Here is a 144,179-nt window from a genome sequence, read left to right on the forward strand (position 1 = left end):
GGATAACGAGTGCAATGACATAGAATTAAGAACGACATTAATCAAAGTCACCCTACCTCCAATCGATAAATACCTATGCTTTCATGACGCTAACCGCTTTTTAAGAGCCTCTAACACACCCTTCCATGCACTAGGTTTTCTCGGGTTAACACCTAACTGTAACCCGAGATACTTTAATGGGAAACTACCAATCTTACAAAGTAGGAACTCTGCAGCCAAGTTTTCAAAGTCATCACCAGTGTTAATTCCCAATACAAAAGATTTATGGAAGTTAATTTTCATACCTGACATTAATTCAAAGCTACGCAATACTGCTTTCAAAGTCCACAAATTCTACATCAAAGCCTCTCCGATAATCAATGTGTCATCCGCAAACTGCAGCAAAGAAATATCTGGTCACCCTACCCCAATCTTCACACAGAGAACAACCCATAAGTCACTGTCTTCCGCATAAGAACTCCTAACCCTTCCGCGACCACAAGAAAAAGAAAAGGGGCAAGAGGATTTCCTTGTTTTAGGCCCTGCTCAATATGAACCACCAATGTAGGACAACTATTAATCAAAGCTGATAGGCTTCCCCCACACATACAAGCTTCCATCCAACTGACCCATTTGTCTGAAAATCTAAAGCTACGTAACATAAACAAAAGATATCCCCACTCTACCGAATCATACGCCTTTTCATAATCAAGCTTTAACACAAAACACCTCTTGTTATACCTCCGCACATAATCAACTGCTTCATTAGCCACAAGCACACTATCTAATATGTTCTTTCCCGGGATAAAGGCTGATTGTTCTTATGAAATTATTGAATCCAAAACCCCTTTCAACCTATTTGCCAAAAGCTTGGAAACAATCTTATAAAGACAACCTAATAATGAGATAGGTCGAAAATCAGATATTTGTTGTGGGCAAGAAACTTTTGGCACAAGTGCTACAAAATAAGATAACAAAGACCTAGGTAGCTTCCCATTTCTATAAAATTTAGTAAGCATACCCATCACTTCTTCCTTGATCACTCTCCAAAACCTCTTAAGAAACACAAAATTGAAACCATCAGGCCCCGGACTTTTATCACCCTCACACTCCAAAATCATCCTTCCCACTTCCTCCTCCGAAAAAGCTTTAACAAGCTCCTCATTCTGTAGAACAAAGACTCTTGGTAAAATTATTAATATCAATAGTAGGTTGAAGCCAACTTCTACTACTAAAATGAGTCGCAAAATAGGACACCACAACTACTTTAATGTCATTAACCTCTTTGGTACATTTCTCCCCAATTTAGAGCGCATGTATATTATTTCATCGCCGCCTCCCATTAACACATAAATGAAAGAACTTTGTATTTAAATCACCCTCCTTCCCCCATCTCACCCGAGCTTTTTGGGCTATGAGACTCTCTCTATTCTTCCTAGCCTTCCAAATATCACACACCAACATCTGTTGACGCTTCTTCTCCACATCGGAAACTTCCATCACAGAATTTTTATCATCAATCAAGCTCAACTTAGTTGTCAAATCAGAGATCACCTTATCAATATTTCCAAATACCTCAATATTCCATTTTTTCAATGCAATCTTAACATTTCTTAACCTCTAGCTAGCTCTCTGGTAGGGATGGCAATGGGTAGGGTATGGGTAGGGTACTACACTACCCATCCCCATACCCGCGTTTTAAAAAAATACCCGTACCCAGCCCCATACCCGCGTGGGTATGAACATTAATCCCCATACCCGTACCCTCTGGGTACCCGCATACCCGTCTTGTACCCATTACCCGCGTTTGTTTGAGAAAAAAATATTTATAAAAAAAAATATGTTTATATAATTTCACATAAGTAGCATAATAATACAAAAATTCAATATGTAGTTGTCGAACAAGGTACAAATATAGATAAAAAAACAAATATTCAAATATCATAAATGTTAAATGTATCTTAATATAATAATTTTCTAAATTAAAATTCTTAGAAATAATAAGCAAAACTAAACACACAAGTTATTTGTCAGTGATAATCCTATCTTGTGTGAGATTTGATTGCTTAGTAATGTTAGAACGATAACAAAATAGATCTGTACAATGGTTGTCCTTCGTGTGGGATCGCTTAGTAACCTCTTGTGACGGCATTAACAACTAACTCTAATGAATAACATTTCATAGTTATTAAGTTTTAGTGAGACAGACATTGAGAATGAGAATAGAGTTAGAGTAGAGAAGTTCAATACTAACAATAGAAAGTTGATACATAAAATATTTTTTTTAACTTTTGAATTTTAAATTGTAAGAAAAATAATAGATTTAATTAAAATAATATAATATAATTAATATATATATATATATATATATATATATATATATATTAATACTAGTATTTTTTAACTCATATACTATACGAAAGTATTTTATCAAAAATATAAATTTTTGAAAAATTATTTTAGTGAATTAAATATTTCTAATGTATATAAATTTTAAAAAAAAGAATTTGAATAAAAGATAAATAGTTACAATAAAATTTTATAATAAAGAAATATACGTGTATATTAAAAAAATTATACTTTTTTATCTTAAAAAAATTAACAAATAAAAATTAACAATAATTTTTTATATTTATATCTTTTCAAAAACTTCTTTGAATGTGAATAAATAGTAAGAATAATATTATTTAGATTCAATAAATTATAGTTGTGCTTGTAATACATATGTTGCATAGAAAAATATTATTTTAAATTAAAATATAAAAATAAAATTTAAATATTATTAATAAATAATAAGTTTACGGTAATAGTAGGTGATTGTAAAATTTATAAAATATTTATAATATATTTATTATTTATCATTCACTTTATGATTAAAACATCAATATAATTTTATTAACAAAAATATTTTATGTGTGTCATATATAAATAATATTTTAAAAAAAGTCAATCTCATATTAACTATGTAATAATTAAATTGTGTTAGCCGAATTAAATGATATAAAATAGTAAATAAATTTTTCTATTAAAAATATAAACCAAAATAAATTTTTTGATTTACTTTATTATTAAATATATTTTTATATTAATCTTATATAACTTCACATAAGTAATATAATAATACAAAAATTCAATTCATAATTGTAGAATAAAGTTCAAGCATATATATATATATATATATATATATATATATATATATATATATATATATATATATATATATATATGCAGGTATGGGGCGGGGTGGGTACTTAGATACCCATACCCGCACCCATCCCCATTAAAATTTGCGGGTTTTTACCCACACCCATACCCGTACCCGTATAGCGGGTAAATACCCTACCCATTGTGGGTAAATTTTGCGGGTGCCCATCGGGTACTTTACCCATTGTCATCCCTACTCTCTGGGCAGCCCATAGGAGGGTAATATCTCTTTTTCATACTTCCTCCACCACCTCCACAACTCCTTTATAAGTCAACCAACAATTATTAAATCGAAACGACTTTGGACCCTAGTTAACCACTTTGTGTTTAAGAATAATGGGACAATGATCAGACACATCTCTGCTCAGAACCTGAATGAAACCATCTCCCCAGTAATCAAGCCAAGAACTAGAAACAAGGACTCTATCCAGCCTGCTCATCATAGAAGCATCTCCTTTTATCCATATAAATTTTTTACCCACAAGTGGAAGATCCACAAGTTCCATTTCCTGAATGAAAGAATTGAAGCCCTTCATTTCAGAGATACCATGGTCTGCCTAACAACCCTTCCTCTCTTTCACTTGTCTCACAGCATTGAAGTCACTCAATATACACCACATAAATTTGCCAAAACTCCTTCTTTTCATGAGCAAATCATCCCATAACTTTCTCTTCTCACTTAGTCTACACGATGCATAGACATTCACCACAACACATAGGTTTCCAGTAGCCAATACCTACAAGCAAACACCCAGGAATCCAGTACCAGAAAAAGAGAAAAGTATTTTACCTTTGGAAGTATCTCAAAGTGAAAGCATACCTCCACTTCTGCCAAAGAAAGGCAAGGCACAACAATCAAAATTCACAGAACCCCACAGACGCGCACATAAATTACTGTTACATATTTCAAGTTTTATTCCTTGAATCGCCAAGAACTCCAGACTTTCAGAGCGAACAATCTCACACACATTTCAAGACTTGATTTTTTTAATTATGTAATAATCATATTATAAAGTGACTAATCTGCACACATAAGAACACAAATTTCCTGCACGGAAGAATTTTACACTAATTTCTTTCACAAAGAGGAATTTTGAAGAGAGAATTTTTTAGAGGCAATTTCTTAAAGAGAGTTTTTTTGCATAGAATTCTTCACACAAAAAATACAAAAAAAGACGAAGATATTGCAAGAAAAAAGTATGACTTTTGATTCCTTTCTTACGTTATCTGTCTTTCATAAAATATGCGCTAATGTCGTATCACACTATTTCTTTTTTTTTCTTTGGTTATTCTATTCCTTTTTTTTTCTCTTTGTTTTAACTCTTTTTTCTGTTTACTTAGTTATTCTTCCTTTTCTTCCTTTCAAATAAAGAAATAAAAAAAAAAATTTACAAAATTATTTTTTTCTAAATAAAATATGATTTGAGATTAAGAATTCTTTTGAGATCTCAAATTTGATTTTTTTCCTATGACGATAACAACTTATGGCCTGAGGCATGTTTCAAAAATTAAAAATAAAAAAATTAAAAATAGGAAAATAAAAAATTAAATATCTAGGTCAATATTTAAAATTAGTTGCACTATTTAATCTTGAGATACCGTTCATTTGGACGGCTGAATAAGAGTGCTAATATCTTCTCTATTCGTAACCAACTCCTGAACTCGGGACTCTTAAGAATTTTTTTCAATATTTTGCCCTTATAAAAATAAATAAAATTTTAGTGGCAACTCCACATTTTTCAAATTAAAATCCTATTTTTCAAAGCCGTTATTTCTTGCCCACCAAGCGACAGATGGTGACTTCACTGGGGATTATTTGAGAGTTAAGTCTCTTTATGATAGATAGTGCAATTTATTATGACCCGCTTGTTTGTTTGTTTGTTTTTCCTTTTTTTTTTCTCAATTTTGTGCGTGTTGATTTAATCGTTTGTAAATATTTTGATAACCCTAGGATAGATGCTTATTTTGAATGTTTGTAATCATAGGATAGTGAACTTTTAAATTTCAAAATAATTTTTCACCCTAGGATAGAGGACCTATGTAGAACTTGAAGATTTGGTTCACCAAGCTATTAAAGTAGATGCACAAATAAAGAGAAAAGAGACTTTGAGGAAGCACTACCGCAGAACAGAGATCTAAGAGCGGCTCCGTTTTGAATTAGCGAGCGTTTAGAACTGCTCTAAAATCTTGCGCTATCTGATGTGTTATATTTAAGAGAGCGATTAAACAATCGCTCTTAAATGTTAAGATTGGAGAGTGGTTCTGCGTAGAACATCTCTCCAAAGTATAAATGTAAGATTAGAGAGCGGTTCCACATGGAATCGCTTTCCAAAGTATAAATATAGGCTGCGAATTTAAATTTTGAAATTAATTTCTTTCTGAGTTTTCAATTACAAAGTAAAATTAATTTATTATTACGTTTAAATCAAAATTTGGAATCAATTTCTTTGTGAGTTTTCTTCATTTTTATCACAAATTAAAATTGAATCTTGAGTTTATACATTTTTTGTTAACCAAACAATCCACATCTGCATGAATCAAACACAAGTAAGCAGAAAAGAAGAAAAAAAATTAGTAGGATGATTTTTAACATTAATATAGAGAAAAAGAAAGAAAGAATAAATAAGTACCTACAGATGTGAAAAAAAAATTAATTTGTTAGGCCATAAAAGATGAAGAGAGCAGGCTAACAGAGAATGCCTTACAAATGTGGAAAAAAAATCAATTGTTAATGCAGAGAAGATGAAAAGAGCAGGCTAACAGAGAATGAAGAGGTACCTACAGATGTGAAAAAAAATCAATTTGTTAGCGAGAGAAGATGAAGAGAGCAGACTAACAGAAAAGATGAAAAGAACATAAGAGAACAGAGAAGATGAACAGAACTTATAATAAAAGAGACATATTTTGTTAGCTAAGAAGAAAAAATGTGTTAAGCATGTTTCATTTATAAACGACTTTAAAGACTTTAGGGAGCGAATCTTCATTAAGTGCTCTCCAACAATGACTTTAGAGAGTGGTTCTTTATTAACCGCTCTCCAATGTGTGACTTTAGAGAACAGTTAATAGATAATCGCTTTCAGAAGTATAGTTTTGAGAGCAGTTAACGAAGAACCGCTCTTAGAAGTATAGATCACAAGTTTATATCAATATCTGCTACAAGACCAATTCAATTACATCGTAATTTCAAAATGAAATCTAAGCCCTATAGTAGTTTCATCCATCCCTTCACTGAGCCTGGTACTGATCGTCTTGACCACCTGAAAAATAAATGTAAGGGTGAGTACTCTACACTATCTAATACACACAAGCAAGCATAGAGTCTCACCTTGCACATTTCACACGTGTTCTAACAAAATTTAAATCAAGCATTCACAACTATAATTAACATTTCATTTCTATTTACACACCAATGCACTCACTGCACCTTCACACAATTAATAAACAACAACCACGTGCGCTCACTGCATGCTAGCCACGCTCACGTTGGCATTGTGATCACAGATTCACACCATGGATGGTCGCTAGTTACTCACGCATCACGGATACCACATGTGCAGTCACGAGTCGCTTGACAAAGGTGTTAGTCAGAGGTCTAGTCAGGAAAAGAGTGTGTGGCCTGTAGTACACCCCACTCACTATTTGTGTCACCACCACTCTCTCTTCTTCAAGGTATTTCTATCGTCTCCATCTTCCACACCTCCAGCGTATCGCTGAACCATTCCTGGCATATTCATAACCACATTTAACATGTCTCATTCACACACATTTTAATTGCATACGATATCTATATTTGCACACAACACGTAAGCCCACATTCATTCACAGCATACGACACACAGGCCCACATTCATTCACATTATATGGCACATATGCCATATTCACTCACATCAAACTTAAACATTAAATCCTCATTAGTCTTCACCACAATCAAGTCACATTATTAAATCATTCATCAATGACATGTCACAATACACAATCACCCACAATGGGTTCAACCATCTCATCACACATCACACTGCATTCAAACACATAATAATTTTCATCAACACACATTTTCTACCCTCTATCTCAGCCACATTGCAATATTTAGTAAAATAAACGGCAAGCAAAACATAATAAGATAGGATAGAGTTTTTCCTTACCTCAAATCGAAGACCTAACATAATACGATGGTAGAAAACGGTCCCCACTCAGATTTTGCCTTTAAAACAAATGAAAAACTCTATGAGAACTCAAAGAGAACAAAAATAATAAAGAAAAGGGACAAAAACTGAAACCCTAACCATGGAAACTTACCTCCAAGCGTTCCCAACACAAATCCAACCTTCAATCTAGCTCTCAAACGGCTTTAGAAGCAATTTAATCGATGAAATAGGGTTTTGGATTGAGAGAATCGAAGAGATTTTGAAGAGGAGAATGGGAAATGGATTTCCCAAACCCTCCCTTCAAATACTCCTCTGGTCGTGACACTCTCGCTACAGCAAGACATCTCTCACTGCAACGACACCCCTTGTCGCTACAACGAAAATTTCAGAGGAAACTGTATCCTAGTTTCTACAGAATCTCGCTACAGCGAGATTGCACTCAGAATTGTACCCCAAACTGTCGCTCCCTCGCTGCAGCGAGAAGGCGACAATTTGACGCCTTCCTCCCAGGGCCCTCTCGCTACAGCGAGAACACTTTACACTCTATACTCAGCCTATTTCAAATAGTTCAGTATAGTCAATCTCAATGCACAATCAAAATCCACATTTATCATATACGCGCACACACACACACACACATATATATATATAACCAGTCAATACTCATCACGCATCACACACTCAAGTACAATTCTAACATCCATTCACATTTAAATATATAATAATAATAATAATAATAATAATAATTAATATTACAAAATTCGGGGTATTACAGTTTCTACTAACTGCTGTCTAAGTTAGTGTTCCTAAAAAGCATTTCTAGTGTAGTGAAGTGTGTCTCTTCTTATAACTCAAAATGATGAAAGGAAGGAGTGAAGAAAGAGGGAACATTAACTAAGGATACGACTGTCCAAAATGGTAAACCTTCACCTAAAATTTCTTTTAATTCTACTAATGCTTTTATTTTTTCGACTTCTCGACCTGCTCCTCAAATTCAAGATATTACTCAAGATAACTCTGAGAAAGTTGAAATCACTTTCAATAGAAGAAGCTTTTTCTCCTCTAGAATAGAAGCCTTAAACAATCTGACTATGTTTCTGCGAGGAGATTATTCTCATCCAAATTTCTAACCTTTAGATCAGAGATACCAAGATCAGTATCTTATGCTCTTTCCCATATAAACCTATAAGGTTTAGACATTTCCTTTAGCATTCTTAGAACAACTTACCAAACTGATAAGGAAGAAGAAAACCAGAGTATCCAAACTCCAATCTTTTCCTCCCTAAATGAGAGAATAGAGAAAGAGATGATAATGGTTTCTTGCTTTGAGATATGTGTTTTTAGAAGGTCAGAATCACTCGAATACCCCTTTTTCTCATGATTTCTCGCTTGAGCAAGAAAATTGGACAAAAATTACTACTTTTCTGTTGATATTTTCGCTTGAATGAGGGTATTTTCGTTTGAGCAAAAACATGCTCGAGAACTACCATTTTCTGTCGTGAATTTTTGCTAGAGCAATAGATTTCTCGTTTGAGTGAGAGTACAGATGAAAAAATATGATCCATTTTTTCTTGAGGAAGAATTTTTGCTTGAGCTAAAAGGATTTTTTTTAATTTTTAATTAATTAATTAATTATTATTCTTTTTTAATTTTTTTAAACTCTTCTATTTTAGAATCAAGAAAATGCAAGGAAAAAAATTTAGGATGTTACATAAGTTTGGTTTGTTCTCTATTTTATAACTTATTTCTATAATATATTTGATTTAAAACTTGATTTTCCCATTTTTATTTTGCTATTTGTTTTTCATATTATTTTCTTTATACAATGCATTTCATTAATGTTTACATTTTAATTATTGTTATGAGTTTTTATTTAGTAGTTATATATAAATTCAAATAATTTTCCTTTTTAAAATAAATTACACGTCTTCTTGTTATGTTTAAAAATTCATATTTTAGTCAAAGATTATTATTTATGATCCAAGATCATACATATTAATTGATATGAAATTTATTAGTTTAATGAATATATAGATTAATAAAAATACTTTAAACTATAGTTAATAAAATATTGATAATAATTTACAAGGGAGAAAAAAAAAACTAGATATGTTATGTAAAAAATGCCTAATTGACAGAGAAAATACTATAAACAACAATTAACGATATTTTGAGTGGATGCAGTAAAATCAAAAGTAGAATTAAATTTTAAAAATTATTTTGAAGAAAAATTGAATTTATGTGATAATATTTGGAGAATTAGTTAATGCACGGGTTGACAGGGTGCAGAGGAAGCTTCAAAATTGGATGCAAAGATGATTAATTAGCACTTATTTGGAAGGACGAGAAAACAGTTGAATCTAATTGTTTAGTTGTAAAAGATTCGCGTCTTCTCTGGACTCTTTGCTTGGTGGTTACAACAATTATGTAATCAAACCTTTCCCCTTCTCGTCCGTATCATTATCGATGATCCTGCCAGTTAATATTTATATATAAGAAACTATATCTCACACCACATGGTTTATAAACTACCTACACACATCAATAATAATTTTAATTACAGGTATAAACAACAGTAGTAATTTTAATTATATATGTTTAAACTACATCAATAATAATTTTGATTATATAAGTTAATATATATTTTGGTATTGGAATCATCGGTGTGAACAAGATTTATTATTCTTGATACAATCGTGGGCATATACCCCATGATTTTGAAGACTTTTTATTTTGTCTTTTGCCCCCTTGAACGAAATCTTTCCAGGTAGGTATAATTAATTTTTCTTTCGTCAACGAAAAGAAATTAAACGTTAGTTAACTAATAAGGAGTAAAAGAGGGACTTAGATTAGTTGATCATGCTAAGGATTTTGACCCTTATTAATTGGTGATCTTATTTCGTACGGCACTTAAACAATTGAAAAACGCGATGAGCATGTCTTGCCATATTGCCAAATCATGATTAACTAGATCAATTATTGGAGGCTTCATATGGAGGGCAATCAACTTATAAATTGAGATCAATTGAAGGATGAGACAGATTCGAAGATGGAATTGAATTGGGTTTGGACGAGTGCTGCCACTTTGTTTGCATGCTACTTTTTTGTATGTAAATTTTTGAGGGGGTTGAATGGGTGGTATTATGATCTAAAATTAAGAAACAAACAGTACCCACTTCCTCCTGGTGATATGGGATGGCCTCTTTTTGGCAATATGTTGACATTCCTCAAGGACTTCTCATCTGGTCATGCAGATTCATTCATCAACAACCTTGTTTCCAGGTTATTATATGGTTCATATTTATCATATATTCTCATTATTAATGTGGATGTATGTATAGAATTTAGTCTCACTCACCCTTGTTTATGTTTCAGATACGGACGCACTGGGATCTACAAGACTCACTTGTTTCTGAATCCAAGCATCATTGTGTGTGCTCCTGAGACGTGCAAGCGAGTGTTGCAAGACGAAGAAAACTATAAGCATGGTTATCCAACGTCCACCCAAGAACTAACACGAAGTAGACCCTTCGAAGGTGTGGCTGGTGCAGAACACAAGCGTATAAGACGCCTAGTCACTGCTCCCATTGTGGGACAACACATGTTAGTGAAGTACCTAGAACGCATCGAGAACATTGTCATTAATTCGTTAGAAGAATTATCTACCATTAAGCACCCAGTTGAGCTTCTAACAGAGACCAAAAAGATTTCCTTTAAAGTCATCATTCACATTTTCTTGGGCTCTTACAATGAGGGCATCGTCACAAAAGTAGGAGATTTGTTCACTGTTTTGTTCGATGGCCTATTCTCTGTGCCCATAAACGCACCCGGTTTCACATTCAACAAAGCACTCAAGGTTCTTTTCTGTCCCTTATCTTCTATATTATGGGTATATATTAAATGAAGGTTCTGTCTCATTTTATAAAAGTAAAATGAATTTGATTTCCATTTGAATTTTGATAACTATTTTATCTGTTTTTTTTTCAATTATTTTCTTTAGTTATAATATATATTATTCATTTATCATACATATAAATATAACTACTACTATAATATTACACTAATTATAATATCAAAAATAAAATAAAAAACATTTATTTATGATATAATAAATAGTTTTTACGATAATACAAAAATATTTAATTGAATCAATAATCAAAATAGTATTTTATTATATATTAATTTATTATAATTACAATATTATATAACATAAAAATATAGTTTATATTTCTATAAATTTTAAACAACCTATCAATATTTTAAATAGTATGTTCTGGATGCTGAGTTCACGTTTGTATGATTTTGTGCATGGTATATTATTAGGCACGTAAGAAGCTGGTCAAAATCATTCAATCTGTCCTGGACGAAAGGAAGTTGATGATGAAAAAAGGTGAAATTGTAGATAAGAGAGATCTTGTGGATATTCTTTTGGATGTCGATGGAGAGAATGGTAAAAAATTGGAGGATGAGGATATTATTGACTTGTTATTAGCACTTGTATTTGCTGGTCATGAAACCACAGCAACTGGTATGATGTGGTCACTCATACATCTTACGCAGCATCCAGATATCATGAAAAAAGCCAAGGTAAATAAAGCTAATATAAAGTACAAATGAATTCAAATACTTTTAATTTTTCTAAATAAAAATGGTTTTTTTTTTATTTTATTTTATGCTGCCCCTACCGGACTCACCTTTTCGGCTTTTCCCGTTAATTTGAGTTTTTCTCTTCCATTTTTTGAGCACGATAGATGAGAGTGCAAGTGTAGTGTAAAACACTTATTGTAAAATAATTATCGTTATTCTTTATGAAAATCATTGGATTTTTTTTTCTTTATACTCCTTTGTAATGTTAATAAAATATCATATCATGCAATAAAAAGAGGGGGGGGGGGGGGGAGGGGAGGGAGTTGATTTTTAAACTCTTGTTGAAATTACTTAACTTAATAACTAATTATACAAATTAAATACTGTCAATCTCACTGTTGAATAAGGTTATATATTTACTGATTATACATATTAAGTTTTAAAAATATGTATTAGTCATTAAAATAAAGTTGTTTGATAAACTGTTGATTAATTTTTTATTTATATGATATTTTGTAGACTTAATATATTAAAAAAACATTTAATTCAGCTGTTAGATTGACAAAATTTATGATTTTTATTTTAAAAATCATAAACAATATAAAAGGTGAGTGCAACTCCTGTATTAATCCGTCTTCTACTATACGTTACATGACAAAAATTTATTTACTGACAGCCATTAAAGAATGTAATAATATATCTTTATTTGTATCTTGCAGGAAGAGCAAGAAGAAATTATGAAGATGAGACCGTCCTCACAAAAATATCTAAGTCTTCAAGAAATTAAACAAATGGTTTATCTTTCAAAGGTAAGTATATTAGGAAATAACACATATAATTCGTGTGTATTATATTACGAAGTTGTAGACATTTGATCTTGATATGTTTTGCAGGTTATTAATGAAACATTGCGTCTGGCCAATATTCTCTTTTCAGCTTTTCGAGTGGCAACTGCTGACGTGAACATAAACGGTTGTTTATATTCATTGCCAATATATAAAATCTTTACTTCACACTATCTTCTGTTAGTAAATGGGAGTAAAAGCACTTACATCTCATATTCTAAATACTTGTAGGTTATATCATACCGAAAGGATGGAAAGTGTTGGTTTGGCTAAGAGCTATTCATATGGATCCTGAATATCATTCAAATCCAGAAGAGTTTAATCCATCAAGATGGGATGTAAGTTGCAATATTAATATGTAACCCTATGTCTGGAGCATAATGGACAAGTTATAAGTGATCTTTTTTTCTTATCGTTATGTGTGCAGGGTTACAATGCTAAAGTAGGAGCCTTCCTTCCTTTCGGAACAGGATCTAGACTTTGTCCTGGAAGTGATCTAGCCAAACTTGAAATGTCCATTCTTTTGCATCACTTTCTTCTGAATTATAAGTAAGCATTGGATCTAATTTCTTTTTCATTCCCAAGGAACACTGAAGGAAGAGTTTGAAATTTACTAATTTAATTATTTTATAGGTTGGAGCAAATAAATTCAAAATGTCCTATTACTAACTTGCCAAACACCAAGCCCAAGGACAACTGTCTCGCTAAGGTGATCAAAGTCCCTTGTGCATAGCTTTGTGAGCAAAATCAATATTTTGAAGCACCTTGTTACAAATCAAACTTTGATGTTTTTTATTTACTTTCGTATTTGTGACCACCCACTGCTCCAATAGAAGAAAATTAAGTTTTTGGTAATTGTATGTAGATAGAGCATGAAATTGTAGCATTGCTGCATTGGTTTCAATAAAAGGAACCTTTCTTCTCTTTCGGGTCGGGTCGAACAATGGCTCATGTTTTATATATTCTTTTATTTTGCCTATGTGAGGATTCTTTGGTCAATGGACACTATAAGTATATGTCATTGAGGAATAATTTTGAGGAAAATTGTCAACAATACATATTCCCAGAATTAAACTTTAGGATATTTTAACTAAAGGCTTACCACATTTATTGAATATGATGGAAATACAGTTACTATTATATTACTATTACTGAGTATTAAATTAAATTTAATGTAATATCTATATGTACGATGTAGTTGGCATTCCAAGCTTATTTATGATTACTTGTTTTAAAATACTGTAAATAGGCATCGTATTGTATGAATTTGAACGTAACACTACATTACAAAAAATAGTTATTATTTATTAATTAATAAGACTTTAACAGTCTATGATTACAAATAATGAATTGCGCTAATATGTATTTATTGATAATGTACATACTTAATATTTATACTAATCAAATTTTTTTGTTATTATATATATATATATATATATATATATATATATTTTGTGAATACCCAAATTTTGTTTAAAATTTTTTATGTTTATTTTTTAAAATTATGAATATTTTTATAAAAAGAAAATAAGAACAAAATATTTTAAGAAAATTAAAGTTTGCTTTAACAAAATAAAAAAATTTATATTTGACTACAAAATTGAAATTAAAATTTGCAAATAATTAAACTTATAAAGCATTTTTGTTTTATGTAAAAATCCTACAAGCAAAAACCATACAAACAAAAAGAGGGGGAGAGAACCATAGAGGGGGAGACATTAAAGAGAGGCTAAAATTTTTTGAGGGGGACTTTGAGATAGAGAAAAAAAGCAAGAGGTAGAGACAGAGGAAGTAAGCATAGATTCTATGAATTTTTCATATATATATTCAAGCATATTCACACCATGAATGTAAGTTTCATTCAATAAAGATCTTAAAAGCACTATTTTAATCATCTTTAACCTTTTAAATCCACTGTTAAAGTTTTTTTTTCTCCACTACTTCTTTTCCTCTCTCTCAACCCACTATTCTAATGCATGGAAGTTCATTCTCCAACTAAGAACAACTTTCCTCTCCATATTTCTTCTTCCCTTTCCTCAACCCACATCCTCAACCATGAAAACTTTTCTCTCTCAACCCATTACCTTTAACCATGAATGTTTCTCTTTGTCAATCCATCATTGCAACCATAGTGTTGCAACCGGAGGTTATAACGGCAAAAATGTATTTAAGAAAAATATCTTTTAGAAATAAATAACGTTTTCTGAAAAATCAAAGAAGTCACTACCAAAGTTTATTAAAGAAAACCTTGAAAAAACATTAAAAATAATATTAGAAATAAAAAATGAGTTCAGGAGTCGTTTAAATGTAGGGAAGGTATTAGCACTCTACAAAATCCGTTTAAATAATGGGCACTTTCAATTAATCAAGCAAATTTATTATAATTTTTAAAAATATTTATTTAACCCCTAAATAATAATTATTGTTATTTTTATTTTAAAAGAAGACAAATTATTTATTGAAATGTTAATTGATATCTTTAAAAAAGAAAAATTATTTTGAATTTTGTTTTGAAAATAGTTTTGACACGATGAGTTCAGTTCCTGCTCCTATATATTTTCAGGTATAATAGAGAACTCAAAGTCACTTAGTTCTATCTTAAAAATTTAGGTGGATTAAAATTAAATTTAGTAAAAGAAAGTTTGTTTTGAGGTTAAAATTATTTTAATAAGATTATAACGTTTATGATACAAGATAATGAGTTATGCATGCATCTTACAATAAAAAATATAGAAAGTAAAGAGAGATCACACAACAATATTACAAATTGTTAAAAAATTATTTTATTTATAAATGAAATATTTAGATTTATATTTGAATTATTATTCACGTTGAAAGAGTGTAACACTCTCTTTTCATTAACTAGTAATTTATGTTTCGTTTAATGTTAAGTAGTATTAGAATACATTTAGAAGAGAGTATAGAGGATTTTTAGAAGAATTTTGGTAAGAGAAACCTTGCTCAGGCGAGGTAAATCTCGCCTAAGCGAGACTGAACGTGCAAGAATATAACGTTGCAGGGCTATCTCACTCAAGCAAGATACTTCTCGCTCTAGCGAGATAGGATGAATTCAGCCCAACTGTCACCTCGCCTAGGTGAGAGTGATCTCGCTCAAGCGAGATGAAATCTTACACATGGGAGATAAGTCGCTCAACCAAGGACCCATAGGAAAAACGTCCTGCTCTCTGGATGCCATCTCGCTCAAGCGAGATAGAGCTCGCCCAAGTGAGCATATCAGAAAATAGTGGACGAGATCAATGTCTACATATATCGCTTAAACGAGATGTCTGTCACTCAAGCGAGTTGTTTCTCGCTCAAGAAAGAGTGCACGAGACTAAGTGATATTTAAGAGATTTTCAGCATAGAAACTTCATTTCATTTCATAAATGTAAAAGAGGGTGAAAAAATCCTCTATCAGTTTGTTAAGAAAAATGGTTAAAAAAAATGAAAATTTTGTTTATAAATTTTATTATTTTTGAATATTTAGTTTTGTCTTTTGAAATTTTATATTTTTGTTAAAAGAAAACTTAAATAATTTATTATTAAATTATTTTAATCTCTTAGTTTAGAAAAAAAAATTATATTTTTATTATCTTGGTGTACTTTGTTTTAGTCTTTAACTCTATTTTTGGTTTCTATTTAAAATTCATTTATTATTATTTTAAAATATTTGGTATAATTATATAGATTTTATTTAAAAATATTACTTTTTATTTTAGATTATTTTATTTAATCAATTTTATTTACATGATTCAATTTTCACACACTAAATGTACATAGGTATCCATGTGAATAACGAACATAGGTATTAAATATTTGCTTATGTTTAAATTAACTATATTAATTATATTAAATTTAATTTTAATTAAATAAAAATATAGTCAGACAAAATTGAGTATTTACAAAATACATATATTATTTTTATGATATTAATAATTATAATTAAATACCAATAAATCAAATACTATAAAATTAATGTCTAAAAAACTTAATGTGTTAGAAAAATCGGTCAACTATAAAAGAAAAAATAGATTGTGACTTAGTGCGTTCCTGCTAAGGCTTCTCAATCCTGACCTTTTCCCCCTTAGTGCATTGTGCCACTTTTTCTTTGGAGGACTATGTGAGAAGATAGAGAAGCGACAAGAAGGAGCTTGTCAACAAAAAATCCCTTTAGACTGAGGGTAGGGAAGGAAGATGGATCTACTTGAAGAAGAGATGCAATTCAAGGAAGAAGTAGACTTGATGGCAAGGAGCACGAAGAAGGTTAAAATGAATGCAGAAAATATTATGAATGTGGTTGATCCACTTTGCCAAGGAAAGACCCACGACCAAGAGCTTAGAAACTAGATGTCTTCTTTCCCTAAATCTCCATCTTGCATGTCTTACAAAGAAAATGTTATGACTTGTTATGATCTAGATCTAGGTTTCAATGACGCTGGGATTGTGAAATCGATTTTAGAAGACCTAAATATTCCCCAAGATTTAGATAATCAGGAAATAGGGGCATATAAGGCCTAGAACCTCTGCCCAGAAATTAAAATACATATAGAAGATTATGAACTTTGGTGCAATCCATGAAAATTTACTCTAATTGTGAAACTTTTAGGAAAAAATATTAGTTTTAATTTCCTTAATCAAAAGATGAATAATATTTGAGGTAGGAATGGTAACCTAAAAATCTTAGATCTGAACAATGACTTTCTAGTAAAATTTGAAAATCTTGAAGATTATGAATTTGTCCTTTTTGAGGGCCTCTGGCTAATTCTAGACCACTATATCCTAGTTCAGAGATGGAGGTCTTTATTTAGGCCCCAAGATTATAGCCTCAAGAATATAATAGTTTGGGTGCATGTCCCTAATCTTCCCCTAGAACTCTATAATGAGAAATTCCTCTAGCAGGTTGGGTCTTGCTTAGGTTCTATGTTAAAGATAAATTCCCACACTTCGCTAATATCTAGAGGTAAGTTTGCTAGGTTCTACATGGAATTAGACCTAAATAGGAAATTAATGTCATCTTTTAAAGCCTTTGGCCAAGAATTTAAAGTTGAGTATGAGGGTCTTCACTTGATATGCTTTCACTGTGGAAAATATGGGCACAGGGTTGAAACTTGTAGTGAGAACACTAAGCTAGGTCAACATAATATAGACCCAGATCAGTTAGCTAGCAATTCTAGGATAAGGGACGAGACTAAACCTAATGAATAGGTAAGCCAAACTAGGGTTACTGATTAGACAAAACAGGAGTATAGTCAAATGAAGGATCATAGCAGATTTGACCCATGGATGTTAACTAAAAATCCTATTAGGAAAAAAACTAGCAGTTTAGAAACACTAACAACTCCAACCTCCATGAGAGAGGTAAGGAGTTTTCTACAGGATCTAAGTTTGATGTATTGAATAACACTTTTAATTTCCTATATAAGAAAGACATTTATGACAATCAAGAGTTGAAAAACTCTCAAACTAGCCCCTATGTCGAAGGTCACTCTGAACCTATTCTCCCTAAATCAAAAAATAATAGCCAAGGTTTCCTTAACCATAACTCTCATCATAATTCTAGAAAATCTTCTAAAGTTAAATATAAAAGTAAAAATGAGAATAGTGAGCATGAGACTAATAATGACCCTTTGAATAGACTCCAGTCCCCTATTATTCTTACTCCCAAATCACCTATTAAGGGTAGATAAGATGAGATCCTTCACCTAATGAGAATCATGCAAAAGGACCTTAGTGAGAAGGCCAGTCAAAGTAGATGTTGTAGGTTTCTCAGGGGGAATTTGGTGTTGTTGAAACAAACTAAAGGTTAGGGCATCTATTATATCTAAGTCCAAATTTGTAATTCACCTTAAAATCAGTAACCTGGATCAACCTGATTGGATTTTATCTTCCTTATACGCTAGCCCTTAAGATAAGGCTAGGAATGAGTCTGGAAAGAATTAATGGGATTAAGTAAAACTGTTCAAAGCCCCTGGTGCTTGGATAGGGACTTTAACTTTGTTCTATATGACTAGAAAAAAAAAATCTAAAGGTAGTTCAGTTAGTATTTATCAAAGTAAGAAATTTGCTAAGTGTCTTAATATTTGTGATTTTTCTAATCTGGGTTATAAGGATAACCCTTTCACTTGGCAAAGAGGGAAGCTAAAAGAGAGAATTGATAAAGTTGTTACAAATGACAAGTGGAGAATGTCCTTCTCTAATAGTTCAGTAACCCTCATACTTATCCTTAAATCTAATCATGTTGGGCTTTGGCTCAAAATTAGAACTAACCATAGAAAGACTTCCTATAAGAAACCCTTTAAATTTCTTGCTCCGTGGTTGTCCCATCTTGATTTCCCAAATCAGGTTCAAAGCTCTTGGCTATTTACTTGCTCTTGGGTAGATAATGTCCAGAGATTCACATCCAACATTGCTGAGTGGAATAAGTCAACTTTTGGTAATATTTTTAACAAGAAACTGTTAATAAGCAAAATGAGTGGCATCTCCCATAAGCTAGGCAAAAAGCATAATCCCTTTTTATTTAAACTCATGACAACTCTCTGGACAGAATATCAACATATTTTGAATCTTGAAGAAACTTATTAGTTTCACCATTACAGATCTAAATGGCTTAGTTTAGGCAATAGAAACACCAAATTTTTCCACAAAGTTGGTCTTTTTAAAAGAAATGAGAATTTATAGAAGCTTTAAAAGATAGGAATGATATTTGGGAGCATAATCCCTTGAAATTAAAAGCTCTGGCTCTTTATTAATTTAAGAATATGTTTTCTAATCAACCACTCATCCTTTCTGCCCGCTCTACTATTAACTCCTTCCCCACCCTTAGGGATTATGATATCCTAAGCTTATCCTTTCCCATTTCTCTGGAAAAGGTTAAAGCCTCTTTATTTACCATTGGTAATTATAACTTCCCTGGACCTAATGAAATTCATGCTATCTTTTATAAACACCAATGGAATTTTTTGGCTCCCTTTATCTTAAATTTTGTTTTGGACATATTTCATAACCCTACTAAAATTACTCAAGTAAATGATACAACTATTCCCTTATTCCCAAAATGGACAGTACATAATATATTAGTAACTTTAGACCGAATTCCTTATGTAATAGTTACAAAATTATAACTAAAATTAGCTAATAGATTAAGAGCAACTCTGTCCACATAGTGTCAACCAACCAAACTAGCTTCATGCCTGGTAGGCAAGACATTGATAATGCCCACATTTTACAAGAACTTGCTCAGTCCTTCTCCTTCCTGAAAAATAGAAACAACTACATGATTATGAAACTGGATCTTGAGAAAGCTTATGATAAACTTAGGTGGAACTTTATCCTCCAAACTGTTCAAGAAATAGACCTTCTAACCAATCTTCTCGATCTAATCAAATACTGTATTTCTTCTTCCTCCATGTTTATTAATTAGAATGATGAGCTAACTGAGTCTTTTAGCTAGAGGAATTTGCCAAGAGGATCCAATTTCCCTTTACATTTTTGTTCTATATATGAAGAAACTTGCCCATTTAATTATGATAAAATTAATAGCAATGAATGGAACCCTTTCCCCTTTAGTAGTCAAGGTCCTAAAGTATCCCAATTCTTCTTTGCAAATGATATCATTCTTATATCTAAAGCTGATATTAACCAAGCTAAAATTATTCAGGAAATCCTACATAGCTTCTGTGCTGCCTCTGGTCTGGCTGTTAACAAAAACAAATCCTCTATCTTCTCCAAGATTATTGATCTAGCCAATAGTACTTCCATTTCTAAATGTTTAGGAATTAACCCCTGTAAGCAACTTGGTAGGTACCTAGGGGTCCCTATTGTTTCTAGAAAACCCACTATGAACCAGTTTTCCTTTCTTATTGACAAGATTAGAAAAAATTGTCTCTATGGAAAATGAATTCTTTGTCCTTAGCTAGTAGAGTAACATTGGCCTAATCTTGTCTTATGAGTATCCTAACCTATGTCATTGCAATCTCTCACAATCCCAACATTTGTGTGTAGTGAAATTACTAGCATCTGTAAAAAGTTTATATGAGGATCCTTGAGTGGTAAGAAATGTCACCTCATTAGGTGGGATACAATTTGTGCTCCTGAAAATAAAAAGGGATGAGTTTCAAAGGCCTAATTACTCTGAAAAAATCTTACATGATGAAGCTGTGGTGGAGGTTGGTTAATTCCTCCTTTGAGGACCTATGAGTCCAAGTTCTCATCCAGAAATATAATTTTAAAATGGGTAGCAAAAACTATCTTAAGAATAATAATAAGACATCTCAACTATGGAAGGGCCTGTTGTCAATATCACTGTATTTTTATAAAGGCTAATGAACTATAAGAGATAAGCTATCCATCAAATTCTGGTCTAATAACTGGGTCAAAAATTTCAATAATCTCTCTGATTTTGCTACTTTCCAAGTTCCTACTTTTGAGTTGGACTTACTTGTTGCCATGTTCACTAAAAATGGTGATTGGGATTGGTGTAAAATTGGCTCTACAGTCCTTGTTCAAACTTGCCAAGTTATTAGCTTAATTCGACCTCCCTCCATTATTAATTGCCATGATTCTGTGTTCTAGTCCTTGACCAACAATGAAATTTTCCCCATTAGATCTGCTTACCAAATTTTAAGTTAGGATACACAACTTAACAGGTGGACTAGGCCCTATTCAAAGCTGTTTGGAGATGGGAAGGCCCTCCAAAAATTTCTTTATTTCTATGGAAAGTAGTCCATGAAAAATTACTCACAAATGAGGAAAGAGTCAAGAAGAGAATGACAGATTCTCCTATTTGTCCTAGATGTGGAGAATTTCTAGAATCTGTAATCCATGTTGTTAGGACTGCTTCAATGCTAAAACTGTTTGGAACCATTTTATTTTCCCTGATAAATGGGTAAACATTTTTAGCTTGGGACTGTCATCATGACTATTAAATAACATTTTCTTTGCTGTTCCTAACAGGTTCAAGAATTAGAGTATGATTTTTGGGTTTGTTATTTGACATTTATGGAAGGACAAGAATAATTTCATCTTTCAAAATCAAATAGCCAAGCCTAATCAACTAGCTCTTAAAGCAATGTTTGATGCTGACTCATTTTCTTTGTATTGCAAGAATGTTTCATCTTCCAGAGCTTCAAATCATGGTGAGATTAGATGGCTACCTCCCCCTTCTGATCACCTGAAACTCAACATTGATAGGGCTGTGTCTAAAGCTATAGGTGTTGCAGCCAATGGAGGTCTCATTAGGGATGCTAAAGGAAATTACATTGTTGGATTTTATGGCAAAATTGAGTTTTGTTCCCCCATAGCCGCTAAGCTCTAGAGTATTTTCTTTGACATTCAGTTAGTAACCTAACTTAATATACCAATTATCTGGATTGAATCTGATTCTAAGGAGGCAGTTGCTCTCATCTTGAAGATTCAACCTACTAATAATCTTTTATATCCTTTAATTTGTAAGATTAGAGGAGTTTTGAAAGTCATTAAATTTGTTAGGCTTTTACATATTTGTAGGGAGGCCAATATGTGTGCTGACTTCTTTGCCAAATTAGGCTTAGATTTGCTTGTCTCCATCTCCCATTTCTATGATCTTCTTCCTTCTCTTCTCCCTTTCTTGAGTTTAGATTCTTGTAGTATAATATTTCCTAAACTGTTTGTGTAGTTTTGGTTGTTGGGCTTTTAACCCCCTTTAATAGCCCAAAAAAAAAAAGTGTTAGGCTATTTAGCTACCCCATCAAAGTGTGCATTGAATTCCTTACAAACTAATGGATGTAAACAAATAGTATGCCCTTTTACTAAAATGGGTTGGAATGACTATATACCTAATCTATGCAGATTAAGGGCTCTATTCAGCAATACGGGATGCTCCCGCATAACTTCTTAAAGTATTTCCCATACAATCGGTTCTTTTTCCCGAATTTTACTCTTAGTAGTTCATATTTTACTGTTGTTTTATAGTTGTATTGGTGTTGTCAAAAATTAGAAAATTAATGTAAAACATAAATGGAGGGAGAAATAAAAACATAAAGATAAATAAAAATATGATATGTAATATAATAAAAAAAATTAAAAATAAAAGAGATACAAGAAATTTAGAAGAGTAATACTATTTCTAACTATGTTTCTTATAATATTTTCATTAAGAAAAAAGGATGGGAGAGAAGTGTGATATTATTAATATAATATAAATTTTCATATAAAATTATCACTTATAGTTACGTAAAATCAATTTTATGTTAATATTCTTTGGTAATATTATTCAAGTTACACCCTATTAAAATTGACAAGCATCATCTTGCTCTAGCAATTTTTTAGGTAAAGCTATATTTTGGAGTTGTGTTTAAGAGGGAAGAGAAGGAGAAGGAAGAAGTTAGAAGGGGTTAACCCTTATTTGGAAGTTGTTTAATTAAGAGGAGAATGTTTTGAAAATTTTTCTAAACACTCCACAACCCTAAGAACACTGATTTTTTAAGTTCTCCCACTCATCCTCTCATACTTTTTCACGAATAGAATTCTAACTTTTTTTAAAAAAAATGTTAGTTTTCCAAGTGATGATATTTTTTTAAAAAAATTAAACAAATAAAAACATTAATTTAAAAATATTAATTTTTAATTTATTAATTATTTGAGAAAGAAAAATATTTATTTTTTTAAAATAAAAAATGTAAAATATAATAATATCATTTATATATTTAAACTATCTATCACTCTCCCCTTTCAATATTAAACATTCAAACAAGGGAGGGAGGCTCCCTTCTCTTCTCCTTCCTCCAAACTCTTCCCTTCCCTCTCCTTCTAAACTCTCAAACAGAGCCAAGAAAGAATTGTATAAAACTTATGAAGAGCTTGTGAAAATAACTTAAAATTCTAATAAGTTATATTGGTATATTTTAATATAACCTTTTAATATGATTTATTAAAATAAACTTTTTTAAACTTATTACTAATTAAGTTTAGGTAAATTTTGTGGTTTCTTAAATATTTTTAAGACATTGTACATAAAAAAAATTTAACCAATAATATTTAGACACATGCTTAAATAATAAATTTATTTAATAATAAATTATTATATTTGCTATATTTGAATAAGCTGAAGAGCGGTTAAATATTCAAACAGGATCAAAACGCAATCAAAACTAAAAAAATTAAAATTTAAAAATAAAATAATAATATTATATTAATATATTTTCATATTCTTAATTCTATTATTAATAATATTTAATTATTATATGAATATATTATGTTATAATTTTTTTTATTTATAATACATAAAAATTATATTTTATTTAAAACAAAATTATTATATTTGTTATATTTAATAATATTTTTTTTTAACTTGTCATTTTTTTTATTGTTATAATTTTTTTAAGTACGTACCCATAAAAATATTTTAGGTACCACAACACACACCTTTATTTTATGTTCAGACTTATGTTGCAATCATTATATGATGACAACTTCTTATATAAATATTAATTAAACTATTTATTTTAAAAGTGCGTGCCTCAAAATTTATATGACTAAATCCTTAGAGGAGAGATGCCAAGGAATGCTAATAAGCAAGTTAAATAAAGAATAAACCATTGTAAAGTGTACAAATGCATTAAATCATGCTATAAAAGGATTTGAATGAAATCAAGGTTTGTCCCAACCATTGGATCATCAATCTCACACCATTATCCTTGTGAAGGAAAAAGAGGTAAAGTGGCCAACCCCCCTCTCTAAAGTGTTGAGGCCCTTTTATGAAATTAAGGTTTGTCCCAACAGTTGGATAAGGGTGTTCACAATGCGGAATCAATCATTTCCTCTCTTGTCTATGATGGAAGAACAGAATTAAAACTCTTCCCAGGTAGAGCCAAATTATCATTAGGTTCGGCCAGTTCTTACCCGGCATGTTACGGTAAAATAATTAATGCTGATATATAAAGACTTGATACTGATACTATTCTCTTCCTTCTTATTATTATTATGATTATTATTATTATAAAAAAATTAAATTAATTTTCTAAAACTAAAAATATAATTTATCTTCAAACTATAGAATAACGATTTCATAAATTATTGTTTTAAAAATATAATTTATCTTCAAATTAACTTTTTCTCAAAAATTTATATATAATGCCATCATATTAGTTTATAAAAAAGATTAAAGCGGTATAAAAAGTTTAATTTAGTGATAAATTATTTTCCTTAAAAATAGTCAAGAATTTTAAAATCATTTTTATAAATATTAAAGTGGTGTTAAAAACTTTATTTAATAACAAAAATCTTTATAAAGTAGTATAATAACATTTAAGTATTAAAAGATTATTTAATAATTTAAATTTTTAAAAAACTTATTGGCGTTGATGGTGTGCTTGACTTTTCATGGCAAATTAGGCACGCAAGAAGGTGGCTAAAATAGTCCACTGTGTTCTTGATAAAGAAAAAAAAAATAACGAATTATAATTTATTATTTACTGTTAAACAAATAATTTATATCAAGTATAATAAATTTTAAACTTACACTAATGTAAAAAAATTTATATATATATATATAGCGAAATAACTTTTATAAATGTAACACTAAAAATATAAAAGTTAAATAAAATTTATAAAATATTACTTGATTTCTAAACTTTGTTTTTGATAAAATTATAATTTTGATTCTATCTAGCTCTAACTAAATTTATGTTTTAATTCTCATATAAAAATCTTTTTTATTAAATACAACTCTTGTATATATACATATTCGTGCTCACATATTTTTTATATTTTAAGATTTATTTAATTGAGAGTTTATTTTTGGGAAAGAAGGGAGGAAAAAATTTGTTTAGTAATAAATCTTGTTTAAAAAAATTTAAATGAGATGGAAAGTTTCATAAACCCTATTAAACTTATGTTATTAGGTTTCCTAAATTGGAGAATTTTTTTAAAATATACCAAAAGATGTAGCAAACACCGGATTTTTTGAAAAAATAATATTGATGTTATCATTTTAATTTTCTTAAAGCACAGTAAAAAAGTGTAATTTATTAAAATACTCCTTAAAAATAGACGACATTATATAAATTATTTTGATAGAGTAATACGGATATAAATTTTCGATATTCTATATATATATAAAAACAAAGGTCGTAAGGAAGCATTTAACTAATAAATTAAACATGTAAACACACACAACATGCAGGCTACGCAACACCGACAGTCGAACTAATAACCTCTAAACTAATTACTAGTAGTCTTTTTATTTAATGAATATTATAAATATATTCTCGTATTATTAAAGAATTTTGTTAACTGCAACACTTAAGATTGAATTTAAGCATTTATAAATAAAAAAATTTATAAAAATTATTATATTTTTCTGTTTAATAAAATTTGATTATTATTAAATATTTATCCTCAGTCTTAAGAGCTGAAATTAACAAAACATAATAATAATAATAATCATTGGCGGCATGTACATGTATTGATGGTAAATAAATGATACTTAACGCTTTAGCATTTTATGCGTTTTAGTTTTTTTTTTTTTTAATGCTATCTTTATCAACAAGTAAGTTGAAAACGGTCGATATTTATATTTGTTTATATGTATTATCTTGTAGGACGAGCAGGAAGAAATCATAAAGAGAAGACCTCCAATGCAAAAAAATATAGGTGTTAAGGAAGTCAAGCAAATGCATTATCTTTCAAAGGTAAGTATAAGTTAGCACTCCCTCTAATTCAAGTCATTTTAACACGTAATAGTAATCGTTTTTCAGGAGATGCAAGCTAGCTTTCATTATATTGATGCGAATTTTATAATTTATATTTCGATATCTTTCGGAGGAGGTTTAAGGAATGGTTTGAATTCTGCTTTAATTCATTGTTTTACAAAATTATTTATTTTATAGGTTGGAGCGAACAAATCCAGAATGTCCCATTACTTGTTTGCCACTTAGTAGGCCCACAGACAACTGTTTCGGGAGGGTGATAAAGATCACATGAGCTGAAAAGCTTATAATTTTCTAGTTCGTCTGGCTTTACTTTTGTACGTATGAATTGAATTTTTATGTATATTTTTTTTTTATTTTTGGTATATTAATTTCTTTTTTTCATAAAAGAATTTATTTGAACTATTTTTACTTTTTAAGTTTTAATTAGGCCTTAATTCAATTAATTTATAATAGTACTCCTTCTAACATTATTTAGTATTTAGATTATAAATTGAGTTATAAACCTTGTTTTAATGTGATCCCTTTTTTTTTGTAGGAAAGTTAAGATTTGGACCTACAACTCTTACTGAGAAATAAGAGACTAAATCCTAATGTCTAGAGTTAGAATTGGGGTTAAATGGGAAGAGAAAGGAGACAAATGTGGATCTAACCAGTGTGCAATGTTTTGCGCCATATCTCAATATACAAATATTCAATTGAACTCATTCTAGTGACATTTGAAAACTAACATTCAAGCCTTTAATTCATATTCAGATTATGAAGTCAAAAGAATGCAAAATTTTTAGGCCGAAATAAAGGAACAAGTTACAAATTTGTTCTAGGATTTTTTATTTTTGGATAGATTTAGATTTAATTTGAAGTTTTCTCTTTTTTTCCATCTTCTTCCCTGTACTCAAAACTTTGAATTTTTGTGCTCTTCCACCCATAAAAGAGTAGTTTTTGTAATATAATTTAAGGATTAAGGAAGTGTAACAATTTTGAGAATCAGTTTACAATTTTTGTTCTCAATTCGTGTTCTCTCCTCTTCTCTTTAATCTATTTAATTTAATGAACTAAATATATTTGTTCTAATTGCAATTAAAAAGTAATTGATTCATCATTATTCGTTTAAAATGTGTGAATCAACTTTAGAAAATTAGGATTAATTAAGTGGTGCAGAAAATTAATGCATTTTGATTAAATTCTAAAGGTTTCTAAATTTTAACTGATTTTGTGTGAATCAAATGCATGAAGATTTTCGTGTGATCACTTATTTTGGATTTATGTTTCATTCAAATTCAAGTTTTAACCCCTCATATTAGAATATTAATAATTTTCTTTATTTAATAATTGAGAGTTGTTATTTTCTTTTTAATTCTTGAATTAGATGTTTAATTAACTAATCGTCTTATCTTATTTTTTAAAATTTTATTTTATTGATTTTATTGAATTTTCCTGTTCTAAACTCTAATTTGATAAATTATTTTAATGTTCCTTAAGAGACAACTCTGGTTGCTTGTCTCGTGCTATAGTAATTAGATTTTTATTATTTTGACTCATGTACGATCGTGTATCCAATTTGGCGTAGTTGCCGAAGATCATCAAATTAGGATTAAATTAGATAGAATAGTACAAATTTATAATAAACCTGTTGGACACTTAATGACTATGATATTATTTGTGTTTGTGATTGTGAAAAAGGTTTAATAGTCATGGTACATGTGAGGAGCAAATAATGTTGTTCTGACCATAGAGGATAAGAGAGTGTCCAAGACTTATAGGGAATCAAGCATAGCTAACTTGTGTCGTAGGTAGTGGGACTTTGCTAACCTATCCTGATAGACACTTGAGCATATCAAAATTGGTTTAAGTGTGGGCTGCTGATAGTGATTATAAAATGAGAATTGTGTATTTATGTTCTGTCTCTGATAAAATGAGAAGATATACCTATGACACTAACGAGATTGCAGACATGAAACTCTCAATCTCAACCTGAAAATAAAATATTGGACAACTAACTAATTATTCCATGGAGAATTCACAAATAAAAGACATTGAATGATTGTTGCTTGATGCTTGAATGTTGTTTTGTTCATTTAAGCACAAGTTTGGTTTGATGCTTGAATGTTATTTTGTTCATTTAAACACAGGTATTGTTGATGCTCGATACCGTTGATGCCTGAATAATGTTTAATTCATTTAAGCATATGTTTTGCTTTGAATTATTGTTTATGAATGTTTGTACTCATCCATCTTCTTTGTTTTGTGTCTTTTGACAATGTTATGAATGTAGAATGACTCTCCTTTAAGTGGACCGGAGGAGTAAGGGATGAGCTAACTAGAGAGTAACTTAAGATTGTTGCAACTAGTTATATGTTTTGTGAACTGTTTAAGGGTCACTACGTAGATCTTTGTTTCTTTTATGATGTAATTAATTAAATGGCTAGAAGAAACTAAGGTTTGTAATCTATTGGGCATTATAATATTATGTCGTTGTATGATATTAGTACTTTTATGTAAAAAAGTTAGTTGATACTTTAGACATAATTGACTTTTATATATATTATAAAAAAAACTTTGAATATTTTCTTAAGATATATTAGATAATGGAAATTTAACTATTAAGAATAGTAAGGTTTCAATATTCTTTTACAAGGAATAGTGACAGTAGTATCAGAAATTGGAGGATGAAGACATCATTGATTTATTGTTAGAATTTTTAGTTGCGGGTCATAAAGCCACTGGCATCTGTATTATGTTCTCAATCATATATCTTTCACAGCATCCAGATAAGATATCATGAAAAAAGCCAAGATAAATATATAGAATATATTGGTTTGTCTTCATTTATCAAAAGCAACTCCATGTTTTGATACAAAGTTATCGTTGCTTTTTTTTTTTTTATGTATAATTCTTCTAAATTTAAAAGATTTTTGTAAAAAGTTAAAGATATATTTAATGTTGATTTAAATTAAAATATTTTGTAAGTTTAAAAATTTTTAAAACAAGAATAAATAAATTTTATGTCTTCATCATCTTACATCTCTTCTTTATAAGAGGAGCAAATTGAAAATTATTCTAATATCATTATCTATTTTAACATTATTTTCAAATTATTATCTATCTACACGTCTCTGAAACAATAATGTAGCCAAAAGTCGGTATCATCTGAAACAATAATGTAGTCAAAAGTCACTATCATTATCGATGCTCCTACATGGTTTATAAACTACGTACGTACATCAATATTAATTTTAACTACAGGTATAAAATACATCAATAATAATTCTAATTACAGGTTTTATATAACTAAATTGTCAACCATGTGTTATTGCGTACAAGTCAATATATATTCTGGGATTGGAATATCAGTGTGAATAAGATTAATTATTCTTGGTACGGTCGTGGGCCTATATCCTATGATTAATTAAACATTTACTAAGTTTTTCTTTCGACAACGAAAAGAAATTAAACATTAATTAGATCAATTGGTGATTTTATTTCGTACGCAATTTAAATAATTGAAAAACGAGATGAGCATGTCTTGCATGCCTTATTGCCAAATAGTTATTAATTAGATCAATTATTGGAGGCTTCATATGGAGGGCAATCAACTTATAAATTGAGAGATCAATTGAAGGATGAGACAGATTCGAAGATGGAATTGAATTGGGTTTGGAAGAGTGCTGCCACTTTGTTTGCATGCTACATTTTTGTATGTAAATTTTTGAGGGGGTTGAATTGGTGGTATTATGATCTAAAATTCAGAAACAAACAGTACCCACTGCCTCCTGGTGATATGGGATGGCCTCTTTTTGGCAATATGTTGACATTCCTCAAGGACTTCTCATCTGGTCATCCAGATTCACTCATCAACAACCTTGTTTCCAAGTTCATCTCTTTACTTTTTCTTTCTCTTTAACTTATGGCTAAAACCTCGTTAGTTTAAAATTTTTTAACCATTTAGAATCATAGTCCTTTCACTAAAACCCTCTTTAACTTATTGCTAATTAGCTAAAGTGAAACATTATTATCGAATATATTCTAAATAGATATATTATTACATAATTTCTCACTCTTACCTTGCTTAATTATATATGTTTCAGATATGGAGGAGATGGTATTTACAAGAGTCACCTATTTGAGAAACCATGCATCATTGTTACTACATCCGAGATGTGCAAGCGAGTATTGACAGATGATGAGAATTTTAGGCCTGGGTATCCAACAGCATTGAAAGAGCTACTACCAAGTAGACCCTTGAATGATGTGTCTGGTGTCGAACATAGGCGTTTTAGGCGCCTAGTAACTGCTCCTATTATGGGTCACAGTACGTTAGAAATGTACGTAGAGCGTATCGAGAACATTGTGGTCAATGCATTAGAAGAAATTTCCAGCATGAAAGATCCTGTTGAGCTCTTGCCAGAGTTGAAGAAAATATCATTTCAAGTCATCGTTAACGTTTTCTTGGGCTCTAAAAATCAGGACATCCTTGAGAAAATAGGAAATCTGTTTTCTATTATGTTTGATGCCGTTTTATCTGTCCCCGTTAATGCACCCGGTTTTGCTTTTCACAAAGCACTCAAGGTTTTTCTTTTTCTTTCTCTCCTCCTCTTTCTTGTTTTATTGCTGTTTCGAAAATTAAATATTTAAAATGTTATCATATTAATTTTTAAGAAAAGACAATAAAAAGAAACAGTTGAATTTGTTTGTAAAAGAGTATTTATAATAGAAAATCTAAATTTTTCTTTTTAATATTTATAAAAAAAAAGCTTAAATGTGTTTTTAGTCCTCATATTTTATCATAATTTTAGTTTTAGTCAATTAATTTTTTTTATTTTTTATTTTTAGTCCTTGCTATTGAACTGATCGATTAAGATGTTTTCAATTGTAAATTTTTTATGGAACCACATCAGTTAAAAGGATTTAAAATAATAATATGCTAAAATATAGGGACTAAATTAAATAAAAAAAATTAACTTAGATGAAACAAAGCAAAAAATTTTCAAAAACGTAAGAATTAAAAATATATTTAAGCCAAAAAATAATTAGTAAATATTTAAATAATTTAATTGTTTAAAGGACTTATTGTTGTATTAGGGGAAAAAAAAAGGACTTATTGTTGTTAAGGTGTACTTTTTACATTGAAAATTAGGCACGTAAGAAGCTGGCTAAAGTAGTTCGATGTGTTGTGGACGAAAGGAGGATGATGATAAAAAGTGGTCAAATGGAAAATAAAGATCTTATTGATATTCTCTTACAAGTGAAAGGTGATAAAGGTCAGAAATTGGAGGATGAGGACATCATTGATTTATTGTTAGGGTTTTTATTTGCGGCTCATGAAACCACTGGGCAAGGTATGATGTGGTCAACCATATATCTTTCACAGCATCCAGATATCATGAAAAAAGCCAAGGTAAATATTAATTTATTCATGATATTCGTTAAAATTTAACAAGTGTTCTCTTTTGTATAAAAATGAGTAGAACAAACTCAACTATTGAATCTTACCATAAAATTAACACTAAAGATATAAAAGTTAAATAAAATTTATAAAATATTACTTGATTTCTAAACTTTGTTTCTGATTAAATTATAATCTGATCATTCATATCTAGTTCTAACTAAATTTATGTTTTAATTCTCATACAAAAATAAACTTTTTTATTAGATGTAACTCTTGTATATATACATATGTGCACACATATTTCTTATCTTTTAATATTTGTTTAATTGAGAGTTTATTTTTGGGAAAGAAGGGAGGAAAAAGAAAAATTATTTGGTGATGAATTTTGTTTGAAATTTTTTTAATGAGGTGGAAAGTTTCTATACTCGATTAGAGCACTAGTAGAAAAAACCTTTTTACATCAGTTAAAAAGGGTTTTTTATGTCGGCTCTGCAACTAAGGTAGATACATGTGATGTAAAAAAAGACCTTTTATATTGGTTGTTAATAACCGATGTAGAAAGTGTCACTTTTTAGATTATTCATAATAATCGAAGTGAAAAATGTTCTTACTGTTTATGTTCATATTTGTCAATAGCGTCAGTGTTTTTTTTCTCTAACAGTTTATGTTATCACTATATTTTCTTAAGATTTAAAACACTATTTAAATTAAATTAAAATCTATAAACGTCAATGTTCATTGTGTTCGTCATGTTTGTCATGTTCATCTTTGTTTGAATATGTAGCATAAAGAATATGCAGTGTTTGTCAAATTGTTTAATGAAGAAAAAAATACAGATGATGTCTCAAATCAATGAATGAGCAAGTGTATACATTGTCACAGTAGAATCACTAAAAAGAAGTATCAAATATTGATCCACAGCAACTGTTAATTAAGATTTTCAATCCTTAATTACTCAATTTTCAAAGAACATAAACAAAAGAATTATGATGATACTTTCGCTAAGACAAAAAATAGCAAATAGAAAAAAAAAACAGATTTCAAGAATTAAAATCTCAAAAATTGGGTTAAGTAAATTCAGATGGATAAAGCGAGTACCTAGATTGTAAATCCTCCTAAGCATCCAAATAAATAGATTTCTCCTCCAACTACTCAATTTTAATCTCTTAGAGCTGCAAAAATTCTTAAGATAAGTCAATACCTTTGTCAAGGATAATAGCTCGTAACCCTTAGTTGACTACTTAGAATCTCTTCCTTAATTAACACCCCTAAAGTTGAATTAAATTTGATTTGTGAATTTCACTATTTGGGTTGTCCTTGATTCAGAAGACTTAGGTCATTCTATTTATAGAGTTGCATTCAAGTCTTTTTAAATGAGCAATGATCAATTCATGCTAGATTTCTACTTAAAATCAGAAACATGAAAATAAGATAAGAGATAAACTGAATCATCAACCAACAAATAAAACTACTCAATTAACCTCAAAAAAATAAAACTTGAAATAGTCTGAAGGAGAATTCTACGAAAGGATTACAAAGGGTTTATTACATCTAAGTATTCAAAAAGGAAATTAGAAATTAAACATAGACAAACTACAATCTAAGATTAGAGAACGAGAGGAAAGGCTTGTTGTCATCCTTAGTTGTAGCCGTCATTTTTTTTCTTCTTCCAAAATGTCCCCTTAGCTTTTTACATCATCCTCTTTTTATATTGGCAGCTCCCTTGCCCATTTTCTTGCAGATGCTCAAATCTGGCCCGCATTAATCTATATTCTCAGATACATAACCGTGTACTTGCCCGTGTATATCTCTAATTCCTTAATAATTCATCCCTTTAAACTTTAAGCTTCTGATTGAACTACACTCTTGAAAACATGGACATGTACTTGACTGTATATATCTCTGCTTCAAATATTTTGCTTAATTTACATGATCCAATAAGTACACTAGCATGTATTTAGGCATGTATTTGCTAGTGTAAATCTCTACTTTTAAGCTCAAACCAATTCTTTCAGTCTGAAAAGTACATGTGCAGATACAAGAACGTGTACTTGCCTGGATGAAAAAATTGTGTCCTTTGCAAATTGTGTCCCTTAATGGTTCCCAATACTTGTTGTTTCCATGTGAAAAAAATTTCATTATCCAGTTTGATATTGATAACAGAGCACTTGTATGATGGGCTGAGAGGACCGTACAATGCCTGATGGCATAACAATGGATCAAGCTCTGATACCATAAAGGTATCTAAGCAGTAAGGGTTTAAAGAAGAAAAATAAACACAAGAAAAGAACATTATGAATACAAAAAAGATTATTATTGATGAATCACCATTACAACCCTTAACATGATTTATATATATATATATATATATATATATATATAGAGAGAGAGAGAGAGAGAGAGAGAGGAGAACTAAATTAACAGAAACAACTAACTTTATCAATGATATGATCATCACTCTCGACAAAGCCAGCTAGGGGCATGTGCAACATGCATGTATTGATGGTAAATAATGGTTCTGAACGCTTTAGCATTTTATACGTTTTACTTTTTTTAAATGCTATCAAGTAAGTTGATATGGTTACAGAGAAGGTAATTTATATTTGTTTATATGTATTATCTTGTAGGAAGAGCAGGAAGAAATTATAAAGAGAAGACCACCAATGCAAAAAAATATAAGTATTAAGGAAGTCAAGGAAATGCACTATCTCTCAAAGGTAAGTATGTTTGGATGATAGTAATTTAAATTTTTTAATACATGTATCAACACTCTGATTTTCTTTATGATTAGGTCATTTTTTAAAATACATTAAATAATGTTGTCATGCCTTGCAGGTAATTGACGAAATGCTGCGACTGGCAAATATTTCCTTTACACTTTTTCGAGAGGCAACTGCTGACGTGAACATCAATGGTTTGTCGATATTATAAAAGTGTTTATTTAATTTCTAGTTATGTCTGTTTATGAAAGGAAGAAAAGAAGAAACATGTTTATATCATCACCCAATTATTTTCAGGTTATATGATACCGAAGGGATGGAGAGTACTAGTTTGGATAAGAGCTCTTCATATGGATCCTAAATATTACCCCAATGCAGAAGAATTTAATCCCTCGAGATGGGATGTAAGTTTGAATGTAATATAACTTGTTTTTGGACAACTAATTACTCTATAATTTCTTATTTTTAATTTATTTATCTGTTTTCATGACGGGTGCAGGATTTTGGTTCCAAAGCTGGAACCTTCTACCCTTTTGGAGGGGGGAGTAGGATGTGTCCTGGAATGGACCTAGCCAAGCTTGAGATTTCCATATTTCTACATTATTTTCTCCTTAATTATAAGTTAGAACTCTTTCTTTATCCCTTTTCATTTACTGTTTAATTTCGTTATTCACAAATTCACGTTACTTTCACACTAGTAATCGTTTTTTAGGAGATGCAAGCTAGCTTTCAATATATTGATGGGAATGGTTTGAATTCTGCTTTCATTCATTGTTTTACTAATTTACTTTATAGGTGGGAGCGAACAAATCTAGAATGTCCCGTTACTTGCTTTCCAGTGCCTATGCCCACGGACAACTGTCTCGGGAAGGTTATAAGGGTCACATGAGCTTAGCTTTTATTCGGAAAAATTTCTAAGCTCCTTGGTTTATTACTTGTAATTTTCTAGTTGGTTTATTTGGGTTTGCTTTTGTATGTCAGTAACCCCTTTTGTCTTGAGTTTGAATTCAATAAAGGGAGCTCGTCCTATTTCTCTATCTCGCATGGCTTGGTGAAACTTGGAATAGAGACGGATTAGATTGTGTTGGATTATCACACGTCAATCTATTTTAAATCTAATTATATCAAATAGATTTTAAATTAATTTATTTTAGTTTTCTTTAAAGTCAGTTTTAGTAATATATATATATATAAGGATAGATCCATTAAAACTGAATATAAATCTAAAAGACTTACATCAAATCAATTAGAACAAACCTCGGCAACCTAAATCGTCAAAATAAAGGGATAAGTCTTTATTTATTTTTCTATTAAGTAACGAGGTTCTAAACAGAGTCAATGCTTTTTCAAGCAAAGAGAAGATAAATGAAAAAATCACTCTAGATTCTACCTCTTGTTCAGTATTACAAATTGAACATATAACCTGAAACGAATTTTCAGCCACTACCTCTCTGTTACGTAAGCTCTCGAACCCTAATTGGCCCTCAAACAAATTTTGAAGTTTTATTTCCTTTTTCCCTATTTAGTTAACTAGAAAATTTTAGAGTTCAATTTTTGGGGGAGGGGAACTTTTGCAGGGGATTGGATAATTGGGTTTGTGAGGAAGAGGAAGAGGGTGGGGGAGCGGGAGGGGTGTGCAGCAGTGAAGAAAGGAAGGGAAATTAGAAGAGAAAGGATATATTTAGCGTCAGGATAACATGAGAGTCGTGTTAACATTTTTTTTACTTTCGCTTAAGCAAAATTTTTATTTGCTCAAGCAAAAATTAAAAAACATGCAAACATGATTATCATGTTCGAATCTAAATTCATATATTTAGAGATTTATTTATAATATTAATTTTAAATAAAAATAATAATAAATAATATGACATGCTGTGTGATTTTGTAGAAGTTTTAAATTTTAATAAATTTTTTAAAAAAATTTATTACAAAATGTTTAATATTTATAAAGACAAAAAATATAATTAAATCAAAAATTTATATTCTAATAAAATAAGGTATGTTACATATTATTTATAATGTTTATATGAGTTGTTTATAATTTTTATGAATTTAATACACGTGATTTAATTTTAGTAAGTTCTTTATCTTATTAATAAAAATTAATGAGTTTAATAAGTAAAAATCGAGTTTAATAATGGGTTTTAAATAGAAGGAATGATTATATTTTCCAATATAGTGATGTTAACCCAAATTGATATAGGGTAGAATCAAAATTTATAGGCAAATATTTAATTAAGAATAAAGCTAACACCATCCATGTTAATAAATTGTCATTGCCAAGCGATAAAAGTCATTGCAATGAATAAAACTTTCAATTGTAAAAATAGACATATAAGACTAAGGCATAATGTGGTAAAACAACTACTAAAAAATTGAATAATATTCATTAATTATGTAAAGTTAAAATGAATTTAGCTAATCTTTTAACTGATCTATAAGTAGAAAATTAATATATGAAACATCAATAGGAATAAAACTTTAGCCAATTTGAAATTAAAAATTATAGTAAAACAACTTATGTAATTGGAGATCCTATAAAAAAAAATTATGGATAAAAATAAGTCATTTGCTGATTTTATCAGCACTTATTCATTCCTGTAGTGTAAAAAAGTGTTAGATTGCATTATTGGGCAATGATTTTCGTATTCCTTATAAATGGTGGATGAAGTGGACTTGATGAGATCACCTACTTATATGTGAACGTTGAATGGAGTTGTTTGTATAAGATTTTGACACAATCTATTTAGAAAACTTATAAATTACCAAACATGTGCATGACTTATTAGTGCAAATAAGCATCAACAACCAAAAAATTGTAAGAATATAATGTGATTGATAAGACTTCTATTATATAACAATATGTTTAGGTTCATAAAAATTTACTTTACCATTATTCTTGTATATTATATTCTATCAATTAAAGTTTTATTTAAGTTTACAAACACTAAATTTAATGCATTTACTCTTACGTAAATAACCTATAATTCTTAATATTTACTTAAATATTTTTTAAATAATTTAGATTGTTATAAAAAAGTATTTAAAAATATATTAAATTAATTCTAAATTAATTTTCATCATCAATTGCTTACATTTTGAGTTAGTTAACAATGCAATTAATTTAATTGATTGTCACTGTACATCAATCCCATGTATTGATTTTCAATTGAATTATTGTTGGCTCTTTTTATTGGATATATTTAATTAAATTTTGTATCACATAGTTTTTATATTTATTTTTATTACCTTATAAACTTTTTACGTAGAAATATTTGTTTTTCTTTAACAAAAATTTTGAGTTTCTTGATATTTTTTTTGTTGTTTTTTTTTTTAAAAACACAGTTCTTTTCGATCTTATATTAAGTATTTTCTTCTCATTCTTTTTTTTTATACTTTACTTGTTTTAATGAAAAAGATTATATAAGGATGAAAAAGAAAATTTTTATTTGTTTCGATATTTTAATTTATATAAGTGAAAAAGAATATTTTATGTGGAATCTACTAAAAAGTTTTCTCCCACAAAATAGTAAAATTTTGTCTCAAAAAGGTGAAAAATAATTTTATTTTATTAATAATAATTAAAAGTTATGAATAAAAGTAACATCGACACCCAGAAAAGAAGCAGTAACATAGTGAATAAGTAACGATAGTATATGTTTATAATAAAAAAAATTAAACTATCTTACATAACTTAAATTTCGAAACACACATTTATAGATCATAACTTGAATTTTTGTCCTTTATTGTTGTAGAAAAATAAAGAAAAAATAATTAGCGTGAGACGTTAAGGTTTACAATAGAAATACAAATTTTGTTTTACAAAAATATTTAAATTTTTAATATAATAATTTTTCTTATATATATAATTCATTAAAATTCAGGTTGCACAAATAGCATTCTATGATTTTGCCTTTTCAAACAAGTACTGCATACTTTAGCTTTTCTAAAACCATTTATGTTCATAATATTTTTAATACATAAATAAAATTTAATAAAATAACAAATAATTCCAAAAGTATATTACAATTACAAAGACAAAATTTAATTTTAATTAATAAATAATACAAATAACATTTACAAAAGTACATTTAATTTTTGTCTTTTCTTACAACTTAAAAAAATAAAATAAAATTCTTCAAGCACGAACCACGAAATATCTTTTTTTTCCTGTTGTGAAACGCCGCCGTTTGCAAAGTTCTCTCGTGGGGCGCCAAAACCATTAGCCGAAATCACAGAAACCCCCTTCGCCCCATTGTCTCTCTCTCTCTCTCTCCTCAGCACAAACAAGACCTCACACACCACAAACATTCAACTTTTGAATCTTCGATAACTTCTCCCTTTTTCTGTGACTCCAATTTCGTTTGCGTTCTTTTCCCTTCAAACAATCAAAACCCTTTACCGAGGAAGAAAAAGGGGTGTTAGGGTTTTGATTCTCTGCGACGCTTTCCGCATTGGGGGAACCCTGCACCTTCCTCCGCGAGTCGTGCGCACTCACTCTCCCTTCTATTTTCTGCTCTCTTCCGCTGCAAAATTAGGGTTCGGGCTAATTGTTCTTGCGATTTCGTAACGTTTGAATCGGAGAAGATGTATGCTGATCGGGTGGACAGTGGAGCGAGGAGGTCCGTGAAGGAACGCCTTAATGGGAATGGTATCAGTGACTCTTCTCGGCAACAACGCCAAATCACCGGCAAGAGGTTTGCAATTCTTTCTCTTTCAATGTTATCATTACAATAATTTTGTGATTTTTTGAAAAAGTTGTTTTGGGTGTGGTTATTGTGCATTTAGCTGTTTGCTAATTTAATGTTTGATCTAATTATCAATTCTTTCAATGGTTGCATGGATATAGGTATGGTATCCGTGGGAAGAATTTTGATTCAATGTATGTAATTACATTATCAGTAATGCCATAAATGAACGACGTGATATTCTTAAAATTACTATGACTAGAAATGTTATTTCTAGTTTAATTCGAGGCCATGTTTGGTTAACGTTTAATATAGTCTTAGAGGGAAACATTAAAAAAGGAAGAGCTGGAGGGAGGAAGGGAATCAATCTCTTAAGTTAGGAATTATAGTCTTAGTGCAAGCCAGAAGTAGAACTTTGAAGTGGTTTTCTGTTCTTAGTGTAATCAAAATTCAAAAGGGATTTTCCTGTTGTAAGGAGCCAGTATCCCATGTTCTTTCTCAGTAATACAAGTTTCTATCAAATTGATATCTGAGTTCCTGATCTAGGGCAGTTGGTTCAATTGAGAAAGGATAGGAGGATTGAGGATTTGATGAGGAGGATGGAGTGGTTGAGCAGGAATTGGCTTAATAGACACTATCAGATGGAGTACATTCCGACCAAGTCTCTGTCTAAGCTAAGGTTTTTAGTATATAGACAAACTGGGTATCTGATCAATTTCAATTCATGCTTCAACCCTGAGTTAATGAGGCGGGTGTGTACTAGTTCTTATAGTTAATCAGTTAGTTATTTCTGTTCTATTTGTGTCGATTCTGTTGAAGTCTGTTACAACTAACCCACAATTCATTTTAGACAATTGGACTTCAACTTTTCTTAACTAATTAAATATGAGAACCTTATGTTGAATTCATTTGGTGAATAATAACACAATTAGACAATGTGTACTAGTTCTTTGCATGCTTCTCCCCACACTTTTTTCTGCCATTTTCTTTTACTTTCTTTTTGTTACCCAAACACAAAGTTAATAGAGACCGCAAGGGAGAGTACCAGCCTTATGAATAGCTGACTGCACCCAATACCTCTTCTCTACCTAGTTTCTCTGTTCCCTCTCTTCCACTCTTTGCTTGTAAGCAATTTCTCCAGCTGAACTCCCCTAATTCACTTCTCTCGCCTCTGCTGCCACATGTACTCTAGGAAGTTTTGAGAAATCTCCTATACCTATTCCTGTCCATCTCACCTTGCTCACATGATTCATAAATGTACCGCCATTCTCTCTAATTTTTCTCTCATAGACTTTAATAATATGTATGTGGGTATCTATCATTAATCCGTTGAAAATTATATATTTCTGGTCAAGTGATGCTGCAGTGCAGATGATGGGATGACAGAGTTGCAAAATATTTGGTGAATTGGTTTGTTTTACCATCGCTGCTCTGAAGTATTATTAGATTTCATTCATGCAATGAGTATATTTTGGATTTATGTTGCTTTTTCATGTAGACATGTTTGTAGGCTTTGCTAGAAACACTTTCAACCTTGGTTAATTTGTGCATAAAAAAATTGGGCACAGATAGGTTAGTCATTTGATGCTGCAGTGCAGATGATGGGATGACAGAGTTGCAAAATATTTGGTGAATTGGTTTGTTTTACCATCACTGCTCTGAAGTATTATTAGATTTCATTCATGCAATGAGTATATTTTGGGTTTATGTTGCTTTTTCATGTAGACATGTTTGTAGGCTTTGCTTGAAACACTTTCAACCTTGGTTAATTTGTGCATAAAAAAATTGGGCACAGATAGGTTAGTCATTTGTGGTGGGCTTTCTTTTGTGATTACTTTCTTATGTATATATGCACAGGATGAAGAAATTATTTCGTTGTTTACCTTGATCATTCTGCAAATATCAGTTACTTGAATTAGTTCATTCACCAAGTTTTACTCTTCGAATAGGATAAGGGAATGCTGTTAATATCTTCTGTTGCATAGAGTTCAAACTTTGAATAAACTAAAGATGCTTTTGTGTCTTCATTTAGCAATTTTGGGGTTGGCCACTCTGCGTTGCTATCTGAGATTGAATGATATATTATCATGGTGAATAGTGATTACAATTGCTAGACACATTGTGAGGAACTGCCTTTCCAGTCTGCATGATTGGGAATGCATATAAGCTTCAGTTACTATGCACCTCTAATGTAGCAAATTCATCTAGGATGATTGAATGCTTATTAAAACAAAACTTTACAATATATTTAAAGTCATTTTTTTTCTTATTTTAATTGCAGGTTGAGACAAGATGACAAGTGGGAACATGATCTCTTTGATGATGATGAACCTCGGATCACTAGTATGGATTGATTTTGTTATTGTCATATACAAGTATAAGTTGCCACTATTGTTGGATTTCAATAGTTTTTTCTTATGGGTTTTGACTGTTTCTTAATGACTTGTGATTGTGAAGATCGCAAAGTTACTGCTCAAGATCTTCGCCTCAAGCTTCAAAGGAAAGGTCTTCAACCTGCAACTCAGAGTGGAAAGAGTTCAGCTCCAAACACACGGGATCTCCGTGAAAGGCTATCTGGGACAATGACTCCACAACCTACAAATTCTGATCCACCAAAGTCAAAAGTGGTTGTTAAACCAAGCAGTAAAAATGTCAGTGTTGAGGCCCCTGCAGTACAGATCAAAAGGCCAGCTAATTCTGCTCCTAAAAAGTTGTCACGGAAGGTATGATTGTTGTGATATTTATATTTTTAGTCAATGAGAACTTTTCTGTTTATTTCATCAGTGGCATCAGTCTTAGTTTATGTCTGTATAATGGGGACATCTGTCAAATATATGTTTGCATGTAATGGAGACTTGTATGTGCTGCTTGGTACAGTTATTGCTGGTGGGCTGTAATATTGCTAAGGACGACATTTGTTTTAGTAATGGCCGTATTTGTATTTTTCTAGTGGAGGAAGGTGAAAGGAAATCGAGCATTGATTTAGTATTCAATCCACAAATTCTACATTTTAAGGCATATACAATATAACTGTAGATCTTGTTCTTATAGTAGTGGATATGGATAGTTCTCTTCAAATTTACCATAACATAATAGTAGTTTCTAATGTTCTTATTGGTGGCCATTTTTGCATTCAATCTGCTATATTTTTGAGTTTTTTATTTTTGTAAATTAGTGTTTTATGATAAGTGAATGTAAATTTTCTCATTTATGTTCACAATAGGCAAAAGTAAATCAATTGTTTCCAAATTTCTTTACTAAATAAAGGAAAATTAAAGGGATATAAACTCTGGTTTTTGTTTTGCAGGCTGATATATCAGTGGATGAATTTTTGCAGTCTTTGGGTCTCGAAAAGTATGTCATAACTTTTCAGGCTGAAGAAGTATGTCATACATCTTAACTTCTTCTGCCATTAGCGAAAGTCCTTTGTCTTAACTGGGTTTTAATTTGATTATCAAGAGCTAATATTGTAGGTAAAAGCTGTTTTTTCAGGTTGATATGGCAGCTCTCACTCATATGACTGATGAAGATCTCAAGGTTATGGGCATACCAATGGTACGCTCTGAACTTGTTTTGAACATGTTTTTTCCTGTTTTTCTGTTTTCCTCAGCAATACTTTGCAGTTTCATTGGTAATGTGACTCATTCAATGTGGAAATGCCTTTAACTTGAAATGTGCCTCATACTCCGTGTCTCAAGGACCTTTGGCATCTTAAATCGTCCCCCTTTTTGTGAATGTGCAATAAGATTGAGTGATTTGACTTGCATATGATGTATAGCAGGTGGCTGTTTTAGAGAGTTGCTCAGTTATGTGTTGAGAGATTTGAGTCATTTCAGATTTTATAGATTTGTACAGCAATTATGCAAAATTCTACAATCCTATGATTTTATTTCTTCAAAAAGAAAACTTACTCAATCAAATGGCCTCATGTAAGCTAATACTTGTTTGCATATTCAAATAAGTTCCAGAGGTTGGTCAAAAATAGTTACAAGCTAAAGTGGTGTTAGGGTTCAAGAAGGATGTCTTCACTAGACTTCGCCCAAAACAACATTTCTTTTTCCTATCCATAGAATCTTATTTTAAATTCTAAAAGTGAGGGGGTTAGGAGTTGTAATGAGTAATGTCTAAGAAGGGTTGAATCCCTAGAAACAATTGGCTGCCGATTGATTGCTTTCAAAAATCATTTTTTAAAATCTGAAGTTCCTGCGCACGATGATCCCCTTAATGAGCTGTTTTTGAGGTTTTGTTAACGATTTGAACATCAAGCATATGAAGGAGACCTTGCAGCTAAGAAGCCCTTGATTTTCCGCAATCATTAATCTCTATATTAATCCTGTTCCAAGGACAAGCGTTCAAAACCAGAATTATTATTCAGGGAGTGTATCCTCATGTTCTATATCTCATTCTCCAATTATACTCCTGGTCTATCCCTTTCTCTTGGCAAATGAGTATCTTCTATGAATGAATTTTCAGGTGGTAAAATTAACCAAGGGGTGAGCATTCTTATCTTACCAATGCATAATCTTTTGGCCTGGATATAAAAGGGACAATTGAAGACTCCCCCTCCCCTCCTTAAGCCTAGGATTGAATATCTAGTGCGTGAAGTTTACAAGATTGGACATTTGCGAGTGACTCAACAGTGAGATTTGACAAGTTCTGATATTATATTAAAAAGTGGACTGCTCAAGGTGGTGGTTTTCGCTCAAACCTCCACAACCATGGTGATAAATGGAAGATTCAGGATGGCAGCGCCATAGTGGCTGTTAGGCTCCTAGTGGCCATGGCGGAAAACATGAGTTTTCAAGGAAAAAATGAAATGGGCCTTTGACCCCACCCAGTCCAAAGAGACCCGCAAATACCCAAATCCTAAAAAAATGTCTTCTCCGTTTTCTCCCTCTCGCAAGTTGCGACTTACATCTCTACTGCCCCACCATAGTGCGTTGTTGACCTGGTGTTGCCATGACTACTGTTTGACAACACTGTCTCTTGAGTGGATGGGTTTCTGTTTAATAAAAATTGTGAAGATGCTTTTGCTGATCTTAAAGAGACTATCTAAATCAGTTTCTGACCATTCCCCCATTGTTTTGAAGTCATGTTAGGTTAAGTGGGGTTCCACTTGGGTTTGAAAATAGGTGGATAGACCATCTTTTGTTTTTTCCTTTGGTTAATGAGGTCCAGAATTTTACAGTTTCTGAAGGTTCTTGGGAAGTATTCAAATTTATGAAGAAGCTTTCACTTCTTAACAATGTTATCAATGACAAATGGTGGGTCATGGCGGAAAGCAAAAAATTTGCCATAAAATCATGGCGGATGCCATGGCAGGTTATGGCGGCAGCATGAAGGTTTTGAGAAAAAAAAAATATAAAATGGTTGTAAAATAGTGAAAAATGCTGAAGTTATAACAGAAAGGTAGAGAATTAAAAATAAATAAGGAAACTTGGAAGTGAAAACAGAAAAATAGAATCAAGAAAACAAAATAATAAGGAAAAATGAAAAATATGGGGGAGTAAAACAGAATGGGAGAGGGAAAAACAGGATTGAGAAAAAGTAGATTAGGAGAGGGAAAAGCTAAAAAAGAGGGACAGAGCTCATAGAAGCAAAATGGAAAATAGATGCCGAAAAATGGGGCTTCCACTCACAGTTGCCGGAAAACAGCCGGAAATGATGTCATCTTGAGCAAAAATGGTGAAGGAGAAATTGGCTTTAGAGAAGAAGGGAAAAAAACAGAGTAGAGAGAACGCTAAAAATTTTACCACTCAAGAAGAGAAGTAAAAAATTTTAAGTGGACAAAAGTCCATTTTGCCCTTAAAAAACCCTAAAAAACACTATAGCAAGGGCAAGATTGGACTAATTCCGTAATTACAGTCGCATATGGTATGGCTGGATTCAGCCCATCTCTCCTAATCCAGACAAAAGGATTTGGTCTCTTGACATGTCATGCTTATTATTTTCTTGTAAATTCTATTTTGTCTCACCTCATTTCCCAGTAATGATTCAATCCTTTTAGATTAAGTCATTTAGAAATCAATTACTCCCTCTAAGGTCAAATCCTTTGTGTGGGCTTCAGTTCTGAACAGGATTACTACAAATTATTTACTTCAAATTTGAATACCTATAACTGCTTCGTCTCCTTATTAGTGTGCCATGTGCAGACTGAGTTCTGAAAGTTGTTCTTATTTTTTGCATTGCTTAGCAATTTCCCTGTTATGGAACAACGGTTTGGTGTTTTTCATCAACATTTGGTTTGCCTCAAGGATTCCTGTATGTTTATTTTAGAGGATTTGGCGTCAGTAGAGATTCTAATAAGGCTTTGGTGTCGCTATCAATTCCTAGTTATCTGGTCTGTCTAGTTGGAAAGTAGTGATAGAACTTTTGTTGGTCATCAGTCACCTTGAGTTCATTTAGCATTGAATAATTCTTGTCACATTTTTTTTGTGTTGTACTAATGGCATTTCTAGAGGCGTATCCTTCTTAGCTGCATTGCGTGCTACTTGCTCCTAGTTTTTGTATTTTTTCTGCATTTCTGACAGTTCTTGAAGATGTCTTTGTCTTGTATGTCTTCTACTTTAATTATTTGTATGTAATACTAAATAAAAAAATTACTAAGACAAAGTTTTAACCTTTGTCTAACCCTACGAAGTATTTGTTCAAAGTCCCAGACCTGAAATGCTTGAAGTTCGCATATTTTGGTTGTAATGAGATTGACACCCTATGAAAATCAGAAAATTGGAAATTTTTTTGTCAACAAGTCACAGTTGCACCTTCAAAACTCATGGTTTGTTGCACAAATTAAAGTTGACTGTGATTTCACTTCACTCGTCTTGTCTATGTACAGTGTAGCTATTGTGATTTGTATCTCCTGAGACTTTTAGTGATGTCACGTTTTGTCTATATTACGTTAAAAGGGGTTTTGGGTCCTTCATTTGTAGGAGTTTCAGACAAGGCCATTTTTTTATGTTTCTATGGTAATTATTTGACTAATATCTTGGTGTTATAACTGCATTTGACTCTACTCTACCTCTGTCACTTATGCTCTTACCTTCGATTTGAAAAATCCATTCAGTAATACACTTTTTTAGTTATAACACATTCTGGTTATGCTTTATTCGTTCCAGGGGCCGAGAAAGAAGATACTTTTAGCATTGGAGTCAAAAGTCTGACAGTATGGAATTGATTAATATGCTTAGCTTAGCTGGATGGACTTGTTGTTTATGAACGGTGGTGGGAGATCAGAATCTCAAAACCAAGTGTAATAGCAATAGCTCTTCTGATTAGCTTCTTTTTTCATTTATTTTTCTTTATTTTTCCTTAATTTTTAGACATGATTCAAGTTAGTTTTGGAGTTTATTTGGCTAAACCTGTCAATCTTCTGGAGCTCGTAACTGTACCTAGTAATTAATGGATTTGAGAGTTTATCTTTTGTGTATCAATCCAAGGTTAGGACACGGTGGAAATTACCCCATTTTGCAAATTGTCAAGAGCATCTGGTGTATGCTACAAGCGCAACTGGAGTAATGCTAGCAGAGAAGTCAACACCCTCCCTGAGTTTGGTACGAAAATGCAAATTCAAGCATCGATTAACCAATTTGTTGCAAGTTATAAAAACCATTTGCTAGTTCGTTTCAAGAGATTTTAAGTGAAATGACTACGGTAATAACTCGTATAGGATTCCTGGAACGGTCATTTGTGAGTCTCTTTTGATGGATAATAAGCTAGTCCATTCTTGCATTTCTCCTTGCTAATTGGAAGCGACATTTTGCTTCAAAGTTGGCATTGCGGGAGACCATACCCCCTATGAATCAATTACCCGAAAGCAACTTAAAATTTTGCCGTTCAATCTCAATATTGTCAGCATATTCCTAATATATTTTTAATCCGCTGATGTGATGTATGCTTATAATTTTTTGTTTAGATAAATAATTCAACATGGTACTCCAAAGATTAAGGTGTCAACAGCCTTTTTAACGTTTTTACATCAATTCATTTTGCAGAAGTTGAAGTGTTATGATGTTGACTTTATAATTTTTATACTATATTAGTCTTTTCAAGATATGAAATTTAGTGACAATTTGGTATATTTGAGGGATTAAGTGAAATAAACTATAGATGATGATACAGTGACATTTAATACTTATGAGATAAATTTGGTGATGAAATAATATAAGACGAATTATGTTGTACTTCAATAAATGATAAGTGATATGGTGTCACGCTTTTTAAAAGACTATTTAATGTTTGAACTAATATAAACAGCTAATTTCATCTTTATTTTTATTACAACCAAAGAAATTAGCATATTTTAATGACGAAAGGAGAGTAGTTTTAGTTTAAACTAAATAAATATAAAATATTACAAGATGTAATTGAATAGTTAAAAATAGATGTTACGTGGAGTTTTTCAATGTAAGTCAAGAGCACAGTACAAAATGAACTTATGATTTGTTTTTGAGATTTTCTAGATGAGAGGATGGTCGGTGATTTTAATCTTTTGCAGTTTTTTAAAATCTTAATTCAGTCTTCGATATTTTTAAAGGATGTGAAAAAGAAATAAAGTGAATGACTCTGCAAGATAAAGACTAAAGGAGAATTTGAAAATTTCAAGGAGTAAAAGTCTAGGCCTAAAGAGTGTGGTATGAGAGAGAGATAGAAAGAGAGAAGGGGGTTGGCTAAGGGATAGTTTAACTTATCACTAGGTGAGCTTAGAAAAAGAAAAAGAAAAGTATTTTTTATTTAAATCCGAATAAACTTTTTTAATTTTTAAAAATATAATTTTGGGTATTTTCTTTAATTTTATGAGAAATTTATTTAGATTCACAATAAGGACAAAAAAAGAGAGAGAAAATAAATAACATGCATAGAATTAAATTAAATAATTTTATTTTAATGTAAAAAGTGATTGTACTTGTTAAAGGGCTCTTAAAATTAAAGGGTATTAAATACTTTCTATATTATATTAAGATATTAAAAAATATTTATATATTTTTTAAAATAAATCACTAATTTCATTATTAAAATTAATTGTCATAATTATTAAATGTATAATGTGACACGGACAAGGAGCAGCTACCTGGTAGGCTTCCAGTGGTAAGGGACACATGAATGAATCAAACTTACATCGGAATAAGAGGGGGATCCCGAGACTGTGTATACAATTAATGATAGCTTAAAGGAATTGATTAGGACTACCTATACCAAAAAAATGCATTTACTTTTCGGTGGCCTATCACTTAAAAATTTCAAAGTTAAGCGTGCTTAACTTAGAGTAATTATGGGATTGGTGACCTGTTCGGAGGGCAAGTGTACCCATCAAGAAGTAATAAAGGATTCTTAAGTTAAGTTCCCGAAATATCGTCTCACAAGGATTGTTTTCCAATTACTAAGAATTTCCTAATTTAATTGTTTAAGCTTCAAAGATACGAAATTAATTAAAAACAAGAATTTATAAAATCAATTATAAAACTAAGAGTAAGAAATACAATGCACGTCTTGGTTAAACTTATCGGAGAGGAACCTAGGGCATATGAGTTTTCTCATTCAATCCTTTATGTTATGTTTCTGTTTAACTCTAAATCCTATTTCCTTGTGATTACTAATCATTCATACAAATACTATTAATACCCAATGGTCGTGCAATATTAATATTCTTTTCTCTAAATTAACATCCCCAATGGTCATACAAGACATCAATTTAAGAAAGCTTAAGGAACCTATGAACTTGTTAATTTAATAACGATTAGAAGAGAAAGATTCGTTTGGTCCACCTAATCCTTTGTCTCATTTTACCCTATAAATATATTAATTAACCGAGGTACAGTCGTCTGACGATATAATTAATTAGGATTAAGAAAGAAGCGCAATAGGATAAAATCTAATCACATAACGGAAATCAAATTAAGATTCAAACATCAAAATCTCATAAATTCATAAACAATAGTTCCATAACCCTAGCTATGGACTTAGTTACTCATGTTAAAGAAAATAACTAAAACATTCATGAATAAAGCCATAAAGAAAAGAAATAGAAAAACTAGAGTGTGATGAGTTCCCAGTCTTCAAGTACGGTCGCTTGAAGCTCCAAGTCTCGCTAAGCATGTGCCAAGGATCCCGTGCAAGAGAGACGAGATGAAAGATGTATTCCAGAGCAAAAGCCAAGATGTCAAAAAATGGTATATCCAAGATGCCTCTCACGATGCCTTCGGTCTTCCTTTTAATTTGAAAACCCTAAAAATTCTAATTAATTGGGCTTCCCGCAGATGAGCACGATCTTGCAAGGCTTTAAGCACGACCGTGCATGGGCTCGAAGCACCCCCGTGCTTATTGAATGGTATGGGCGTGCTGACTGCTGCGAAGCTCTAATCTTCCATCAATTTGGGCCCAAAATGCACCTAAAATCTACTTGCGGCCTCTTTATACCAAACTGTACAATTAATATACAAATTAGTGTAAAACCCAAATAAAATAAAAGTCAAATATGAATATATGGGTTGTAAAAGAGGGTCTAATTACAGACTTATCATGACCTTCTGGGAAGTTTTCAGGAAGTGTGCGAGTGAAGACAAAATACAATGAAAAGTCTCGTGTTGGTTTGTAGGGTAAGTTGTTTATCAAAAGTTACATGTATAGGTAACTATTGTTATTAGAACAAACTCATTTGAAGTCATTGATTTTCAAAATTTTTAATAATAACATATCATTTATGTATTGATTATTTACTTAATTAAATATATGTTTGTAAAGATTTGATAAACAATACTAAAAGATAAAAATTTATTAATAAAAAGTATTATAATATTTTTATAAAGATGAAAAATTATATAAAAATTGTATAAAAAATTGGTTAAAGAACTCACTAAAGGATGTTATGAACAAACCTTTAAAAGAATTTTTATTAAAAAAAAAAAAGCTTTTATCATATTTGAACAAAGTTTTAGATATCAAATCCAAATTCATTCAAAATATTAACAAAACCATCCTCAATTAAAAGTATAAGGGCAACCAATCAGCTTATTAAAAGAAAAAGTGTTGTATTATAAAATGAGACATTAGCAATAGAGAGAATAAAAAAAAAAAAAATCCTCTAAAAACATATTTGTCTCATAATTTCATGTCACAACATGTCCAAACATTAACATGGATTAGAACATTATCATGTTGAGTCTCAATGTTCACTTTTTCATAAAGACATATAAATAAAATGGAGCTATAAAGAAAAAAGTACTAAACTTTCTAGAAGATAAATCATTGCTTCTAGCCTCTCTAAACTTTCATATTTACTGGAGGAAGCACTTTGTTTAGATTTAGAGTTTTTGAATAGTTATCTCTAATTCTCTTCATTTAATATTTTCAAGTAGCATTAGTTATCAATTTTTGTTTTCTTGAAAGATAAAGTTTAAAGATATCATTTTTATAATTTTATGACACTAATACATCACACATGTTAATATTTAGTAATCTTATAAAATCTAGTTAAGTCAAAATTATTCATTTTACTATGCATATACATTGGTGCATGCTATTTACATGTTATAAAGTGTTAGTTGAGGATTCAAAAGAAGTTAATGTTAAACTTGAGTTATGAAAGAAAACTTTAGAATTTAAAAGTTTTCGATTGAGTAGAAGTAAGACAAAGTACATACATTGTATGTTTAGCAAAAGACAAGATGAAGATCATGTGTTGAAAGTTAAAATTGAAGATGATATTATACTGAAAGTTTCAAATTTTAGGCACTTAGAATTGATTATACAAAATGATGGAAAAAATTAATAAAGATGTTAGTTCAAAGAATACAAGATAGGTGGTTAAAATGGAGAAAGATATTAAGAGTTATTTGTGATAGTAAATAACTATAAACCTTAAAAGAAAAAGTTATACCATACTGCAATACAACCAACTATCCTATTTGGTAGTGAATGTTGAGCCTTAATGAACAACATGAGAAAAAAAGTGAGTGTAAAAATTGAGAATGTTAAGGTGAATGAGTGGACACATGAAATAAAATAGAATACAAAATAATAGTATACAAGAGAATATCAAATTAACACCAATAGTAAAAAAAATAATTGAAAATCGTTTAAGGTGGTCTGATCATGTGCACAAAAGACCTTTAGAGGCGTTAGTAAGGAGAGTAGATTGCATAACTGAGTTCAACATAAAGGGATCGAGAGAAAGCCAAAAGAATCTTAAACGAAATTATTAAAATAGATTTTTTTTAGTAAAATTTGATTTTTGACTGAACTTAAAACGTCATTTGATTCATGTAACGGACCTCATTTAATAAGATAAAATTTAATTGTTGTTGTATATACTTGTTAAAATTAGAAATAGCTACCAAATAAAAGAATAAATTCCATTTTGAGTAAAGATAAAAAAATAAAGATAAATTGGGAAGTTAAATCAATAATAAAATAAGTTCAATTCATCCCTTACATATAAACACTTAACACTATGCTTGACGAAGAAGTTATACATCAAATTTTTAAGAGGAAATGTTTTTGTCTTGGGCTATCCACTTTCCAAACCAATTTTAGACTAGTGGTCACTGAAACTTAATTAGGAATACTTAAAACGCCAAAGAAAGGATTTGCCATCGCAGAATGTAAGAGAAAACCAGCTGAATTTAGCAGTGACGTGTCAACTTTTTCATGAGGAAGACACAAGAAGTCACCCATTCTCTCAAAACCACAGAGCTCAAGAAACTCTACACCTCCATTTAAACTTCCAACTCTATCCTGTTAAAAAAAAATATAGAAAAAACATATCTATCAGGTTCATGTAACACTCTTGAATTTTGATGCTTCTTGATACTGAATAGAAAAGAGTGTAGCCAACAAAAACTCAATTATATATAAATTTTGATATCCTTAAAAACATATCTGCTCTTTAGATACAAAATGTACATTCAATAAACTTGGAAATCCTAGAATAATTTTAGCATGAAATTTAGAATATATAAATCTGGTTTGTGAAGTATCCTACAATAATAACAAAAAAATTATGATGTACTCACCTTAATGAGATTGGTGCATTTCTCAAAATATCAGTGATTAAAAATAAGGAAAAAAAATTGCAAACACCAATTCAATTAAAATGAGTCCAATGCTGGAGAGTGAATCACCAAGTGAAGGACTTTGCTATGTCCAACAAATTCTGAGAATGAATCTTCAAAAGTGTATCTAATTTATCTAAAAGCTTTGACTGTTCTATCTAAAATTGTTGCTTAATATACATGATTAAACAAAATGAACCTACAACTCCCCAACAAAATTGTTTTGTCTTGAAAAATGTTTTACCTGAAATAATGGGTTGCTCAATCGGATCTTTCGATACTTCTCCTCCTGGGGATTTTTGGCAACATTTCCAACATACACTAGAAGTGTTTCAAAGGCCCTTCTGACTCTGGCATGTTCACTCTATATAGAATTTTAAATTTTTTATATAGTAAATATTTGATGAAATAAAAAAGAAAAGCTAATAATGATAGTAACACATCATCATTGGAAAAGTAACCATTAATTTTGTGGTTTTGATTCATTTTAGCCTTAGGGTTGAGTTTAATTAAGCATCCATAAATAATAAATTTTATAGAATAAAATACATTCATTATATTAAAGTTAAAAAAGTGTAATAAATACTTTTCTTTAATAAAATTTACTTAGTTGTTTAAACACAATCCTAAAAGATGAGGTTAATATTATCCTAATTTTATTAACTTAGGAAGGAAAATAAAATATGGTCTTAGACTTCCTGCCATAATTTCAAGTGATGTTTTCAGAATGTGTTGATTACACATCAATTATCCATTGCTATGATCAAATGTAGTGAACTTATAAAACATACACAAAGACCATAAGGCCATGAGTTAATTTTGAATGTAAAGCATGCACATGAGCCAAGATCCATATCAAACATAAAGACTTTCCAATTCTTGTTTTAGATCAAAGACTAGTAAAATGTGTTGAAGTAAAGAAGATATAAAGTGTTTCACCGGGTGGTTACGCTTGAGATTCCTTAGACATTCTCTCAAGTGCTCAACTTGCGCAGTGGTATAAGCAGGCTTTGGCTTCTGCAAGTTGCATTAAGGTAAATATATATGATCCAAGAGTAGGGTAAGAGGGTGATTGCAAAAATTAAATTAGTTATCAGATTGGGAAATTTCAAGTAACTATAAAATTCGTATATAGTAAAGAAAAATATTATAATTTTATCAAAAATTATAAATTTTTTTGAGCTCTTTTCCTAATTTAACGTGTGTCACTCATAGTTTATAAGAAATTTTAACCAATAAAAGAAAATATGTTAAAAAGAGTGTATAAGAGAAAAATGTGTTGTTAACTTTACTGGTAATAAAATAAATTTTAATGATACCTTTTCTTGTGTTCCAATAGCAGATGATCTCACAGTAGCCAGGCCTTCCAAAGGCAATCCTTGTTTATGCCTTCTATTTAACTGTAAAGTTATAAAAGTATGGAGGCATTTTAATATTCTGGAGTGCCATGAGGATATACTTAGAGGATCATTTACTGCCAAGCATTTAAGGCAAGAGGTTCAGGAAAACAATACTGGAAGTATTGAGTTATTTTCCATCTTGTCATAAAATATAGATATTAAAGTTCTTGTATTACGATGTTGCACGATATTTTTGTTTTATTAATCTTTTATTAAATACTTTTCTATGTTATTTTATCTTTTGTATTATAACCCTTTCAACTTTTTTTTGTATAATTTTATGATAATTTTTAATATTCAAAAAAGAATATAAAAATACAACAATTTTAATAAAGTATAAATTTTTTATTATGTATACATTAGATAGAGAAAAAACATATATTAATATATAAGCCTTAACATCATAAGAAAATTATTTATTTTGATAGTATTTTATTTAAATGAAATTTTAACATTGATTTTAGAAGAAAAAAAAAATAAAAAAATTTACCTTTAAACTTTTTAATTTTATTTATATAAGATTAAAAATTATAAAAAAAAATAGATTTGATATTTTTTACTAGACAACAATACTTAGAGTACATATTGAGTCAATTCTTTTATCAACGCAAGTAAAGATAATTTCTTTTATCAAATCAATTATTATATGCATTATGTTTATGGAAACAATAAGTTTTTAAATATAACTAAAAAAATACGACTGATTCAACAACAGCATACAAAAATAAGTTTATAAATTAAAGACTTTAACTTTTTTTTAAGTCCTTCAAGAATTATACTTAAAATAGAACTAGTCCTTCAAACATAAAAAATATAAAAATAATTTTATACTAATTTATAATTTAGTAGGTAATGATTTGTTTAACGTTATTTGAGAGGCTTTTTAAATATCATAAATTGTTTAATATTTAAATTAACATTGAATAAAATTTTTAACGCTGAACATTTTTTAATTCTTTAAAGTAATTTATAATAATTTATCTACTAAAATAACTTAAGATGATAAAAAATTACTTAATATTATCGTTTATTTCATACTATACACCATTCCCTTTCTTCATATGCTTTGATAAATACTTGTAATTAAGAAAAGATACATCATCGCACACAACATGAAAAGCTTTAACCCAACATGCTTACACCTATGGAAGAGAAATGTGATCAAATCTACGGTAAACAACATCACAATACAGCAATTGAATACAAACCTTAACACTATCCCTGAGTCCCTCTCTCCAATATTATTCATATTAATGTATGCTTCTCCTTCATCACTCGTACCTCAAACAATTTCTTTGATTGCATAATTATAACCCAATTACAAATATAGAACACTACAGTTATATTCATCATCAACCAGATTGTACCATTTTATTTTTTAAGAAAACAGAAAACCAGTTGTTAGTCCTCCAAAATCAATAGACATCAATTTTTAAACTGCATAACATTTATTTCTTTTTTTTTTATTCTGTACTTCAAACAACAAACTATTTTTACAAGACATCTTATTTGCATTGAGTGTATATGGGGAAATAACACAGATTGATATTTATAAAATCTCCCTGAAATCAAAGCAAGTACAAGGCACTACCTTTTTCTAGTGTATTTTAACTATCATTTAGTATGTAATATTAACACTATTTAAACAAATTTTAGCTTCCACATAATGTTACAGTAGAATTCAGGGAATGCAGCAGAGATTCTAAATATTATGAAAAGCAATTTGTCAAACACAACACAGCATCAAAAGTGGTGATCCAAACCACCCTTTTACAGTGATTATTAGAGAAATTAGTTCTCTACCTTATCTTGCTCAAGTTTTTGGAGGACTTTCTCTCTAGCTCTTTTCTCTTCTTCTTTCTCTGCTTTTCTCAAGGCTAAATTCCTGATTACAGGATATGACTTTTGTAAGTCGAAATGACTAATTTCCTCATAGAAATAGAAAGGAAGCAACTATTGAAAATCAAAATACCGATTTCTTTCATTTTCTTCGGCAATTCGCTTTGCCTCAAGGAGTTTCTTACCAGCTTGAATCCTCTCCTGCATTCAAATTAATAGAAAGGTTATAAAAATCAATGCTGGCATATCAAAGTATATAACTGCTAGAGATAAAAAGGAAACAATGAAAATCTAAACTACCTTTATTATTACAGAAAACCAACCAGTTCTAGTGGCTAGAAACTCTTTTTAAGATATACTATTAGCTCACACAAACTGAAGTTAAGTTATTGAAGGATTTATATCAATCAGCAACATAACCTGATATTTATAGGGTTAATCGATATTTATAGGGTTAATCGTCAAGAGGGTGAAGGTTGATTGACTCGTTGTTATTGATAGAATTCATCGTCCTTAGTATGGGACAATTTCATCACATGAATTGCCATTTACCAATTGTGACTCTATGTTTATTGACTGTACGCAAAATATTGTATTGCATATATTTTTGTTTTGTTCTAAGAAATTATGTCTATTGCAATATGGATCATGCTTTTATTGAAAACTATTAGAAAATGCTAGAACAGAGAAGAAAAATGTTTCCAGTAAAAAAAATGATTACAAAATGATTATTTTTGAATTATCAAATGAGGATATGGTATTGCCTAGATCGTTTGTTGAGGATCATTGATTAAAACCGTTCAGAAATCCTCGAAAGACTTCAAGAAGTTATTGTCCATTTCATCATTGAAGACTAAAATATATTGCAGGACAAGCCAAAAAAAGAAAAGGAGCTAGTTGCTACACGTGGAGAAAATGGAATTACAAATTCAACATGCAGTCTCATTGCAAAGGAAACCGAAAGTCCTAAAATCTCCAAGGCCTACAAAGCGCCATTTGCTGAAAAACATACGAACAGAAGGACAGGTATCTATTAAGCTTATGGAAAACTCGAGCCAACCATGCTGCTCAATTCAGATAAAGGAAATGTTACAACTAACCCGTTACTAGCAATGCCAACCTAGTCGAGATAGACTAATTGTGGCAATTGTTTCTAAGACCAATCTTGTGGTGGAGTAGAAATCTTGGATCTTACAATGGTAATTCGAAGTATATTTGTGCCAACAAAAATGTCTTTACTTTCTACAATGTCAAGGGCACAGGGAAGAAAAAGATGTTTATTCTTAAGCAACTCTATAGCAGCCAGTGTTCTGAAATTGAAATAAATGATTCTCTTGGCCCAGAATCGAAAAAATAAATGGGAAAGTCCACTTTTTGATTGACGTTTTCTGTGCCTGACATTTGCTACCATTTGGTATTGTATTTTGGCAAAGCGGATAGAAAGGTGTCATAGTGGCGGTTAGTTTTTGTTGAATGTGTTAAAAACTAAATGGAAACTAGAATGTAAGAGGATGAGTATATAGACTATGAATTCATAGCTCATGAATGGTGTGAATGACTAAAATCACATTTGATAGATTCACTTACGAGTTGAGGTGGGATGCGTCTATGAGAGCCTAAGCAAACTCTCCAAAGCACGCATAAAATCCAGGTAAAGGTGAAAGCCCAAAGTACTCTTAACCTCACTGCATTGGATGCCTTAGTTGCAGCAAAATATTATTAAGCTCAATGCATTGCATGCCTAACATAAGCCTACTTTATTTCTTATTACATCTTTAATTTCTACCCATTGTATATAATTTTTTATCAACCAAATTTCCGAAAATTTAGTTTTTGATAGAGATGAATAGCTATGTAATCTATTTAACCGACTTCACCTAGTGGAATAAGGCTTGGTTGTTGTTTATAATTTTTATAACATGAACCAATTGGGTAGAACTAGTGCTGTAAAGTTGCTTTCATCTTCACTCATATATGGAAACTTTTTAGGAAACAAAAGGTGAATACATAGCTTGTTGCCACATGCATATCACATATAATGATAATTTTATGGTTATATATCTGTTGTACATCTAAGTTTCGACAGATATTGCACTGTTTTGTGAGAATTAAGCATCTTAAGAAGGGGAATTCTATATGCTTCATGGTTTTGTCGGAGAAAAACTGCAAAAGCTATAAAACTGTAGATTCCTTTTCTTTTGGTAAAATAAATGTTTCATGTTCTGTTAAGACGTAGCAAGGAAGGGAAGTAAAAAGAATAGATATTCATGTTATTAAGTTTGGAGCATAAGCGAATGCTAGGCTAGAAAGAAAGAGTGGGAGGTGGGAATGCTGTTTGGGAAGGGAAGAATAAGTTGTGTAAGGTAGGCATGAATTGAATGGAAAGGCAATGAGTTATGACAAGTAGTTCCGCACATCTGCAGAATTTGACTTTATCTTTTAAATTTTGCAATTTTCTACTCTTGTAAGGAGCTAATCTCCATTGTTTTTATTGGTCTATTACATACTTATCCTGCATAAACCAGGACTTTGGAAATTACACTTTTTTATTTACATTTGCTTCTATATTTGAAATATCTCTCCAATTCAATGTATAGGGTAGAAAGCAAAAGCAAGAGATATACAATTATTATTTATGAAGAAGTTATTAAATTAACGCACCTTCTCCCTTTCTCTCTCCTGTCTTTTTTCTTCTTCCTGTCTCCTCTTACGCTCTTGTTCTCTGCAAAAGTGAAATATTAATGAAAAAAGGAAGTGAACAGAAGATATGGGAAAATATTTGCCAGAATCTTCAGATTAAGGCATCATATGAAATATTTATTATCATTAGTTTCAACATTTATTCGACAACTTCAACATGATAATAAGAAACAAATGCTCACATAATACACAGAACAAAGTCTAACAACTTTATGAAAATAGTGAGCAAGGTTACAAACCTTAATTTCTGTGCTTTGATTCTCATTTCATCTGTGATAGGAAATGCTTCGGAGGACGTCTCAATATCAATGTCTACATCTACCTGTTGAAATTAAACAATTGAGACATATTCCTGATTTTAAATTGCAGTTGCAATTACGATTATGGTTTCTCAGTGAATGTCTCCCAAACCACAATATTTTGGTGACAAGACTGGGAAAGCAAATCTAGATGATAGAAACTATGATGTTGTAGAAACATTTTGTTGTAAGTTCACATCGACTATAGGCTAAAGCAATCCTCACCTTTAGAGTAAACTTTTAGAATTGACTCGTACCTTAATCCAAATTTATTTAATAACATTAAAAAAATCTCCAGTATTCCAGCTCATCAACTAAAACGTAACTTTAATTAAAATTTGTGTTTATATACGTGTTTCTCACGAAAATAAAAAGTCTTTTACCACAATGTAATGAGAAACATTGTGTTTACATATGTTAATATACGTACGATAAAATTAAACAGTAAATACCCCTAAAAAATATGTGAAAAGAAAAACTTAGATATGATATCATACCAGTGGCATCTCATCAATATCATTGTCATTCCAATGATCAATCATCCAATTTATAGCATCCTCTAAGCTGGTATTGCCTAATGAGACAAAACATGTGTATATAAGGAAATTTGTCCATGAACAGCAACAGCAAAAAACCAAACACAAATTTGATTCATAATTTTTGGTACAATGAGAAGCTGTGTTGCTTTAAAATAAAGTGACATTCCATGATAGAAATATTTAGTGTTACATAAATGTGAAGATTTGAACTTTGAATCCAATACTAAAGATAACAATCAATGTACCTTTGAACAGGTGAACTTGAATTTAAAACCATAAAAACTAATTCCAACCAGCGGGTATCTAAAGCCAAGAAACTAGGAAACCTTTTGGAATCTGCTTAGTCTTTCTCCTTAACAGTCTCTCTTTGTATATGCACACATTCATCAGACAAATGCATGTATACATGTGAAAACCTCTATATGAGACATGGAGTTCATGTCAAGGTAAGGGCTTAAAAGCACTACAATATCAGGTCAGATTACAAAAACTTAATGTCACTACCGAAATAAACTTCTATATTATTGTAACTCACCTTTAAGAAAACCTACAAAACTAAGTGTACTGGATAAGGGAACTGCTCGGACCTACATATAGAAAAAGGAAACCGAATACTTACTCGGTCAATGTGAACCAATATTTCTTCAGGATTTAAAGGTAAATAACTTAATTAAGGATAATAATTAAAATATTATTTAAATCAAGAAAAGGGCCAAAGTCAAGGCTGACTCAGCAGGCTCATTAGCCCATTACAATGCCTATAAAAGAGAGGTAGGAAGTAGGTAGAGGTGAACTTTTCATTATTGAATATCATTTTATTACTCAGAACTGAATCCTGACTTCAGCATCGGAGTGCCTTTTGCAGGTAACCTCTCTACGTCAGCGAATACCAGGAGACGTCATCACAGCAGATCAGAGACTTGAAGATCAGTGTTACCTTTGCAGGAACACTAGGTGCTAGAGTCCTTTAAGTTGTAATGAGGTAAGCAAAACTACAAGATTTACTGTGTAACACAGAGTGTGCTTATTTTTTATATTCACTAGGACCAAGATAGACATGTATGGCCTAAAGAACAATTCTAACTTCTAAGGGAACCTGATGAGGAAACCTAACATGTCAATAGAGAACAGAAAATTATGTACCATCTTCAATCAAAGCATTAGTGTTTTCTTAGCTAGAAGATGAAACCAAGGCGAGTACACTTGCAATTTTTGCTTCTGTTAAAAACTTAAAATGTCTTTTAAGATTGATGAACTTCAGGTTTCCTTTGTAACATTTACCTCACAATAAATAATAAAATAACCAGTAAAATATTAATTAATTTCACTAAATGATTTAACAAGGCACAATAAACCAACCATAATTTTCTTGTCTACAAATCTTTAGTTATATAATAAATCAAGAATCAACTGACCAGAATAATATAGTGCTCTGATTGCCCGTGCCTGTGGAAATCCCATTTCTTCAAGGTCTTCAAGCAACTTTTCATTTACTTTTGGAACAGCCATTTCAATAATATAAAATGATACACTGCAAAAAATACATAAAAGTAGTCATGTTCGTGAAAAATCCAATAGTGCGTAGGTTGTTTCTCATACTCACTAAGCTGCCAAGATTATGATTGATACAAGTTAACAATGCAATTATATTGAATGAATAAGAACTCATCATGTTAACTACTTAACCAGATTCGGAGATAAAGATAATGAAAATCACACCAAACTATTGTCTATCCACCATGACTTGATGGATAGGTAAGAATTCAGTGGAACCACAATGCAGCAACAACAAATACTCATGAGGCTATGAAATATTGGCTATATGGAACAAACAGGCCATTAAACTATATTGAAATCCATATTTTCAATTTTTTATGGTAAGTGAAAACCATATTTTCAAATCACCCGTTTAGACAATAGTATCTCTTTTCATTGACTACAATGTATTAATGAAAAATGGTAGATAAATGATTGAAATGATTAGGGGGAAAAATCTTGCAAGCTGAAATTTGCTTTATGTATGACATTAATTAAGTATTTAACTGAAAATAAAATGTGGCATTAATGTGGTGAACTTTAAAAATACCGTTTTCAACTAACAAGGTGAAGTAGAAGGTAGCTGAGGAAGCTCTGAAATGAAATAAATCTGCTTACAACTCTTCCAGTGACCCCAAACAAAAACCACCATGCAAGCAACTAGAACGTTGAAATACCATGGAAGAAGATTCTTCCACCGTTGCCAGCACAGGAGAATGTGAGAAACCTACTACAAATTTCTGGGATTTTCTGTACTTTCCTTTTATTTGTTTCTTTTGCGATCAACATTCTCATTCTGATTCTTTTCCTTTTGGTTTGCTTGTTTGCTAAGAAAAGAACACTGTGCCATGCATTCTATTGAAGCACCCCTTTCTCAAGGTAACAATAATAAACATTCCAAGTTCTTGAAGCAGAACACTACGTGCAAGTAGCTCCAATCAAAGCAATTAATCAATTCAGGTAAAGTTAGGATAATTTATTTGGTTTTATTGAATTATATTCCTTTTGGTTAGTAATAATTTGCATTTGATCCTTTCGGCCAAAGTGCCCATCAATAAATTGGTTGATTTTCTTTTCTTTTTTCTTTTCAATCTAACAAAACACATAATAAAAAAAATTATCGAATTAACTTGTCAGTACATTTCAAATTGGATTTTACGTTATCTGTTTTCTATTACTTATTTTCTTTAACTTATTATTCATTTGCAAAATATTTTGTATTTTGTTTCTTAAATTGTAATGATGAATTATTATATTGTTTTAATCCACACACATTGTATTATAATAATAAAAAAATATTATTTAATTATTTAGTCTACAAAATAAAAAATTTAAATAACAACAAAAAAATAATTTTTTAGTAACTGTATATACTATAATTGAAGAATCATCTCACAATTTAGTTCTTCACTCATTTGTATTTTTTCCACTGCTTTCTCACTCTAAATGATTTTTACTTGCTCTTCTTTAACCTATTTAAATTTTTTTCATTAATTTTTTTTTCATTTTTTCACCCATTTACATCCTTTTTTGGACCCCCTTTTTTTACATGTTTTTTTTTTTCTCATTTGAATGATATTTTACTATAACTTTTCTTTTTTTTTTTTTACCAATTTGAATATTTCACTTTTTTTCCGCTCAATTTTGTATGTAATGTTTCCTGTTTCATTTGGATTTTAAGTTTTTTTCTCACCTGCATGATTGTTTTGCTCATTTGAATATTCTTACTAAATTTTTGCTCATTTTGATAGTTTTTTACTGGTTATTTTTCTTACTCGACTACATAATTTTTTTAATCCACTTTTCATGTGTTCATTCGCATGGAAATAACTTTGATTTTGATAAGGATTCTATATAAACATGAAATATATAGGTTGTGGGATTGAAATTTTATGTTTTTTTTTTGTCAATATTATTTGTGAACGCCTTTTTATGAATATTATTTATATTTCATATTAAAAATTTATGGCATAGTAAAATAATTGAATAAACTCAAGTTAGTCTTTGAAATTATATGGATCAGACATTTACGTCACTAAAGATCTTATAATTCCTTATTAATATTTGATTTTGTAAAATATTATTCATTTTAGTCTTTTTAATTTAAGTTTTACTATTGTTTTGCATTAAAAAAGAATGAAGTGAATGTCATTTTACAATGTCAAAGACTAATAAAAAAAGTTAATATATGAGAGACTAAAATACTTAACTAATTAAATTTCAATGACTATTTATTAGCGATTCAATATGGGGCGTGCCTATTTATTAACAGTCCCATAAATAAATGTTATTAAAAGATTAAATATTTTAAAAAATTACCCATTATTAGGGGTTCTCTTTGGAACAACTATTGAAAATTTGATCCATATCTTTTGCGTTAAATGTCAAGGATAATGATTTCTATCATTCTATCATACCTGGGCTTTGTACTCAAATCTAAAGAAAAACAATCCACTTATCACTCTCCCTATTCAAATCTGAATCTATCATTGTCTCACTCAATGGTTGTTGTTGCTTAGCACTGCTTAAATGTGGAGAGTGAAGAAAAAGCAACGACAACGAAACAATAAAGGAGAGGGAGATTGCGTTGTGTAAAATAATCAGATGAGAGAGAACAGAAAAGGTTATGTGCTGCAGAGTGTATTCAATCAAAGTTATACATTACACATTGTTATATGATATTTATGTAAATAAAAATTTATTCAGATGAAATTATATGCAATTAGAATACTAAAGAGAATTAGAGAAGCTTACTTTTAAAGACATAACCTTTGCAACAGGTCACCATAAGTTATGACTCTTTCACAGCTTAGTAGGTCGTTAGATACTTACATATCACCTAGCAGTGTCATTTATATTCCAGCCTTGACCTCTTGGGTACTAATTTTAGTCCCATTTTTTAATACAAATCAGAGTGTGTGACCGGGTTTACATTTGAAAATCTTTTTGGCATCCACATGAGAATAAAAACTAATACTCATGCCGCATGATTGGTGATCATGAGGTCACCACTAATACTGCAAAGAGTGATACTGCGAGCAGTGCTAGCAATTAGTTACCATTTGTCCAAATTGAGCTTAGGATGGCTCTTGGAAAGTTTATTACTGTAAGGAGTGATGGTAGGTCATTGGATTTAGATCCTTCTAGAAAACACAAAAAGACTATTATTATGCGGTAGAGTTCAAAACTGAGGTACTTACAATGATTCATAGTGTGGGTGGGTGATCTCCCATGCATTTGGTACAGAAAATTCATTTTGCAGAGCTGTCCTACTGATCTCAGAGCATGCATGGCAGAGTTGATGTTCTTACTTGGTGGATATCTTTTAGGAGTCAAATGAGCTCCAAGTTAAGTGTCGAATAGCTTGATGAAAAGGTAGTTTTATGAAGGACATGTTAGATTATTTTAATAATTTTATTATAGTGGCATATGTAACTTATAACATGACTCTAATTAATGATTTAATGTGATGGTGGTTAAATATAAAATATAGAGTCATTGAGGGTATAATTGTAAATACAATTATAAAGAAACCCTTCCCTCTCCCTTCATATAAATTAAAGAGCGGTTACCAAATAGGTTATGACATTCTCTTTTCTCACTTTCACGCTGAGTGAGCTGACGGTAAATGCAAGAAAGAAACTTTCTCTCAACCATCCAAGAGGAGCTGAAAGAGGAATGAAGAGTTGGAAAAATAACCAAGGGATCAACGACATCAAAGAGAGAGGTAACATCTAGAAACAATGGATTCAGATTAATACTCTCTAAATCCTTAATTGTATGAGAACCATGTATTGTGTTGTGAGAATAACGTAATTCAAGATCTAATGGGAAATGGCAATTTCATAATAGTCATTGTATAATGGAAATTACATAATAGATTAAAGAAAATTCTAACAGTTTGTATCAGAGTTAGGTTGTGAATTTCGTTGATTCTCCATAAGAGATTGGTTCTCCATTAAAGTTTTTCTCAAATTACATGAACCCTAGGTATTTTATATGATGGATTAGCATTATTTTGGTGTTGAATAATTGTTTTGGATTCAATAATTGAAAACCCTAAGGTTTTGAAAGTTAGAAACATTGGATTTTGAATCTGTAAAGTGAGTAGGGCCATATTCAGTGAGCAGGGCCATGCATTAGGGAGCAGGGCCACGCATTAGGAACAAGCACGACCATGCTTCATCGAAGCACGACCTTGTATGATGGAAGCACGACCTTACATATTGTAAGCACGACCATACATCAATTATAAGCACGGCCATGCTTTAGGAAGCAGGGGCATGCATCAGAAATGAGCATGGCCTTACTTCATTGAAGCACGACCATGCATTAAGTAAAAGCACGGCCGTGCATAGGAATTTTATGGTAGAATAAGGAATATAATTCATAAAATATATAGATAATTTTAGAATTACATCAAAGTGAATTTTACTCATCAAAGTGATTAAATTTTCAAGTTAATTAATTCTAAATTATATTATCATAATGAGAACTTCACAATTTAGTGCTTAATTTTAAAGGTAGCTTGTTAGTCACCAAAGTGGCCTAGTTTTAAAAGTTCTCTAAGCATTTAATTGTGTGTTATAAATTGTTCAAAATTGTTTGATGCTATATGGAAATAAAGAGTGAACAATTTAGCTCATTAATTATAATGCTAGGAGATTGCCCAAAGGTGGATCATTGCATATGATTAATGACATTAAGGAGACATGTAAGCACTTCATAATATGTTTGTATATCCAAAGATGACTTGCATATTAGTTTGAGTGACTGGTTGTCAATTAAAGTTGTTTATTAGCATCATTATAGATAAATTGTGTATTTAGGCGTTACCTAAAGGTAAACTTAGATGCATAATTGATGACAGTTGACTGTCCGAATCCATTAAGTTTATTGAAAGCATAAATGTTTAAGCATGAGTTAAATATTTCAGTCTCTATGAATACGTATGGCATGAGCAATGGCATAGTCAAGTTCAATAGGCTTAATTACGATGATTGGGCTGAACAAGTTCGATTCCAGCTAGGTGTTATGGACTTAGACCTAGCAATCATTATGGAAAGAAATCTTCGTGAGGCTTGGGAAAGGTCGAATAAGCTGAGCTTGAGCTTGAGCTTGCTGAAGATGACTATGGCTAAAAATATGAAACCATCAATGCCAAAGACTAAAAATGCTAGGGAATTTATGGCAATGGTAAAAGAGTATGCACAATCAGACATTACTGTCAAGTCCATTACAAGCACCCTGTTGACTGAGCTAACTACTAAGAAGTTTGATTGGTCACGACCCATTCATGACCATGTGACTGACATGATCAATCAAGCAGCAAAGGTGAAATCAATGGGCATAGAGGTAAAAGAATTCTTTCTAGTACAATTCATTTTAAACTCACTCCCTCCTGAGTTTGGTCAATTCTAGGTGAATTACAACACCATTAAGGATAAATGGAACATACAGGAAATTAAGGTCATGCTGGTTCAGGAGGAATAGAGGCTAAAGAAGGTGAAAGAACACTCTGTCCATCTCACATTTCATGAAGGGGCTAGTAGTAGCAAGGCTAAGCCAAGTAAGAAGGACAACAAGGACAAGAAGGATAAGGCCTTATTAAAAGTTCGTGAAGGCCGAATCCAGAAGGACCAGAGGTGCTTCTTCTGCAAGAAGACTAGTCACTTCAAGAAAGATTGTCCGAAGAGAAAGGTTTGGTTATAAAGGAAAGGTATATATTATGTTTCAGTATGCTTTGAATCAAATCTTATTGAGGTACCTAGAAATACCTGGTGGTTAGATTATGGTGCAACTACTAATGTGTCACATATAATGCAGGAATTTCTTTCGATCCAGCCCATAAGCAGAACTGAAAAGTTCTTGTACATGGAAAATAGAATGAAGGCACGGATAGAAGGAATAGAGACTTACAGATTGATCTTGCATACTAGTTGCTGCATAAATCTAGAAAAATGTCTTTATGTTCCTGAATGTGCTAGAAATTTAGTTTCTGTTGCAAAGTTGGACGAATTTAGTTTTAATTTTAAGATTGGAAACAATACATTTTCTTTGTATAAACACTCGTACTATTTTGGATCTAGTACATTAATTGATGGTTTATATCATTTCAATCTTAATGTTAAATTTGCTGAATCTCTGTTTCATGTTAAGAATGCTATTAGTAGTAATTTGAATGTTTGTAATGAATGCTCTGCTTTCTTGTGGCATCAAAGGTTAGGTCACATATCCAAAGAAATGATGATGAGGTTAATGAAAAGTGAAATTTTACCTCAATTAGATTTTATTGACTGGGATGTATGTGTGGATTGTATTAAAGGGAAACAAACTAAACACACATCAAAGAATCTAGCCACAAGAAGCAGTCAACTCTTAAAGTTAATACACACTGATATTTGTGGTCCGTTTGACATCCTATTTTGGGGTGGTGAAAGATATTTCATTACCTTCATTGATGACTACTCACGTTATTGTTGTCTGTATGTGTTGCATGAAAAATCTCAATCAGTGGATGTCTTACAGGTATTCATTGATGAGGTGGAAAGACAACTGGATAGAAAGGTAAAGGTTGTGAGGTCAGATAGAGGTGGTGAATATTATGAAAAATCTGATAAAAGTGGACAATGTCCAGGTCCATTTGCGAAACTTCTAGAAAGTCGAGGCATATGTACACAGTATACTATGTCTGGTACACCACAACAAAATGGTGTGACTGAAAGGCAGAATCGTACTATCATGGAAATGGTTAGGAGTATGTTGAGTTATAGTTCTGTACCTATGTCTTTGTGGATGTACGCATTAAAGACCGCTACGTATCTGCTTAATAGAGTTCCTAGTAAGACAGTTCCAAAGACTCCTTATGAACTATGGACAGGAAAAAACCCAGTTTAAGACATCTTCATGTCTGGGATTGTCCAGTATAAGTAAGAGTGTATAATCCACATGAAAAGAAGCTTGATGCTAGAACCATAAGTGGTTATTTCATCGGCTATCCTGAGAAATCAAACGAGTACAAATTCTACTGTCCTAACCATAGTATGAGAATAGTTGAGTTTGAAAATGCAAGGTTCATTGAAAATGGTTAGTTTAGTGGGAGTGGTGAAACACGAAAAGTGAAAATTAAAGAGACACGTGCAGAAACTTCTGTAGTTGGTGTCTCTTCTCCAGTTGTTATTTCTCTTGTTGTATCACGGTCACACAACATAAGGAGACAACAAGTTAATGTTCCAAACCCACAAGAACAACATATAGAGGATGAACCAGTTGAAAATGCGCAAGTCACAAGTGAGTAAGAGGAAGGTGAACCATAAGAGATAGCATTAAGGAGGTCTGTGAGGCAGAAAAGACTGGCTATTTCGAATGACTATGTGGTTTAGTCACTTGAGCATGAATGTGACTTGAGTATTGATGAGGATCCAGTCTCATTTAAGCAAGCCATCGAATATTACAATTCTGAAAAGTGCTTGAATGCCATGAAAGAAGAGTTAAAATCAATGATTGACAACAAGGTATGAGACCTAGTCGAGTTGCCTGAAGGTTCAAAACGAGTCAGTTGCAAGTGGGTCTTTAAGACCAAACGTGACTCAAAAGACAACGTTGAGAGATACAAGTCTAGACGTGTTGCTAAAGGATACACTCAAAAGGATGGCATAGACTATAAAGAGACATTTTCTCCAGTTTCAAAGAAGGACTCTTTAAGAATTGTTATGGTTTTGGTGGCTCATTATGACTTAGAGCTCCACCAAATGAATGTAAAGACCGTCTTTCTGAATGGTAACTTGGAAGAGAAAGTTTATATGGATCAGCCAAATGGCTTCTTGACTACAGGTAAAGAAAGTATGGTGTGTAAGTTAAAGAAATCAATATATGGGTTGAAACAGACTTCCAGACAATGGTATCTTAAGTTCAATGATACCATCACGTCATATGATTTTGCAGAGAACACTGTTGACCGGTGTATCTATATAAAGGTCAGTGGGAGTAATTTCATCATTTTAGTCCTGTATGTTGATGACATTCTTCTTGCTACTAATGATGTTGGGTTGTTGCATAATGTAAAGGAATTCCTCTCTAAGAACTTTGAGATGTAGATATGGGTGAGGCTTCCTATGTGATTGGAATAGAAATATTCCGTAATAGATCACAAGGATTACTAGGATTGTCTCAGAAAGGCTACATCAATAAAGTATTAGAGAGATTCAAAATAGAAAAGTGTTCATCAGGGTTAGTTCCAATTCAAAAGGGAGACAAGTTTAGTGAAATGCAATGTCCCAAGAATGAGTTGGAGCAGAAAATAATAGAATCTATTCCCTATGCATCAGTGGTCGGGAGTTTAATGTATGCTCAGACATGCACTCGGTCTGATATCAGTTTTGCTGTTAGAATGTTAGGCCGATATCAAAGTAATCCCGCAATGGACCACTAGAAGGCTGCAAAGAAAGTTCTTAGGTATTTACAAGGCACCAAGGACTGCATGCTTACTTATAGGAGATCTAGTCAACTGGAAGTAGTTGGCTACTCGGATTCAGACTATGTTGGATGTGTAGACTCAAGGAAATCGACTTTTGGCTACATCTTCTTGTTAGCTGGAGGTGCGATTTCATGGAAAAGCAGAAAGGAGTCCATTATTACTACGTCTACCATGGAAGCGGAATTTGTGGCATGCTTTGAGACCACTATTCATGCTTTGTGCCTGTGAAACTTTGTCTTAGGGCTTGGTATTGTTGATAATATAGAAAAGTTGTTGAGAATGTACTGTGATAATTCTGCAGCCGTCTTCTTCTCTAAGAATGATAAGTACTCAAAGGGAGCAAAACATATGGACTTAAAATACTTATCAGTGAAAGAAGAAATGCGGAAACATAAAGTGTCTATTGAGCATATTGGTACTGATTTAATGATAGCGGATCCGCTAACTAAGGGATTGTCTCCTAAAACATTTTCTAGCCATGTTGGTAGAATGGGCATTATAGACAAGTCCTTGTTAGCATGATTGTGTGATTCACATATATGTGTATAGATTATTTTGCTCATATTATTGTAGACATTTTGGGAATTCAATAAAAGTATTGTTTCTGCTTATTTACTTGTTATCTGAATTGTGTTAATGTATATGTATGGTTTGAGTTTGATAACAGGTTGAGTGTTAAAAACACATCAGAGTTATAGTCTGTAGTATGACTGATTAAAGCTATTATGATTTGGGTTGGTTCTGTGATACTTGGAAGGAATCATGTCATCAAATGACTTATGACCGCCATGATCTGATCAACTTAAATCATTAAAAGATGATGACTTGATATTATTAATGATATGCACGCTTATAGTTCATTGAATCTTCAAGTCGTCACATAGGCCAAGTGGGAGATTGTTAGATTATTTTAATAATCTTATTATAGTGGCCTATGTAACTTATAACATGACTTTAATTAATGATTTATGTGATGGTGGTTAAATATAAAATATAGAGTCATTGAGGGTATAATTATAAATACAATTATAAGGAAACTCTCCCCTCTCCCTTCATATAAATTAAAGAGGGGTTACCAAATAAGTTACGACATTCTCTATTCTCACTTTCACGGTCTCTAAGTAAGCTCACGGTAAACGCAAGAAAGGAACTTTCTTTCAACCATCCGAGAGGAGCTGAAAGAGGAAGGAAGAGTTGGAAAAAATACCAAGGGATCAACGATATCAAAGAGAGAGGTACAATGGATTCAAGTTAGTGCTCTCTAAACCTTTAATTGTATGAGAACCATATATTGTATTGTGAGAACAACGTAATTCAAAATCTAATGGAAAATGATAATTTCATAATATTCATTGTATAATGGAAATTACATAATGGATTAAAGAAAATTCTAACAGGACACGGTAATGAAAGTTCATGTCAGTGAGATCAAGCATAGGTGGTCCAAAATAGGGGCTTTAGTCGCTGGTATCAGAGAAAAAACTAAATATGAGACAATCTTACCAAAATCTGCATATCTTGGTGATTTGTGCTCCAAATCTTGCTCCGAAAGTGGCTATATACGGACAACTGAAAAGGTGTACTATATGAAGGAATAAAGCCATGTGAAAAATATGATGGTATAGGGGTTGAAATATATAGGACAGATTGCATGCATGTATGAAAAACTCATACTTTTTAGGGACTTAGCAAGTTTCTTGGAGGGAGTTATGTTGTTTGCAATCTAACACTAGCAAGTGCACTAGGATTGCAGCAAGTGATGAGTAAATTTAAGATCAGAATATCGTCTCCACAGGGAATTTAGGTTTCAAGTACCACTTCACAGAATTATAACCATTTGAGCCATACGAATTTTTGAAGGAGATTTGTAACATATAACAGCAATAAACCAAAGCAATTAAAGCAAAGAACTTGCAAAGAACAGAGTATAAGATTTGTGATGAAATGAAATATCAATGAAGGATAGTTAGGAATTTACTTCACAAGAATATCAATATCAATCCAATTAAATCCTCTGAATATTCAAGCAATTGAATAATTGACAATCAGTTTCACATATACCTAGCCAAAGGTTAATTCCTTAACTCATTGACCCTAACAATCCACTAAACCTCCCTAATCCCTTAGGTGAGATTCAATTTCAGGTTGCATTAAGAATTAGAACTATAAGATTGCAGAATTAGGTCTCCTTATCCCTAAGAAATCCCTAAACTCTGGTTGCCAATTCAGATCGGAGCAAACAATCCAATTCCCATTGGTAAAGATTCCTCTTGATTAATCAAATGAATTTCCATTCAGAGATTGCATGAAAAGCAGAATTAACAACTCAATTAATCCAAGAACTTAAGGTTCAGAAGATAAAGTCGAATCAATACATCAATTCGAGTTCCATAAACCCCTAACTATGGGAAATTAAGCACACATTGCAACAAAAACAGAGAAAGAAGAAGAAGAAGATGAAGAAGAATGCAAAGCAGCCATGGCCACGAGCTCCAATCCGATCCCTCTTCTTGGAGCTTCAAGCTTCGACCCTAATCTTCTCTCCACTCTCTCTCAACGAGACTCTAACTAACAAAACAGAAAATGAGCAAAAAGATCCCAGTTTCGCGCTTCAATCATGTATTTATAGAAACCCAGTTCTGCGCGTTGTCACTTTTCTTCACAAGAGTAACCACGCAGAAGCTTTATGTAGTGTGCGTGTTCACTTTCAAGAGCAAGAGTAACCACGCGCAACTTGCAGAGTTGAAGGCTTCTCTGGAACATTCACTTTTGTTCATAATAGTGGCAACGCAGGAGGTCAAGGGCTGCGCGTGATCACTTTCGTGAGTAATAGTAACCACGCGCAAGCTGTCCTGATACAAGTGCCTCTGGAACGCTCACTTTCGCTGGCGAGAGTGACAACGCGCAGCTCCTCAGGAATAGAGTCTTCTCTGGAACGTTCACTTTCGCTGGCGAAAGTGATAACGCACACTGGCAACGCTCACTCTTGTAACTAAAAGTGATTACGCACAGGCTCCTCTTCTCATTTAGGCTTTGGAATGATCACTTTCACTAACAATAGTGATCACGCCCAGCCTACATCCCATAATTCTTGTATTTTGGAGTCCAACATTGCCGCTCTTCCTCTTCCTTTCCATTGATGATCCATTTCCATGACTTTTGTTCAGCTTATTCCTTCAAAACAAGATAAATTCCTTAAGAACTAAGCATAAATTCTACAAATGCAAAAATAACTACAAATTGAATTAAAACTTTCAATCATTCTCTTTTTCTGAGTTTTTCTGCTTTCTTCATATATTTTCCTTATTAAATGAGCTAGAATTATGCTAAAATATCAGTAAAAATATGGATTCATCAAGTTACCTTCAAACTGGTTGTTTGCCTAAAAATGTGAGTCTTGTTGGCATGATCCTCGACTTCCTGAATGTCCAAGGTCTTGTGCTTCTCTTAGTATGCTTAGGGTGCAAAAGTTCGCTGTTCTTGGAGAGAAGTAGTGATTCCAGGTGGAGATTAGGTGTTGGTAGCTCTCCGTTTGGCTTGGTGTTAGGAATGATGGGTGAAGGTTTTTATAGAAGTGTTTGAGTGCAGTGTTCAGAGTATCATGCAATATAAGAAGGTTTGAAGGAGTGAGAATAAGAGAGAGGACGGAGAGAATTGTTCTCGGTTTAGGCTGAGCGAATTTGGAAAGTGAACAATGATCTTCACGTTTTCAATTTTATGTTGTATACCGCTAGGCTTTTCTTTGATAATTGTGCGCAATTATATCTCATTTGTCTTCTTTCACATACTGCACTGAGGGAGGGCTTGAGTGGAGATTATCTTGCATGCACATGCATTCTGAGCAGTTAGTGGATGTTAAGTGCACCAAATCCTAACCTTGTCTCATTTACGGCTTCCTTCCATCCCTTTTGTTTTTCAGCAGCATCAAGGAAGTGTAATTTGATCCTTAGTTTTGGATTATGTAAAGGAGATATATACTTTATTAAATTCACGTGATTGAGTAAGGGAGCAATTGAGTAGGGTGTAGTTGGTTCCTAATCGTTCCAACTTGGTACTTAAGTGCTACTCCACTTACATTGGTTTGGTAACCGAGAGAAGAAAAGTTTTTTTCTTTCTCATGCAGTTTTGGTTTTTGAATTTGGCATGCATGGTATATGTGTCCATTCACAACTTGCTCTCTTTGTATTTGCACCGAGACACTCATTTTGATTGGTACGTGTAGCGTTTAGTTCCAATTCTACGTTACATCAAAGAAGGAAATGATGTGGATTTTTCCTTTATGCTATTATCAATCTCAGCAGAATAGATAGGGTGAAATCCTTTGTTGGCTGTATGTTCATGCAATATATTGGCCTTCCATGGTTGCACACAGAGAGAGTGTGATTATTGAAGGTTAGTGTTTTGGATAATGGCTATAATGTATATTTAATTTATGACTCAAAATATTAACATTAAGCATGTGTTGATTGCAGTATATGTTCTTATATCTTTACATCCGCTTGCTATATTTGTTTCGATCTTTAAAGGGTTGAATTTCTCTGATTGGAGTGAATAAGTCCAATTTCACATAGGGTATTCAATCTTGATTTGGCTCTTCGAGTTGAAAAACCTGCTACTATTACTAATGATAGTAGCAATGAAGAGAAAGCCCATTTTAAGGCTTGGGAAAAGTCAGTTTATGCGAATAAACATAGCAAGTAACATTAAGTCTACTTTTCCCAAAATTGAAAGTGCAAAAGAATTTATGAAATTTGCAGAAGAGCACTTTTAAACGGCTGTCAGGTTTCTTTCTAGGACATTAATTAGTACTTTGACTACCATAAAGTTTGATGGTTCTTGTACTATGCATGAACATGTCATTGAGGTGACAAATATTGCAGCAAGACTTAAGTCTCTTGGAATGACAATGGATGAATATTTCCTTGTGTAGTTCATTTTGAACTCATTACCATCTGAGTATGGTCCTTTTCAAATGAATTGTAATACCATGAAAGACAAATGGAATGTACATGAATTGCACGTTATGTTAGTTCAGGAGGAAACCAAACATAAGAATCAAGGAAACAACTTTGTTCATTATATGAATAATCAAGGAGTTGGAAGGAAATATGATAAGAAACATAGAAAGGATAAAGGATTATTATGTTGGAAGTGTGGACATTTTGAGAAGAATTTTCCAAAATGTAAAACTTTGTTAAAAAGAAAGGTGAGCATAATGCTTGTGTATGTTTCAAATCAAATTTAATTGTAGTTCCCCGTAATACTTTGTGGATTGATTCTGAATGTACAATCCTCGTTTCTAATATGATGCAGGGATTCCTTACAACCCAAACCATAAACCTAAATGAGAAGTTTATTTTCATGGGGAAAAAGTAAAGGTTCCAAGGGAAGCTATTGGGACTTATCGCTAAATCCTTGACATTGAATTTCATTTAGACTTGTTTGAAACCTTTTATATAAGTAGTATTTCTAGGAATAGTTGCTTTAGTTTGTATAAACATACTTGTATGAATGAATCTAATACACTTTGTGATGATTTATATATGCTTAAACTTTTATGACGTTGCATCATAATGTTGGCACTAAACGTAATTTAGTAATTGAGAGTTCTGCTTACTTATGGTATAAGTGTTTGGAGAACATTTTCAAAGAAAAGATGTAAAGATTAGTAAAGAATGAAATTCTTTCAAATTTAAATTCACTAATTTGAATGTGTGGATTGTATTAAAGGCAAACAAACAAAACACACAAAGAAAGGAGGCATAAAAAGCACTTAGCTTCTTGAAATTAAACACCATATATATGGGGCCTTTGGATGTTAATTCTTTTAATAAAGAAAAAGTATTTTATCACTTTTATTGATGATTTTTCACATTATGGCTATGTCTAATTACTACATGAGACATCTCAAGCAATGAATGCCTTGGAATTTATATAAATGAAGTAGAAAGACAATTAGACAAAAAGGTAAAAATTGTTAGGTTAAATAGAGGTGGAGAGTATTATGGAAAATATAATGGAAGTGGACAACACCTTAGTCCATTTACTAAGTTCCTTGAGAAATATGGTATTTGTGCTCAATACACAATGTCAGGTATACCACAACAAAATGGTGTGTCAAAAAGGCATAATTGAACCTTAATGGATACGATCATGAGCATGTTAAATAATTCAACTTTACTCGTATCAATGTGGATGTATGCTTAAAAAAATGCCATATATTTGTTAAACAAGATTCCTAGTAAGGCAAATCAAACAAAATTTTTGAGTTGTGAAACATGTAGAAAACCTAGTTTAAGACACTTACATGTTAGGGATTGTTAGGCAAAAATTAGAATATACAATCAGCAAGAAAAAAAAAACTAGATGCAAGAGCAATCAATGAATATTTCATTGGTTATTTAGAAAAATAAAAAAGGTATATATGTTTTATTGTCTTACTACAGTACAAGAATTGTTGAAATCAGAAATGTTCGATTCATTGAGAATGGTGAAACTAGTGGGAGTAAAGCTTCTTGAAATGCAGACATTAAGAAAGTTATAGTATGAATTCCTTTAACTAGTACTTCTACTTCAACATTTCTTGTTCCTCATGTTGTTGAACCACACAACAATCAAGAAGAACATCAAATTAATGATCCTGAGTTTACCAATGAACCTTTAGCAGAAACCACAAAAAAAAAGTATTAAGAAGATCCCAAAAAGAAATAAAAAATTTCTATGTCCAATGACTATGCGGTCTACCTACAAGAATTAGAAAATAACTTAGGCATTGATAATACTTAAGTTTCATTTAGAAACCATTAATGGTGATAATTCTGATAATCGGTTAGATGCCAAACAAAAAAGATGAGGTTAAATTTATGGCATAGAATGGTGTGTGGGACCTTGTGTAATTGCCTAAAGGATGTAAGAGAGTTGGATGTAAATGGGTAATATTGAAATTTACAAGGCTTAAATTGTTGTTAAAGGTTTTACTTAAAATGATAGCATCGGCTATAAGAATATTTCACCAGTTTTTAAGAAAGATTCTTTTAGAATCATCATGACACTAGTAACTCATTATGATCTTGAGTTACATCAAATGGATATTAAAAACCGCCTTTCTAAATGAGAATTAAGATGTTTATATGAACCAACCAATAGGGTTCATTGAAGATGGAAAGGAACACATAGTGTGCAAACTTAAGAAATCAATATATGGACTTAAACAAGCTTCTCAATAATGGTATTTCAATTTTAATGATACTATTTTGTCCTTTGGATTTCAAGAAAACATTGTCGACTGTTGTATATATATATCTAAAGTTAGTGAGAGTGAGTTTATATTTCTGATTCTGTATGTTAATGACATATTGATTGCAACTAATGATCTTGGTTTATTAAATGAGACTAAGAAGTCTCTCTCTAACAACTTTGAAATGAAAGATATAGGTGAGGTGAGTTATGTGATAGGAATAGAAATATTTCATGATAAATCATAAAGATTGTAAGACGCGTCTCAAAAAGCATATATCAATAAAGTTTTAAAGAGTCCTAAAATGGATAAATGTTCAGCATCTCTTATTCCAATATAGGAAGGAAACAAATTTAGTCTTAATAAATGTCCAAAGAATAATTTGGAATAAAAACAAATAAAAAATATTCCTTGTGCATCTATTCTTGAGAGTTTGATGTATTCTCAAACATGTACAAGGTCATATTTTAGTTTTTCCATTGGTATGCTTGGTGTAACTGGTTATTCCTTACCTTGGAATCAAATTGGTTATTAGGTAGTCAAAATTGTAACAGGTGTGGCCAAAGCTATTCCTATAATAGGATCCTCTTTGGTAGAGTTATTACGCGGAAGTTCTAGTGTGGGACAATCCACCTTGACTCGTTTTTATAGTTTGCATACTTTTGTATTGCCTCTTCTTACTGTCGTATTTATGTTAATGCACTTTCCAATGATACGTAAGCAAGGGATTTCTAGTCCTTTATAGTAAATATGAATTATAGATATTTGTAATTAATCATTCATGGGAAGCTACAAAAAAAGTCTTAAGATACTTGTAAGAGACAAAGAATCATATGCTTACTTATCGAAGATCTAATCATCTTGAGGTGGTTGGATATATAGATTAAGACTTTTCTAGTTATATAGATATAAGAAAGTTTACATTTGGTTATGTGTATTGATAGTGATGCCGAATCGATATAAAAAATAACTAAATTTTCCTAAATTTTGCAATATAGAGTGCAACCTAGGTCGATTCATAGAAACACAATTCAATTTTCTTTTCACTATAGTTTTGTTCATTAAAATACAAATTATACAAGTTATTATTTGATAATTTCTTTATCAAATCAAGGAAATGTAGAAATGTCTAACTAAGAATGAAAAATCTATCCACAGATCCTCAAAAACATGCAATATGAATTAGGTGCTTGCTCTAGTGCTCTCACATTTGAAGGGGTATCAAATGCCCCTCTTATATGGCTTAATTTTATTGGTTTAATTAATTTATAGCTTATATTTATTATATTTCTTTTTTATTGTAAAAAAATCCTTTAATAATTTTCTTATTACAAAAACGTCCATAAAGAAATAACAAAGAACTTATCGTTACGGTTATGTTCTTCCCTTCAGCTTAAGCTTTTGAATAAGTTTTTTTTTCTTAATCATTGATTTTCTAGTTAAATTCTCTAAAGATGTTGAAATATAACTTAATTTTGTTGTTGCTGGAGTTTGGATTTGAACTTTAAAGAGTCAAAAACTAAAAATGGAGAATAGGACAATGCCTTCAATGGTTTCCACAAACCTTAATCTTTGAAACAAGTAATTATTAATCAAAGCTTCAACATTTTTCATAGTTTTAAGGATGAGAAGTTTTTGAAGGAGGAACAATATGAGTGATTCAAGGATTATTTCTATTTTCACCACCGCATTCAACCCTATCTCATGCTTCATTCTTTCTATATGCATTATGTGTTGAAATTGGAGAGGACTATAATGGTGATATTTTAATAGGGGCAGATGGAATATAGTTAGAAGTAAAATATACCATCTTTTCCTTGTATGTTTTATTTTCAAATGAATTTCTTTTCCTCTTTGCATTTCATCTTTTTATTTGTTTTCTTAGGTTCATTCTAAACTCTTTGAGTGACAATGCATAACAGAGATGGTTTGAAAAATGATTTAAACTGCCATGATAAATGTTGGAATAATGCTTACGATTTATTTTTTATTTAAAAATCTCCATGTAGGGACGTTTTAACATTTACAGATTCCTACTTAAATGGTTAAGGAAGTATATATAGTATGTGCAGGTCCCTATCTTTTTTTTTTTTGGGTACTTAAAAAGCCTTAATTTATGCCAAGTGATTGACTCTACTTTACTTATTATAAAGAGGGTAGTATAGAACTCAATTGCTTTAAGCAAATAGTAGTAAAGAAAGTCCAAAGAAAAATGTTTTGGAGCTTCTCCAAAGTAATGAGTATGAGAACATGTTTTTCCTTTCTTGTTCATGCTTACATTGTTGTTGTTAGGAAATGTCTAATGCAACTCAAATTATAGAAATTTATTGGCTAAATCATTGTTGTATTTTCAAGGTCAGGAAGGCTTTTTGTAATGCCTCAAATTTTGTAATATTGTTTTGATAATTAATATAAATTGTGAATTTCCATTTGAATGAGTATTTGATGAGTATGATGATGTGAATGTATGAGTATATGAATATGAATATATGTAGATCGATACATAAGCATAATTGTGAATATTGACTGTGGATTGATGGTTGGGTGTGTTTGAAATTGATTAAGAAATAGGTTAGAAACACGTGATATAGGGTAATTCTCGCTATAGCGAGAAAGCCTTGGGCGTAGAGGGCAACAGAGGAGGGTGCATTTTTTTATACAATCTCGCTATAGCAAGAGGTCCTCGCTGTAGCAGATTCTGCATAAACTAGAGTGCAGTTTTCTCTAATACTTTTGCTGTAGTAAGAGAGGGTGTCGCTGCAGCAAAGTTCTCACTGTAGTAAGAATATCGTGACTAAAGAGATATTTGGGGGGTTTAGGGTTCAATAAACACATTCCCACTCTTCTCACTTCATCTCTCTTTTGATTCTCTCGATTCTCAACCCTATTTAACCGATTAAACTACCTTCAAAGTCGTTTGACAACTTGAAAGAACCAAAAGCTCTGCCCCCCTCTCTATCTATCCAAGGGATGGAAGGGCAGAGGCCTTTGGTGTCCCTTCCAGTCGAGAATTAGGGCCTCACAATGAATAGCCAATATGCTTGCTTTTATCTCATGCCTTTCTTCGTTCATGGTTCGATATTTTAGTGTCCTAGGCGTAGAGGAACCAAACCAATCCATCTTGAACTTGGTGGTTAAACTCTACTGCAGTGATGATATTGTAAAGGAGGTCCTGCGGAAAAATAGCTTGGGGCCAAGATGATAAAAAACTTAACACCTTTCATTCTTATTACTTTTTCAATATGAAAAGTGAAATAAAAGGTTGTCTTATTCATCAAAACCCCAATTATGAAATCCTTTCTCTCCCACTTCGCACCTCAGAATGCATTGTTCTTATAGACAGAGGGAGTGTAGTTTTCTCTAATATTTTTGCTGTAACAAGAGAGGGTATCGCTGCAGCGAGGTTCTCGCTGTAGCGAGAATATGGTGACCAGAGAGATATTTAAGGGGTTTAGGGTTTGAAAAACGCGTTCCCACTCTTCTCTCTTCATCTTTCTTTCAATTCTCTTGATTCTCAGTCCTATTTCATCGATTAAACTGCCTTTAAAGCCGTTTGTGAACAGGATTGAAGGTTGAGGTTGTGTTTAGGATGTTTGGAGGTGGGTTTTATGAACTAAGGTTTTGGTCTTTCCTCCCTTCCTTCATTTTCTTAGTTTCTCATAGAGATTTTCCATGCATTTAGGACAAAATTTTGTGTGAGGAACTATTCTACTGTTGATTTGCATTGTGGGTTTTCAATCCAAGGTAAAGAGAGACTCTACCATGTCCTTTGAGTTTAGATTTTGTTTATGTTGTTAGATAGTGGAATGTGGTTTAGATAGAATGTAAGAAAAATGTGTGTTTGATGAAAATTTTCTATGAAACATGATGTAACGCCTCGAATTTTGTAATATTAATTATTGATAAGTATAGAAATCTAAATGTATATTTATGTGTGTACTTTTTTTAGATATATGTTGTGAGTATGTATGTGTATGCATGACTGGATAGGGATGAAATGGGCTAAGTGCCTAAATGTAGGACATGATACTGGGCTGTTCTCGCTGTAGCGAGAGACGTCTCGTTGTAGCAACAGAGCGACAGTTTGTGGTGCATTTCTGGGTGCAGTCTCGCTGTAGCGAGAGGGCCTCACTGTAGCGAGATTCTGCAGAAACCAGAGTGTAGTTTTCTCTAGTTTTTTTCGCTGTAACTAGAGTGTCGCGACCAGAAAAGGATTTAAAGGGGGTAAGGTTCGGGGAGAGCTATTTCTCCCTCTCCCTTCGACCCTCTCATGCCCAAAGCCCTTTTCACTGATTAAATTTCCTCCAAAGCCGTTTGGGAGCTTGATTAAAGGTTAAATTCGTGTGGGGAACGCTTGGAGGTAAGTTTTAATGGTTAGGGTTTCAGTTTTTCATCCCCTTTCTTTGTTTTCGTGTTTCCCCTGGGTTCTCATGGAGTTTCTCCATGTATTTAGGATGAAATCCGTGAGGGGAAGCACTTCTTGGTAGATTTAGCGTGTGAGACGTCAATCCGAGGTAAGGGAGGACTTTACCCTATCTCAATGTATTGTAATTCTTGTGTGTTTTGATGATTAATGCAATGTGGCTGAGATAGAAGATAGAAATTATGTTTTTAATGGAAATTGATATGCAATGTGATGTGTGGTAGAATAATTAGACCTCATGAGGGTGATTGTGTGTGATGGAATGTCATTGATTGGTGAATTGATGATATTGTGAATAGATGTGGGCTATATGCCGTGTAATGTGAAATGAATGTGGGCCTAGTGCCGTGTATTTGAGTGCCATATGGGCTATGTGCCGTGTGTAAGCATGATCAATGCATGCGTGAATGAAATATGTGTGAATGGGCGTGTTAGCGCTGTTATAATGTGTTGTGAATAGTTCAGCGATACACTGGGGATGTGGGAGATGAGGACAGTAGAAATACCTAGGGGAAGAGGGAGTGGTGGTGACACCGACTGCGGAACGGGTGCACCACGAGCCATACACTCTCTTCCTGACTAGACCTCTGACTACTATCTTTGCTGAGCGACCCGTGACTGCCCACGTGATATCCAGGAGACGGGGGTAACCGATGACCATTCATGGTGTAAATCTGTGATCACAGTACTATAGTGAGTGTGGCTGGTATGCATATGCATGGATTTATGTATTGTACTTATGGATGTGAATTGCTGCCTATGATTGTGTATGTTGAATGTATTGGGAATGTTCTAGAGGTGAGACTCTATGTTGAATGTGTGTTTTAGGTAGTTTAGAGTACTCACCCTTATATTCATTTTTCAAGTAATCAAGACGATCAGCACCGGACCCAGTGAAGGGACAGTGGATTATTATAGGACATAGAATTTATTTTGAAAATATTGTAATTAAACTAGTCCTGTAGTAGTCGTTTGATATTAATTTGTAATCCTTCCCTTATTTTGAAGTATTTTATGAAAATTGGATATTTGAATTTGCAAAATTCTTATTAAATTGAAATTAAAATTAAGGTGTTACACATGATATGGTAGTTGTTAGGTGTGATTGATATTGCGTGGGATGAAATGAATGATTATAGAAAGATTGTGATAAAGATTGTGTGATTAAATACTATGTGGTGGAATATAGGTGTATGTGCCTTCGATTGAGAATGAATAATATGAAGTAAATGAAATATATGTGTGGAAGGCGTGTTGGATATGATTGTGATGATGTTTAGAATGATTGGAAACTATGAATGATTCAGCAATACACTGGAGGTGTGGAAGATGGGGGCGGTAGAAATACCTTGGGAAAGAGAGGGTGGTGGTGACACCAACAGTGAGCATGAGTGCACCACAGGCCACATACTCTCCTCCTAACTCGGCCTCTGACTAACACCTTTGCTTGGGAGGCTCAGTACCGAACACGTTGTATCCATGGTGTGAAACTGAGTAAGTTCCTGAGGTTGAGGGCATCAGGAATCTGCGATCACAATGCCACAGTGAGCGTGGCTAGCGTGCATTGAGCGCACATAGGTGTTGTGTGATGATTGTTTAATGGTGTAGTAAGCGCACTTGTTTATGAGTGAGAATGGAATGATGGAATTAGTACCTTATACTTGTTGATGTATGATTTAAATTATGTTAGAAATGTGTGGAATGAGCAAGGTAAGACTCTATGCTTGTGTATATGTATGCGATAGTGTAGAGTACTCACCCTTACATTTATTTTTCAGGTGACTAAAACGATCAACACTAGACTCAGTGAATAGATGGATGAAACTACTATAGGACTTAGAAAGTTATTTTTTTGAAAACTATGATGTAATTGAACTAGTCTTGTAGCAATGATTTGATATAAATTGTAATCCATCCTTATTTTGAAACACTTTATTAAACTATGTATTGGGAACCGTTTGAATGAAAATTTTTATTATTTCCAATTTTGAAAAATTTATTTATTTGAAAAATTAAATTAAGGTGTTACACTTTCTACTGACCAACAAATCACATGGAGATTAAATTCTCGTCATTTTATGGTCACCTAGCCAATGTAATAATCTTTTTATTATTATTATTATTATTATTATTATTATTATTATTATTATTATCTTACTCTTGTTTTGTTCTATTTGCTTGTTTTAATTCAACAAAATATTTGTGCATCTCAATCTTATATATCTTGCTAAATTTGTTATTGCTTAAAAGTTTCAATTATAAAATTCTAATTTGTGTTTCAATGTAGGGTATCTCCTCGTGGGTTATAACTTTTTTTATTACTATGCTTTGATGCTAGTTTTCTTAAGTTATTTTCTCCTTTTTGGTTTGTGTCTTAAGTTTTATCTTCTTGCACAAAAGTTCGTTTGTTGTTTTAAATTGAAGTTTTCTTGTAAAAGTACGTTTGATTGAAAAATGTAATCTATGTATGAATATGTGAGTTATTTATTAGTTCATTTAATAATGATTATCACAATATTTGGTGCAAGTGAGTTGCATAGTTAACATTGTCTTATCAAAGGTGTACTTAGAAAATGGTTAATAACTATTATTACTAACAATTTATTTGAAAAGTCTTTATTGAAAATAGTTATATTACATAAAATTGATTAATTAAACATGGAATTGCCTTACATATCCAAGCTCTGTTTGATAGGTAGATTTAAGTAAAGGATACTATGATGTAGGAGACAATGTGAAATTCAATTTTCTAATGGCATTCACTACCACAATGTTATCATGGGGCACACTTGAATATGACAAGAAAATGGGACCTCAAATCAAATAAGAAAGAGATGCAATTTGTTGGCCCACAGACTACCCTCTCAAGTGTGCCGCAGCCACACTTGGTAGGCTCTATCTTGAGATTGGAGACCCAAATGTGGACCAAAAATGTAGGGAGAGGCCAAAAGAAATGAACACTATTAGAATTGTGTATTGGGTCTCCTAATAATCTTGGTTCAGATGTAGTTACTGAAATTGATGTTGCAATTGCAATTTCATCAATTGCCTTTAGAAAGGTTGATCCAACATACTATACGCTGTTGTTAAGAACTTCCCAACCTGTTTACCACTTTACTTTGCAATAAAAGGTTCTTATAGTGATTTACTTGGATCTACAACTTGCCCATTTTATTGGTGAAGTCACTAAGAATTGATGATTAACCAAATATCTTCAGCTAGGACAACAAATATGTTGGTGCATATGTCTTTCTCTTCTTTCAAGGGTACTATATAGGCTATTGTGCCATCATTAATTGAAATGCATGCAGAGTCAACTAGTTTGTCTGACTCATTATTTTTGTTGTTATTGTTAGTTGTTGCTGTAGAGATCATTGTTGAATGGTGATAAGAATTTTGATCAATACAAGGAAAAAGAAGAGAATTTCATATGCAAGATCCTGCCCAACTCTCCCTGTTCAAGTAAACAATATTCATAAGATAAAGGCAACTTCGCTATTTTGTTTCAAACAAATAATGCCATACAAATGAATCAATTAAAGTCATATAATTCTCAAGCACTTTTGTGCTACCTCTGAATTTTGAAGTAATGACACATTGTATATTTCAGAACACAAAACACAAATGCACATTGTATATTTTAGAACTAAAAACTATGTGTTATAATCAGGTGGAGATAATAAAACAAGCATATGACCTTACACAAAGTTGTTCTTCTATGCTGACAACATCACAAAAGAAAGAATAATAGGTGCAAAAGTTTCTAGCAAATACAGATGCTATTATTTTCTTCAGGATTTCCCCATAACAAGTGGAGAATAAATACATAATGCAAAAACAAAAACTAAATGATTTCTTAGGTTCTCAAAATTGTCATGCAAAGCCTAAAAATATTATTTATTTTTAAAAATTCACAATTTGAAAACCATAACCACTATATTTTTCCTTTTGGCCAATTTATAACTCTTACACAACTATAAATCTCTCAACTCTTATTTTTTGCCACACCACCTACCTTACACCTCTACTCTCTCTATATTTCTCTCTATGTCATCAAATAACTCATCATATCAAAAGAAAGTCCAGAACAACTATTCAACTAATAACCAAAAATTAGTATTGTCATACATTAAGGCCTCCTCAATATAGGATATCTCTTATGCTCAACAGTAATACTTTCATTGCTCTAATGAAATTTCTTCTTTTATTAAAAAAAATTGATTTATTTCCTTGAACCAAAAACAGTTGAAGCCATCATCAGTTGGGACAATACCCCTTTTATGCAATGCTGAAGTAGCATTATCATCATCATCATCCACAATAATACTTCTTTTGTTGAGAATACACAGTGTAGCTTTCCATTAGCATAATATCAATCTTATTAACACTTGTATAGTGTATGAGAATCATATACAACGAAATAATGCATGCTAAACAACAACAGTGACGCCTATAGTTTCATTGTCTAGAAGCTCATACTTCACCTTTACTGCAGCTGCAGTCTTGCTTAGGGAGTTCAATTCAAAATAACAAGAAGCTTTCGCATTTTTAAAATGATCATGCCTGCATAATTTACATGGACTTAAATTTAGCATCACAAAATAATTAGTTTGAAGAAAGAAACAGAAGAATACTAAGCATAAAGCAATAACAATGCTTTAATTATATCTGGATGTACACAATGCACAAGTTCCTTGAAATCTTTGTATAATTACCTTTTGTATTTTCTCTCATTGAATTTGTTGGACAGATTAAATTACAATTGTTTTGGAATTGATTTTATGAAAGAATACGAAATTTGTGGTTTTATATAAACCAAGTAGCATATATGCACCAATGCATCTAAATTATGAACTAAACAAATTAAAATGGATAGAAGTTGGGATTGATCTACAAACAAAAGGATGAGTCAGAAATTGTTTAAAATGAGAACAATGTCTACTTTTACCGTATTTTGTCTTACGTGGAGCACCTTTAGTCTTAACAACAATTAGGTTACCAATAACAATTGAAGAGATGTTTTGTTTATATTTAGGATTACATTACTTCTCTATTTTAAAAGTAAGCTTCTTAATCTCTTCAATAATCTCTAAAATATCATTTGATTGTTCTACAACAAGATTGCAAAGCTTGTCACAAGCAATAGCCAATGCAGCTTTTTGCAACATCAATCAACTTGTTCCTCCGAAAGTGACAAAATGTGACCAATCTTTGCTACTTTTGTCCATCGTTTACAAATTGGTATTTTATCCACGTGCTCGTACTTCATAGCACAAAAATTATGAGAACACGGGATACCACCACTTTCAAAAAGCCAACAATCACATTGAAATTTATTCTCAAACTTGTCGTACACAACAAGATACCCAGTCTTTGAAATGCAAAATTTATTCATCTTTAATCTTACATAATTGTCATGCTTTGAACGTTCAAATACATTTAGAGCAGCAACACTTTCTATCTCATTTTTCACTACCTTAAATTTTTTCACTGTGAAAATTTTACAAGCTTCAATTTCAATTTTGTATAGACAAGTAGTCATTATAGGTTCCAAATTAAATGGACTTATAATCAGAAATCAATTCATTATGTCTATATTCTTTGATAACCCTCTCAAAATTATGCAAAAAATTTACTAAGCTCTTTTTTTTATTGTATGTATCTATTGATGAATGACTTAATATCTTCACATAATGATATAGTTATGATCCCAACAAAGAATTTATCTTGCATGAAAGCATTTGCCCACCTTGTTTTCATTCTATATACTTTATTCACCCATTGGTTGTCAAAAAGATTATATTTGTCAATAATCTTGTTCCATTCTAATTCAAAGTCTTTTGGAGAAAGGTTTACATAAATTAGAAACTTAAAATCTTCAACAAATTTAGAATTTTTACATTCTCAATTGCATTCTGGTGGAGATGCCATGAACATAGTCAGTGTGATGTATTTGAAATTACATCCTTAATAGCCTCTCTCATCGCACCATCACCATGAGTAACCATGCTTGTCAGACATAGCTTCAACAAAAGCTTCTAAAACCCACTTGTATGTTTATGCTCATCAGCAACCAATGCATAACCAAATATTACAGATTCTCCGTGATGATTATACCCACAAAAAATAACTAATGGCTTATTATACTTATAAGAATTAATGACATTATACGTCACTGTTCCCTGTATAGATTTATATATCTAAAGATATAGTTTTGGAAAATTAAACTTCAACTTCTCAACAGAATAATAGAGCCCCAATGACATTTTTATACAACCCAAAAATTTATAAAAGTACATGTATTTACAACTGTTAGTATACATAAAGCATTATAAATACAAAGTTACAACGACAATTACATTCCTTTATAAATTGTAGCTAAATAGTCTAGACCTACCGCTACGACCTAGACTGACAAAATAGATAAAGCTACAATTTTTCTAAATGGTATGTTGACTCTAAATATCCCTCATTTAGACCTTCCAGCATGAGAAGTAGATGCATTGCCTATCACATCTGCTCACGTACCACCGTACAGTCATTGCAACACACACACCCCAATATAGACAAAATGCAAGAGTGAGCTTATACAATCAACTGTCATAATCTTGGAGTATGAAAATATATCAGAAATATCTATATAGCTTTCATAATTCTCAACAAATAACACAACAATCTTACCTAATTGATGCAACATGTTCAGCCTATTCCTAGCTCATCTAATGCAAATGCAACAGCTCAGTTCCAACCAGTTTTACCGTTCAAATAATCTAGAAGGAACCTACAGTTTTTCGGTCCGGGAGCGACCCATTCCAGTACCTAAATCCAGAAAAAGCATAACTCAGCTCAACATGTTTCCAATTCGTTACATGCCTACACCCTCAACTCGGCATATTTTTTAATCTTTACATGCCTATGCCTTCAGCTCAACATGTTTTCTAATTGATACATGCCTACGCCTTCTAAATATATGACTCGGCCCTGGTATAATTCAAATAATCCAAAAGGAACTTACAATTTTTTGGTTTAGGAATGACCCATTTCAGTACCTGAATCCAGACAAAGCACAACTCAGCTTGATATGTTTCCAATTCGTTACATGCCTACGCCCTTAGGTCAGTATGTTTTCTAATTAATACATGCCTACGCCCCTCTAAATATATGACTCGGCCCTAGTCTAACGATACTTCATACAAATGCAACACGACCATATATTAAGCATTCCAACACATTATTTCATAGCACTTATTAACTAGTCTTAGCACATTATACTACAACATTTCAACAATTATATCAAATAGAAACAATTTCATACCATACATAAAACAACATAAGACCCCATCACACACATCGGGTTATTACAATTTCAAATATATTTTGTTCTCGTGGAGGTATTATTACATAATTATTGTATAGGGATATATTTTTGGATAATGGAATTTGTCAAGGAAAGTGGATGATATACGTGTTTGATTAATTGGTTTGAGCAATTATGATGTATTATATCAATATGTGTATATGAGAATTTAGCTAAAAAGGATGATGAGTAAATATTATCTGATAGTTGAAAATTATGTGATTGTGATGAAAGGTCAATGATACTGGTACAAATGACTTAATGACTGAAACTATATTGTGATGTTATAAGTGATGTGAATTTAGTCCGAAAATGCTTTACTAAGCATGATCTTTTACTAGATAATGAAAGTAGCATGAAAAAGGAATATGGTGTGAGTATAAAGTGTTGATTGGGACTAGTGTAAATAGTTACAAAGATATACTGAAGTATAGAGTCCAGAGACGATGGAAAATCTGGGAAAAATGTAGGGTGGTGAGCAACATTCATGTATGTGTACACACTTTTTTCAAGAGTGAATACGTCACATGACCTCACACTCATTTTCTTACTAAACTCCTGACTATACCTTTGCTAAGGAACCCATTATTGTATATGTTGTATTTGTGTACATGGACTAACCGATTGCTATTTACCTAGTTGAGTAAGACCTCAAGAAGTGCTGGAGACATCGTATTTCAGTGATTACAGTGCACTAGGAGTGCGTATTTGAAAGAAAGAAATTTAATGATTTATGATGAATTCATGCATTGTGACTATGTGATAATTGTTGTTATGCTATTTTGTGGTTGAAATTATTATGTTTCCTTTTATTCCATAACTATGATTATGCTGTGATGTTGGTCTTTAAAATGAAGTTATGTTTAATGATAAGGTAGACACTCATCCATACTAAACTTTTTAGGGAACAAGGATGACAACACCCTAAGAGCAAGTTAGATTAATAGATAGTCATGTAAATTGTGACAATGTACCTAGACACATTTATACTTTTGATATGGACTTATATTATAGTATTCCTTTAGACTTTCCTTCAAATAATAGGATCCATCATATTCTCTGTATATATATTTATTGAGAAACTATTAGGACTCCAACTGCTATGAGGTACCTGTGTACTTACGTTGACCATGATCATCTCAGAAGAAAGACTCGAGTAACCTTTGAGCTAGTCACAGATGTTGAGGTCGCGGTTGATTCTGGTGATCTCTATCTTGGAGAAGATGAGGATTTAGATTCCGAAGATCTAACAAAAATAAAGGGATAGCATGGTGACAACTAGCGCCAGGTCCTCAATATTTTGGATATGTATCATGACTACTCTAGGACTTAGTTTATTTTGGTTATGTAATTATTATTCTAAATCCTACATCTTTTGATTAACAGTTTGTAAATTATTATACTCATTACATATAAATGAAAGTTTAGTATCTATATTTCCTTAATTGTTTTGGTATACTATGTAATGCTCCAGATTTTGTAACAATAATATTTTGATTTATTAATGTAAGTGTACATGGATTGTTATATGTTTGTATGTTTGAGATATATGATGATGTAGATATATACATTTGACTGTGTTATAATGCGAATACGTGTGTAGGAATATATGTGAATTGATTGAAAATGTTTGACTGGTAGTTGAATTAGAGTGATTGAGAGAATAGGTAAGTGTGTGCTACAGGGACATTCTCGCTGTAGCAAGAAGGTCCTGGGCGAGTTGGTGATTCTGTTACGTTCTCACTGTAGCGAGAAGGCGATAGAAAAGGGTGCATTTCTAGGTGCAGTCTCGCTGTAGTCAGAGGGTCTCGCTGTAGTGAGATTTTGCAGAAACTAGAATATAATTTCCTCTGATATTTTCACTATAATGAGAGAGGGTGTCACTACAGCAAGGTTCGATGTCTCACTGTAGTGAGAATATCGCAACCAGAAGGGTATTTAAGGGGTTAAGGTTCAAGAAAATGTATTTTTCACACTCTCCTTTCCTTCTTCTGCGATTATCTTGACCTCAAAACTCCATTTCACCGATTAAAGTTCCTCCAAAGCTGTTTCGGAGCTAGATTGAAGGTTGAAATTATGTTTGCGATGCTTGGAGGTAAGTTTTATGGGTTAAGGTTTCAATTTTCTTCCCTTTCTTTCATTTTCTTAGTTTTTAATAGAGTTTTCCATGTGTTTAGGACAAAAATCTATGTGGGGAGCTATCTAGCGCTGATTTGTGTTGTGGATCTTCATTTTGAGGTAAGAGAGGACTCTACCTTATCTCATTGTACTTAGAAATTGATTATTGTGTTATGCATTGCAAGGTAATTAGGGTAAAGCATAGAAATAGGTCTATTTGATGAGAATGGATTGATTATGATTGACTTGAGATGGAAACTTTATGTAGAATGCAATGTGAATGATATTGATCATAGTATGTGTGATGTAGTAGTTTGATTATGATGGAGTTTTGATGAAGATTTGATGTTTAAGTGTAATGTGATTGAATGTGGGCATATATGCCATGTGTGAAATTGAATATCACGATGTGATTGGTGTGCAGATGGCAAGTGTACCCATCGAGAAGTAATACAGGGTTCTTAAATTAAGTTCCCGAAATATCGTCCTATAAGGATTGTTTTCTAATTACTAAGAATTTCTTAATTCAATTGTTTAAGCTTCAAAGATACGAGATTAATTAAAAATAAGAAATTATAAAATCAATTATAAAACTAAGAACTAAGAGCAAGGAATACAAATGCACGTCTTGGTTAAGCTTATCGGAGAGGAACCTAGGGCATATGAGTTTTCTCATTCAATCCTTTATGTTATTTTTCTATTTAACTCTAAATTCAATTTCTTTGTTATTACCAATTATTCATATGAATACTATTAATACCCAATGGTCATGCAATATTAATATTCTTTTCTTTAAATTAACATCCCCAATAGTCATGCAAGACATTAATTTAAGAAAGTTTTAGGAGCCTACGAATTTGTTAATTTAATAACGATTAGAAGAGAAAGATTGGTTTGGTCCACCTAATCCTTTGTTTTGTTTTACCCTATAGATCTATTAATTAACCGAGGTACGGTCACCTAATGATATAATTAATTAGGATTAAGAAAGAAGCGCAATAGGATAAAATCTAATCACAAACGGAAATCAAATTTAGATTCAAACATCAAAATTCCATAAATTCATGAACAATAGCTTCCATAGCCCTAGCTATGGACTTAGTTACTCATGCTAAAGTAAAAAACTAAAACAATCATAAATAAAGCCATGATCAAAAGAAATAGCAAACTAGAGTATGATATGTGTTCTCGGTCTTCAAGTACGATCGCTTGAAGCTCCAAATCTCGCCAAGCATGTGCCAAGGATCTCGTGAAAGAGAGACAAGATCAGATGTATTCTAAAGCCAAAGCCAAGATGTAAAAACGGTCCTTTTACGATGCCTGAGATCTCCCTTTTAATAGGGTTTGAAAATCCTAAAAACACTTCATAATTGGGCTTCTCACAGATGAGCATAGTCGTGCAAGGTCTTAAGCACGACCATGCATGAGCTTAAAGCACCTCGTGCTTATTGAATGGGTCTGGGCGTGCTGATTGTTGCGAAACTCTAATCTTCCATCAATTTGGGCCTAGAATGCACCCAAAATCCACTTGCGACCTCTTTATACCAAACTGCACAATTAATATATAAATTAATGTAAAACTCAAATAAAATAAAGGTCAAATATGAATATATGGACTGTAAAAGAGGGCCTAATTACAGACTTATCAATTGGCAATATAGTTAAAATGCTTAAACATGTCATTGATTGATATTGGATATTATGAAATGGGTGAGAATATATGTGAATGGCATGCTGAGTGTGATTGTGTTTGAAATGTTAGAAAACTATGAATGGTTGAGCGATACACTTTGGTGTGGAAGATAGGGGTGGTAGAAATACCTTGGGGAAGAGAGGGTGATAGTGACACCAATAGTGAGCGTAGGTGCACCATAGGTCACATGTACCACCTTATATTTCTTTTCTTAATAATGATAAATTTTTATAAAAAATTAAATGGTAAAGTAAATTTCTTTCAAAAATAAATCTCTAATGAGAAAGAACAATGAAATGATATAAGGTTCATAGAGTAAACTTTCATTAATTTATAAGTGCTTTTAGAAAACAAAGATTCTAAAATTTTCATCTGCAACAAAAAGAAATACAACTGTTCCAAAAGAATGCTATAGAACTGAAAATGTCAATTACATAACTCAAAATAACTAAATCCTATAGCAGTTCTCATCCATCCATGCACTGTGAGCATGGTACTACTCGTCCTGGTTTCCTAAAAATGTTGTGTCAGGGTGAGTCTCTACGCTTCCACTCATACATAACACATATTCATCATAAAACACATCTTATCACAATTAAAGAAAACATCATGGTATTACATATCACATTGTCACATAAAGCAAGTTCTTATCTCAACATATAAACACATATTATATTCCATAAATTCATAATTTCTTTTTTTCTTTTATCAGCGCTTACCACGCTCTGTGGTCACAGTTATCCGAAGCCTCTATCCCAAGGTCTTACACATCCATGTGGCCCAATTCAATACGGATACAACGCATGCAATAGACAGCCCCTTAGCAAAGGTAATGGTCAAGAGTCAAGTCAGGAAACGAGTGTGCGACCATGTGGTGCAGTCATATACAATATTCCGTGCACAACCCCGAATGTCACTCACCACCCTACATTTCCTCAAGATATCACATATTGTCTCTATCTTTCACTCCCCTAGTGTATCTCTGTAACTATTTACATTATGTCATTTTCTATCTTATACTCTTTTGAGTATATTCACATGTTCACATATGTCATTTCTCATGTTCACACATATTTTTCATTATATTTTCACATAATTTTCATCATATACATCAAACCATGGCATATTCACAATACACATCATTTTTATATGAACTACAATATATTCAAACATGAAGCATCCATCTCTTTGTATATTTCATATCACAAAATCATATCAATCATCGTCAATATACCTTATCATACTCTATTTGAACATAATAACACATTTTTACCATCTATTCATCATAAAATCACATAAACAACTAATTATTCTCATTTTTCATCGATTATTTTTCATAAAACAAGAATTATTCCACATATAATCACATATATGACAAGATCTATGAGAATACAAGTAATAAACATAACAAAATGATAAAGTAGAACCCATTTGCCTCAAACAGAGCTTTTACAATCTAGAACGGAGTTTTTCCTAAGAATATCATGAACATCTATAAGAAAAAAAAAAGAAAAGAGAAACGAACAGTAAATCTAAATTCAAACTTAGAGAAACTTACTTGAAATCCTTTAGAACAGACGTAGAATCACAGATCTGAAAAGAAATATAAGTTTATGAGGCTTTAGTATGAGAGAAAATGGTGAAATATAGCCTTGGAACCTTTGAGAACCTTGAATAGGAGTAAAGAAATGAAAATATCGTGTGAAACCCCCTTTTTATAGAAAATTTTCAAAATTTACTGTTTACCACCTTACTGTTCATGCCAGAAACACTGTGCACATGTACTGTACACGAACTGTATGTGTACATGATGTCAGCATGTTGTCACTGATAACATTAGCATGACGTCACTAATGACATCATCATTTTTAAAAAAATTTTAAAATTTTTTTTAATATAAATTCCATCCAAATCTATTCCAATTATACTTTAATAAATCTCATTTTATTTAAATCAAAGTGCAGGATGTTACACCACACACTCTCCTCTTGACTCGGCCTCTAACTAATGCTTTTGCTTGAGAGGCTCAGTACCACAGAAGTTATCCGACGACCATCGATAATGTGAACTGAGTAAGTCCCTAAGGTTTAGGGTATCAGGAATCTATGATCACAATGCCACAGTAAGCGTGGCTAGCGTGTAATAAGTGCACGTGGGTATTGTATGATGATTGTTTGATGGTGCAGTGAGCGCACCTATTTATGAATGAGAATGAAATGATAGAATTAGTACCTTGTACTTGTTGATGTATGATTTAAATTATGTTAGAAAATATGTGGATTGGGGAAGGTGAGACTCTATGCTTGTATATATGTGTGATAGTGTAGAGTACTCATCCTTACGTTTATTTTTCAGGTGACCAAGATGATTAGCACCAAGCTCAGTAAAGAGATGGATGGAACTGCTATAGGGCTTAGGAAATTATTTTTAAAAATATAGATGTATTTAAATTAAGTCTTGTAGTAATGATTTGATACAAATTATAATCTGTCCTTATTTTAAAATACTTTATTGAAACTATATATATTGGGAACAATTTGAAAGAAGAATTTTTATTATTTTATTGTGAAATTTATTTATTTAGAATTAAATTAAGGTGTTACATACTATAATTATTAAATTACACTTTATCTTATTCCATCTCATCATATTGGCAAAATTTTGTGAATGGTCTTATTCATGGAAAAGTTTAAATTTACTCGTATATTTTTATATTACGTGTTATATATGAAATTTATATTATTTATTCCATTTTGATATAAATTATTATTTAATTTGAGAATAAAAATTAAGGTTGTCACAAAAGGGACGGTCAATTCATATTAATAATCAAATGGAAAAAACAGATAAAGGAATTGATATACATGTGTATGGGTGTTATGAAAAACTTAAAGGAAAACAAAGTTCTCTTTTCTAAAAGTGATGATACATTAATGTCAAGAAAAAATTATATTCGAAATTTAACTAATTTATGAAATACAGTAACGATACAAATGGTACATTGAAATCTCATATTCACAAATTACCTGAGTAAGAGAGATTCACAAACAAGACACAGAAATTTCTTCAATTTGTAACAAAAGTCACAATTCTACAACATATGATTTAGGGTTCATCATTCCGGAAAAATGCAAGGAGCCTCAAAATGAACGAAGATTCAAAATTGCAGGTGAGGGTAAAGATAGGGTTTTTAAATTAATTTTGTGAAAAGTTGGTGAATGATACAGTGTATTTAGTGTATATGGAATGAGAAAAAGCATAAGAAATGGGCTAATTAGAATCTTTATGAATCTTCAAATCTCATGAAAAGTTAATGAATAATACAGGGTACTCGGTGTACATAAAATGAAAGGAATCATAAGAAATGAACTGGTCAGAAGATCTTTGTGAAACTTTAAACTTAAAAATAAAGGATCTTTTAGCAATAATAATTAAAAAAATTTAAGGATTAATTAATTAATATATTTTTTTAAATCCTTTAAATATAAAATTAAATTTAATTGATACAGAGAGGGTATTGTACTCTCTTAATAAGGAAAAGGTACTGTAGAATTCTCCTATGAATTATTACAGCAGCTTAAGATTCAAATATGAAATTGAATAACAATCAGTGTAATTATACAATTCAATCAAATAGTAAAACCAAACCAGTCTACAAGTTTAATCAAAATAACATTCAATTAATCCGTTAAAATGCATCAAATTAAGTTATCAATCAATTACCTAATTCAATGTTCAACTCACAGAAATGCAGATCATAATCATGATTAACAGATCCAAAATTAAAAGGAAAAGAACAAAATCGAATTTGATTATTGTAAAACAGAACTCAAATTGAAATTTGCATGATCCTTGGAGCTGTGAATGGATTCAGGAATTTAGCCTTCCATAATAGTGGAATTCAGGATTACAAAAGATAAGCATAATGGAAAAATCAAATAAAGTAAGAGAAGAAAGATTGAAAGATGAAAATCCTAGAGTTGAGCCTTGAAATTCACTCCCAAAGCTTTCACCCTATCCGTCTAAGAGTCTAGAAAAGAAAAAAAAAGAAGAGAAAAAGTCACTTTAAATCTGAGTTTGAAGCTATTTATAATTTTTCCTGTGTTTCTAGCGTGATCACTTTTTGTATGAAAAGTGATCACGCGCATGGTCTCCTACAGAACATAATCTCTAGAACAACCACTCTTGGCCCCCAAGAGTAACCACACGCAGCATGATTTCCACAAGTAGGCTTGCGCATAGTTACTTTTGGACCTAAAAATAGTTACGCTACGCGCAACCCCTTCTCTTACAAAGCTTCTATGGAACACTCACTCTTGGCCCCAAGAGTAACCACGCACAGCATAGTCTCCTCGACAAGCCTATGTGTAATCAGTTTTTGTGGAAAGAATGATTATGCGCATCAACATTTCTCTTAAAGGCCTCTAGAACGTTCACTTTTGGTCTCAAGAGTGACCACACACACCCAGAAGGCCCTCAAAATGATTACTTTCACCATGCAAAGTGGTCATGCGCAAGCCTAAGAAGGGATTCCTTGTTGGAACTATCACTTTTAGTCGTGAAAGTGACTACACTCAACCTCAATTGACCTCTTAGCCTTTGGAAAGTTCACTTTCTTTATCAAAAGTATTTTCCATTAGCAAATCAGAACCAACTTAAAATGCATAACTTCTAAGTTTGAAGTTCAAAATTCACAAATGATATATCAAATTAAAACTCTATGAATCAACTTCCTATAGTAATATGAATCTCCTCACAAATTTGATCTTAGAAACAGATATTGTAGAAATAGTAAACAAATATCAGAATATTCAAAATAATGAAATAAAGGAGATTTTTCTAATAAAATTCAATTAATGAAGTTTGGATTAAAATAGCCAAAATTGATCAATTATGCACAATTAAAAGTCTATTAACTCACAGAAAAGCTTTAAGCATGAGCTAAAAATATTACTCATCACACTCAGGTGATCACGTTTCTTGAATTATCATTTGAACTCAGGTCATATGGAGATAATATTTTCTTTTCCATCTCAAGTTTTGTAATTTCACCAGTTTCCTTCTTTTCTGTCATATGGCTCCAAAAAAAATTCTGGTCACAACAGAACCTATTACAACTCTAATACCAATCACAATCTGCAATAAGTTTTCTTATAATATATTTTTTAAAAGATTTTTGTAATGAAAATGATTTACTTGTACATTTTTTATTTTTGTGATCATGTTTATAAATAATCAAATTTAGAATGGTTTGACAATGATCTAGTTTGGGATTCAAGATTATCTAGATTTAATTATGAAGAATAGAAGATTATTTTTCTGGATTCATATTTGTTAATTTCTTAACCTGTTCTTTTTCTTCCTATTTTCTTTCTTATACATAAATTTTTCTGCTTAACAAACAAAAATAACTATTTAAATGTCATTGCTGGAATTTTTGTACTTTTAAGAGTAATAGTTAAATTTTGAAAAGATTGTTGTATGACGTAAGTAGTAATTTTATGTTTTGAATTAATATATATGTTCACTTGTATATATTAAAGGATATCATATTATTATTATTTTTAGTTTTTTGTACTTGTTTTATAAATACAAGTATACTTTTTTTTTGTAGACTTTTTTATTTTTTATTTATTGATTGAAATTTATTAAAAATTATGAAAAGTATGAAAAATAAAATCATAGAAAAAAATGAAATTTGTATGATTTGTTAGTTTTTAATAAATTTTAATTAATAACTAAAAACGTGTTATAAATATGTATTAGAGAATATGTTACCAGTATTTTTTATAAGTATTATATTTTGAAATTTAAAGAAACTTGCCTAGTTGTTTTAAAACTAAAAAAAATAAAATAAAAATACTCCAAATTAATCAATTTTAATAGCTGCTGGTGAATGCTAAAGTGCTAACTCGTTATTAATGTAAAGTGCAAATTGTAATACCCAAACTATTATTGATTTAATAATTTAATTTATGTTCAATTTGGATAAATTCTTTAATAGATACTTATAAATATTAAGCAGTAAAATAATTTGAATTATTTTCTTAAATTAAAAGACAACTTATGTTCTTAAATATTTTTTATAAAAATTATTTTATTTATTTATTTAAAATTTGAAAAGTATAAATTATTTTTAATTTATTAAGATATATTATTTTTTTCTAAATACTTATCTAGTAGTTTAAAAAAATAATTAAGGTAAAATAGAAATATAATAAACAATGCAGCATAAATTTATAAAAGCTAAAAATAACAGTGAGAAATCATGCATGAGTCAGATATTGTACAAAATAATCCTAACGAACATTTCTCATTCTTATTCAATTACAATTATGATAAACCACTGAGATATTGCATGCTATACAAATATTATTAAGTTAAAATAATATTTTAAAATAAAATTGAAAATATGTCATATAATTATATTTAAATTTAATGCATTTATAAATTTTAAAAACTAATTTTTTATTTATTAATAATAAATATTTAATTATAATTAAATTAAAGAGATAAAATTTAAAAATAAAAAGTAAATATAAATCAAGATAATTTTTAAAAAAAAATTATTTAAAATAATTTTTAAAAAAATTTAAAAATTAAGACCCCCATTTTATATATAAAAAGAAAAATTAGAAGAGGAAGAAAGGAGACCCGATTCATTTGACCTGACCCAATCATCCATGCAGAGACCCACTTGGCAGTGGCACATAGACACTTCGAGAAAACGTTGGCATCGAAAGTACTCGAAATGGATACAAAGGGAGACACAATCAGTGATCATCAGAGACCAAACCAAAAGAAACTTCAAACTCGAAGAGAAGAGAAAACAAAAGAAACAAAGAGAGACAAACCAACCACCATGTTTGGTAACCGAGCCAGAGAGATAAAGCTGCTATGCCCTTTCCTCCAGAAGGTGACTGAACTGGTTGCGTGGGACGAACAGAAAATCGACCTGGGCTTAATTTCTCGGGCTTTTGGGCTCGACCCATCAACGTTGAGGCTCAATGGTCACTTCATAAGTAGAGGGGTTGACCTTATTTCTTCCTCTGTCACTTGGAACTCTCTTCTCTCTTTCTTCTCTTCTAAAGGCTTGTCCACTGGCAAAGACCACAGTGATGCGCTTTTGGTCACTGGCAAGTTATGCAAAGTTCGCTACAAACGTATGTTTCTTTTTCTTCTTTTGTTTTTCTGTGTTATTTTGGTTCCTGCGTTGTTTTGGCAAAAAGTTATGTTTTTTTTTCTTATGTTCAGTTCTCTTATGGTGTTGCTTGGTTTCTGAGAAAATTTAAGTGGGAGGACAGTATAGAATTTCATCAGCAACTCTTCTTGCTTTGTTTTCCAATGAAATTTTGAGAAATTCCACTTTTCTTTTTGTTGCCGTTAAAATCCAAATTTAGTCCGCAAAACACTATTTTTACAGATTTACATTTTTTATCCCTGTTTAATAGTAAGATATCACTTTGCAATTGGAATGCCATAACTGTCTCTAGGATCTAAAATTTTAAGAAGAAAGAGGTAAGGAAAGGGGAGAGTGCACGCTGAAGAAGCATTAATATAATTTGTATTTAACTAAAATGAATCTAAGTGTCCAATGTAGAACTCCTCAGAAATGTCAGAATACCCAAAAGGTTTAGACTGTTTAGTACTTAGCAATCATTCCAATCATTAAATTGTTTCTTTCCTAAAGGAATGTTGGATACGTATAAAGCAAATGAACAATGTGATCATATAAGGCATTGTAATTGGAATTCCTTACATAGGGTCCTGTCTATGTCTTTATACCTGCATGGACATGGATTCCATGCACTCCCCTATTGGCTTAGTCAATAAACTTTTTCATTGGTAGTAAAATAATGGTGTGCCTTGTGAAGCGTGTGTTTTGCTAGTTACGTTATATTTTGCCTTATCTAGGATTTGGTTGTGATCATGCAGGAGGACATGACTCACAAGACTTTCAATTTGGCATTGACAAGATGGTGGAAGGTGACAATGCTGGTCGCAGTAGAGGAATTCAACTGGAAGCCATCAACTTGCTAAAGAATAAAAAGTTGAGAGAGAGCAACTCAGGTATATATTTTCCGTTAATTATGATGAATATATAACTGGTATTTAAATCAATTTTTCCTTCTAGAACCATGGACAAGCTATAAGGCCGACATTATTCAGTTTGATGATTATAAATCATAAGATTATGTGCTATGTATATTAAATCCTGTGGTATTCAGGAGTTACACCTGAAAGTTTGTAAGCATTATATGATCAAATGTTCAGGAAACAGTTTTCAATTTTGTAGTCATCATTTTGGTGCACTCTGGTGTGAAGGTATATTTGTACAATTTTTTAACTAATATTCTTTTATCTTTCGTTTCTCTTTTCAGAAGGAGAGATTCTGAATGGCCAAAGCAGCAAGAGAAAGCATCTATTGGAAGATTTCAACCTATTCAAGAAGCTAAAAATAACTGGGGACAAGTTAGGCAAGTTCTTATGCCTCACCCTTAATTTTACCCTTCAGATTTGGCTTTGTCTGCAGCTTTGTTTTCTCATTACTCCAAAGTGGCTGAACATACTCATGGTTGTGTGAGACTTAGTCAACTCAAGCCTTCCCCCTCCCTTTCTTAAAAAAAATCTCGAGATTTGTCTACAACTGCCTCAACATTAACACGTTCAATGTACTGTTCACAGACATTCGAGATAAAGTTGATGACCTCTCTGGCTGCATTCCACGCAGCCAGTTAACATGCAGTTATGCAACTAAGAATCTGAAACGGCTAAGAGAAGACGAAGCAATTGTGGCAGCCAATTACAAAAGGATTAGATAAACTCTCTCTCCGTCTCTCTCGTAGAAAAAGAAATGAAGTATAGTGCCTTGAACATTTGATTTTAGTTACCTTTTTTCTTTTCATTCTTGGTCCTTTTGTTAAATAATTACTGTAAATTCGTTGATCTGTGTGATATGCTATTAAAACACTATAAGAGATAATAGATTTTTTTGAGCCATTTCTTTGGAAGATCGAAGGATTAAACCATTGCACTTCATGTGCTAGGAAAATCATATTTCTTGTTGAGAATTGATAATAATGACAACCTAAACACTTTCAGAAGTTCCTTGAGCTAAAACTTTAGGGGCTGTTTACTTTCAGGAAACGATTTCTGTTTTCATTATGTTTTCTGTCTTCTAAGATTTGCACATGAAACAATAAAAATCGAAAAAAATAATTGTTTTCAGTGTTTTTCGTACAAATCTTTTTGAAAACAAGAAACGGAATGAAAAGAGACAATTTTGTAATTAAAAGTAAAAACAGAGTATTTTAAAAACTAAATAGACCCATAATATCCGTAACATGGATAAATAAATTTTAAATCTAGGAAAAATATGCTAGTTGCCACAAACTTTAAAGTCAGCTGTGCCTAAATTTTGAGACTGGCGTTGTGAATTCATTTGGGTATTTGAAATTGATAACTGATTCCAGTTTAAATATTTTAAAGAATTGAGCTGATGAATTATAAGAGGGTTTGCATCCCATGTTTACGAGACTAGTGTCAATTGAGGTAAAATCGAAGTCTTGTTTGTTTGCTTGAAAAAAAAATACAAAAGAAAAGGTGACGAGCTTGTTAGGTCTGTTGTCATTTTGAACTTCAATTTCATTTTCAGCTCGATGATGATTATAAAACTCATTTTCAAATGTACGGTAAGGAATAACAATGCCTCGTTTCTAGGTTGTTTAAATGGCTAATTTAGACAAAAGGTATTGCAATTTTTTATTAATAATAATGCAAAATCAGACGGACAAAATTTTTGTTTAAATCAATCAATTTGAGGGTGTACATCTATTCTTTTTATCAAATAAAAACAGACATTAATGCAGGTGCATAGGGCAGTAGAAGTAAGGTTTGTATTGTACAAAATTATATGCAATTAAAATATAGTACATCTAAAACTACCTAGTTGGAAGATATCATTGCGAGTAGTAATGCCATGCAACGGCAATTCCTGCAATCAGTAGTCCTCTAAGGATCAATTTTGGACTAACGAAAGATGATGATGATGAAGATGGAGGTGGCTGAGTCGATTCAGATGGTCTGCCTTTTAACTTGGAAGATAGTTTGGTGAGTACTCGACGAAGGAACACAGCTTTTTTAGCATCTACAGGGAGAAAAATACAAGACATTAAACTGAATAAGAATACTTAAAATAAAAGGTAGAAGCATAAATGCATTACACTAGACTTGGAAACAGTTTTAAAATGATGTTATGTATTTATTTTCTTTCATGAGTTCTGTTCAATGGTTTGGAATCAGAATCCTTATATTATAGTTGGCAGATAAGGATCTAGGTCTATTTTCCATGTTTTGGGTTTCCATTCCCATTTTTGTTCGCTAAAGCATACCATAGCAACAATGAACAACTAAATTTTTTGGTTGGAAGAGATCCAGAATTATAAAAATTATCTTTGTATTAGTATAGATTATTAATTATCTTTGTATTAGTATAGAAACTAAGGTTCAGCCACAAGAAGTATCAACTGCATATATAGGAAACTTCTGACATCAAGACAGTACAAATGTATATAGCAGACACAATTTTCAACTTCAAGTTAGTAGAAGCTCTCCCAACATAAAACTAGATCAGACAGTAATGCTTTGGCTTTTAGAAAATTTGTGTTATTCAAGTCAATCTTCCAATCTGACAAATAAATCGCCACCAAGCATAAATGTCATCATATAGCATAACTGCCCATTCACACTGATCCTAAATTAAATAAAGCATAACTATCATATGGCATAACAGTCATTCATTACACATGCCTTCTGCAATAAACATTTCAAATAGAAGGTCTTGAAGCATCATTTGATCAGAACACAACCAAGGATTGCTTAAAAAAAGAATCAACTCGCCACAAGGAACAACAGGAAAAAGCCAGGGTTGACACAGGAGAGACAATTAATTTGATGGTAAAATCATGAAATTAAACTGCAACTCCTAATTTTAAGGAACTTGGCAGTGGAGTAGTGACAGGTCATGTCACAGAGGATGAGACTGCTATAATACCATGTTAAAATTATTTTATTTTAAGTAAAGAGGAAAGAGAATGAAAAACATTGAATTGATATTAACGGAGATATATTACAACCTGATGGGATGTTCATGAAGCCAAAAGAACTAATCCTTATTAATACAAATTATTATCCTAACTAAAATGACAAAAACAAATCATGATAGAATAAGGAAATATGATAACCAATCCTAAAAGAAAATGAGAAAATGGGATAATTAATCCTAAGATATAAGAATTTTAGGATACAAATAAATAGACATTCATATTCATGGATCACTACAACCAAAAAGCTCATGTAGATTACAATCTACCAGAATGACTCATCAGTTCATTTTAGTATCAAAATTGCACGTCTAGTTTCTATAACTAACTGAATACAATCATAAATACCAGGGAAGGTACTAGGCAACAATCTGGAAAACTAATATAGAGAGGACAGAGTGAATCATAAAAAGTGAGGATGCTTTGTTTTTAATTGGTATAAAGGAAAGCATGCTTTATAATCATAAAAAGTGAGGATGCTTTGTTTTTAACTGGTATAAAGGAAAGCATGCTTTATAAATCACAAAAGTGTCTGTGCTTGGGGGTTACTCATTGTTATACAAAATTGAACTCGTATCCCAAGATGCAGACACTACAAGAGTTGAGGGTTACCTTTGTTTTTCAACAGTCTTTCCTCCTCTCCAACACGTCTTCGGAGAACATTTAGCAAAGATCCAAAATACAATGCAAAAACTGTGCATGTAATTGTTATGACGTTGTATGGCATACTGAAGTCAGGAGTTGTCAAGGGTACAAGTAAAACTTCTGTGTAAGAGAGAACAGGACTCTTTTCCTGCATTATAGATCCAGACAGTTAGTTATGACAGAAGAATATTATATGTACAAGATTTGTGAACAGAGAGCGCAGATTCAAATGACCTGTAATTTAGACAACATCGGTGACTTGCTTTGAGAGTTATCAGAAAATTGCAAACCGGCATGGAAGTCAGGAAAGCTTATTATTGCAGATGGAATGTCAAATCCTTGATTAGCATCTGGAGGATATTCATCAATGTGCAAGAAGCCCTACGCATACCAGCAAAAGCAGGTCAAAAACCAATTTGATCTGAAGACTCCAATTTCTTATTCATCCATCCTAAAATGATCTACAGTGGACATAGCACATAACATAGCTTCCAATGACATATAGATAAAAGTCAAAAAACTACTACATTTTCACATTTTATGCTCTGATGACATATACTTCTTACCTTTATGTTATATAGTTAGGGCTGTTAAATGGGTCAGCCAGGCTTGTATGAGCATGACTCCCAAATATATAAAGGGTAAAGTGGGATAACATTTTACCTATGAAGCCCAAATACTTCAAAACAGCCAACGTGTCCGTATCCGATACCGATACCGATACGTGTCCGATACGCCCAAATACTTATCTCAAAAGCATCTACAATTTAGTTTATTTTTAAAAATTAATTTCCAACCTGATATGGCTTAGATATGGCTGGGATACGCTCCTAATCATCCAATACGGCTTAGAATGAATTAAATAGTATAAAGATAGGACCTTCTTTTTGTGATAGTTCGATATTTTGTTTGGATAGAACTACCAATTCTTTTGTGAAATTCTAACTTGAATAGGGGGTAAAATATGTAATTTTTATGTTTATAGTAGGAGAAATATTTTGACTTAGTTACTTAAACAAAGGAAAGATATGATAGCATGTTTTTTTTTATTTTGTAAAATGTGATCATTGATATCTAAATATAACACATTAATATAAATGAATTATCAATATCTCTTTAAAAAAAATATTTAAGAACCATAGCATTTCGTGATTCATTAGTAAATCCACTTTGATTCTCTATTAACCCAAAATTTTGGACTATTACCATGGTTAAAGTAAACAATTTGAAGTCCAGACGCAGTGTAGTACTCTTTCTACCACTATGTTAATACAAAAATGAAATGATTTCAAAAAAATTTTTACAATTTTCCCATTTTCCTATATCTGTATCGTATCGTATCCATGTTGTACTAAGTATCTAGGCTTCATAGCATTTTACCATCCTGGCCAATATAAGGGCAGCCTAGGAGCTTAAATGAGTATATCACATCTACTCAGGCTAGCCAGTGTTATGCCCGACTCTGCTCACTTCTACCAGGACCACTACTACTTTTAATATTTTACATCATAAATACAAACCAAATTGATATTTCATATGATTCCTCCTCCTTTCATATAATATCATCAGTCCGTCTTATCCATTTAGCATGCAAGGATTTCCTTATTAAGATTTCTCAGGTTTAAATCCCATTAACTTATGTTGAGTTCAATGTCGATTGAAACAAGTGAGGCAAATATGCAAAGCGAAAAGAAATACAAATGAAAGTAAGAATTTGAGCAAACCTTATCAAACTCTATATTTAATAAAGCTGACTTAATTTCGCAAGGAAATTGGAGGACTAGCTCCATTACCCCTGGTGATACTTTGTCTTCAGAAGGTGAAACACGCATTTTCTCAACAAAATTTGTGAGTACTTGAGGCCTTTCATCAACTAATAATTGCAAAGTATGATAATATACCTTAATATACCAAGGCACAATTTGGAGAACATTTACTTGCAACTTACACCTCTCTTCAACATTATTGGCTGCAACGAGGCCCTGGGTCATTTCTGTTGACTTCAATGATATAGCAATAGCACCTCTTTCATTCCCACTTCCCATCAGAAATCTACTGGCATATAAAGGTGCATGTGGGCTGGACCAAACTACCGGGTGCTTCCATGTTAAGCCTAAATCAAATTGTTCTGTGTCTTTGTACTCATTGATTGGATATTCATACAGAATAGAGCAGCTCTTTTCCACTTCTTTATGCACCTTGTTGGGAGTAACAGACAATTCAAAGCCAACATTCCTTCTAAAATCATCAGGACCTGTGTCATTGGCAGCAAATTTATCATTCTTCTGGAGATTCTCAAGTTGAGTGACTAGACCTCTCTCAACATGAAGGTAAACATTACTCAACTTTGCAAGAACACATCTTCCATTGATCTTTCTTCCAAATATTGAACTCAGAGACCAACTTGGTTGTGTTTTTGTTTGACTAACATAGTTCAAACCAGCTTTCTGATTATCCGGCTGAAGTACAACTGTAAGTGTCTGTTCCAGAATAATTCCTGAACTTAACCCATTTGAAACAGCTGTGGACATTGTCAAGTGCAATCGCTGAGAGTGGTAAAAGCTTCTGTAAATAGACGGTCTATCCATTAAGGAAGAGATTCCAGCTTTATCTCGACAAGGAAGGAGTTTCAACCAGGGAGTAAGATTCTCAGTGCAGACAGCTTCACGTGGCAGTGTACCATATCTTAAACTGCCCAAAGCTGATTGAAATGCCCATTCGGGAGCAGAATAAGAGGTAGAAGACTCCAGGAAGTTGATCGAAGCACAAAAGAGACCTGACAGTGAATGGGTTAAATTTTTCCAATAAGCATCAACCAGATGTAGAGGAACATCAAAAACTGCCCACAATTCAACTCCTGGAGGCTTTGCGTTGTGGCTTGATATTGGATCAAATCCACCCCATCTTTCATAGTTCCACCGACCTTGAGTAAAAGATAATTCCATCGCTTTAACATGAAACTTCTGAACCTGTCCATCCAACACTACTCCACATGTTACTTAGTATATTCAAGAAAAACTTTATGAGCAATCAGAAAGTAACAACATTATACAAACTTGCTAATACAATCCACAGTAAAAGCACAAAAACATAGCAAAAGCTAAAGTGTAACCAAGGAAAGCATGTCCAAAACCATAGAGATAGTGAAACCCAGAAGGTCCATTAGTATTCGATATTAAGTAACGGACTTCCTTAAAATGTTAATGGCAGGAAAAGGCTATTGTTCTTGTCAGGAATGTATAAGATGTTAGAAGAACAAAAAATTTCCTTCCTCAACACACTCTTTATGAGGGATAAAACGCAATAAAAGAAAACATTACTCAGAAAAACTTGAATGGCACAGATAAAAATTGAAAAGCACAGAGATTTAGCCCCACACTTATATATGTAAATGGGTTTGCTAAGATTCCTGCATCAGTCTTTGTTCTTTGGCACAATGATGACACATTTCAGACTCAAGAACTTCTATACTTCAGCATCCTGAATTTGTCCAGTGTGCACCAGCTACCACTACCCCCAAAGGTCCCATTAGTGATACTTTCACACATATGAACCACAAGTACATGGATGATGGAATTATCATCTTAATTAGTAAGAACGACATTAAACTATAGGTGGCAAAAGGAAATTTCTGGATGTTATATTTTTGGGAAGTAAAACATCAACTTTTTTGTTCAACATCCATAGAATCATCATAGATGTAAGAAACATTGATTACTCAAATCTAGAAACTTTTAACTTCTAATTTTATTACCAATTGGTGGATTAAAAACCATGCAGTGCAATGGAAAAATAAAATAAACTGCGAAACATGTTCTATCAGGAAAACATGTCAAAACTGTTTCACAATTCACAAACAGCTAGATGTCAAGCTGCAGCAGCACACACAATTATTCTCTGTCAAGGCTCGTGCAGTTATTGAAAATTGCTTTTTATTTTGGACCATAATCATTCTTATCAACACACAAGCCCAACAAGTGATTATTTCTCCAAATTTAGCCGAACCAAAAACACACAAAAGAAGGGAAATACTTAAATTTAAATTGAAGAAAAAATAGAAGAAAAAGTTTAGATTTTTGTTTCTCAAAACCAAATTTTCTTTCACTTTCCCTTCAACTAAACACAACAAAAATACATCACCATGCGTGTTTTTATTTTTATTTTATTTTTTTCTTTCCACTTATTTTCCCCTTGCATCCAAACAAAGCATAAATTGAAGGTTACCAATCCTCATAGCCAGATTCAAAAAAACATAATAACATATATAAAAAGCAGCATTCACTTAATCCAAATCCAAGTGAAAATATTAAAAAAGAAAAGTGCAATTAAACGTATTTATCATTGTTACTCTAAAGAGCACACACACCAGCTGAGAAATGGATTTGGGGAAGAGGTGGTGGTGACGAGCGAAGGAATCAGCCGCAAGCGGAGCTTCGCTTTGGAAGTGAAAATGCGCGAGCACTTTGCGATCGGGTAAGGGTTTCAGCAGCAACTCCTCCGAGAACTCTTCTTTTTCCAATGATGATGTCGCCGAAAACAGAAGAAGAAAGAGAAGAGAGAGAGGGAGTGTAGCTTGAGGGAATAGAGCCATTTGTTCTGTGTCTATTGACTCTCTCACTGTGTGTGATTGCTTGCTTTCTTCCTATAGACACATTCCGCCATGGCAACGACGCACTCGCACTGTGCCTGCCACCTCAACTTTGAACAACAACATTGTTTCTCTCCCTTTTGGGCCCAGGCCCTTTTCAAGTTTAGGATCTGGACCTCACTTCAATTGTTAACATTCCTTCCCAAAACAAAATTATTATTTTAACCCTATCTATATAAATTTCTAAGGTGGTTTAAAAAATATGCTTTAGCGTGGTGAGTGTTTAAAGTATATTTTCTAACATATTTTCAAATTATTGTTTAAAATTTATTAAAAAATTATAAAAATATGAGTGAAACTTATTAGTTAAACGAGAAAAGTTCATATTTTTTTGTGATTTTCAATAAATTTTAACTAATAATAAAAAATACATAAAAAAACTATGTTATTAATATTATTTTTTTCTTTAATCTTTTTTTCTAATCCTAACATTTTTTATTTCAAAATAAAAATAAAAAGTGAATATTATTTAATTTCAATAATACATCATTATTATTTTTATTAAATAATTAAATTACAATAACTTATTAACAAAAAAAATTGATGTATTTTTAAATTTTGAGCCTAGGTTTTATATGAAAAAAAAAATAGCTATATAATATTGGAGAAATAATTTATAAATAAAGTAAAAAATGTCCAACAAAGATGTAAAAAATGAAAAAAAAATAATATAATAAACATCATTCTTTAACGCATATTTTGGGAAACACTACTACAATTCAACATTTGATTAAGTTTGCTTTTTATTTAAAAAAAATTATCACACAACTCTTAAAAGATTGACCTTAAGTGAAAAGTTAGTATTAATTTGATAATCAGGCAAAAGAATTAAAGTAAAGGTTAAAATTTTAATGATTTTTACTTGATCTCTCTTTTTCACAGTTGTTTTAAACTTTCCTATTTTTTGTTTGAACATATGAATATATTGTTATTGTAGTAGTACATTGACACGTGCTTCATATACTAAATGTATAGGCAAGTGCTTATAAAGTCAAAAAAATTAGAAGGAAGTATTCTCTCTAATTTGCACAAAATTACAGGGATATTTTTATCTATCATCATCTCTAAGAGAAGGTGAACACGGGTTCTAAGAGTACTTACTTAACTCAATCAATGTCTTTCAAATATAGTTAGGTGGCTTCCTAAATGCAATAAGTAAAAGACACTTCATGAATACGTGACAATCATGATTTTTATCACAAAAAACCTTCCTCATTCAATATTCACACAACGATCTAAGTTTGAACCATAACCATAAGGTATTTTCAAATCTTTCACTTATTTATACGCATCTTGTCTTTATGGTAAACCCAAAGTGTAGCTTGTATTTGGCTTTGACCATCAACCATCTATGAGTTGTTGTAACATCAATTTAAGACACCTATAATACTCTTCTAACTCTTTTCTTAGTTTCACATTATTTTTAGTTCGATCAATATCCATCGTAATATTCATGATATTGTTTAACACATTTTTTTTCACATACATGACACTTAGACTGTAACATCCCATAATTATTTAAATAATTTCTTCTTCATAAATATAAGAATATCTTCATTTATTTGAGTAAAATAGGTAAAATTACTAAAATTGAGTAAAATTTAGAACTTCATACATACACATTTATTTGTTTATTTATAATCCACCATTTTAAATGAAAACTAAAATGCTATATTACCAATTAATTACTAAATATTGTACATATAATTTTTGAATCATCCTTTACAATATATTTATCAAAGTGCTTCAATTCTAAATTAAAAACTTTCATCAATATAATTACATATAGTAAATAACTCTGAATAGAACTTATTCAATAATATCTTTACAATTTTCCTTTAAATAAATTAAACTCTACAGAGCAGTTCCCTTCCTACCATTCCTTGTGAGTATGACTTTGAAACGGATCGACCTTCTTTAACTGAAAAATAGTTGTAAGAGTGAGCATCCCTTACCCACTAAATCTTGATTTACAAATTAATGAAATCAATACAAAAAGTATTTTCAAAAGCCACATATAATAAGTTAGGAACATTTCATTTCTTACAAATTCATTCATCATTTGATTAATTAGTATCTATTTCTCCTTGCTTAATACGATAATTTAATTCTTCAATTCATCTCACTTTTATCATGTTGATTTTAAAATATTGATCAATTCATATCCAAAACATATGCATTTCTACTTATTCTAATTTACACATGTAATATAATTTCTTTTGTTATTTAAGAATAGTTAATCCATTCACATTGATTTCCCTCCAAACTTAACTTCTTAATTGAACATACAATAATAAAACAAGAAAGCACATCACTTTTCACTTAGCTAAATATCATTATCCAATCCATAACTTCATGTCACTTTACCCATTTTAGATCCTCATATTCCATCAATACAATGGTACTCTAGGTACTCTCAGGCTCCTACATTACTGTCAATGTATTCTCTCTAGTTACAAAGGACTTACGCACCATAGATAGTCGATGGTAAGACAAACCATACACGAATACAACGTGTGCGTTCACAGCCTTCCAAGCAAAGGTATAGTTAGGAGTTCGGTCAAGAAATGAGCATGAGGCCAGTAAATGCTTCCCACTTTTACATCGTGTACACATTAGTGAACTACATTTACCACTCTTATTTTTCTCATATTTCCACAATCAACTCTAGACGCTATATCTCAGTGTATCCCTAAACTATCCACACCATATCTTAACCATAACACATCACTTTATATTGTTAAAGTTCTAATTCATATGTTACAAACACATAAATTGATGTATCACAACATATATGTTATAATCTCACCCGTCGATATATTACAACACATATATTATAATCTCACCAACCGACGTATTTGTAACTCACGTATTAATATTTATATTTCTTTCCTCCACACATGTTATCACTTTTCATATCACATAATTTCTCAATATCATACTCATGCACCCCTGTTCACCATCATAATTTTCTATCCCCTTTCTCATCATTTGATTAATCAAACATCTTCAATAATTCGCATGTCCTAACTAATTCTAATTCACATATTTATGATAAATACCTTTATTCTTTCTAGTACCAGCTAAACTTTATCAAATTCATATGATCATCATATTCCATTATTTCAGCATATAACCTCAAACACTAACAAATTATCATACAATTCAGCATAATCATTTTGTTATATCACTTCGGCACACATTTATATGGTAGTAACATATTAACACACAATATGTCGGGGTCAGACACCTTTAGTGTTGTTCTAGCTGATGACTTTTGTTAAGAATTTGATTCTAGTGATTTCAAATAAATTCATAATCTTTCTTTATACTAAAAATCCACTCTTATCATATAGCTTCATAAAAATTTTATGAATTATTACTAAAATAGGTTACTTCAGTTCTCATGGGATTACTACATATAGAAATAAAAGTAGGGCTCGAAAATACTCCCCTTACCTGGAAATAAATCTTAAGAACTATGTTCTTCATATGCTCTAAAGAGAAACTTCACGTCTCGATCAAAAATACTACCCAAAAACTAGAGTTATTCCTAACATCACAAGGTATGTTTCTATTATGAAAAAGAGAAAAGAAAAATAGAAACGAGATTCAAGAGATGAGCTCTGAAAACTTACTTAGATTTGAGTAAAATGGACACTTGAGCTCAGATCCGAGAGAGATCTAGAGTTATTGGAGGTTTTCTCTGGGAAGGGAGAGAAAAAGAATGAAGAAGATGGAGAGGGATAGGTGATTTGGTTGAAAATGAAGGTTTTAGGACAAAAGTTCTTTAAATATCTCTCAAACTCGCAACTTTCTCGCTATAGCAAAAAAATCAAAAGTTTTCTTCTTTTACTGTTTGTCATTCTAAATATAGTGAAAGCTCCTCACTACAGCAAGAGCATCTTCGCTGTAGCGAGAGAGCGTCAAAGAGCCTGATTCTGGACGCTCATTTCTCGCTACAGCGAGACACATCTTGCTACAATAAGAAATCATGCAGTTCACATCAACTAAACACTCCTAATTTCAAATAACCTGCACAAACAACTAACATAAATTGTAATAATAATAAATTATAAAATGAGGGTGTTACATAAATAATGGCAAACAAAGTTATCCTTCCAATATAATTGCTACTAAAGTATATTTTATTTAGTCTAATTATGTGTCACTCTGTAACAAGGAAATATGATAGATTTTCCTACTTCTATTATTTCTTAGAATTGTTTAACTTTGTCCCATACTTGATGACCAGCCAGACGGGAGGGACCTCATTATCAATAGTTACTTTCCTAAATATGTTGGCAAGGTGTCTATAAAGATGTTCCATATCTAAAAATCTCTTATAACAATCAAACCACAAATTTGTTCCTCCATACTTCAAAGTAAATGCCTTTATATCCTCTATACAAATTGGGCAAGCTAATTTTCCTTGAGTCATCCATCTAAACAACATTTCATAAGCAAAAAAAATAATTAATTGTCCACATCATTGTTGCCTTCATATTAAAATTTTGCCTCCATAATAGGTCATAAATTAATACACTTGCACACCATAATTCTTTCAACTCATTAATCAAAGATTAAAAGTATACATCAATTTTAACTTTTAGATTTTCTGGAATAAGAATTATACAAGTTAAACACAAATATGAATTTTTCATGCACATTTTGAGAGGAATATTCAAAGGTGTAACCACACTAGGTCAACAAGAATATGATTTATTAAACTAATTGTTTGGAGTAAACCTATCAACACACAATCCTATCCTTACATTCATAGGATTTGACGCAAACTTGAGATACTCTTAATCAAAATGTTGTCAAGTCTCACTATGAGATGAAAAAGTCATTACCCTATCACTTCTTTATGCCACATCATGTGAGGAGCTAAGCTCATAGACGTATACAACCTTTATAGCTTAGGGATTAAAGGCAAAAAATGCATCCTATTTTGTTGCTACATCTTTATGCTTACCACTTCTATCACTTTTCTTGGTTTAAACTTAGGCTATTAGATTATTTTAATAATCTTATTATAGTGACCTATATAACTTACAACATGACTTTAATTAATGATTTAATGTGATAGTGATTAAATATAAAATATAGAGTCATTGAGGGTATAATTGTAAACACAATTATAAGGAAACTCTTCCCTCTTCCTTCAGATAAAATAAAAGAGCGGTTACTAAATAAAGGTCATGATATTCTCTATTCTCTATCACTTTCACGGTCTCTAAGTCTGTTCACAGAAAACGCAAGAAAAGAACTTTCTCTCAACCATCCGAGAGGACTAAAAGAAGAAGGAAGAGTTGGGGAAAATACATAGGGATTAACGACATCAAAGAGAGAGGTAACATCAAAGAACAATAGATTCAAGTTAGTGCTCTCTAAACCCTTGATTGTGTGAGCACCATGTATTATATTGTGAGAAAAACGTAATTCAAGATCCTAAACGAAATGGTAATTTCATAATATCTAAATCATAATGGAAATTACATAATGGAATAAGAAAATTCTAACAGTTGGTATCAGAGCAAGGTTATGAATTTCGTTGATTCTCCATAAAAGATTGGTTCTCTATTAAAGTTTTCTCCAAATTACATGAACCCTAGGTATTTTATGTGATGGATTGACATAATTTTGATGTTAAATAATTGTTTTGGATTCAATAATTGAAAAGCCTAAGTTTTGGAAGTTAGAAACGTTAGGTTTTGAATCTGTAATATGAGCAGAGTCATGTATCAGTGAGTAGGGCCACGCATCAGGAACAAGCACGACCATGCATCAAGAAGCACGGTCATGCTTCAGGAAGCAGGGGCGTGCATAAAAAATGAGCATTGCCTTACTTCATCGAAGCACAACCATGCATCAAGTAAAAGCACGACTGTGCATAATGATTTCACAGCAGAATAAGGAATATAATTTATAAAATTTATAGATCATTTTAGAATTATATCAAAGTAGATTTTACTCACCAAAGTGATTAAATTCTCAAATTAATTAATTCTAAATTGTATGATCATAATGGAAACCTCAAAATTTAGTGCTTAATTTTAAAGATAGTTTGTTAGTCACCAAAGTTGCCTGGCTTTAAAAGTTTGTCTAAGCATTTAATTGTGTATTGTAAATTGTTCAAAATTGTTTGATGCTATATGGTAACATAAACGGTGAACAATTTAGCTCATTAATTATAATACTAGGAGAACACCCAAAGGTGGATCATTGCATATGATTAATGACATTAAGGAGACATGTAAGCACTTCATAATATGTTTGTATATCCAAAGATGACTTGCATATTGGTTTGAGTGACTAGTTGTCAATTAAAGTTGTTTATTTAGCATCATTATAGATAAATTTTGTTTTTAGGTATTACTCAAAGGTAAACTTAGATACATAATTGATGACGGTTGGCTGTCTGAATCCATCAAGTTCATTCAAAGCATAAACGTTTAAGCATGTGTTAAATATTTCAATCCCTATAAATACATATGGCATGAGCAATAGCGTAGTCAAGTTCAATGGGCTCAATTATGATGATTGGGATGAACAAGTTTGATTTCAGCTAGGTGTTATGGACTTAGACCTAGCAATCATTATGGAACAAGAGCCTACAGCCATCACAGAGACCAGTACTAAAGAGGAAAAGACTTTTCGTGAAGCTTGGGAAAGGTTGAACAGACTGAGCTTGAGCTTGTTGAAGATGACTATGGCTAAAAATGTGAAGCCATCAATGCCATAGACTGAAAATGCTAGGGAATTCATGGCAAAGGTAAAAGAGTATGCACAATCAAATATTACTGACAAGTCCGTTTCAGGTACCCTATTGACTGAGCTGACTATTAAGAAGTTTGATTGGTCACGACCTATTCATGACCATATGACTAACATGATCGATCAAGCAGCAAAGTTGAAATCAATGGGCATGGAGGTGAAGGAATTCTTTCTAGTACAGTTCATTCTAAACTTACTCCCTCTGGAGTTTAGTTAGTTCCAGGTGAATTATAACACCATTAAGGATAAATGGAACATACAGAAAATTAAGGTCATGCTAGCTCAGGAGGAAGGGAGGCTGAAGAAGTTGAAAGAACACTCCGCCCATCTCACATTTCATGAAGGAGCTAGTAGTAGCAAGGCTATGCCAGGTAAGAAGGACAACAAGGACAAGAAGGATAAGGCCTTATTAAAGGTTCGTGAAGGCCAAATCTAGAAAGGTCAGGGGTGCTTCTTCTGCAAAAAGACTGGTCACTTAAAGAAAGATTGTCTGAAGAGAAAGGTTTGGTTCGAAAGGAAAGGTATATATTATGTTTCAGTATGCTTTGAATCAAATCTTATTGAGGTACCTAAAAACACCTGGTGGTTAGATTCTGATGCAACTGCTCATGTGTCACATGTAAAGTAGGGATTTCTTTCGATCTAAACCATAAGCAAAACTGAAAAGTTCTTGTGCATGGGAAACATAATGAGGGCACAGATAGAAGGAATAGGGACTTACAGATTGATCTTACATACTAGTTGCTGCATAGATCTAGAAAAGTGTCTTTATGTTCTTGAATGTGCTAGAAATTTGGTTTTTGTTACAAAGTTGGACGAATTTGGTTTTAATTTTAAGATTCAAAATTGTACCTTTTCTTTGTATAAACACTCGTACTATTTTGGATCTGCTACACTAATTGATAGTTTATATTGTTTCAATCTTAATGTTAAATTTGTTGAATTTCTGTTTCATGTTGAAAATGTTGTTAGCTGTAATTTGAATATGCAAAATGAATGCTTTGCTTTCTTATGGCATCAAAGGATAAGTCACATATTCAAAGAAAGAATGATGAGGTTAATGAAAAGTGATATTTTACCTCAGAGATACACAAGGATGGCATAGACTTGTTGCTAAAGGATACACTCAAAAGGATGACATAGACTATAAAGAGATCTTCTCTCCAGTTTCAAAAAAGGACTCTTTAAGAATTGTTGTGGCTTTGGTGGCTCATTATGACTTAGAGCTTCACCAAATGAATGTAAAGACCGCCTTTTTGAATAGTGACTTGGAAGAGAAAGTTTATATGGATCAGCTAGATGGCTTCTTGACCACAGGTAAAGAAAGTCAAGTGTGTAAGTTAAAGAAATCAATATATGGGTTGAAACAGGCTTCCAGAAAAATGGTATCTTAAATTCAATGATACCATTATGTCATATGGTTTTGTAGAGAACACATCGGTGTATCTATATGAAAGTCAGTGGGAGCAAGTTTATCATTTTAGTCTTGTATGTTGATAACATTCTTCTTGCTACTAATGATATTGGGTTGTTGCATGATGTAAAGGAGTTTCTCTCTAAGAACTCTGAGATGAAAGATATGGGTGAGGCTTCCTATGTGATTGGAATAGAAACATTTTGTAATAGATCACAAGGATTACTGGGATTGTCTCAAAAAGGCTACATCAACAAAGTATTAGAAAGATTCAAAATGGAAAAGTGCTCATCAGGGGTAGTTCTAATTCAAAAGGGAGACAAGTTTAGTGAAATGCAATGTCCTAAGAATGAGTTGGAACGGAAAGCAATGGAATCTATTCTCTATGCATCAGTGGTTGGGAGTTTAATGTATGCTCAGACATGCACTCGGCCTGATATCAGTTTTGTTGTTGGAATGTTAGGCCGATATCAAAGTAATCCCGGAATGGATCACTGGAAGGCTGTAAAGAAAGTCCTTAGGTATTTACAAGGCACCAAGGACTACATGCTTACTTATAAGAGATTTAGTGACCTGAAAGTGGTTGCCTACTCGAATTCAGACTATGCTGAATGTGTAGACTCAAGAAAATCAACCTTTGGCTACATCTTCTTGTTGGCTGGAGGTGCGATTTTATGGAAGAGCGAAAATGAGTTCATTATTGCTACATCTACCATAGAAGCAGAATTTGTGGCGTGCTTTGAGGCCACTATTCATGCTTTATGGCTGCAGAACTTTGTCTTAGGGCTTGGTATTGTTGATAGTATAGAAAAGTCGCTAAGAATGTACGGTGATAATTCTGTAGCCGTCTTCTTCTCTAAGAATGATAAGTATTCAAAGGGAGCAAATCATATGGACTTAAAATACTTATAAGTGAAAGAAGAATTGCGGAAACAAAAAGTGTCTATTAAGCATATTGGTACTGATTTGAGGATAGTAGATTCACTAACTAATGGATTGCCCCTTCAAACATTTTCTGGCCATGTTGATAGAATGGACATTATAGGCAAGTCTTTGTTAGCATGATTGTGTGATTCACATATATGTGTACAGATTGTTTTGCTCATATTATTGTAGACATTTTTGAGAATTCAATAAAAGTATTATTTCTGTTTGTTTACTTGTTATCTGAATTGTGTTAATATACATGTATGGTTTAAGTTTGATAGCAGGAATGTTAAAAACACATCAAAGTTGTAGTCTATAGTATGACTGATTAAAGCTATCTTGATTTGAGTTGGTTCTGTGATACTTGAAAGGAATCATGTCGTTAAATAACTTGTGACCGCCATGATCCTATCAATTCAAATCATTGAAAGATGGTGACTTGATATTATCAATGATATACACACTTACAGTTCATTGAATCTTCAAGTCGTCATATAGGCCAAGTGGGAGTTGTTAAATTATTTTAATAATCTTATTATAGTGGCCTATATAACTTATAACATGACTCTAATTAATGATTTAATGTGATGGTGGTTACCAAATAAAATAAAATAGAAGAGCGGTTACCAAGTAGAGGCCATGACATTCTCTATTCTCTATCACTTTCACGGTCTCTAAGTGTGCTCATAGTAAACGCAAGAAAAAAACTTTCTCTCAACCATTCGAGAGGAGCTAAAAGAGAAAGGAAGATTTAAGAAAATACACATGGATTAACGACATCAAAGAGAGAGGTAACATCAAGGAACAATAGATTTAGGTTAGTGTTCTCTAAACCCTTGATTGTGTGAGCACCATGTATTGTATTGTGAGAATAACGTAATTCAAGATCCTAAGAAAATGGTAATTTCATAATAGCTAAATCATAATAGAAATTATATAATGGAATAAGAAAATTCTAACATAGGCTCTCCACATAATTTGCAATGGGGGGGTCAATACAATACAATATCATGTTGTAATATAGCATGTATCCTTTCAAACAACAATCGATTTTGACTTCTTTTAAATCAAGCTTGGAAACCAATTTTTTTGCTTGGTAAAAGTCTTTTGGGATTGAGTCAGATTAGGGACTAAGCTCACTAATTAATATAGTTCATTGATTAAATGAGCTTTGACTTTGATTTTCTTCTGACTTAATGCTTATCATTTTTACTACTAAGAATAACTCTGAATGCACACACCTGTTTCATAAAGGCTTGTTTGCTGTCTTTAAAAGACTATAAACCTTGCAACCTCTACATTAAGCTCTTGTTTAACTTCAAAATCATTAAAAGTTCTAAATTTAGGACAAACAACATCATAAACCATTTCTTGATAACGATGATTGCTTTCTTTCCAACTCAAATTACCTACATCCTCACTTAATTGCGATGTACTTGAACTTTGTCCAACATAACTCATTCCAAAATGTTTTCACATTAACTACTTCTCCATGTTCAGTCTATATCTAATAATCAAGTTTAAATTCAAATTTATACAGATCATACCTAATTGATTTAATATGTAAAAATTTTCTACACTTACACTTAAAACATTGACATCTAACTTTTTGGTAAGTAATGAGTTGCTGTGAATTACAACAAACAAGTATGAATTCTTCAACACCTTCATAGAAATCAAGTTTTATTGCCTCCAGCCTAGGTGTAACCTATCATACATTCATGAATGGTTTCCAAGGAACATGTTGATAAAAAACTATATAAACCTAATACAAGTACACAATACTGTATGAACATATTTTATTTTACATTACACAAATTTCTAATAAAAATTTTGGTAAAATCTCTCCTAATGTATAAACATTTCCTTAAGTATATTAATATCGAATACAAAAATAAACATTTCTTTCACATATTATCTTTATATTTTATAAAAAAATATTGATAAATAAATCATAGACATACACATCACAATCTTAAAATCATTCTAGAGTGTATATTCTCGTAATTCTACAACATGCATAATCTACAATTTTTACAAACACAAATAATTCCATGCCAAACAATACAAATAATTTGGGGAAGGACCTCTATGCTCATCCCCTAGTCATGCAATTTTCAGTTATAACTCTATTTTAAAAATTATAAATTTCTATTTTATATCAAAATTTTTAAAAATAAACTGATTAAAAGTTAGAATATCATACTAAGAATACAATTGTACAATTTATTATCAAAATAGACGCTCTAACCACCAACAATGAGCAAAGAACTAAAGATGGTATAGAAAAAAAAGAGAAGATGAGAGAAGGACAAAGAAAATCATCTATGATTTAATCATATGGTAACAATTAAATTGATTATATAATTTATTGAAAATAATTTAATATTTTGTATGATATACATGTATTTTAATTTTATAAATAATTATAAATATTATATATATAATTATTTAAACAGTAAATTTTTAAAAATTATTTTAATTTAATTTTATAATTATAAATAGTATGCACTAAAATGATAAAAAATTAATAAAATTATATAATTTTAAAATATAATTTATTTTAAAATAATATTTTTATTATAAAGTATCAAAAAAAAAAATTGAATTAAATGTCAATAATCAATATACATTAATATTCATATATTTAAGAAATGAGACTTTTAAAAGTAAAGTCTAAATTCAAAAAAATAGTTAAATATTAAGATAATTTTTTTATTACTAGCGTTTCGATTAAACTGCTAATTTTTGTAAAAAATATTATGTTATCAATTTTTTATTACACATTAATAAAATTGATTTCTTTTTATTAATTTTGCTTATTATGTTGAGGCTTTTTAACATAAATAAAAAAAATCAGATATTACATATTTGTATTAGTCCAATTCTGTTTATAAAAATGTCTCAATTTAGTATATAATAGAGGTTAATTTAAAATAATTTTTATTTTATTTTATTTTATTTTTACATAAAATTTTATTATAATTAGCTTTTCTAGTCCTACATTTTGATACATTAACCTTGTAAAAGTCAATTTTAGTATATTTTATTAATACAAAAGTCAATTATAATATACTTCTACTACTGTAGTAGATTTTTGTTGATACTTTATTATAATATAAAAATCAATATTAATAGCTTTTAGTTTAAAATAAAAGTCGATTACAGTAGATTTTAGAATAAATTAATATGCTTTGAAAATATTTTATTTAATTTTACTTAACTATTTAAAAATTAATTTTTATTATAAAATAATATTTATTAGTTTTCATTTTTTATGTCTTAAATATATATTTGAATATTTTTAAAATTATTATTTTTTATTTTAAATTTTGTCATTAATGTTTTATAATTTGTAAATCAAAAGCATACTAAAATGATAGCTAACATGAAACTAGAAAAGTAAATAATCGTACTGATTTATGGAATTAATTTAACATGTCTTTAACTAAATTAGCCATATAAACTATTACTACTACAAGAACAATAGCACCTCCGTGATCGAATGATACACACGTTTATGCTGCATAACAAGAAACATTATATCTCTGTGCTGCATAAATTAACCGTTGGTGATATGTAACTTATAGTATTTAAAATTGGCCCATTGGATAGTTTGGCTTTTTTGAATTTGTTTTTAAATTGGAATATTTGTTATAAGATTTTCAATTAATTTAATTTATTTAAATATAAAATATAAATACTGACTCATACTAAAAATTTTTATACCAAACTCTCTCTCTTCTATGTTTACAATCTCACAATTATATTATATAAGAATATGAACAAAACTTTTTCTATTGTCTCACTATCATTTTTATATTCAATCTCAAAATTTTTGTAACATGACAACGTGGAATTAAAAATTATATATTTATAATATGAGACATTTTTATAACATGCTAGTGTATATTAAAATTTATTATAATCAACTTTTATTTTAAACTAAAATATATTAAATTGACTTTTGTATTGTAATAAAGTATTCATAGAAATTTATTATAATCAATTTTTGTCTAGTAATAGAAATCTACTGTAATTGACTTCTGTATTACAATAAAAATATACTATAATCAATTTTTACGCATTTATTATATTATAATGCATGACTAAGAAAATTAATTATAATCGTCTTGTGTGTCAGAGTTAAAAAGAATTAAATATAAGTTAATTTAAATCAACTTTTTTTTATATATGTGTTTACGGTGAAAAATGACAGTTATAAACAAATAATCCAAAGATCAATCTGGGGACTGGATTTAGGTCCTCTTTGGGTTCTTTTAAATGTGTTGTTAACGTGATACTCAAATTAACGGCGTAAAAGAGTATTAAGCAAGAATAGTGAATAATAAATGTGCAGAATTAAATCAAACGTAGATGCTTTTACAAAAATGTAGTAAACAGGAAACAAACAGTGTACAAAGATACAAGCAACAAGCACAAGCGCTGAAATTAAAATGCAGAAAGGTAAATGCGGGAATGTAAAGGTGCTGGAATGTAAACGTACGACTCCTCACAACGGCGAACAACGGCCACCGTGGGTCTCCTTGTAGCTGGTGTCTGGCGCGGTGCAGGGTTTTAGCGTCTCAGAGTGTTTAGGTGCGGTGTCTAGGTGCAAAAAGTCGTCCTTTTTGAAATAATGCTTTGTAGTATTTATAGACATGAAGATCACCACCGTTTTCCTCCTTTTGCGGACACTTCTTAGTAACTGCCTTCAACTATTGATGCTCACTATCCACGATTGCTTGTGATCGTGCTGTTTGTTGGGGCTGTAACCGCTATCGCCCATGATCTCCTTTGCGTAGTGGTGAATATTGATAACTACTGGTAACCGCTTTTGGATTTTTCAATACTCCTATCTTTCGAGTATTTCTGAGAGAAACCTAGGAAACTCTTTTAATGTTATAGCCTTGGAATAGTTTCTTCTTGACTTCTCTTTTCGAGCCATTCTGGAGTTTTGAGAGTCTGTTTTGGTCTTGTGGACTTAGAACATTTTCTTTGCTCATTTCTGTTTTTCGAGCAATTCTGGAGGAAATCTGGAGCTCAGCCAAGTTTGTGGACTTAGAATATTTTCTTACCACTTCCTGCTTTTTGAGCAGTTTTGGGTGTCAGGTACTTGGAAACTCATCAAATATTCCTCGAAAAGCCATCAGTTTTTTGTGGACTTAGAATATTTTCCTGTTAGTCCTATTTTTCAAGCAATTTTGGGTGTCAGGGACTTAAAAATCCTCAAAACTCCTCGAAAAACCATCAGTTTTGTGGACTTGGAATATTTTCTTTCCAGTTCTATTTTTTGAGTAGTTTTTGGTGTCAGTGACTTAAAAACTCCTCAAAACTTCTCCAAAAAGCCTTTAGTTTTGTGGTCTTAGAATATTTTCTTGTCTTTCAAGCAGTTTAGAGAAAAATCAACAATGTGACAAAAATCTCTAAAAATAGCTCGAAATGTGTTCCTTTTAATTAAAACCAAAGATCTTCCAATATTCTCTTATGTTCAGGTTTATCTTTGGCTCCTTCTTGACCCTCAAAACTTGTTGAAATGTAGTTTCCTTCAAGATGATTTTTAACTTAGAAAATTTTCCTTATCCCAAACAGATGCCCCCCAAAATATTAATATCTCAGGTAGATGAGATTTTAATATTTTTTATTTTAATTGGAAAATTTTTATTTTCTAATTTTCCTGCCATTTCTTATGGCGTCTTTGCCACTTACCTGCTTTATGTCAGGCACGTTGTCCAAAGTCGGCGCCATAAATGCAAGTACTGCCTGACAGTTACCAAAAATGTCCCATTATTGAGACGTGCTCTGTTCTGTTGGGGATTCAAGGCCATTTTTTATCGAAAAGACACCCCACTATCTTTTCATCTTCCCACTAAGTGCCAAAATACTCTGGACTTGGGCTCTTGTATGGGCCTTGCACAAGGTTGGGGACCAGTATAAAAAGCGAAGTTACCTTCTCATTTTTTACGCTTTCGTTTTTACTCTCCTACTTAAGAGCTCTGTTCTCTCTCTTCTGCTTCTTTTTGTGTCGAAATTTCTTCTGGTTCGTCCCTATCTTCCCTATTTCTCGTCGAAATGGCCTCCAAGTCTAAGGTTCCCTCTGCCTTCTCCAATGCTGAGCTCGTTCCTTTGGGTCATTCGAGCTACCTTCCTGAGCCACCTCTCGAGGAGGAGAAACTGGCTATTTGGAAATCCCAGGTACTCATTCCCTTTTCATTAGGCTAAAAACCTCATGCATTTTTAGGTCCTTTCGTTCCCCAGTCATCTGTCGAGTCTTCTTTTTTCGCTGATGGAGTCTTGGCATTCTCTTCCAAATATAATTTGGACTCTCTCGAGAATGCCCAAAAAATATTTAGAACTATGCCTCCTGTAACCAAAGACTTATATTTGCCTTGGTTAGATAGAGTTGAGGGTGAAAAACAAGATAGTTGGAGGGCCATAGGAATCTATGATATCATTCAATTGTCTAGGTACAATCTGTCTTACAACTTCCCTATGATCATGAGTTCTCTTTTCTTCTGGGATCGAGCAACTAGCTCTTTCCACGTGCCTTGTGGTATGATTACCCCAACTCTTTTCGATGTGGCTGCCATTCTTGGGCTTAGGCCAACTGGTCCTTCATTTCGACCAGATTCTCACCCCAAAAATCCTGATGTAACCCCTAACTTCCAAAAGCTTTCTTACCAACTCTTCATAACCTTGAATATGAATCGAGATGGTCCCGTTACTGATGAGGAGCATGTTGCTTTTATGATGTTTTGGCTTTCCGCATATGTTTTTTGCTCGAGATCGCTCCAAGTACCAAAGACACTGCTTACTTTGGCCCAATTACTACATGAAGAGTCTTCAATATGCCTTGGGAAGCTTATTTTAGGGAATTTATATGAGAATTTAAATGAGGCCGTAGCTTCATTTAAGTCTAATGACTTTCCTTCAGTCATTAGTGGCCCCTTTTGACTGCTTCAGCTCTGGCTGAATGCTATTTTTGAAGAAAAATTACAAAGCTCTGAACCACCCAATATTTCTCGAGAGATTGAAGGTTTTCGTCTGACTTTCTTGACTACTAACATAGCCAAAAAACACTATTGTAATGCTTTTCGACAATATTTCAATTTTTTCTTATCTCTTCAATCTTCCACTCCTCAACTTGCTCCTTTTTCTGCTCGAAAGGTAGGGCTAGTATGGTTTAAACGTCCTTTTCCTTCGAGAACCCCAAGTGCCTAGTCTGAAGTTTTAATGACATGGAGACAGTTTCTTTTATGTCAACTTCTTTTTTGTAGTTTCACTCATAGGCCCTATCAAGTGGTTGTTTATCAACCAAATCTGGTAGCTCGACAATTTGGGTTGGGCCAGTTAAAACCTTCTTTCATGCTGGAGGGGTCAAATCTCGATATTCTTGAAAACGCTCGGAAAAGTATTGATGATTTGAATGAGGCTATTAGTTTCTTTCGAAAACGTAGGCCAGAAATTTTCCCTTTTGAGTTCGAGCCTATTTTCTACTGTACCAGCACTTTTCAAAATTGGTGGTCTACTTATTATCATCACCCTGAGATATCTATCGAAGTGTGCAACCAGAAGATGACTTCTGCTTTTTCTCTATTTCAGAAGGGGGATCCAAAGGCCAAGACAAGAGGTACGCATATTCGAGAAATCCAATCTTTTGAACGATTTTTTAAAGTACTTTACTTACCACAAAGAATATCCCAAACTATTTTTGAAACTGCTCTTTCCTTGAGAGAAAAAACAAAAGAAAGAGTAAATAGGTATAGGGATTTTCATCCTTTTGAGAAGTTTATAGAAGAAATCCTTTTTAAAAAATTTTGACCAACTTTTCCACCTTTGCCAAACTGTAACTTTGCTCTGGCTTTACCCATAATTTCACCTAAATGGGTCGATCTACCTTCGACTTTTTTGAACGAATTATCCCCTCCTCGAAGTAGAATAATAGCTTCGAGATTTTCTTTTAAAACTTATCCTTACCCTCTTCACCTTGATATTCAAGATGTGAGAATCCTTAAAAAGTTTAAAGATGGTAAGATTTGCCCTACTTTTTTCTCGAAATCCCTTTTTTTTTATTATTATTATTAGATTTTAACATCTCGAGAAATTTTGCAGCTCTTCCAACAGAACCTTTTGTTGGTCGATATGACCAAGAGGATTGGGAAGAGGATGAGCCTCCTAAGAAAAAATAAAAATCTACTCGAAAAGGTTCTTCTTCGACAACCTTTAAAAAAGGTTCTTCGTCTACATCCCAAGCTGTCTCTAGGTATCTAAGGTAACTATTTTGACTTGGGTTTAATTAATTCTCGACATGGGTTTAAATTGTAAGCCTGCTTCTTTTCTTTTCCTAGGCTAAGGCCATTCCCAAGACGAAGATTCCTACCAAGCCCCAAATTTCTATCGAGATGACTGCTTCAACTCCTGTGCAGCAGACACCTGATCAACCTTCAGCTCCATCAGTGGAGGTAAATTTTATCTTTTTGAGTACTATTCTGTCTTTTCGAGCAATTTTTAATCCTTTTCTTTGTGGCAGGTTTCGACTGATGACACTCCAAGTGTCAATTCACTCCCTAGGGTCCGAAAAGACCCTAAAAAACGTTTGACTCCAATCCCTGAGGAGTCTAAAAAAATCTCGAGAAAAGAACCTACAACTACTGTCCAACAAGGGAATGAGGCAGCTTCTTCCTCGAGTTCTGGATCTTCGAGCTCTTCTTCGGATACTTCTTCAAGTTCTTCTAGCTCGAGTTCTGAAGATCGAGCTCAAACAGAACCAGCTCCTGAGGTAAGGCATCCTTTTACTCGAAATTTGGTCTTCATACTTGTGAATTTTCTCACTTCTTTTTCTCTAGGTACCCCCTATATCTCGACAAACATCGCCTCTGGGTTCTCCCGAGGTTGATGTTGTTACATATCAATCAGAAGAGGAGGGGCCCTTGCATGAAGTTGAGGAGAATGTAGCTGAAGAGGGAAACCAAATTCCTGAAAATCTCCAAATTTCTGTCGAAGGTCCTCCCAACATTGAAGTTGTGCCACCATCATCATCCATTAACTCAGAAATGAACTTGGATGATTTTAATGTCATGGTGGAGGAAGATCCAGAGGGGGCCATCGACAAAATTTTGGCTGGTACCTTCACCTTTTCTTCTTCATCTCATACTCCTTCAGGGTCACACTCAGAAGTCTCTAAGCCTGCTGAATCAACTGAAAAAATGCTCGAAGAGCTTAGGTCCTTGGTCTTTGATGCGCCAATGATGAAGAACCTTCCAACTGACAAGGACTTGGTTGCCAAGATCAAAGACTTACTTTCTTCGTTGAAGGCTCAACTCTCGACATTTCCTGAAGGGCTCCAACGTTTTGAGTCTCTTTTCATCAACTCTTTAGCAATTATAGACCAAACTGCTATGGTTGGTTCTAAATAAGATCAAGCTCGAGCTATGCAGGACTCTGCTTCTAATAAATTGAAAGAAGCTCGAACTGGGTTGGTCAAGCTAAAGGAATCGGCTACCAATGCCGATATGAAGCAAAAAGAGGTTGATGCTAGAATCGTTGATTTAGAGAAACAACTCGAAAGAGCTCGAAAGGAGTCAGAGATGTTGAAAAAAGCTAGTGCGGCTTGTGAGAAGAAAAGAAATTTTTTTATAGAAAATGTGAAGACCTTGACTATCGAAAGAGCTCAAGCTATGGAGGATATTTCGAGTCTGGATGCACAATGTACGGCTGTTGAAACCAGATATCAAAATTTGAGAGCTGTTTACACTGAAATGCGCTTGAAGCCTCCTTTTTGATTTTTTCATGTATTTTCCTTTGAATTCTAGTAGTTATTTTAATGTAAATACTCGAATTCTGCTTTAAATGATATTTATTCATTTGGCCTTTTTATTACTCGAATTATTTGCCTTGACTTATTTTTACTTCATGTATTTCTGGTTTGTATGGTTTTAAGTACTTATCGTTAATCGACATGATTCGACTATTAGTTCTAAGTTCTCGAATTGAATATGCGTTAGTTGAAAACACATTTTCAATCTCGAAGGGGCCTTCCCAATTGGGTGACCATTTTCCAAGTTTCCTTGATTTTTTGTCGAACGGTAAAATTACTTTCCATACTAATTCACCAGCATTAAAAAACTTGCCTCGTACTTTTCTGTTGTATGACCTCGTAATTCTTTCTTTTTGTCGAATCATTTTCTCTAAGGCACTTAAGCGAATTTCATCCAGAACATTCAATTCATCAAACATTAAGGCCCAATAATCTTCACTTGGTAACTCGAATTGCCGCTGTAATCTAACTGATTGTAGATTTACTTCAACAGGTAACACGGCTTTATGGCCATAAACAAGTCGAAATGGGGTTGTCCCCGTGGCCTCATTTGGAGAATTCCAATATGCCCATAATACTTGGCTTAAAGTGTCATGCCAATTTCTTGGTTTTGATCCAATGTGTTTTTTAATTAACTTGATCAAAATTTTATTTACTGCCTCCACTTGTCCATTGGCCTGGACATAATATGGGGTCGAAGTTATCATTTTTACATTTAAGGACTTAGCATATTGAGTTACTTTTCGACCTACAAAAACAGTTCCTTGGTCCGTTGTCAATGTTTCTGGTATACCAAATCGATGAATTATATATTCGTCGATAAAATTAACAACATCACTCTGAGTAACTTCTTTCAATGGAACTGCCTCAGCCCACTTCGTAAAATAGTCGACAGCTACAATGATATATTTATGGCCTTTTGTCGAAGGAGGATGAATTTGGCCAATTAAATCCAGAGCCCAGCCTCGAAAAGGCCATGGCTTAATTATTGAATGTAATTCTGAAGCTGGAACGTGTTGAATATTACCATGCTTTTGACATTCTTCACAAGATTTTGCGTAGTCAAAGTAATCTTTAATCATCGAGGGCTAGTACAATCCTTCTCGAAGTAACATCCATTTCATTCTTTCTCCAGCTTGATGAGCTCCGCAGATCCTTTCATGGATTTCTGCCAGGGCAATATAAGCCTCATGTTCGCTAAGACATCGAAGTAAAGTGCCATCAACACCCCTTTTATACAATTCGTCAACCACAATTGTATAGTTAACTGCTCAAAATTTTGTTTTTCGATCAATTGGAATATTGGGGTCCTTGAGATAATTGACTAAAGGTTTTCTCCAATCTTGGTCAGTTAAGTCATTTATGTTTAAGATCTCAAGGTTTGTTGACCCTAACTTCTCCCTTATCTCTGTTAATTTTGCCAGGTTTTCACTCGAAATTCTATATTTCGAGGCAATTTGGGCTAATTCATTGGCCTCTTGATTTTTGTTTCGAGGAATATGTTCTAGAATGACTTCGTCAAATTTTTGTAATAACTTATTCACTTTTACCCAATATTCGACGAGGTTTCTACTTAAACATTTATATTCTTTGGTTAGCTGCTTTATTACTAACTCAGAGTCTCCTCGAATGATTACATTTCTTGCCCCGAAATTTAACAGTATTTCAAGTCCAGCTAATAATGCTTTGTACTCAGCTTCATTGTTTGAACAAGCTGATTTTATCTCGAAGAGTAATTTCGTTGGGATTTCGTCTGGTGAAATTATCAGTATTCCGATTCCAATTCCATTTCTATGACTAGATCCATCGAAGTACAATTTCCATGATTTTAGACTTATAAAATCTACTTCTTTGATTGGAATCGAATGATCAACAACGAAATTAGCAACAACTTGGCCTTTTACAGATTTTAGTGGTTTATAAATTAGAGAATACTCTGTTAAAGCCAACGCCCATTTTCCAACTCTACCATGAAGGATAGGTTTCGACAAGAAATATTTTATTATATCGTGACGTGAATAAACATGTACATCAAAAGGCCTAATATAATATTTCAATTTCTCACAAGAAAAATATAGACACAAACATAATTTCTCGATTGGACTATATCGAGATTCTGCACCTATCAACATTCGACTAAGATAATAAACAGCTCTTTCGACACCATTTTCGTCTTCTTGAGCTAGCATGCTCCCAATAGTTTCTTCTGATGTCGAGATATATAACTTCAAGGGAAAACCTTTCTTTGGCGGAACCATTATTGGTGGTTTTGTCAGATATTGCTTTATCTCCTCGAAAACAGCTTGATGCTCTACCTCCCATCGAAACTCTTCTTCTTTCTTTAACTTCAATAGGGGTGAGAAGATTTTAACCTTGCCAGAAAGGTTGGAAATGAATCTTCGTAGAAAATTTATTTTCCCTAGCAACGATTGCAGTTGTTTTTTAGTCGAAGGGGCTTGTGTCTCAGATATTGCTTTGGCCTTATTCTTGTCGATTTCAATTCCTTTTTGGTGAACAATAAATCCAAGGAACTGTCCTGCAATAACACCAAAAGCACACTTTAGAGGATTCATCTTCAAGCCATATTTTGCATTCTTTCAAATGCTTGTCGAAGATGACCAACATGGTCACTTTTATACTTAGATTTCACGACAATATCATCAATATAAACTTGCAAAAATTTTCCTATTATGTCATGAAAAATAGTGTTCATTGCCCTCTGGTATGTAGCTCCAACATTTTTTAATCCGAATGGCATTACTACCCATTCATAAGTTCCTAAAGCCCCAGGGCATCGAAAAGTTATTTTTGATATATCCTCTTCAGCGATAAAAATTTGGTTGTACCCTGAATATCCATCTAACAAACTTAAAATTTCATTACCTGCTGCCGAATCTACTAACATATCGGCTATTGGCATAGGGTATTCATCTTTTGGTGTAGCAGTATTTAGATTTCAAAAATCAATGCAAACTCTAAGAGATCCATTTTTCTTAATCACAGGTACTATGTTCGAGATCCAGTCAACATACCTGGCTGTACGAATAAACTTTGCTCTAAGGAGCCTTTCGAGATCTTCCTTGATTTTGGCAAAATCTCTGGCGCAAATTTCCTAGGTGGTTGCTTTATTGGCCTCTTTTCAGGTCGAATTGGGAGTCAATGTTCGACTAATTCCCTCAAAAGGCCTGGCATCTGGTCATAATCCCAGGCGAAGCAATCCTTAAATTCTCTTAGTAGCTTGATTAATTGGTCTTTCACTTCTTCGTCGACCAATTTACTGATGAAAGTTAACCACGGCTCCTTCTCATCTCCAAGGTTTACTTCTTCTAAGGGATCTTGTGCCTCCATTTTTGGCCCTTTTCGAGCTGAATCTTTCTCGAAGCTAATCGGTGCATCATCGTAGATGCAATCAAGCCAGACATCGTTGCCTTCGGTCTCTAGAACCGATTCTTCTTGAATCACACATGTTTCGAGTTCTGTGTGCCTTTGTTCGGCTAGATAAGCCGAATTTGTCGTAATGGCCGAATATGGTGAATCGACCTCCAATCCTTCAGCCATTTTTCGTGCCGCTTCTCTTCTTTCGGCTAGATGAACCGAACTTTCGACCATGTTGATATCTGCATGGCCTTGGATTGGGTCTACGGCTTTATGGGCCGAGATTTCTTCTATTTTTTGTGATTTTATGGCTGAACTAAATTTATCGGCCTCCGAAGTATCCCCGGCTTCAAGAGCCGCTTTTATTTTATTTTCGGCTACGTAAGCCGAAATTCGAGCCAAAAGGCTCTTTTCAAGGCTCTTCATTTCCATTCTTTTCGGCCTCCACTATTTCTTGGAAGCCGTAAAAACCCACCGAAGGGTCTAGGCGAATCTGGTGTCGAATTTTGCGAGCATTTGGCAGGAGAGGATTTCGGCCAAAATGAGGGCCGCCTATATCTTCTATACGGAGTGGCGCAATGTTGGCAAAAGATTTGTCGAATGTCTTGCTATCGAGACTGCTTACATGAACTTCAGCCTTAAAATAGCTCTGATCTCCATCGACGTATTCCAACACTCCGTTGTTATTCCAAAGACATAGTTTCTGATGCAGTGACGAAGGTACTGCCCCAACCCCATGAATCCATTCTCTCCCGAGCAATAGATTATAACTTGCCTTAGAAGCTACCACTACGAAGATGGTTGCTCGAGAAACAGATCCAACCCTCAAGTTGACGATTAGGGCCCCTTTGGAACTTGAAGATTTCCCTTCATAGTCCGTTAGTACCAAGTTGTGTGGGAGCAAATCCTCTTCAGATTTCCCAATCTTTTTCAGTAAAAAACTGGGCATAATATTGATAGCTGCCCCAGAATCCACGAGGACTTTGTTCACTCGAAATTTTTTGTCAATTCGAGCCGCAATGTATAGCGGCTTCATATGACTCTTCATTTCACGTGTCGGCTTCTCGAAAACAGCCGACGATTTAGCAAGTGAACCGTCCTCTGCCAAATAACAATAACCCCATGGGTTATTATCGGGTTCGTCATCGGCATAGAAGTCTTCTTCATCTCCTTCGCCGATTCCTTCGGCATATTCAGCAGGCAGCATGGATACAACCCCATGTATGTCCTCGAGATCATCTTCAAAGCCTGATTCGAATACATCGGTGATCAATTCATCATCCACATCGTACTCGATTTCTGGACTCTTCATCTTCAAGTCTTTCTTCATTGCTGGTGCCCTCTCTTGAGTCGTTTTGACTTCGACACTAACCGGGGTACACCGCATATTTCTGGTGGCATTTCCCTGGGCTTGTTGGACTTTATTTTTAGCTCAAATTTGGGCTTGGATTCGAGCTTGAGCTTGTGCCTGGACTTGAGCTTGAGCTTGAGCCAAGGCTTGTGCTTCATGCTCAGCCTTCCTGATTCTTTGAGCCCTTCGCCACTGAGTTTTAGTCATAGGAGCCTTAAAATAGGGCTTTTTCGACTAAAAATGGCTCCCGGATGAATTCTGGAACCCAGTTTGAGTGAAAAACTTGGGTTGTGAGAAAACTTGTTGTGGCATGACCATCGAATGTGACGGTCCGCCCTTTTCGACCATCTGCAATTTTGGTCGAGTTAATGATGGGTGTAGCACGTTTCGAACCCATGTGTTGCTCGGAACGTTTTGAGCAGGTACAAAGGTCCTGCTTTGAACAGTCTGGGGATCCCGTATGGTGATAGAGGCATTCTGGGTCTGGATCCCTTTGTTCTTGGTGATCACCTGGTTGGTGGTTACCTGATAGTGTTTCTTCATCTCTGATTGTTCGAAGGCTTTAGCCGCCGCTTTATCGAAAACGGCGCTGCACCTCGGGCACAGCATGACCTCACTGTCTGCTTCCTTCTTTCGAGTTAGAAAGTCCAGCAGCGAGTCACCAGCCTTTGGGAAGATTTCAGCTTCTTCCTTCTCGAAGGCTTCGAGGGTGTCATTCAAAGAGCCTTTTCCTTCTAACTCTTCTACAGCTCGGTCGAATGACCCCTGTTGTTCAGCAACATCGACCATCAGTATGTCGATAGGTTCCACGAAATTAGCTTCTATTTGCATGGGATCAGAATCGATTTTCATCGGCATTTTGGTTTTTTGCTCGAATTTTAATCGTCCTTGCTTAACGGCATCCTGAATAAGATCCCTGAAACGAACACAGTTATTAGTCCAATGACCATAAACATGATGAAACTTACAATATTTTCGACCCTTTCTTTGTTCTACAGTAGGGATTTTATGATCATCAGATAATATAATTTGCCCATCTTTCAATAAAATGTCGAAAATATGATCAGCTTTAGATACATCAAAGGCATAACTCTTATTAGGTCGAGTTTTGTCCTTAATTTCGAGTGGTTTTAAAGACTGGCAAACATAAAGGGGTCCTGGTTTTAATTCAGCTACATTTACCTCATTTACCCCTAAATCGACATCTTTTTCATCGAGATCATTCTCGCTTCCTATTTCTCCTTCAGCGAGACCTATGTAAGCCACTTTGTCTTTTCGAGGAAATTTCTCTATTTTCTTAGGGACAAATTTTTCAGCCTTAAGTTGCTCGATTTGCCTCACTCTCGTCGCTAACTGCGACATGTCTCTTAACTGCTGATTAATCAATTTCTTTCTAATCGAGTACTCTAATCCGCCTATAGCCATTTGGACTAGTTCATATTCTGGAATTTGAGTAAAACATCTCGACCTCATTTGTCAAAATCTACTTAGATAATCATCAATGGATTCATGATGTATTCTTTTTATATTAACCAGATCCATTAAGCTAACTTTCGCTTCACCACGAAAGAATTGTTCATGAAACCTTCTTTCTAATTGATTCCAATTATGAATTGAATTCGGGGGTAAGGTTGTGAACCAGGTAAAGGCCCCCTTAGTCAAAGAACTAGGAAAGTACTTTAACTTTAAATCTTCATTTCGAGCTAAATCTCCACATTCTATGGCGTATCTAGTTATATGTTCTACTGTAGATTCACCGGAATCTCCGGCAAATTTAGTGAATTTTGGGACTTTCCAGCCCCGAGGCAGTTCAGCCTGCAAAATTGCCTCAGAGAATGCTGAGACAAAGTAGGGTCTATTAGCATACCCTACGTCGAACCCATGTTGATTCAGGACTTGTTCGACTACATTGGCAATATTTTGAGGATTCGGGTTGTTTGGATATTGAATTTGATGCCCCCCCACATTATTTTGCCTAACTTGCTCAAGTATTTCATCAGCATCCTGATTTCGAGCAATAATAAAGGGTTGATTTCCATGGAAATCACCCTCATTTTGTCTCAGAAGGTTTTGGTCGAGATTTCGACCAATTTGCTCAAATGGAGCATTTGGATTTCGAGCAAAAACTAGGGGTTGGTCTACCTGAAAATTTCGCTCATTTTGTCTCGGAAGATTTGGACCAAAATTTGGTCTATTTTGCTCGAAAATTTGACCATTTCGACCAAGATTTGTAGCATCTTGATTAGATGTTTAGGCAACATTTTGCCCTTGCCTTATAGGGACTCGAGGTGCCCCAAAAACTTCAGCAATTCGACGCATTTGTTCAGCCAAAATTTGATAGCTGGTATTAGTCGTTTCCACTATGGGATTCAACACAGTGGTCATTTGATGAGTCAGCATATTGACCATCTCGTGATTGTTTTCATCCATTTGTTGCCTCATGTAATGTAAGGCAACATTCGAAAACGAGCTAGTAGGAAGTGAATCCCCACTCAAAGCTCCAAACGCAAATTACGTTTCAGGTACTCCACCAATCGTACCCATTCCCGGTGGAATAGTATGGAGTACACCCATTCCTGGTGGAATGGTGTGACTCTGGGGTGACACGGTTGTCACCACAGGGTTGGAGTAGGTTGATACTCCAAAGATAGGAGGCATACACACGGGAGGTAAGCCAAATGGGTGATCACCCAGCCTTGGCCTTGGGCCAGGGTTTATGCTGGGATTAGTTGGCGGCATAGTAACCATAAATTGGCTAACTATGGGAGATGACGGCGTAGGTAACGCCGTCGTTGGTGTGGGTTGTGCGGCAGTAGTAGTACTGCCGCTTACATTTTCTGGGTTAGTATCACTACCATCACTTCTGGAATTGCCATTCCCAGAACTAGAATCACTATTTCTTCCTCTATTAGCCATAATACAATGTCTGTTACGTAATATCATGCAACAAAGCAATCAATCATTCAAAACACACAATATGTCCCACCGGGCGTGCCAATTTGTTTACGGTGAAAAATGACAGTTATAAACAAATAATCCAAAGATCAATCTGAGGACTGGATTTAGGTCCTCTTTGGGTTCTTTTAAGTGTGTTGTTAACGTGATGCTCAAATTAACAGCGTAAAAGAGTATTAAGCAAGAATAGTGAATAATAAATGTGCAGAATTAAATCAAACGTAGATGCTTTTACAAAAATGTAGTAAACAGGAAACAAACAGTGTACAAAGATACAAGCAACAAGCGCTGAAATTAAAATGCAGAAAGGTAAATGCGGGAATGTAAAGGTGCTGGAATGTAAACGTACGACTCCTCACAACGGCGAACAACGGCCACCGTGGGTCTCCTTGTAGCTGGTGTCTGGCGCGGTGCAGGGTTTCAGCGTCTCAGAGTGTTTAGGTGCAGTGTCTAGGTGCAAAAAGTCGTCCTTTGTGAAATAATGCTTTGTAGTATTTATAGACATGAAGATCACCATTGTTTTCCTCCTTTTGCGGACACTTCTTAGTAACTGCCTTCAACTGTTGATGCTCACTATCCACGATTGCTTGTGATCGTGCTGTTTGTTGGGGCTGTAACCGCTATCGCCCATGATCTCCTTTGCGTAGTGGTGAATGTTGATAACTACTGGTAACCACTTTTGGATTTTTCAATACTCCTATCTTTCGAGTATTTCTGAGAGAAACCTAGGAAACTCTTTTAATGTTATGGCCTTGGAATAGTTTCTTCTTGAATTCTCTTTTCGAGCCATTCTGGAGTTTTGAGAGTCTGTTTTGGTCTTGTGGACTTAGAACATTTTTTTTGCTCATTTCTGTTTTTCGAGCAATTCTGGAGGAAATCTGGAGCTCAGCCAAGCTTGTGGACTTAGAATATTTTCTTACCACTTCCTGCTTTTCGAGCAGTTTTGGGTGTCAAGTACTTGGAAACTCATCAAATATTCCTCGAAAAGCCATCAGTTTTTTGTGGACTTAGAATATTTTCCTGTTAGTCCTGTTTTTCGAGCAATTTTGGGTGTCAGGGACTTAAAAACTCCTCAAAACTCCTCGAAAAAGCCTTTAGTTTTGTGGTCTTAGAATATTTTCTTGTCTTTCAAGCAGTTTAGAGAAAAATCAACAATGTGACAAAAATCTCTAAAAATAGCTCGAAATGTGTTCCTTTTAATTAAAACTAAAGATCTTCCAATATTCTCTTATGTTCAGGTTTATCTTTACCTCCTTCTTGACCCTCAAAACTTGTTGAAATGTAGTTTCCTTCGAGATGATTTTTAACTTAGAAAATTTTCTTTATCCCAAATAATATGAAATCAAGATATCAAGATATTTTTGTAAACAGGTTTTAACCGATATGTATAATATCTTATTTTTTAATTTATTTATGTTTAAAAGCCTTATGTTGAAAACATTAACATTAATGCTTTGTATTCTTTTTTTTCAAATGGAAGCACAATTGTGCCAAGTACCTGAACTTACTGTTCTTCTTATTATTGTGCAAGTCATTCTCATAACAACTTGTTTGGCAAGAGTAAAATCAGGAAGAATGAAATATACTGGTTATTCTTGTGCAAGAGTAAAATCAAGATACTAAATCCATTAAATCACTGGTATTCTCTTACACAAGGTATGGATATTCGCGTAGAAATTCAAAAGTTGAAAGGATGACAACTTTAATTAAAAAAATGGATGAAGTTATATTGATAGACCAATAATTTGTTAAGATGTGTATCTACAACATTTACGCACTTAAGCTTGTGATCATGTTAATAAATTATTAGTTATATAATCTTTTATGTATTTGACACAAATCTTAAGTAAAGCTAATTTTTTATTGACTAAAATATCATGACAATTGATAATGGTGTGTAATTATTATCATATTTCTTAATGGCCACAAAGTTGTTTATAACTTGAGAGTCATTTTCAAAATTACTTTTAAAGGGTAATAAAAACCTAATAAAAAAAATTATAAGCAAAAATTTAGTATGGGAGTACAAGGAGTACTCTAACGCTATCACATTACATCCACTTATCAAGAAAATAAACATAAATTAATATTATTTAAGTGAAAGAACTTGGGATTTCTTGAGTTAGAATTTCAGTTGATAGGTGAATTTGGTTTGGTACAAATGGATTGAATGAATAACTTAAAACCTTCTTAAATTCAACAAGAAAATTAATTTCGTAATATTGTCCAATAAACTCTGTTTAACTTGTTTTAGACTATTCTAGTCAACTTCATGCAAAATTTAAAATTTGTAAACAAACTTGGAAATGATTTCACAATTCAAATTTCAGTAAACAATACATAGCACTAAATATATTTATCAAGAAATCATATTTATATCCTAGACATTATTGTAGAGCTTCTAATTTTATTCTAATTCAGTGTGCAGTCCAGGGGAGTTGTAGGATGCTTTCTCCTATCAGTACAATAATCATAAACTATATACTTTTGATTTACACTTTCATATTGCTTTTGTTGGACAGAATCCAATTGCCAGAACTTTTCGCCATTCCACCAATAGCTATCAGAAACACAATGTTGATCATTTAAGCTTTGAACTTCACAGCCGCTAACACCAAATCCTTGATAGTTTGCTTTGAATGGTGCATAACTCCAATTGGTTTTACGCTTTCCTTCAATTGCCCACTCTCCATGCCACAAAGTTGCTTCTATTTTCATAGGCTTTGATGGGTAGGGAACTCCAATATTGGTTTTGTTCTTGTAAATCCTAATGGGAATATTGTCGACATAAAATCTGCCAAGAAAATATTTGATTAGATAATGAAATCTCATGGTTATAGAAATAAATTAATATGTATTCCCTAATATAAAGTCATTAAAAGTTGTTTTCAACTAACAAAATCATCTTTTGTTGATTTTAGGGGTTTGGTCCATTTCATGGTTCAACTAACTAAATATGAAAACGAGAAATCAATAGAAGCTCCGTTAATTTTTATGGTTAACTTTCATTCATAAACAAATATTTAGTGACTTAAGTAAAATATTTAATTACTCATAGTAAGAGAATATTATTATTTACTAAGTAATTATGAATTTTTCAAAATATTTTTAAAAAATATCTTGAAAAAAATGGGAGGTCAAAATGAAGGCCAATATTATTATTTAGCATAGGGCTGGTCCTACATAAGATTTATATGTGACCCAATTAAGCAGATGATACAGCTATTGAATAAATGTTAAACGATACTATAATTTTATCTTTATAGTACAAAGAGAACCATGTCAAAAGTCACAGGACACATCTATATCTTACACAATTTGATGTTGGTTCCAAAGAATTACGTAGTCGTGAATATCTGCTATAGGATCAAACCAAAGGTGAATTCTTTGTTCTCTGTCTCCAATATCATCTATAAATATATTGGTCTGTAATTTATATGGCATCCCTTCTGTATCGCCCATAAATTCAAAGTCTAACTCATTATGCTTATTTCCATGTGAAGTCAACTGCACCAAAGTAAATAATATTGAAAAAATATTCTCTATGGATGAGTTTTTTTCTTGATTATAAATTCAAAGTCAAAATCTCACATAGTAAGCTGTGGCAACTCCTGTAGTATCTCCACCTGGTACTTTCATCCTCATGTGGAAGTATCCAGAGCCGTACTTCATCTTGGATCCAAAGCCAGCTCCTAATTATTCAAATAAAATAAAGTTTAAATTTGAAAAAGAAAAGCTATATATGTTATATGATGTCAAGTAATTAATTTACCAATATGCAACTTTCTAATTAGCTGCCCCAAATTTAATTGTAGTAGCAAATATATATATATATATATATATATATATATATATATATATAATTAAGATAAAATATAAATGTAATTAGTGTTAACTTCAAGAAAATCAATAAAGTAAATATTTTTTAACTGTGATGTCATTTCCAAATTTTAAATATGTTTTAAGTTAGATTTATTAAGTTTAATTGTTGAAATTTAATCTTACAATATTTATATTCAAAAATAAGTATTAACATTATAATAAATGAGTAAATATGTTTTTTTTTTTTATCATTTTAGTTTAGATTATACATGTCTTTTCTAACGGGTAATTATGCTCAGGTTATGAATATCCATAGTTTGATAGTTTAGTTCTCTCAGTGGAGAATCCTTTCATATGTAAGGCTTGAATCTTTGTCACCTTACTTTTATATATATATATATAGATATATTGCTTTTTATACATGCAACAAGCATATGCTGTTAAATAAATAACATGTTTATTTTTAGTTATGGCAAAAGAAACCCATAAATAAACGGGATTTAAAAGTCGAGAACTAGATGCCTTAATTTGTAGAGTAAAAGTTGATGAAGAAATACAATGAACATGACACATTATTACCTGAAGTGTTGTCCAATATGAGTTGAATTTCTTTTCCTTGATTTAAGGGTACAAAATGACTTCCACCATATATGACTGCGTAATTTTGATCATAGCTTATTTCTCCACTAGTACTTCCTCGAGCAAGAAAATTACAACCAATGAGGAAGAGAAGAAAAACATTGAGGTATCTCAAATATGAGAAAATCATAACTAGGTTTTAAACTTTACAATCTTTTATGGCTTTGGCTATTTTGTTGGCCTAATTGTTCACCTATATATACACAATGGAGTATACTTTATCTTCATATAAACCGAAAAGTATCAAGTGCATTTAATTGTCCCATAATTATATTTTGCTTATCCTCAATATTAAGATTTTCTCATTTTTTGACACTAACTGTACCATGTACTTAGTGTTTTTTTACACTTTTGCTTAAGGAAAAAAAATTACTTAAGTGAAAATAAAAAATACATTAACTGCAGGGAGAATCTTAGTCTACATAACGAATTAAATCATGATAGTCAAACTATATTACGACTCTAACCACTTCAGGATGAAAAACAAGTATGATAATAAATATAATTTATAAAAAAAGGTCTACCAAATTGTCCAAGGCAAAAAAAAAGTTTTTTTATTTGAGAATCCAGAAGTAAAAAGTTGTCTTAACTTAATCAAACTTATCAATTATGAATTGGGCTATCAAATCATGAATTAAATGAGTCTAATATAATGATTTAGACAAATTTATTAATGAACAAACCTTAATAGTGAAAATTGTCATATTGTTCAAAGATATTCCTGTTATACTTGGCATGAAACAATGTTCTTTCTTAATTTTAGTATATTCTTGCATTAGGTGTAGAATGGTAAATGTGAGCTTTAACTTTTATTCATGAACACAAGATCTTATACACATCAGCATATTCCGTAGTTTCCTGTACATCATTAATATTTGCAAGAATTATGAAAATTAATAAATTATTAGGATAATTTCTTGATATTTGGTATGAAAGTTCTGGTGATTTGAAACCTCTAGGTTAGTGAGATTGTATTGTCATCAAAATGTGTAATGGCATGATTTAATGCTTGTGATTATATAAATACAACCGATCGTTCACCTTTAAATGATTTGAATGGAGATTGGGAAGATTTCTTTAAGATGCAATATAATAATGCTCTGATTTCACAAAATATGAAGTTTCAGTTTTCCTATCTAATATCCTTACAATAGAAGTGTTCAACCTTCCTTTTATAACTAATTACATGTCTTTGTACCGTTAGATTTATGTTAAATAAAAAGCTCAAATTGAATGTAAGAGTTTTTAAACTTACACTAATATAAATTTTTTTTTTCTTATATATATATATATAAAAAAAATATAAACACTAAAAAATAATTTTAAACACTATTTTTCTATTAAAGAAATAATATACTATAAACTTAACTTTGTTAATGGCAAATTTAATAAAATACACAACATTAAGATTAAAAACTTGAAGTTTTTGTTTTTGTTTTCTTTTTTCACAATAAGTACAGGAGAACTAACAACAATCTTTTCTATTTATACTACTAGTATGTCGGTTATTTGCTCCGACAAACCAACTTGAACCAATTAATTAACAATTAATATTTTTACTTTTCAAATCAATCATGGTTCTAGTTTTTTATAGCTAGTATACCAAATTATAATTACAAGGAAATAACTAGCAATTCATTATGAATTTATTATAACCATTTGACTACGCGAATCATTTTTTGAAAAATATTCAAGCACTTTCTATCATAATATAGTCAACTTTAATTTTCTAACATTTTCTCTTAAACTTGTCTTTATCATTTTGAGCATATTCTTCAACTTTAAGAACAAATTAGTTTTTGAGCGATGTTGTAAAAATATCTATTACTTGATTTTTTGAAGTGCAACTCTGTATCATAATTTATTTTCCTTTGATTAAGTTATGAATGTAGTGATACTTAATATTAATGTGTTTATTATAACTATGAAAGATTGGATCTTTGTCAAAATAATTATTGATTTATTATTATTAATATCTTTGTTAGACTATTTTGTTGGTGTTACTACTCACTTAATATTTTTTATAACCAAATTGCATGATTAGCATAATTTGTTGCAGCAATGTACTTTTCCTTTGTTGTTGATAAAGCAATTACTTGTTGTTTCTTGAAGAAGCAAGAAAATACTTCTGTACCAAGATACAAAACATAACTCGAAGTACTTTTTCAAGTTTTAGTTTCACTAGCTAAATCATTGTCTATGTATCCAATCAACTCTACCTTATTAGAACTTGAATAAAAGATATTTTCATCAATTATACCTTTGACATGCTTTAAGATTCTTATTGTAGCTTGTCAATAAGATTGTATCAATGATTCCATAAACATGCTTATGAGCCCAACTCCATAAACTATGTCAAGTATCAAGTACTTGGGACTTTCCACTAATATTCTAAAATTTGTTGAATTGACAAGATCATCACTACTTTCTTCTAAGCTTCAATCTTTCTTCAATTGTGTCAATATTGGTTTGTAAACCTCCATCTTAAATTTCTTCAAAATATATGTTGCATATTTCCTCTTAGTGATAAAAATTCTGGCAAATTTATTATAATATTGTAAATTAAAAAACAATTTATTATTTTATAGCAAATCTGAAACAATTTCTCAATCTGGGGTTTTTTTGCCACGTGGATCAAATTTTTGCCAAACGGCTGGCGAAAGTAATAATTTTTAAATTTTTTAATATCTATTTCGCCACAAAAAAAATGAAACATAACTTCTTAGAACGGTTAATTTAAAATCGCTCTCATAAGTCTATTTTAGAAAGCGATTCCTTTGGAACCGCTCTCAGTAGTCTATTATAGAGAGCGATTCAAAAGGAACCGCTCTCATAACTCCATTTTAGAGAGCGGTTTACAAGGAACCGCTCTTAGTAGTCTATTTTAGAGAGCGGTTCAAAAGGAACCGCTCTCATAACTCATTTTAATATTTTCATATTTCCAATTTAAATCTACATAAGTTACATTTAATTTATAATTATATAAATACTATTATGTTTTTTAAAGTAAAAAATATTATTATTTACATACAAATTTTATTTAAATACAAAACTCTACTTACTGCCTAAAATTAAATTACATTTTTATTTTTTTATATTTCTAATTTAAATCTACATAAATTTTATATAAATACAATTTTAAAATTTTACTTCAATATAAGTGTAAATATTATTTATTACAATCAAACTAAGATATTTAGTTTTATATAATTATTTTATTTAACTCAATTTTTATTATTCTGTATTTTAATAAATATCTATAATAATTCCTGTAAACAAATTTTATAAATCTTAATTTAACCTATCTTCTTAACAATTAATTATAATTTTATATTTTAATTAACTATATCACATTTCATTTTTTCTAAAAACATATTAATCTATATATAAATAAATACAAAACTATTTAAATTTTAAATTCTTTTTTACTAATCTTTAATAAACTTTCGCCAGTAGCAGCGCGAATCATCTCAGATGTTGCCACGTGTATCAAAATCTCCCCAGCCGTTCATTTTAAATCTAAGAGAGCGGTTCCGAAGGACCGCTCTCTAATATGCACGTCTGAGAGCAGTTCAAATGTAACCGCTCTCTAAAATAGAGTTAGGAGAGCGGTTCTCAAGGAACCGCTCTCTAAAATGGAGTTATGAGAGCGGTTGCTTTTGAACCGCTCTCTAAAATAGACTTATGAGAGCGGTTTTAAATCAATCGCTCTAAGAAGTCATGTTTCATTTTTTTTGTGGCGAAATAGATATAAAAAAAATCCCAGATTGAGAAATTGTTTCAGATTTACTATAAAATAATAAATTATTTTTTAATTTACAATATTATAATAAATTTGTCAATTTAATCTTTTATTTATTATTTTATAATTATTATATTTGAAGAAAATAAATTTTATCAATATACAATAAAAAGACAATATAAATTTTTAAATTAAATAGTATTTACATCTAAACAACTATAATGATTTCAAGAATAACAATAATAAAATAGAATAAAAGCTAAAATAGAAAAATATTTTAATTTTTGCTGCTTCACTATAGTTTACTTACTATTATCATGATTATAAAAGCAATTTGAATAAATTAATTCACAAAATATATAGACTAAATTAAAAATAATTACACAAAAAATAAGTTAACTACAGAGAGAAAAAAGAAGAAATGAGTTAATAAGATTTAACTCTTATTTAAAAATTAATTAATTAAAAAAAGGCTAAACTTTTTTAATTCCAAAATTTTTAACGTTATTGTTTTGAATTTCTCTATTTTTAAGTTTTTTTCTCTCACTCTTTCATAATTATAGATGATTATAATTTTATTTTTTAAAATACATTTATTGTTAAAGTGATAAATCTTTTATAAAATTATAAAAAATAAAAAAATATTTAATTTTTTATATTTTTTTAAAAAATATGAATAAAAATTAATAATATTATTTATATAATTAAACTCTCATTATTTTTTTAATATTAAACATTTAAATAAAAAAAAAGTTTAACCTCTCTGCACCTTTTTTTTTATTTTCTTCAAACAATTTCCTTCACTCACCTTCCAAATATTCAAACAAATAAGAATTCAAATGATTCTTCACCTCTAATGTTAGACGCTTGATATCTAAGCCAAATGTTACCTTTGCAAATTTCAATTTGGAAATTGACTCGATCCCTTTGGAATTTTTTATTATTTTTGTGTTATTTTAAAGGAAACTGAAATAAGTCATATGGTGAAGACCTAGAAGCTTCTTTTTGTTCAGAAGGTAGGTTGGGTATTTTGAAGGAAGATGTTGTTCGGGATTTG

General features: G+C 31.9%; 8 protein-coding genes and 1 pseudogene across 10 annotated transcripts; 5 read left to right on the forward strand and 4 right to left on the reverse strand.

Moving 5' to 3' along the window:
- Positions 1 to 10,377: 10,377 nt before the first annotated feature.
- Positions 10,378 to 13,493, forward strand: LOC113850522 (beta-amyrin 11-oxidase-like). Its single transcript, XM_027481085.1, has 8 exons — positions 10,378 to 10,610; positions 10,704 to 11,184; positions 11,652 to 11,915; positions 12,635 to 12,724; positions 12,809 to 12,887; positions 12,992 to 13,098; positions 13,188 to 13,309; positions 13,394 to 13,493. Exons 1-8 carry the CDS (start codon positions 10,378 to 10,380, stop codon positions 13,491 to 13,493), a joined length of 1,476 nt encoding a protein of 491 aa, XP_027336886.1.
- Positions 13,494 to 30,085: 16,592 nt separating this feature from the next.
- On the forward strand, positions 30,086 to 35,443 carry LOC113850517 (beta-amyrin 11-oxidase-like). Its single transcript, XM_027481081.1, has 8 exons — positions 30,086 to 30,318; positions 30,534 to 31,014; positions 31,583 to 31,843; positions 34,462 to 34,551; positions 34,670 to 34,748; positions 34,852 to 34,958; positions 35,054 to 35,175; positions 35,350 to 35,443. The coding sequence occupies exons 1-8, from the start codon at positions 30,086 to 30,088 to the stop codon at positions 35,441 to 35,443; spliced, it is 1,467 nt and encodes a 488-aa protein (XP_027336882.1).
- Positions 35,444 to 38,724: 3,281 nt separating this feature from the next.
- LOC113850002 (ankyrin repeat and SAM domain-containing protein 6-like) lies at positions 38,725 to 47,075 on the forward strand. Its single transcript, XM_027480297.1, has 6 exons — positions 38,725 to 39,251; positions 41,524 to 41,585; positions 41,700 to 41,965; positions 42,550 to 42,624; positions 42,735 to 42,797; positions 46,358 to 47,075. The coding sequence occupies exons 1-6, from the start codon at positions 39,142 to 39,144 to the stop codon at positions 46,400 to 46,402; spliced, it is 621 nt and encodes a 206-aa protein (XP_027336098.1). The 5' UTR covers positions 38,725 to 39,141; the 3' UTR covers positions 46,403 to 47,075.
- Positions 47,076 to 51,788: 4,713 nt separating this feature from the next.
- On the reverse strand, positions 51,789 to 61,301 carry LOC113850749 (UBX domain-containing protein 1-like). The gene is made up of 11 exons (XM_027481297.1): positions 61,152 to 61,301; positions 60,481 to 60,596; positions 59,024 to 59,100; positions 58,467 to 58,549; positions 58,189 to 58,249; positions 55,661 to 55,728; positions 55,492 to 55,573; positions 53,608 to 53,688; positions 53,228 to 53,305; positions 52,533 to 52,652; positions 51,789 to 51,971 (listed from the first exon to the last, which is right to left on the reverse strand). The coding sequence occupies exons 2-11, from the start codon at positions 60,572 to 60,574 to the stop codon at positions 51,789 to 51,791; spliced, it is 927 nt and encodes a 308-aa protein (XP_027337098.1). The 5' UTR covers positions 60,575 to 60,596; positions 61,152 to 61,301.
- A 22,137-nt stretch (positions 61,302 to 83,438) lies between these two features.
- LOC113851577 lies at positions 83,439 to 84,216 on the forward strand (annotated as a pseudogene).
- A 14,463-nt stretch (positions 84,217 to 98,679) lies between these two features.
- On the forward strand, positions 98,680 to 100,727 carry LOC113851523. Its single transcript, XM_027482032.1, has 4 exons — positions 98,680 to 99,068; positions 99,841 to 99,975; positions 100,287 to 100,382; positions 100,591 to 100,727. The coding sequence occupies exons 1-4, from the start codon at positions 98,768 to 98,770 to the stop codon at positions 100,725 to 100,727; spliced, it is 669 nt and encodes a 222-aa protein (XP_027337833.1). The 5' UTR covers positions 98,680 to 98,767.
- A 920-nt stretch (positions 100,728 to 101,647) lies between these two features.
- LOC113849845 (GPI transamidase component PIG-T) lies at positions 101,648 to 108,377 on the reverse strand. Of its 3 annotated transcripts, none has more exons than XM_027480045.1 (5): positions 108,019 to 108,377; positions 105,377 to 106,621; positions 103,887 to 104,033; positions 103,620 to 103,800; positions 101,648 to 102,052 (listed from the first exon to the last, which is right to left on the reverse strand). In XM_027480045.1, the coding sequence occupies exons 1-5, from the start codon at positions 108,241 to 108,243 to the stop codon at positions 101,865 to 101,867; spliced, it is 1,986 nt and encodes a 661-aa protein (XP_027335846.1). In that variant the 5' UTR covers positions 108,244 to 108,377; the 3' UTR covers positions 101,648 to 101,864. The 3 variants fall into 3 exon arrangements, with proteins under 3 accessions (XP_027335846.1, XP_027335847.1, XP_027335849.1); XM_027480046.1 differs by having other exon boundaries at positions 101,651 to 102,052; positions 105,554 to 106,621; XM_027480048.1 differs by having other exon boundaries at positions 101,692 to 102,052; positions 105,377 to 106,635; positions 108,019 to 108,324.
- A 25,063-nt stretch (positions 108,378 to 133,440) lies between these two features.
- LOC113850751 lies at positions 133,441 to 134,373 on the reverse strand. The gene is made up of 2 exons (XM_027481298.1): positions 134,224 to 134,373; positions 133,441 to 134,106 (listed from the first exon to the last, which is right to left on the reverse strand). Exons 1-2 carry the CDS (start codon positions 134,371 to 134,373, stop codon positions 133,441 to 133,443), a joined length of 816 nt encoding a protein of 271 aa, XP_027337099.1.
- Positions 134,374 to 137,331: 2,958 nt separating this feature from the next.
- On the reverse strand, positions 137,332 to 139,510 carry LOC113850752 (xyloglucan endotransglucosylase/hydrolase protein 2-like). Its single transcript, XM_027481299.1, has 4 exons — positions 139,321 to 139,510; positions 138,511 to 138,611; positions 138,233 to 138,426; positions 137,332 to 137,713 (listed from the first exon to the last, which is right to left on the reverse strand). Exons 1-4 carry the CDS (start codon positions 139,508 to 139,510, stop codon positions 137,332 to 137,334), a joined length of 867 nt encoding a protein of 288 aa, XP_027337100.1.
- Positions 139,511 to 144,179: the final 4,669 nt, after the last annotated feature.

Source organism: Abrus precatorius, unplaced genomic scaffold (genome assembly GCF_003935025.1).
Source record: "Abrus precatorius isolate BTA unplaced genomic scaffold, Abrus_2018 Scaffold9, whole genome shotgun sequence".
Classification (NCBI taxonomy): Eukaryota; Viridiplantae; Streptophyta; class Magnoliopsida; order Fabales; family Fabaceae; genus Abrus; species Abrus precatorius.

Coding starts and splice junctions, on each gene's coding strand:
- LOC113850522 (XM_027481085.1), top strand. CDS start 10,378: ATGGAATTGAATTGGGTTTGGACGAGTGCTGCCACTTTGTTTGCATGC. Junction 12,888..12,991: donor TGCTGACGTGAACATAAACG/GTTGTTTATATT, acceptor AAATACTTGTAG/GTTATATCATACCGAAAGGA. Junction 13,099..13,187: donor TTAATCCATCAAGATGGGAT/GTAAGTTGCAAT, acceptor TTATGTGTGCAG/GGTTACAATGCTAAAGTAGG.
- LOC113850517 (XM_027481081.1), top strand. CDS start 30,086: ATGGAATTGAATTGGGTTTGGAAGAGTGCTGCCACTTTGTTTGCATGC. Junction 30,319..30,533: donor ATCAACAACCTTGTTTCCAA/GTTCATCTCTTT, acceptor TATATGTTTCAG/ATATGGAGGAGATGGTATTT. Junction 31,844..34,461: donor ATATCATGAAAAAAGCCAAG/GTAAATATTAAT, acceptor ATTATCTTGTAG/GAAGAGCAGGAAGAAATTAT.
- LOC113850002 (XM_027480297.1), top strand. CDS start 39,142: ATGTATGCTGATCGGGTGGACAGTGGAGCGAGGAGGTCCGTGAAGGAA. Junction 39,252..41,523: donor CGCCAAATCACCGGCAAGAG/GTTTGCAATTCT, acceptor TTTTAATTGCAG/GTTGAGACAAGATGACAAGT. Junction 42,625..42,734: donor TAACTTTTCAGGCTGAAGAA/GTATGTCATACA, acceptor CTGTTTTTTCAG/GTTGATATGGCAGCTCTCAC.
- LOC113850749 (XM_027481297.1), bottom strand. CDS start 60,574: ATGGCTGTTCCAAAAGTAAATGAAAAGTTGCTTGAAGACCTTGAAGAA. Junction 53,306..53,607: donor CTATTGGAACACAAGAAAAG/GTATCATTAAAA, acceptor TGCAACTTGCAG/AAGCCAAAGCCTGCTTATAC. Junction 51,972..52,532: donor TGAGCAACCCATTATTTCAG/GTAAAACATTTT, acceptor TTTTTTTAACAG/GATAGAGTTGGAAGTTTAAA.
- LOC113851523 (XM_027482032.1), top strand. CDS start 98,768: ATGTTTGGTAACCGAGCCAGAGAGATAAAGCTGCTATGCCCTTTCCTC. Junction 99,976..100,286: donor GTTGAGAGAGAGCAACTCAG/GTATATATTTTC, acceptor TTCTCTTTTCAG/AAGGAGAGATTCTGAATGGC. Junction 100,383..100,590: donor AATAACTGGGGACAAGTTAG/GCAAGTTCTTAT, acceptor TACTGTTCACAG/ACATTCGAGATAAAGTTGAT.
- LOC113849845 (XM_027480045.1), bottom strand. CDS start 108,243: ATGGCTCTATTCCCTCAAGCTACACTCCCTCTCTCTCTTCTCTTTCTT. Junction 106,622..108,018: donor CCAAATCCATTTCTCAGCTG/GTGTGTGTGCTC, acceptor TTGGATGGACAG/GTTCAGAAGTTTCATGTTAA. Junction 103,801..103,886: donor CGATGTTGTCTAAATTACAG/GTCATTTGAATC, acceptor TCTATAATGCAG/GAAAAGAGTCCTGTTCTCTC.
- LOC113850751 (XM_027481298.1), bottom strand. CDS start 134,373: ATGGTCAATATGCTGACTCATCAAATGACCACTGTGTTGAATCCCATA. Junction 134,107..134,223: donor CTATAAGGCAAGGGCAAAAT/GTTGCCTAAACA, acceptor CGAAATTTTCAG/GTAGACCAACCCCTAGTTTT.
- LOC113850752 (XM_027481299.1), bottom strand. CDS start 139,510: ATGATTTTCTCATATTTGAGATACCTCAATGTTTTTCTTCTCTTCCTC. Junction 138,612..139,320: donor CATATTGGACAACACTTCAG/GTAATAATGTGT, acceptor TTGAATAATTAG/GAGCTGGCTTTGGATCCAAG. Junction 137,714..138,232: donor TGGAACCAACATCAAATTGT/GTAAGATATAGA, acceptor TTTTCTTGGCAG/ATTTTATGTCGACAATATTC.